The sequence below is a fragment of the Onychostruthus taczanowskii genome, unplaced genomic scaffold (assembly GCF_017590055.1).
Source record: "Onychostruthus taczanowskii isolate IOZ18803 unplaced genomic scaffold, ASM1759005v1 scaffold35, whole genome shotgun sequence".
In the NCBI taxonomy this organism is placed as follows: Eukaryota; Metazoa; Chordata; class Aves; order Passeriformes; family Passeridae; genus Onychostruthus; species Onychostruthus taczanowskii.
In genome coordinates this window covers 2,927,030-3,053,081 of record NW_024500905.1, presented here as the reverse complement: position 1 = coordinate 3,053,081, position 126,052 = coordinate 2,927,030, and the positions used below count along the sequence as shown (strand labels likewise).

General features: G+C 39.6%; 2 protein-coding genes across 6 annotated transcripts; both read left to right on the top strand.

Moving 5' to 3' along the window:
* The first annotated feature begins 4,961 nt into the window (after positions 1–4,961).
* LOC121339460 (RAB3A interacting protein) lies at positions 4,962–37,658 on the top strand. Of its 5 annotated transcripts, none has more exons than XM_041411239.1 (11): positions 4,962–5,031; positions 13,120–13,392; positions 13,580–13,841; positions 20,602–20,697; positions 23,154–23,231; positions 23,608–23,811; positions 28,475–28,603; positions 30,828–30,940; positions 34,328–34,427; positions 34,530–34,599; positions 37,295–37,658. In XM_041411239.1, the coding sequence occupies exons 2-11, from the start codon at positions 13,145–13,147 to the stop codon at positions 37,375–37,377; spliced, it is 1,383 nt and encodes a 460-aa protein (XP_041267173.1). In that variant the 5' UTR covers positions 4,962–5,031; positions 13,120–13,144; the 3' UTR covers positions 37,378–37,658. The 5 variants fall into 5 exon arrangements, with proteins under 5 accessions (XP_041267173.1, XP_041267172.1, XP_041267174.1 ...); XM_041411238.1 differs by lacking the exon at positions 4,962–5,031 and adding an exon at positions 5,113–5,677; XM_041411240.1 differs by lacking the exons at positions 4,962–5,031; positions 20,602–20,697 and adding an exon at positions 5,114–5,677.
* A 2,524-nt stretch (positions 37,659–40,182) lies between these two features.
* Positions 40,183–80,409, top strand: MYRFL (myelin regulatory factor like). Its single transcript, XM_041411217.1, has 25 exons — positions 40,183–40,228; positions 46,873–46,963; positions 49,930–49,997; positions 50,089–50,347; positions 51,153–51,244; positions 53,102–53,249; positions 56,405–56,600; positions 57,071–57,147; positions 57,815–57,925; positions 58,483–58,573; positions 62,011–62,211; positions 62,593–62,701; positions 63,157–63,266; positions 66,633–66,796; positions 67,395–67,458; positions 68,183–68,259; positions 69,036–69,107; positions 69,230–69,276; positions 69,392–69,556; positions 74,258–74,332; positions 76,577–76,664; positions 76,914–76,988; positions 77,878–77,986; positions 80,059–80,133; positions 80,227–80,409. Exons 1-25 carry the CDS (start codon positions 40,183–40,185, stop codon positions 80,311–80,313), a joined length of 2,697 nt encoding a protein of 898 aa, XP_041267151.1. The 3' UTR covers positions 80,314–80,409.
* Positions 80,410–126,052: the final 45,643 nt, after the last annotated feature.

Here is a 126,052-nt window from a genome sequence, read left to right as displayed (position 1 = left end):
TTGCTTCTAAAGATAAACGAAGCCACATGTCAGTCCTTACATAAGTTGGTAAGCCCATTTCAGTTGTTATGTTTCTTCTATTTAGTATTGCTGCATTTATAAGCACCTTCAAAAATGCAGAGGCATTATTATTTCATATTAAACAGCAGAATCTGCCTAGTTGGGCAGCTTGTTTGCAGAATCAGTCTTACAGTCAAAGTGGGCAATTGTAATCTATGTGCTTGAAGGGGAAATTTCTTTTTAATCCTTGTCACCTTAACAGTTAATGAAGAATTTATATTTTTATTAATTTGTACATTCCTTGGTTAGGCTGTGTTGTGTGTATTCCCTTAACAGTGTTGTTTTGTTTTTTTTTTTAAATCAGTAAAGAATGTGCCATTGTTTTAATATTGTGTCAGTGAGTTCTGCCAGTTGTGTATAGATATATGCTGTGTATAAAAGAATTTATTTGTCAAGTTTATATTTTTTAGTATTCAAGCCTTGACTTTCAATTAATGCATACAGGGCTTTAATGAATATTTCCTTTTTAGACATAATTTCAAGCTCTTGTTTCTGACATTAATTTAGTGCATGGACAATAGAGGTGATAACATTGGTAACAGAGGTGAAGACTATAAAGCTGTTTGAGATTTTGATGCTACATCATATTTGTTGCATGATTTGAGCACATAATTTCAAGAGAAACAGGAAAGAATCAATGTATGTGATACAGATAGAGTTTGCTAAGGCTTTTGAAATTCCCTCCTGACATCTCATAAGAAAGGGAGGGGCATGCTGTCCAGCATAAATTACCATAGAAACAATACAAGATGGGTATGAAAACCCCACTCAAACCATGTTTTTAGAAGGTCAATTTTTCAAGAGGAGCATCTCAGCTCAGAGGATCATTCTGGATCTGATAACATGCAGTATTTTAATTAATGACTTGGCTGATGGAATAGACAGTGCACTTATCAAATCTGCAAGATGTGAAGGGCCTTAAAATTTTTTTCTTCAGAACAAGATTAGAATTCAGTAAGAATCAATGGACATAGAAGAAAATTCACAAGTGAGGTTATACACAAGCTGGAGAAGGACTGGTTAAGCAGTGTTCTGCTGCCATAAGAGAAAAAGCAAAGGTCTTTGGTGGGATTTATAGGCAGATGTGTGATATCTTAAAGCCAGTGCTCATCAGACCAGCTGGAGTGCTGTGCCTGGAATTGAGCACTGTTATGATAAAGACCCACAGGAAGAAACCCAGAGAGAACAATAAAAATAATTGGAGGTCTAAAAAACATCACCTTTGAGGAAAGATTAAAATAATTGTTTATTCTTTGATAAAATTGAGGGTATAGGTGATGCTATCAAATGCCCTGAATTCTGCTTCCTGTATTCACTGAGATAAGCTTGTTACCTCTTCTACGCTGCAGCACAGGAGATGAGGTTAGACTTTGGAAGATATTTGTAACTCCAAGGTTAGTTCAGTACTGGAATGTACTGCTTAGGAAGGCTGTTCTCTCTTTCACCATTGGAAGTTTTGAGAAAGAGCAGTTAATATCAATCCTGCTTATTTTCTGTTATCCTGGGCCTTTTTATAGTGGGTAGATTTGAAAAAAAACACAGATCTCACCAGTTTTAACATTCTATTGGTTGGACACGGAGGACAGCATGGAGAGAAGTTTTAGAGCTCCAATCAGCTGGAAGCTTATTTATGCCAATGTACCAATTGGATTTCTTTTCAAAATGGTTAGCTAAACACTGAAGAATTATGTCTGAGTGGGGAACTACATTTCCCAGTACTTTGAGCATTGGTTGGGGGGAGGATTTCTAAAATAGATAAGACTTAAAATCTCTGTATCTTTTTTTTATATAGTGGATCATTCTTTGGGGTTTTTTTTCACTGTACTATGGGGTTTCAATACACGTGTGACTGCTATCAATAGACTTATCCTGTGGCTTTCTTGAGTTTATTGTTTTGTAACATCTTGACAAAAAGGGTGGTAATAAGTACAGTTCATTCAATATTAAAAAAATAATATAATAAACAAGTAAGAAATACCATAGGCAAGTAGAAAGTGATATTTCAAATTTTATTTGCTTTATTTATCCATAACATTGCTGGGACATCCTCCCCAACTAAACACTTAAATATCTTCTACAAAGAGAACAACCATCTCTTTCTTTAACTCCTCCCAAGCTGGCATTTGTGCTTCTGTGTGGAGATGAGAAACTAACTAAATTCAGATCAAAGAAAAATGATCAAAGAAAAACACTTGTTTTTTCTAAAGTCCTGCAGCAATCCTTGCCTTCAACAGAAAGCCCTGCCATGGTCTGGGACTACCTTCTTCAAAACAGAAGCCCTTTGTCCCTTCAGTTTTCTCCTCCCTGAAACAGGTTTCTTAGGTCGAGTGGACTGTAACTATTAGGAAAGGAAACAACCACGTTTGAAGATACAGTCTCTCAGACAGATGGCTCAAATGTGACAGAAGACTCTGACAGACAGAGCTGCAGCTCAGGGGGACTCTGTGCAGTGCAGGAACTGTTTGCAGTGTTTTTTGTCACACCTTCCATCAGTATGACTGGAGAGAAGCTACACAAGTCCAGACTCAGTTTTTAGTATATAAATTGCTCCAGCCAGGTCTGTGCCAAGATACCTATTCAGTGTTCTCTCTAGCTGGAGAATGGGAATTTCTGATCTGGGGCATTTGGCCACGCTACAGAGCTCAAAACAAACAGCCAAGCCGTACTGTCTTGCGTGAGTCTCTCTTGGATGATCCTTCCTTGGATGGGCCCCAGACCTACATTCCAGGTGTAGGTCTGTACACAGGTCACACATGTCTCCAGTACCGCCTCCTGCTCCTCCTGACAAGACTTCCTGAAGGGATCCTGGACTTGGCATCTCACCTTGGGTGATGGTCACTGGTGTATGGCAAAGCTTGTTGCTATTGCCACCTGGCTCTGCTCTGGGCTGTGCCCTTGTTGGTGACCTTGGCTCTCAGTTCATGATGCCTGGAGGAGTAGCTCCACCCTGACACTGATATGCAGCTCAGGAAGGAGCAAAGGGCTGGATAAAAATACTCTTTTCAAATATCTTTTTCTTTTGCCCCAGCCCCATGAAAAAGACTTCTCTTATTTATGACTCCAGATTTAATTCAATTTATTTATTCAAATTATTTTAGCTTTTAATTTTAACCACGTAAATTATGCTTTCTGTGGTTTGTTGCTGTCTGACTCTTTAAAGTATTATACACAGCAAAACACAGGAGTACTTTGACAAAATAAATCTGTTGGTGATTAATTTTAGCAGTCAAATGTCTTTGGAACTGTATTGCTTTTATTTCTTGAAATGCGAGATGTCTAATCTGGTTAAGACAAACTGTCATGCCAAGCACAGTCATTGTACAGGATTAAGAACTATAGGATTACAAATCCTAATTATAGACACTTGTTGGTTTACTATGTCTTAATAGGTTGTTTTCAACTTATGATTCCACTTGTCATTTCTTTTGCAATCATGTTTTTAATAAATTTCTGATGCATCTTCTAATTTGTCAAACCTGTAATCTGATAGCACTTCCTGGATTCTATCTCATGTCAATATTAGCAAATTAAATAATTTAAAGTTCAAGGTCCTTATACTGAACGTCTCTGCTCTTTTGGGGTTTTATAACAAACTTCAAGTTATACTGCTGTTTGAATATTCCACTTCTGGCACTTTGATTTCTTGGTTTTCAGATTGCTTCCAGAAAAGCTATAGATGATGACCTTCTGTAGCCATTTTTCTGCCTGAGCCCTATTGCAGTCAATGTAGATTTACATACTGGAAAATAATTTAGAAGATATTAGTATTTATAGGTACTGTATTTTTACTTTATGAGGAATGGCATAGAGACATTTGCCTTTGGATGTCATCTTTGTCATATTCTTTTGCTCTCAGTGAACTTTTTGCTTGGTGGATGCCATGGGGAATGCGCCACAGAGAACATTATTCGTCTGTGGCTGTGTCCTGCAGGACTGGCCAAACAGGATTCTTTCACATTCACATTTGAAAGCTGTCAAGATAATTAAAGTTTCAATTATTGACTGGAATGCGGCCTAGATTCCTTAACTGATGAATGGGACAAGGTCTTGTTTACCTTGGTTTTTTGCTCAAGTTCCTCACCATGCCGCACACGATTCAGTTCAGCTGCACTAACAGCAAGGAAAGGACATGGCCCGGCTAATACTGCTGTCATTTGAAGCATATTTTTTGGCACTGTAATCAGACCAGTGGTGACATGGAGTCTTATTTATAGCAGCTTTATAACATTTTGCCTATCACCTTTAAGACACAGGACACAGAACAGTACAGACCGGGACTTCAAGTGCGCTGAGTACCATGCTCGTGTCAGGGTGGCAGTGGGGACGGCTTGGGGCAAGCCCACATGAGACATAGTGGTAATCGCTCTTAATCAAACCACTGGAGCTGGAAAAACACCTCTCCTTAGCAAGTGAGGCCTTTTACATGTGGCCTCATTTCAGGAATTTTGTGTGTACAGTTCAGTCTTTAATTATGAAATTATAAATACATTAGGGAGGCTTGGAAACTGATTTGGAGCAGTGCATGCCCCATGAATGAAAATTGCAGGATAACCACCTGGCATATTTTTCATTTTGTAATTTTCAATTGTGCAATCCCGTGCCTCTGTTACTGCATACCACTAAACACAGAGTTATTAACTTCCTTGTGTTTTTCGGGGCAGCAGAACACTCAGAGCCGAGCAGGGCTGCGCTCGCCGGTCCCTGAGGAGGAGCAGTGCTCCAGGGTTTAGCTCTGAGCCCGGTGACGGGCGGAGGCCCCGCGGGCCCGGGCCCTTCCTTCCCCCGCCCGGCCCCGCTCCCCTCACGGAGCTCACCCCCGCCCCGCCGCTAGGGAGCGGCAGCAGGGCCGCGCACAACTGCCCCCCCACCCCGCTGCGGGCTCTGCGCCGCGCCGCGCATGCGCGGCCCGGCCCCGCAGGTCGGCTGAGGGGACGCGGCGGCGGCGGCCGCTCCTCTCTCGAGGCTCGGCAGGTACGTGCGGCGGGCGCTGCGCGGCCCCGACCCCGACCCCAACCCCGGCTCCAGCCCCGGCTCCGCCAGTGGGAGCGTGGGGTGGCTGCTCGGGCTGTGGCTCCCCGTTAGTGCTGCTGCACCTGCCCGCCGACGCGTCTCCGGGAGCCTGTGCCCAGGCGGGCGGAGCAGGCGCCGCCGGGGAGCGCTGCCCCTAGCCGGGGCGCCGTGACCGGGCGCGGGCTGGCTGTGGCGGCTGTGGGACTCTGCCCGGGCCGTGCCGCTGTGCCCGTCTGCGGCGGGAGGGCGTCCTCGGATCCGTCGGGCTTGCGTGGGCACAGAAGGGGCAGTCGGCGGCAGGGATGCGCTTGTCCCCGAGTTCAGCCGCGGTCGAAGGCAAAACTGGGCATAAGTAGTTTTCAGGGATCAGCCGGGAAGTGCCTGCCCCGGGGGTGGCAGCGGCGGCGGACAAAGAGCCATGGCATCCCCGGGGCCGGCGGGTCGGAGCAGCTGCCGTGCTCCCCACGTAGCGCCTGTGCGGGGCCCGAGGGGAAGGACGGCCCGGCGGCGGTGACCGAGAGCAGGAGAGGAGGGACGCGGGAAGGAGCTGAGCTAGTGCTGAACGCTTCGCCTCCGCTCACAGAGCTCTCGGCCGGCGGGGCGGCAGGTGCGGGTCAGGGGAGAGCGCCAAAGGGGCAGAGACAGAAGCGGGGGGAGGCCGGGCAGGGCCCCTTGTGGGGGTCGCAGATTTCGCCCCCCTTGAGGAGTGCAGAGCAGCGTGGGCAGGGACAGGAGTGGCGTTCTGCGCTGTGGGACAGTGGGGCTGCCCGCGCCCGTAGCTTTTGTCGTTGCTTTGTGGTCTGTCGAGCAATATTGAGGGCCATACTTAGTCGCCGATAAGTGGTCTTGTAAGCTGAAGTAGCCTATTTGACTTTGCCTTAATTTCTAATGTAGTTATATTGGACAGTAAAGCTCAGAAAGTAAATTTTGGTACAGGCTGATTTTAAGCGATGAGCTATACAGAAATTTGTGCTGCTAGAGTGCTGATGCTCCAGTAATTCCCCGAGGCTCGCAGGGCTTTGGAAGCGGGAGAACAGAATGACCGAAGCCTTAATGACACTCTCAAAGTTTGTCTTGCTGACAAAAAGCTACAGTGTTTTCATGAGTTTGAAAGTGTTGTCTGTTTTGTTTGCAGATGATATACTAAATTTTATGTTGCTTGCTTTGTTCACTGCATTCCTTTTTAAGCATGTTCTTAGGAAGTCTCAAAAACAGTTATCTAAATAGATTAAATAATTAATCTTGTGTAGACTTGGTGTAACTGAAATTATCAACTTCTCTTTCGAAGCAGATGTAAGGTTGTTCAGACTAGAAGTATGTATTGGCAGCTACCATCTGTTCAAATACTTGTATTCCTCACTGTAGGGCAAAACCTGAAATCTTGTTGCTTTCATATTTTTATTGTTGTTTCTATTATAGATCTGTTTAGTGAGTTTTTGGAAGGGTTAAAGTTTGGCCTTCTGTATTTGTCTCTTGGCAGTCATTCATCTGTTGTGCTTGGTTAATGTTACCTAGTGAGCAAAGAAGGATAAATAATTTACTGTTCTCATTATGCTTTTAATAAATAACAAATGGGAGTGCACCTCACAGCTGCGACTGGAATATCCATCTTGTTATGCTATATTTAAAAGGGGATTTTTTTTTTTTCCATAGGAGAAAGAACGGTCACAAGAAGCATTTTGATTATAGACTGCAGCTTTCTTCATAGCTGTTATTGATTTGGTTTAAAAATTCATGTAAAATACCAAATGAGATGGTCACTCACTGTTCCACTTAGGTTTATGGATTTTCTCAGAAAGGAGATGTGTACTTTGGATTTTTATTTTTAAGACCTTTTTTAATATGGCATGGAAAATATTGTCTTACTGTAACCTGTCAAGACTTGTATTAGAGACTTCATTAGCACTAATACACTAACCACTTTTTATAAATTAAGAAAATATTTCTTTAAATGCATTTGCAGGTACAATGTCGGGAAATTCATGGTAATTTTACTGAAGTTTAAGTTTACTTACTGAATATTTTCAGTGTTAACTGAAAACGAGAGGGTCTTTGGGTCCAAGTCTTGGCAAGAATGACACTACAGTCATTGTGATCGGGTTTAAACCTGAGATGGGCTTGTGAAACAGTTTCCAAGATAAGGCAGAACAGTACTCTGCTTTAAAAAGAACAGGAACTGCAAAGAGAATCATATTTTCATCTTAATTAACTTGGTTTGAGAGTCTTTTTTAACAGAACAGCATTCTTTGAATGTTTGTTTACAATGAAAGTTTGTGGTATTCCTTGCCTTTGCAAAGCACTGACTTTTCACTCTAGTAAGAGGTGTACTATCTAGCAGACTCTAAACCATGTTTATTTATAAGTTTCACAAGCACTTCATAAATATAGGTCATTGAATCTTGTGTGCTGCTTGTTTCTGTAAGAGAGACACTTGTTGTCTGTATGTATATTTTTCTAGTCGAAGATATACCTAAAAAATAGTTTTTGAAAGAGATTTTTTTATCATCAGTTCATCAAAACTTTATGAAGTTTTGTAACTTCATAAAATCCTGCTATCAAGTAGACTGTTTCTTTTGAAACAGTGCAAAATAGTGTTTTCAATGCATAAAGTGAGAGTAAAAATAGACCCACATCATAGTATTATATGACGACTCTAGAGGGAATGCAGTAGAAAAATATTCTCACATTAAACCAAGAGTGTTTGTGCTAGCTGTTAAATTCTGTAAACTTGCTGAACTTACACCTTACTTTCCATTTACTGTCATGCCTGATTTATCATTTGCTGGTAAATACATTGTGTGAGGTCAAAATAAAATAAAAGTAGAATATGTAAAGACTGGAGTAGTCCAGTGCTTTCTTTTCTCTCATATCTTACTGGCTCAAAAAAACCCAAACCAAAACCAAAAAACCCCCATGCTTTGTTTTGGGTTTCTGGAGAAGAAATTTCTATTACAATTGCAAGATTTTAGGACTGGGAAATATTTTTTTGCAAACCTTAAAGGAATTCCTATGCCAAATATTGACTTGTGTTCATGCAATCAACGGGCAGTGACAGTGGTATTTAAACTTGCTTGAAATCTCTGGCTAAGCTTAAATATCAAAACAGTCTAGGAAGAAAATCTACCACACTTTATGTGTAGATCTCTTCAGTATCTTATACTAGGTAGATGTAATTGAATTAGTTTTGAACTTGAAAATATTGCCCATATATCCCTTACAACAATTTAAATTTTAAACCACCTATTTGCATGTGATAGGTTTGAAGTAGCAGTACTTAACTAAACTGCTTCTTTAAAAGGTGTTCATTAATCCACTACTCTTAATTCCCTATTGAGTTCTTTAGAGTTTAAAACATATTACATTCCAGGCTCTGCAATGCCACATATTTCAAATTTTTTTCCCTAAACCGACTGAGAAGAATGCAGGCCCAGTGGTGGGCTAATGGCAGTCGTTTTGAGGCAAAATCCGCTTTCCAGACCCCTCCCAAATCAGCTGAAGCACGTGTTGGACTCCGTTGAAGTCTTTGAGACTCAGTTACATATTAAAGCCTGCTGCTTGGAGGTTAAACCACAGTGGCTAATGGGCACATTCTTTTGATAAATACTAACTAGAATTTGCTCTCGGTGAAAATGTTTAGAGGTGTTAACTTTCTTCCTTAAGGGATTTTTTTTTTCTTCCTACTCGGGCAGGTAGCCATTCTGTTATGATTGTATTCTTTTAAAGCTGAAAATGAGATTACTGATGTGTGAAATGTTTGGTGTTGGCATTGTTTTTAAATGGACTGTAGCAGTCAGGAGATTGTTCAGAGTTGTTATGTTATATACGGAGTGTCTGGTATTCAAAAGCAATCTGTGAAAGACAAACTCCAGAGTTTGTAGTAGGTGGTTTTCAACAATTTTTTTTCAGGAAACAAACCTTAATAAATTACTGCCTTTCAGGGAGCTTTTTAATATTTAGTTATTGAGTGCTTTGATTCAGACAAGTACTTAAACCTCTCTTAGAGTTATAACAGAAAAATTAGGTTAAGCATTTTGATTTGACTCCTGTTAAAAATGTTTGTGCTTCTCAATTTCTGTTAGAAGCTTTAGGAAGTGTTAAACTGGTTTCTTTGTAGTACATTTTAGATTACTATTAGACAAAATAACAGATTTGAGCATAGTTTCCTCATGAAGTTGTGGTTAGTCAGCAGTGCAGGTGTGGCAGTGAAGAGGTAATAAAAAGTGACATTTGTCGGCTCCCTCCAAATTTGCATTATTTCCAGATGAAGGCATAAGGAAATGAATTATTTTGTTGTTTCATCCTGATTTATTACAGTACTTGACATTTTTTTGTGTGACGCTAATTGCATAGTATCAACTAAGAAAAAAATAATCACGTTTAGTAGGCATTAATGTGATTCCAAGCCTTCACCTTATATTAATGTGGTGGAAGAAATACTAAAAAATTAATTATTTTATTTAACCTGTGTGCTGCTCTGAAATGTCAGAATATCAGCTTTTGTTCACAGTAGCAGAATTACTACTAAAGAGTGCTGTGTCAACAGTGTGTGGTTTTTTTGCACACAGTCAGCTTGGCTCCTAGTGAAGCTCTCAGCTTACCGTTTGCTTCATGTTCCTTCACAGCAAGGCTGTTCATCGCTGCCTTAGTCAATAATATGAATCCTTCCTGCCAGCCTTAAGGAAGCCTCTAATCTTTAATGACACTGGAATTTCATGTGAATTTTTAATCCTTCTCCTTTTGGTTACCACTGCTTTGAAGAGTTCTTTCCCAAGAGAGCTTATAATTTTGCAACCACCTGGCTTTTTGGACATATGTTTGGTTTCATTGATGTCTGATGTGTGTTTGTAATGGTGTTGGTGAGTCTTGAAACTGAGATACTTAATATGGGCTCCTTTCTCTTGTCTGGGTGGTGTAACCCAGCTTCTGCTGCTCACTGCCTAGTGAGAAGTAATCTTAGGAAAGAAAAAAGTTGTGACTGGAAAGTGTTTTACACAGATGGTTTGCTTATGAGTGCCCATTTGACAGGCAATGGGAAATATATAGCTGAGGGAGTTTATTTTCAGCTCTTCCAGGAATAACTTGCATAACTTTTTAAACTTTTTAACTTCCTGTATCAGAAAGAGCTTGGTTTTTGATAGCTGAGAAGTTATGCATGGATTTATTTCCTGTTTCGGCTGAGGTCAATATTTAACGTACAAGCTGAGTAATAGTCTTGTAAAAATCCTAATCTTTTTGGTTTGGGCTTTTTATTTATTTATTTTTTTTTTTGGTTAAAAATACTGCAGGATATAGGCAGGTTAGGTGGAAAAGCTGTATAAAAGAGTGGAGTGGGACCATGTAGGTAGGATAGATTCCTCCCATCTGTCCCCTGAACCATATTATTTTGCCAGGGTAAATTGATGTGATGGTCCGGAGGGACAGCTAGCAGTGCATTTGAATATTTGAAAGATAATAAGTAGGCTTTCAATTGTTTTTTCTCTGTGTGAGCCAGCATGGCCTCCTGAGCTTCAGAATGTAGAGGAATTTTTGTCTGTTATCACAGATACATGGAATGGAACATCTTTTAACCTGTTGCTTACTCTGTGTTCTTAAAATATTTGCTCCAAACAGACAGCCCTAATATTTGTACAGAAATAGTAAAATAAATGAAAAAAACAATAAATAAGCTTTTCTTGAGCCTTTCCTTTTATTCTTGTAAAAAGGCTAAGTAGTATTTTCTTAAAAACCAGGTTTTTCTAAAAAAACCTTGCATAGCAAAGTTCAGCCAGTGGTACTGGTGATAGGAAGTTCCATGATATCTCTCCTGAATATCAAGGCAGACTGTGAGTTTTGAGAGTGACTAGCAATGACTAGCATCTTTCAAACTTGAAATAGAAACCAGTCAACAGCAGGGAGTGTGTGGCAGAAGTGTGTTCCTGTTCAGGTGGGTCTCAGTTTCTGCTTCTGTTGTGTGGATTTGGGTGCACTTTCCTAGGTGCTGTAGAAAAGACAAGGCATCCAGGCAGCCCTTGTGCATCCATGTTCAGAACTGTGTCTCTTGTTAGTTGTGAAGACTGGAATCCAAAGAATTGGGAATTTTTAGTGGCGGGTTGGTGTTGTTGCCAGTATAGTGGTGCTGGGTATGGCTGGCTTGGTGGCCAATGAACAGGAGAGTGGTGGGAACAAAGAAAGGGAAACTGTTTGTGTAGATGTGACCCTGACTTTGAGATCAGTGCCATGGTTATTTTTCCACTGGTGCGATGAACTATAAAGATGACAGTGTTTTAGCTTATTAAATGTAAAACAATTATGTAATAATTGCATTGTAGAGCTGAAAATATTCTTGAAATTGAACTTTGAAGAAACATCCTGTAGCTGTGTCAGTTCCTTCATTTTAATTTGTCTACTTAACAGGCTTTATCTTCATGTAGAGCATGTAATTATAAGGCTTCTAATAGTTAAGAATTGTAGGGAAAACAAACAGCAATATTTGCCAAAGTTACTTAAACTCAAAAATAAGCTTTTCATTGCTGTTAGAAAAGCTTCAAAGCCCAAAGTGTTTTTCTGTGTAAATCATATTTGTGCAACTGCTCTTGATAGTTCAAAATGAAACAAATGTCTGCATGAAATTTTCTGCAGAAAAGGAACTCAAAACAAAAACATTCCTTTTTGTTCATTTAAGGTCCTTTTTGTCCCTTAAGTGTTTCTTAGAGAGGGGTCAGTTTTTTTATTTTCTTTTTTTTTTTAACCTTGCCTTTTTTCCTTTTTTTTTGAGCAGTTGTCATATTCTTGCTGTCTGAATGTGTACCTGCTGATGTGGCAAAGCTCCGTGTTTCACGCTGGCGTATGCACACCACAATCCTTGAGATGCAGAACAGTTTTGAGTAGTGTTCTATGTGTTTAAGGTGACCAGAAACTCTTAATTTTACTAAAACATTACTTCATATATAATTTTGGGATTCTTTTTGCGATGTCTTCCTGTGTGTTTTGTGAAGTAGCTAATGAAGTGGATGTACATGTAAGTTGATGGCATCCTCTCTTCATGGTTATGACCACCATCTTTCTATATCTTCTTCCTGCCTTGTCTTTTCAAGTGTAGGATCCAAGCAACTTTCTGTGTAAAATACAATGTATTATTTTGTTTAGATTTTTTTTTGTACATTAGGTAACTTTTGGAGTACTTTCTCTCTTCTGTATTTATGTAATGTGGAAAAGGTGGGGTTTTTTTTTGCAGTGAATAATCAGTGCTAAGTAATTCCTTCACAAATTTCTTCATACTCCTTCCAACATACAGTTTTGAATCATGCAAAGATTTTTGTCATCTCTGAGAAATTGCTGGAAAGTAGGACTTGTAAAAATCATGTGTTGTACATGTTTTCCACTGATTTTATGAAAAGCTTATGTAATTAAAAAAAAAGAGAAAGATTGTCAGTGAAATTGCCAATTCATAGTACTTTTTACCTATAATATATTTTTGGTATACTTGTTCACAACTGTCATGTTCACTTAATCATGTGATGTATTAAATACATACCATCATACTTCACGAAAAATCTTATTAGCAAAGTCTGTCATTTCAGTTAACTGTTAAAAGATCAGATGAGTAATTGAGCCAGAACCACTATGGACTGTAATTTATTTAAAGGTTCACTGATTTCTGTCCTAGATTAGTTGCTTCATTGAGATGAAAAGTGAAAGTTTCAGGTTTAGAAAATTTTCTGTTGCTTCACTGATACCCCTCTTTCATGGATGAAATATATTTGTTTTGATATGAAACAGCTCTAGATTATATTAAGAATAATGTTGTTATATGCTGTAGAGTATGTTCTTGATTTCATCATCCCATTTAGATGCAGAGTCTGCTGTTAGATCTTCTGGACTCAGCAGTACAATGGGTGGGAAAAAACATTTTTGGTGGTTGAAGTTTGTACTTTTGCTGGAGTAGTCCACAGTTTCTATTCTATCACAAAGTATTCTGAACGCATTTGAGTGGTTTTAAAATTCAAATAGCTGGCAGATATATTTAAGTATTTCCTGTTTACTTTCTGATAATGTGATTATTTCATTTAGGGATCCATATAATGAAGCTTTTATTATGGCCAGTGACCCCTTGGAAGGCTTTCATGAAGTGAACCTCGCTTCGCCTACTACACCAGATCTTCTTGGAGTAAATGAGCCAGGGACTCAGGAACAAACTACCTCACCCAGTGTCATCTACCGACCACATCCTTCTGTTGTGTCCACACCAATCCAACCCAATGCATTAAATGTTTCTGACCTTCCTACACAACCTGTTTATTCATCTCCCAGACAGCTGAATTGTGGAGAAGTATCAGGTGTCAGGTAAAGAAGTGTCTTTTTATTTAAATTGTTGATGTTTGTTGCAAGTAAACTATTTGCTTCATTAAAGATGCAATATTACAATATTAAATTGTGTCCATAATTATATATTCAACATCACTACTGCCATTTCTAAAATACTTATTCTTAATGTATTATATAAAAAAAAATTATGTTGCTTTCTTTACAGCATCAATGTTACCGACACAGTACTTGGTTCTACCTCTGGACCCCAGAGTGGGGCATTCAATCACAGTAATGCCAGGAAGGAGAGCAGTAACGTGGAGAGAGAGCTTTTGCAGGGTACTACAGTAGCAGATGTTGCTGAAGGAAATGAAGATATTTTTGGGTTGAGTACAGACAGTTTATCTCACTTACGGAGCCCATCTGTACTGGAAGTAAGAGAAAAGGGCTATGAGCGATTGAAAGAAGAACTTGCAAAAGCTCAGAGGGTAAGGTTCGTTGTCTTGTTTCCTCCCTCTTTTTCTCTCTTCAAAGTGTTTCTAATATTGCAGAATGATAGATAGGCCAGAAGTTGCATTTGAAGTCTGCTCATTTCGTATGGATTTATTATGATGTAATTATTTTATGTAAAATTTTCTAAGTGCAGTGCTGATGTCTTAGAATTATTCTTTGATAATGTTTTTTTTCTAGTGCTGCTGCTGCTACTTAACCATGGAAGCTTTTGCTGCAATATCTGGTTAAACACTGTTCTTGAAATGTAGGCTTTCCTTCATTCTGATATTTGAGAATAGGAGTAATTTTCTGTCATGCTGTTGTTATGAATAAGTATTTATAGACACTGATTATATACCTTTCGAGTCTTCTTTCCTCTAGAGTTTAAAAGTGTAGCATGTGTAATGGAATTTATAAATGCTTTAGAAACAGGAGTGCTTCATAGGGGAATGCTTGCATAGGAAAGAAGCAGTAAAAATGCCTCTGTTCTTTAGAGTACTGTTACACTACACTTCAAATTGAATATGGATACCTTTGAAGACACTGTGTCTCAATTCATTAATATTTGTAAAGCGCTTTGTCTTGTTTGGATGGATGATGCTATATAAATGCAAAGCCATTATTTGTCATTTTAACATTTCTCTGTGCTTAAGTTTTTGAGTAGATTTTGTGCTATTTCTATCTGTGCCCTTTCTTCTCCTCTAGGTGACTCCATTCTTGTTTATGTTTAAGCTCATCTTGTGTTTGAACTTGCTACCCTCTGTTTGTTACCTGATCTTGTTGGATGCAGTCATCATTACTGTCATAGCAAACCTTAACTATGGATTCAGACATTGCTTTTTCTGTTGTTGTATTGCTGAGTAGTGGCTTCCTTTGCTATTGTGTGTGTTTGCTTAGCTTTTGACCACTGAAAGAAAACATTAACCTGAACTAAACTTGAGGACCTTTCATGTGAATATATAATCCTAGCAGTTAAACTTGGAACCCTAGAAAATAAGAACAAATTAACATCCAAACTTCAGAAAAGCTTTTCTTTACAGTATATGAAATTACAGCTCATGTACTTGAAAACCACAACTTGGATCTGCTACTGATAGTTTGGAATGATCTAAAAATCTTATTCCAGTGTATACCACTTTGTCTCTTAAAGATGGAAATGTTTCCTATTTCACTCTAAAATTTGTTAAGGCTGTTCTTAAGGAATTGGAATGAAAGCTGCTAGGACATACTTAACTGCATGTTATATGTTTTCAAGCTCTCTGTGTGGTCTTAACAGAAGCAATTCAGCACTAACATGAGACTGTTGATGTCAGAGTTCTTGCTAATTCTCAACTCTTCATGTGATTCTTACCAGTGTTATACCGGAGAGGTAACTTGCTTTGCTTGTCTTTCTAAACTTGCACTGTTTCGGAATTGCTTAGTCCTGGCACGGGTCTGTACAGACTGTGCAACCATAAACCTATTCCTACCATTATACCCACTTTCTTCCTCTTCCTGCATAAGGACTACGTTTTCCTATCCCTAACTCATCTCTGCTATCTTTCCTCCAAACCTCATGGCTGTTCACATAGTGCTGTATCCTCTCTGTGATAGTCTTGTGTCATGCAATCTTTCAACTTCTGTTTCCAAGCACACTCACTTCTGTTGATGAGTGCTCAGTTCAAACCCTCTAGGGATGTAATGAATAGGTAGTGTCTTTGTAGAACTGGTTGTCTTTTGTGTAATGGCTTTAAATTCTCTGTAATTCTCTCTGCTGTTTACTAGTTAGAAAAATGAGAATTGCAATGTGCACTTGAAGCTTATTGAGCCTGGAAGCTTTACAGGCTACAGAGAGTGAACAAAGTAAATGCAAATTTGCTATTTTGCATTTTTCATTCATTCCAAATTTCCTGCTCAAATGGTGTGCTATTGTACTATACATTAAAGATTGTTTTGAATTTGTTGCAGTTGTGATCAGAAAGGGAACTAGAAAGAAAAATGAAACTTTAAAGTTTAGGGATCCACTGATTTTTTACACTTTGCTTGGAGTGCAGCTTTTTTCTTAAAGTGCTGTCAGGTTTTTTAATATTAGATAATGCATGTATGCCTTGCATTTGTTAGACATTTCAATATAGTTCCTGAATAAATTATTCAGTAACAGAATAAGTGTTATTTTTTTTCCTGCTTTGTGTGTGCCTTGGATTTCTAAAGACTATAGACTTGTTAAAATGAAAGGCATTGCTGACAAGATTGTTAACAAAGTCTTTCAAAAGTTTGTGTCTTGATGAGAGAGAAATACACTTTCTACTTCAATCTAGATCAGTTGCAGCATCAGATGATGTCATGAGATTAGGAGGAAGGCTGGGTCAGAGGTTAACATCAGTGCTAAATTCTGTACTAATGGGGCATTTACTATTTTATGTTTGCCTTAAAATGCTCCCTTAATTAAAATGACAGATTTTTTTTTTTAATCTCTGAGACCATTCAGATAATTTTTTCTTTATTTTTTCCACTGAAGTAGTAATTCCTGGCTATATTCTAAAGGTGGAGATGAGTAGTGTTTGCTTTAGATCATCTGAACCCTTCTTGTTTCACTAATCTTCCAAAGCAGCATCAGGGAAATTGAGAAGGTGTTAAAAGACTTAGTGATTGTAATGTCTGGGACCTTATGTCCTCGTGTCTCATGCATTTGTATTTTCTCTGCCATGTTTGCATGTCACTGTGGTTATTGACCGTCGGTCAACCACATGTAGATAGCCGCCCAGAAAATAGTGATGGTATTTTGATACATCACTATATACATTTGATACATGGTATTTCTTGATACACAGATTTAGTGGAGTCCTTATGAGGGAGTTGTGAGGGATGCTTTTCCTCAGAGTTAACCACCATACTGCATTTCCAAAACTGTGTTTTGGATAGCTTATCCGTAGTTTCTGAGCTTTAGCATTTCATAGTCATGTTTTTCTTGAATTTTTGTGTGATTTGACCCAAAACTATTTTCTTGTCAAAGAAACTGATCTTTTAGCCCTCTTTTATGATGAAAGAGCAGTCTGCCAGAGGTGATAGTAAAACGTGTTTGGTTTCCATGATTCCCATGGTCTTTTAGAGTAAGATCTGTATAATTAGTAACAAGTAAAACCATGTTTGACTTTCTGTAATAAAATGTGAATGAATTATATTTTCCTAGTAGAGTAAAATTGTTTTCCCACAATACAGTAATTCTTGTGAAAGAGGTGATAGTATAGAATGTACTGTCAATTTCAACATAGTTTGAGGGCCTGATTCTCAGATTTATAATTTTCTTTCAAAGGCTTCAATTTCTGTATACGTTTTTAGTCTCAGAAACAAACGTAGTGATACAAGCTCATGTCTTCAGATCTGCAGTAAAACATGATGTTTTAAAACTCTGCATGGATTAATAATAAACATTTTCACAATTAACTACCCAGGAATTCCAGTGGTACTATACAGTACTAGTCAGCATTTTAAAATTTCTGCTGTTTTCTTGTAAATTAACAATAAAAATGAGGGTGCATTAGAACTGTACTGAAATGTATGCTTTCAAGCTTTTCTAAAATCAATTTCCAGTAGAATTGTAAGGCCACAGGCTTGTGATGGTTAAAGATGTATTGGTTCTCTGAAGGTGTTCTAGCAGTTCCTGGCTGTCTTTGATGAAAGTTACCACACCTCTTATGCCATTGCAGTGCATTGTAGGCAGAGAAATATTTTCAGGCAAGTAGAAAGAATACTACATGAAAGCAAAATAGAAACATCTTCACCCACACCATAAAACAATTCAATAGTTTGTGAAATTATGCTATGTTTGAAAGGAGATTCTGGATCTTCTGTCGCATCAGATCACTCCCTTGTGAATCTGGTTGCAAAGGACTGATTTTTGTGTAGCTGTTTACACTTGTGTGCTGAGAGAAGACCAGTCAAATAGTGCCTTTAATATAAACACTTCTTGAACAACTTCAGAGTTCAGCAGTATCCCACAGTTCAGAATTTACATGATATCTGTAGAAAATATTCTTTCCTTGATATTATGCATCTAGTTCTGAGTTAGTTAAATTGCTGAGTTAGATGTAGGATGATTTTCTTCCTAGAATGTAAAGTGTGAATGGTTTTGAAGCAGTAATTTGCAATTCTTATCTCACGGTTCTTTTTAAATACCCACTGGGTAGTCTGAGAAGATCAAAGAGAAATAAACAACAATATGACCCTTTGATACAGACTTTTTTTTTACGGTTTTTTTTTCCATGCAAGGTAATTTTTTTCTTGCCTTCTGTAAGTGTGTTTGTAGTGTGCTTTATAATAGTTCCTCATCTTCATGTAGTTACTTTTTCAGAACAGTAATGTGTAAAGGACTGCAGCATCAATGGTTAGTCTAGCAGAGAGAGTTGTCTTTTCTGCTTCTTCATTTGGTATGGCTGGGAAGTCTCCAGAAATGCCTTTAAGTCACAGGCAGTAGTAATGTTTCTGATAACTACTAAGATTTTTGCTTTGGGCAGTCTTCATTTCTGCCCTGCCTAAAAAACCTGAACTTTAGTTTGCTTGACAAAAATGCCTTATGTTATGCTTCTCCTGAATCATGTCATGGAAGCTTGTGTAGAGTTGGATAAATCCAGCTAAGCAGTCATGCGTAGTAGACTGCCTGATGTTGTCTTTTTGTTAGGAAACTTTACTCATCTGCCTAAATTTTAATCTAATCTCTCCTAATCTTTCCAGTTTCAGGCAAAATGTAACTGTTTAAAGTAAGCAGTGTATCAGTAGTGGTAGGTGAACCTGGGTTGTTTTACTTGCATTGTTAGTTTGACAACTCTTAACCTGAATATTGATACAATCTGCTTTTAAGACATATGTGGCATTGTCCTTATAAATCAGGGAAGTAAGCCAAAGGAAATGTTGATGTTTCCTCTGCATATATAGAAAAAGTTTCAACTCTTTTTTGAGCTTTAAGCATTTTGCATCAGAATCTTCCTTTTCCTGATTAAGAACCATACTTTATATGGGAAATACTTTAATTAAATAGAGTCCCTTTTTTTAACCTCTTTCTTTTCCCTTTTTTTTTTTTTTTTTTTGGTTTTTTTGTTTGTTTTTTTGTATTAATTTCTCCTTCTCATGTCTCACCTGTAGCTGTTTTCCTGCAACTTTTTGGGGCTTTTTTTTGAGAAAGAGGTCACTGTGTGCAGAGTAGTAGCTAGCAAGTAAGTTTTGAATAGAATTTGAGAAATACAAAATTTGGAAGAATCCCCATCATTTAAGTGGTACCTCTCAAAATAGTTGTATATTGAAGCAAAAAAATCCAAATGACAAACAAACTAGGCTAAAATCAATCAAAATGTTCAAAGTAAAAGCCAAATAAAAGAGGGATAGAACAATGCCTTTGATACTAAATGATTCTGGAGGAGTCCCTAAACTCTTGTCCATTTTAGGACCTGAAGTCAAACAGGACCCTTCACCTTACATAAAAATCTATTGCCAATTTCACTGCCAAAATTGAGAGCAAGACCTAATACCAGCCTGCTACAAGGCAAAATGCAGTTTCCCACGTGGTTGTATGCAACATTACTTCAGTCATGAAGACTTTGGAGGAAATACTAACCACCTTCCAAAACACAAAAGAAGCTGCCATTTGGGCCTTTTTTTATGACTCTCTTGTGACTGGCCTCCCACAGTTTTCTGAAGGCAGCTATTTTTTACTGGCTTGTGGAGGTTTTCAGAACAAATCATTGCTAGATTGTATTTGAAATCTTTAACCTACTAGTGACAGTCTTTGGTCTTGCATTTCAGGAACAATGGCAGTGTAATGCCTTTCTTGGCAGGGAGAAGTGGAAAAAGAGGAGATGGATGGGGATGAGAAGGGAGCTAGGGCCAAAAAGAGTTTGAAAGGTCAGAATTGGCTACTTTTCTTTCTTTTACATTATCTCTACATCTTTCTCTTTCTGTAAGATTCCAGGGTTTAATGGATACAGAAGGGGAGAAGAACTTTATTTCAAATTTCTTGTCAGCCTTTTTCTACTTCTCTGCAAAGTACCCCACTTTATCATCAGTATGGATAAGATTTGGTATATGTCACCATTATAGTGCCAAATCTGTGTTAAAATCTTACTTTAAGAATGGGTATGGTCAGATATTCCCTCAAATATTAGTGGGGTGAACACTAACATTTTGAATTTCATTAAGTTGCTTTAATTTTATTTATAAATCTGCATAAATAAAGGGCAAGGATATAATTAAAGTACAATTCTAGAGACATTGTAAAGAGATATTTGGAAGACAGTATTTATAGTAAAATATGTTTTAAGATTTGTTGCAGGTTTTTCTGAGCCAGTGCTTTTTTATTTTTTTAATAATTTTTTTAAAGGATTACTTTAAACATATTTTAAGGATTGGGTAGATGAACTGGTGTTCTGTCTGCCCCAATAATTAATTTGATCTATATTTTATGTGAATACAGCCTTTTATGCTTCCAGGGGAAAAAAAAGGTTTTTTTGCTTCAGAGTATTTTGGAAGTGTTGGTGTTTAGCTTAGGTATACATTAGATTGCCCTGGTATAATTCTGTACAGCAGGAAGAAACAGCTATACATGCATAGCATTAATTTACTTGCTTTTAGTGTATGATGTATTTTGAAAGGCTCTGTTTAGCAAAGGTTTTATGCTCCTCTGATTATTTGCTTTAATTTTTTTGTTGTCCCCTCTCTTGTGGTATTAGCTTTAAAAGGCCAAATTACTACTCTAAGTCAGAATAAATAACTTTCAATTTTCCATAGGAGCTGAAGTTAAAAGATGAAGAATGTGAAAGGCTTTCTAAAGTGCGAGATCAACTTGGACAGGAATTGGAAGAACTTACAGCTAGTCTGTTTGAGGTTTGTTGGAGTCTTCGATGTGATATACTTAAGGGAAGCTGAGCCAGATGTTTTATGTAGAACCAGTGTATTGTATGCTGAATTTTTTTGCAATAAGCGCATAAAAGGATTTGTGTCCTGAAGACTTGGGTGTGTTGAATTAGAGGCTTAAGAGAAAGCAGCGGACTTTTAACTTAGATGCGAGACACCGTATTGAGCTTGTCAATCTGCCCAGACACAAAACGAAGAAAATAAGGGAAATAAATCAGCTTATTTTTTGGCATAACTATTTGGAGACAGCTTCTCTGTCTGACAACAAGGCTATCTAGATAAGAACTAAATTTGCGGTTGCCATGGTGACTAAACAAAAAAAATAACGTAGTTCCAGATGAATGGAGGTAGCATGTACATAACTTAACCATGCTTTCAGCTCCTGAATTTTGGCTCTGGCAGCAAGCTACACCCACAGGCTTCAAAAGAAGCATTAGTGCTGAGTGATGCACCAGGTGAAACCTGCTTACCAAGTGAGAAGCCTGAACTTTCAGTGGGACCTTAGCATTTGAGGAAAAGGCAGTAGTACCAGCAAAGATTGTGAGATGGTATTACACAGAAATAAAATGCTAAATCCAGAACTTGAAGTAGGATCAGTTCTCATTTTATCTTAGGAATATATATAGGAATGCTTTGGGCCTAAATTGTGTTATCTTCAACTGTCAGAATAAATTTCATAATCCATGGTTGATTTGTACATTTACTAAATGGTAAATATAGGCTTTCAGCATATGCATAAAGATACAACATTAGGTATGTTTTAGAAGCAGTGTTTAAGCCTATGATGCTGTATAAAAGTGCTATTAAACATTTGAAAATCTAATTACAAAGTACATCCTGGTAGAGCAAGGTTACTTAAAATATTAAGCAGTTCCTTTGTGTAAAAAAATAAATAGAAGTGTGGAAGGGTATTTTATAGTATAAATACTTGTGTGTGCTGCAGGGAGGAAAATGTCAGGCAGGTATTTTAACTGTGGAGGAATAAAAGGAAAATTATCAGTGAAATCTTTTATTTATGACATTTCATTGCTTAGAACAGTGTGTCAGTTTGTTAAAAATATGTTTGAAATACAGTTTATTAGTAATGATAGTTTGAGTTTGAGTTGTCCAGACTGTTACCTAAGTTTTCTTTTGTGATTTGATTTCACGTAGAAGCTCTAACAAGACACAGTGGTGAGGTTTATTGAATTTTTTGCACTGGGATGTGCAGCCCTTGAATTAATTTTTAATTTTGAATCCCACTAATTTCAGCAGCCGTATAAATGGATATTCTAGGGCTTATGTTGTTGCATCCCGGTGAAGGATTGAGACTTGTTTTGCACCATTGGGTGCATATATTACATTATTACTCTGTAATAGCACAGTAACATGCTTTGCTTTCAAAGATGCATCACTAAGCAGAACTGCATGGTCAATGTTAAATGTATTTGTACACATTGTATAAATGTGTATGTTCCCATTCTTGCATGTGTCTTGTTACTTATGAGAATTTTACAAACTCATACTATACAGCTGTGTTGTATGCTAGTGGGAGCCAGATCTTTTGGTATGACAATGTATGAACTTTTTTGTTTTATTTATATAGTGTCCAGATGTGCTAGGCGCTTTACAGATATGAAAAGGATCCTATCCCAAGTAATTTGGTTGTTGGCTCTGATATTTCGATTTTTGTTGCCTACTGTAAGTACCACGTGAGAACAGTAATTTGAGACTAGGCACAAATTGCTGGATGAGAGCCTAAACAAATACATTATACAGACAAAAGGTGTAGAGTTATGAGGTAAAAGGACATTGGAAAAACCCTCAGTCCTTTTATGCTTCCTTCTTTATTGGGTTAGCCTTGTTTCTTTACTTGGATTGTTTTATTAGTGCTTTTTCCATTCTACTTAAAAAATATTTATTAAATAATGAAGTGTTTTTATGCAGTTGTTTTATCTGTTTTATTGATGGCAAGAATTTAGATTTCATAGTTGTTTGACTGGTTCCTTCATGCCGAAATTTACAGTTGTCTGAAACTGGTTATTCTGGCTACAACAAGGGGAAGTTCTTTTGAATGTGCTACTGTGCCTATGTTGCTTTTGTTGCTACCGCTTGGGTCTTTCCCTTGGGGTCAAGGAACTTGTCAGCCACCGAAGCGTGACTGGAGCCTGGTGTTCATGACAGGTATTGTTCCTGCTGGAGTGGGGTAGGTGGAGTTGCTGAATTTCTGAATTTGGGCTCAGGGCCAAGGAGAACCTTAGTTGGCCAATGATGAATCAAAATCATAGATCTGTAGGGATCTTTTTTTTAACGTAGCTATTTCATTTCAGACTAGTGCACATCTTAATAGTCACAAGTAGTCTTCATGAAGCAAAAGTATGTTATTAGTTGTTGGATTTTTCATAAATTTGTGTGAAGCATTTACACTAGCTAAACATCTTTTATAGGAAGCACACAAAATGGTTAAAGAAGCAAATGTCAAACAAGCTGCAGCAGAAAAACAGTTAAAAGAAGCACAAGGAAAGGTGAGTTTTTTCCCAACTTGCTTGCTTTGTATTTTCACATGGTTTTAAATCTGAAGTGTGAATCATAAAGATATAGGTAGAGGATTACCTGTATACATTTTTAGAATATACACTCAGTTGTTTTGTATTGCTTGGCATATTCTTAGCAAATACCCATGGACACGGTGTTTCAGTGTCATGTCAGCCAGCGAGGTGCATAGGAAGCCAATGCTGCTACAATATGCAATTGCCTGGGCACCTGTGTGTTAGTACTGTTGGAAGATGAAGTTCTGATTTGCAGCAAGACAGCTGGAGATATTTTTAATAGATTTAACGTCCTTATAAACTAATATATTTTTTGTTTGTTAATGACTTTATCCCCCCCTGCCCTGTGAAGATTGATGTCCTCCAGGCTGAAGTAGCAGCATTGAAAACACTAGTACTGTCTACTTCACCAACATCTCCAACTAAGGAATTCCAGTCTGGTGGAAGAACTCCTTTTAAGAAAGGCCATGCAAGAAACAAGAGTACAAGCAGTGCTATGGGTGGCAGTCATCAGGACCTTACCATGATGCAGCCAATTGTAAAAGACTGTAAAGAGGTAAGGTACAAGGATTGTTCTCTTTTTGCTGATAAACTGGCTTTATGTTTTGTTTTACTCACAACAAAGAGAGTATATCTTAAATCTTCATTTAATGCTTACTAGCTTAGAGATATTTTTCATTAATGAAAGAACTTTCCTTACATACCAATAGGTGGTGGTTTTTCCAAGTCTTGTTTACCTTTAAATCATTAAGGGAAGATGAGATAAGATTTCAAATAATGAAATTGCATGTGATGATTAAAAAACCCTAAACAACAAACCAAACAGTATAACTAAATGATAGGTCCTGGTGGCCTTTTTATGAAGTCCATCACTGAAAGTTCATAAACTTTCATAAGCATTGTATCAACTGTCATAGACAAGAGGAAGAGTCATTTTATAGATTAGTAGTGGCTGAAGGAGGGCAGGGAAAAGATGAAATCAATAATTTATTAGAGAACAGGTGCTGAGTTACTGGAATCCTGAGGCCTATGTGGGTTTTTTTTTTTTTGGTATGGGTTGGGCTTTTTTTGTTTGGTTGATTTTTTTGGTTGGTTTGTTTACTTGTTTTTAAAATCTACTCATGTCACTGAAAATGGGGAAATAATGGGGCGAGGGGTTGGTACTTGAGTCCTTGGAATGGTAGAAGCAAACATTGACCAAAGTGTTGAGAAGGAGCTTATTTTACTTAGTGGTTAGTAAAACAGCAGATGAAATGCAAAAATCAGTAAATGAGAAATGAGGCATTTAGGAAAAAAAAATGTCAATAGCAAGTTTGCAGTTATGAACTTGGAAAGAGCTGCATTGTACTGGAAAAAACCATAGTGTTCTTGTTGATCATTGTCTGAAAACTCCATCTTGGTGTTCAATGATGGTCAAAGACCTACAGAGACTTAGGAGTTCTTAGGAAAGGAATAAATAACAAAAGAAGTAGTATTGTACTGCTCTATAAACATGTAGTGAGAGTGTTTCTGTACATGCAGCTATGATATATTCATCCCAGAAAGGACACTGAAAATAGCAGGAAGTGTAACACAGATGGTCAAACCTAATGGAAAGATTTCTGTGTAGAGATACTTGAGGCAGAAGAAAAATCTCTGCAATCTCAGGTGACATGAGGAAGAAGAATGATGAACAATTATTAATGAATTAATGAAAACTCTGGAAGCTAAAAGGAAAATAATTTATAGTCATTACATAATGAAACATTTTCACGAGGAAGCAAGATTAAAAATGCATTCAAAATAAAGTTGCAGAAAGTGACAAAAAAAAAGCCTCTCAAGATCTATAGAAGATAGATATGTCGTTTGGCTTAGAAAGCTTCTTTAGTTACAGGCTGCTAGAAATTTTGAGGCTGTGAAAGAATACGCATCACTATCCTTTCCCTCAGATGTCTCTTCAGCCAGCTCTGCTGCTGCTGGCTGTTGTCAGAGGGGTAATATGCTGACTGGATGTTCATACTTCATTTTACCAGTCATGATTAATTGCATTTGTACTGGACACTATTTTACTATAAACCTAGAAAATAAAGGCATCTTCCAGTTGATGTTTCATACTCAAAAAAAAAAAAAAAATCAGATTATTTACAACCTACTTCCCACTTTCAGTGGTATCCAGGATTTTTCCCTGCTAAAACTGAATACTTGTTGCCCTTCAGAGAAGGGGAGAATTTGAATGGAATCCAGTTACTTTGTAACATCACACCAAGGTCATGACTCAATGAAATTTTTAAGTGTTGGGCAAGAGTGAGAGACCAGAGAAATCTGTTATGCCTCAGTTTCTCATGGAGAGAATGTGGTGATTGTAGAGGACATGCTGCAGGAGAACCAGTCTGCCTGACACTTTCCTTTAGTTAATTCACCTTTTTGTTGGCTGCATAAGGAGACACTTAAGTCTGCCTAAGGCGGCTCAAACTGGTGATTTTTTCTTGCAGTGATGGCCCAAGGAATCACTAAGAAACACATGAGTTTTCCACCCACTGGGACTTGAGTATTTTTATTTCTCTTCTGAGCAGGAGTATTTAATGGAATGTAGAATGGGGTGAAAAAAGCAAGAATACCTTTGGCATGTGAGCTAGGACGTAGTTTTAAGCAGAGGATACATGCCTTCCAAGCTGTTCCTGTTATCTAATGCTTTGTCATTTTGTTTACTGGCTTTATTTGTAGCTGCTGTAAGGTAAATTTTTTTGCATTTCTCAGAGTCTCAGGGTCTGAAACACTTAATTCTGTCCCCTTCTTGCTAGTTCTTGAGTTGTTACTTTTTGGATCTTAGTCTTCTGATTTTGAGTGACTTGACTTCTAAAGGGGCTCAAAAGTACTCTTGCTCAGGGCTGTGTATTGGCCCTGAGCCAATAGATTTGGAGCCTTTTGCAGAGTCTACCACCTAGAGCTTTGTGTTTTGGGATGGAGCTGGGTGTAAATATGGTCAGCTCTCAGATTTCTTTGTGGAATACAGGCAGAGTCACGAGTGTTTGGCTGTCCACCCTAAATTGCATTGGAGCTAGAAAGCTGCCAACATCCCAGAGAAATATTTCCCAGTATGTGGTAGTAACCTCTAGGATAAATAGACATGTCTAATGAATTTTGATATTAAAAAGACTGAAATAGGCTGCCCAGATCTCAAGCAGACCAGTATCATTGCCTCACCAGAAATGTTGATAAATGCATCAGTGTTGTTCAAAGAGCTGAGATATTTTGCTGATGTCATATTTAGTGTAATGAAAACATAAAAAAATTAACTGAAATTGTTATTACATTTGACTGTATATTTAATTTCAGGTAATCAAAAATGGGATCTACTGAAAGCATATGTAAAGGCAGGGAGGAGATACACACGTATCATACATTGTAGATTGAAAATGAAGATCATCAAGCTATGGTCACTGAACAATTTTTCTCAGGGCATCTTCTTTATAAACTGTTGGTTTAGGTAAAATGGAGTAAATATAGAAAATAACCAAGTTAATAAGGAATGCATCTTAATTTCTAGAATTCTAGAGTACAAATAAAAAATTGATGTTTTTTAGCTGATATCTCTTGATTGTATTAATTTTAAAGCCAGACCTGAGATGGGTTTAAGTTATGGGAAATGTTCCTTTAGGAAGCAAGTTACACCTATTGAATTGCACTTCTACAATGAAGTTGGTAGCTTAGCAACCAGAACACTTATGGATTGGCTTAATTAAGATAGTTGTTCCTGAGCATAATGCAAGTGGCTCTAATGAAAAACAAAATTTCCAGTCTTAATTTTCGTAAGTTATTTTTCAAGGAAAAAAAAGAAAAAGAAAAAAGTTTAACCAAAACCCCCTCAAAATGATGAAAAGAACTCCCCAAGCATATATGTAAAATAATGGCAAAGTGCTGAGAACTCAGAAGGGTGATGCATGGGGAATGAAAAAGAGACTGAGGTTGGTTCAAAGCAGCATACTTTTAAATGAGATTAAAAATCAACTTTTAGTATACGCTATTTCCCCATTTCATTATCTTACCTGTTTTTTCTTTAATTGTAAAAAATTTTAAATCCGCATCCTGGCTTACCTTTCTCCTGCAGTGTACATCCTTAGTTTTAGGAGTATAGGCCTGCTGTTATTCAGCAGACTGAAGGTGTTGAAGCTGAATGTCAAAAACAGTCTGGGGATGGTGCTGCCTGTCCCTTTGGGACTGGAGTTAGTTTTATATGTTGGATTGGGAGCACGTGTCAGAAGCACTCACCCCCACTCTGCTTGGAGCCGATGAAAGGTCTTATCTCAAGTAACCCTAAAGCAGATGATGTGCTCTGAGAGCACCTCTGAGAGCACCTCAGTGTGCTCTAGCTGTTAGTGGGTAGCAAGCCTGTGGGACAGACTGCCCCATAATGCAGATAGATTTTTAATGATAACCTAGTACCCATCTCTGGACCGCCACACTGGGTAGGTGCTGTCCTGCTGCTAACTGATCTCAGCCTGGAGATGACAAAACAAGGTGTTTTCAAAGCAGGTACAATTATCTTTTCCTAACACAGAACATAGTTCTTCTGAGCATGATTTAGTAGGTAGTTTTAGCATTTCCTCTTTGCCTAGAGGAGCTTTTGGGGGAGCAGGCTCATAAATCATTCCCAGCGACCATAGTTGTCTTTCTGTTGTAGGGAGAGTTTTAGCATAAAGAGGAAAAGTGAAGAATAACAGTATACTTTTAACTGAGTTGTACATGGACTTTGTGTTTTCTTTTCTTAGGATATTCAATGTGTTAGTCTGTTTTCTTTTAGTGTTTGGATAGCAGCATACTGGAGTCAGATGCAGCATGACCATGTGAGATGTCTAGGATTGCAATTGTTTTCTTTGAATTTCTCTGCTTTTCTTAACTTACGTAAATGGAGGTGAACAAATACTTAGGAAATGGGGGAAAGGTCATTAGCTGGTAGTGGTAGTGTGTACTGGTAACCAGTAGATGTATTATCTCTGTGTATTGAAAATTGTATGTTTTGATTTGCTTGAATTTACAGGCTTAGAAAAGTGGATTTAAGAAGGTATTTGTAGTTGAACCATGATAGCAATCTTTCAATTTATACACATTACATTCTTTCAATTTTTACATTGCAATAGAAAGCATTTTAATGCTTATTATTTTCTTGTGGATATTTGCAAATGATGGACACTAGTGTGATAATTCCATTACTAAAATATGTGAATTTTTGTGTGTTCTAGGCTGACCTGTCTCTGTACAATGACTTCAGGTCTTGGAAGGATGAACCTACTCTGGACAGAACATGTCCTTTCTTGGACAAAATTTATCGGGAAGATATTTTTCCATGTTTAACTTTCTCCAAAAGTGAGGTAATGGAAATGATCTAAATGTGCTCACTGATATCTTCCCCTTAAATATGTTACATGGAGCCAAAAGGCTACTGTATTGTTTTCAATATGAAGTTTAACCATTTTTGTTTTATTAGTGTTTGACAATTTACAGTGAAGTTCTAAAGTTTGGTCTAGAGTATTGAAATGACCATTTTTTTCTTCACTGTTCTATTCCATTTATGCTCTTCCAGATATGGCCCTTTTATGTCTGCTTCTTCAAATGTTATTCCTGTCTGTTAGAATCTGATCTTTGTTGGAATGGATGGAAGTTTTCTTCCTGATACTTCAAACACAGTGTAAAAATAGAATTCTGTGTCTTGTTTATATAGGGGGCAGTAGAGACCAATATATTTAATTTTGTGAGCTGATTTTCTCTCTAATGAGTCAAAGCAGACTGCAAGTGTAGTCTGGGTCTTTACTTGAAGAAAGGTTTGAGTTACAAGAATTAGACTTTGGGATTTAAGATTCAACAAGGGCAGTTGGTAAATATGGTTTTAGAGGAATCAAATTAGGAGACTTTTTTCCTTGTTTTATTCCTGCACATTCTCCCATACAAAGGAAAGACTGGAGTTTCACCTATCCTGGGAATAACATGGAACTGATTGCAGATCCAACTGCTTTACTTAGTTTTTGTTCTTATGCACCATTTATAGGCTGTACTTGTAGTGTTGGTCAGTAGGGAAAAGGGAGCATATTCTTAGATCTTCATTAAAATCAGAACAAGAAATTTTAAAGTCCTATGTATTGGTATTCTTTCCCAATAAAATGAAACACTTCGCATAGAAACCAACAGTTTCTTCATAATGTTCATGTGTTGTTTTCAGGAGGTGATGTGTTCTTTTCCCATGCTTTTCATCTGCTGTTACTTGCTGGCCATAAGCACACGCAGTGTTTTAGTCATTTGTATACCAGTTTGTTATGGTTGGTGAGCATCACATGAACCTCTCCCACTAAAAAATTTACTTGGTTACTATGGGAATTAAATTGCTTCTGCGGTATATGTAAGTAGGCCATCCTGTTGTCTTTTGCAGCAACTTAATTTTGGAATTTGTTCTTCATTGGTAGTATAATTACTGTAGATTTGTATTGCCTTTTAAGGGAAGAAGGAGGCTTCTAGCACTTGTCAGTTGCACCATTTATGGTTTCCAAATGCTGTGTGTAGTGACCAACTTCTGTTTTACTTGACTATTGATGCTAGTGTGCAGTTAAACCAAACAATAAATTACACATGTATTGTGTTTTTGAATAATTGAAAGTGCAGTTATGTGAATCGTTGAAGTATTACATTAACTCTCAGTAGCTTCTTGTGTGTATGTGTAGTGTTCTGCTTTTGGCAGCGAGAGAATTTCATATGGACTACCTTAATAGTAACATTCTGGTTTTAAAATAATTAAAGTACAATAGTAAAAATATTGTTGTTACTTAGTAGGAAAGAACTTTGGCACAAAATGATTTCATTAGTAATGTAAGTTGCACCTTTTTTTAAATCAAGTAATGGTTATTACTTGAAACAGTGGTCTTGGACAAATGTTCAGTCCACTCAAGCAAAATGGTCACATTTCCAGTGTCTTATGATTGTTTATAAGGAGTGAACATATAAAACCTGAGCAAAGTTACACTTTAAGTAGGCTAGTGTTTGAAAGTTGCAACTGGCTTTTCTACATGTTGTTCAGTCTCATTTGTTTGAGCACCTTGCTAGAGCTATCTTTAGCTGAGAACAGTGACATAACATTTACTTGTTTTATTTAAGATAAAGATGTATGGAACATAATTTTGTATTTTTCACAGAACACAAAATCAGACCAATTTTTTTAAAAATAAAGTTTGTGCAATATTCAGTCTCTGACAAGAGCATAGCATATATAAATATGTGTGCTATTTGGGTATACGAGGAAAGGCTGAAAATACAGTTAGTGTTTTAAACATGCTTCACTACATTCCTGGCTGTAAAGGAAGTTAGATTGCCTCAGGGAAGGCAGGGTTATTTGTAGGGCAGAATTAAAACAGGAGCCTGGAAATGGGACCTCTTGCTCTTGATAAAAGTGAAATCTTATTTGTAGTATAATTTTTGTTTGGAGGGTTGATTTAACCCCCCGCCCCCCCTGCCGTGTTCTTAACTTTCCAGAAGAAGAAATATGCCACTGCTTTTATGCACTGGATGAAGCAGAGCTGTTTTTAACTGCTTTCTAAATTTCTCTTGCAGTTGGCTTCAGCTGTTCTGGAAGCTGTTGAAAACAACACTCTGAGCATTGAACCTGTTGGCTTGCAACCTGTTCGATTTGTGAAAGCTTCTGCAGTTGAATGTGGGGGACCAAAGTATGTTGAGCTGACACAGGGGGATACTCTTGACTCATTTGAGTTCTCTTGGCTTGAGAAAACCTCTATCAACTGATTACCTCAATCAAATTTGTATATCTTAAATTTAATTTCCTTAAAATCTAGGACTTCAAAATTGTTGTTACAAATTTTGTGGGAAAGTAAGCAACTAATAAATGAAACTTAAAAAAAACCCCTAATATAGAACAAACCTTATCATTTGGGGAGAACTTGACTTTTGCTTGTTTTGATGCATTGACCCTGAAAGTAACATTCACCACTTTGAAGAAGAGCATTCTGACACTTAAACCAAATGGTTTTGAACTGGGGGCTCTCAGCTAGAAAGCATCATGAAAGAAATAGGTATTGAAATAGTACAGGCTGGAGTTATGACATCTGGAGTACTTGTGGAATAAAAAATTCAGGACATACATAGGACACTGACAAAGGTAGCTGAAATATTTGAGAAATATAGAGAGAGTTAATCCTCTGAATTTGAGCAGGAGGAATGTAAGTGGGAATGAAGATGAATGAGAGTTGGAGCCTGAAGTGGGAATTATGCTTGAATGATAGGAAGATGGTTTTAAAAGTTCTGGAATCATCCTAGAGAATTGTGAAGCAAGACTTGTTGTCAGGTGCTGATACAAACATTAAAGTTGGGTAGGAGGGACTTGCCTGAGGCACTGAGGCTTTGATTATGTGGAGAAGGAAAGGGATTGTAGGATGCCTTAGTGGATATTGGAGTAAGAAAGCAAGGTCAGTCTGGATATTAATCTGAAGCCTTCCAAATCTTGAGAAAGACTTGAGCTTTCTGTTGGAAGTATTTTGGACAACTTGACAATTTACTTTCTAATATTTGATTTGACAGAGTTCAATTTGACAATAGAAAACTTTCACAAAAATGTTTTCATCTAACTCTAAGTTTTTTTTCTTTCTTACTGCTGTTGCTTTTTATTTGTTTTTTCCCTGAGTGGAAGAGAAACTACAGCTGATGCATCTGAAAATGCTTTATTTTCTCTTTAAAGAAGCTGTATAAAATGAAAATTTTTATGTTTTATGACTTAGTCTTTGATTCTTTCTAGCCTGCAAAGTTCAAGCATTCAAATTTTTTTCAGCTTCCTCCTGTCACTTGAACACGCTCTTTGAGCTGTAGCAGCCTCTCATCAGAAGGGCCCACACCAATAATGGAGCTACTCAAGGAGCAGGGAATTCCTGTCCAAGATCTGCCACTGTAATCTGTGTTCCCTGAAAGCAGTAGATAATCTGTTTCAGAAACCACTGAAACAATCATGTGTCATCAAAAAACAACTGACAAATGAATTTGAAGTCATTGTGGTTCAAGCAACTTTGCTACATCTTGATGTACTTAAATACTTAACTCAGGAGACTCAACTGCATCATTCAGAAATTTCTGGAGACTTTTAACTTGTTTTATCCAGTACAGGATAACTTTTAAATCAGAACGTAGAAAATCCTTAAATATTTGGCAAGATAGAGATTCGTGTTTTGAGATGACAATGCACAAGTTGTAATTTAGTTATTTTACCTATATACCAAAAGGTCAGGCAAATCTTTTCTCCCTTTTCCAACTCTTCTGTACTGACAAAGACTTCTGTGCTGCTGCTTGTAGATAAGTAATAGGTAAGGAATCTGCAGTATTTAAGTGTAATTTGGCAGCAGTTGTGCTTTGCCTTATATATTATTACTGGCACTGAATGGGAAACAGGTGTTGCAGTTTTCACTGAATCAGCGTAGCAGTTTCATGTTTTTATTTTTATACGATGCAAAATGTTTTTTAAATTGAAACTGTCTTCTTAAATGGGTAACTTAATATAGACAAACTGAAAATAAACAATAACAAAAGCTAGAGTAATTTTTTAAAAGAAGTCAATTTGTTGTACATTGGCATTTTGTTGTACGTTCATGTGGGGGTAAAAAGATGCATAAAATAGTGGGTAACAGCCCAAATAGCCTAGTGAGGGGTGGAGGACAGAAAGCTGTGATAGTAGTACAGAGAGGTTCTGAAGATACAGAAGTTACTGAATGGTAATTGTGGTGGTGTGTAGGGAGTGCTGCCTCAACAAAAGACAGCTGGGTTTCCCCAGAAGATTCACATAATTGTCCCCAAGGGGAGCAAAGCGCTGAGCTGTGTGCACTGTACAGCACGGAACTGAGTCACCAGCAGGAGCCCTCCGCTTTAACTGCTGTGATGGAAGACAACACAGAGAAGGCAATTATGTAACCAGAAGAAAAAAAGGGTTTTATTTTCCTAGCATTGAAAGTTTGTCTTCTGACAAAAGCTAGACTGAAATTGTGATCCAGCTTGCTTCAGCTGCTTTAGGATTTCTTGTATCAATGAACTGCTGTCAATCCTCATAAATTGCTATGGAAAATCGTGTACCCACTTCCATTTTCTCCTGTCTTACATGGTTCTGTGGACCAGCTGCAGGCAATTTAAAAGGGCCAATGAGCCGCTGTTCACAACCACAGAAGCTCAGTAATTTTTGTTTCACTTTTGAAAGGCAGCTTGTTCTTAGATTCCCTAATTTCATGAGGTAGAAATGGGAGAAAGAAGAGCCAGCAGCTTTTAAAATTAATGAAACAGTGGTTGCCATGACAACCCAATTCATCTGAGATGCTGTAATACAGACATTCCAAATTAATCAAATTCTTCTCATCTTTAAAAATTCATTGGTTTCCTAACTTGTTTTTTTTTTGGGAACAGTTTGTGGTGACTAATGACTTTTCCTGAATACTGCATATTTGCAATACACCAGAAGTAAATTTGATTATTTTACTCTCACTTTTTGTAATGGTAACAGAAAGAATTACTGCCAGACAGCCCATTTTCCTTTGTCTCAGAAGATTTTATACTCTGAATGTAAAATATTATTTCAATTTGGGCAAAAATGCAAAACTGGATTTAAAATGCCTCTCAGAGAATTGACTGCTCTTCTGTGAGGCTGATTTATTTTTAGGATGAAATACAATATCAAGCGTAACTTTAAAAAAATCTGTTCAAATTTTGGCATCAACTGATAATTTTAAAAATGTTTATTTGACATATTGAGAGTTAATTAAAGAAATCCCACTGTGCCAGAGTTGTCAAGCCAATTTAAATTAGTGAATATGGAAGTGCATTCCCAGAGCTGCAGAAAGTTTTAGAATTCAAAAAAAGCATCATATTGAAATGAAATTAGGCCTTGTGGAACTAAAATAATTGACAGCATAATGTAATAATTGCAGCTTGTAAAATGAAGTAGAGTAATGTAACTGCTTCATATGTGCCAATATGAAGCAGTTACATTAACACCATAAACACCATGTGCATGTTTAGACATTAATGTCAGATTGGTTTATTGAATCATGTGACCTTTATATTTGTAGGAAATGTGCTCTCAGTGGACAAAGTAAGTCATGCAAGCATAGAATCAAATTAGGAGATTCAAGCAGTTATTACTACATTTCTCCTTTCTGTCGTTACAGGGTAAGTAGATTTACTATTATTTAGTTTTGTGTAGTAATCTAACTATTTTTTCCATACCTCTATACAAAATTACATTAACCACCATTATTTTTATGAGTTTAGATCACTTCTGTGTGTAACTTCTTTACATATATTCGATACATCCAGCAAGGACTGTTGAAGCAGCAAGATGGTGAGTATAAAAAAATTGTATTTGACCTACATAAAGAGACATTTACATAATGCCTGTTCCTAACAGTTGCTCTCTGTGCAACAAAGTTGCTATCTGTGATCTCACATTACAGGTTATTAGTTAGACATTGTTGTAATTTTGAGAATATGTTGATATGTCTCTCTCCAATAAAGTTACTTTTTAAAACCATTAATTATAATGCATTGATTTTCAGTCCATTAAAAACCCCTTATACAGTAAGAAATGGTAAAACAAAATCTAACTAGGGGAGTTATTCACAGTTTTTCTACACAGTGGTCAAAAATAAAATTTCTGTCACAGAATGTGGAGGTATTTTGGATGCAGAAAACTTCAGTTAAGTTTGATCTGGGCCATTTTTTCTTTACCTTGGTGTTTTGGTATGTCTTCTGGTTATGTGCAGTGGTAGTTGAGACAGCTGTTCTTGTCAGACTTTTTTTTCAGGGGGAACTGGCAAGAAAGACAATTTTTTGGGTTACATTGCAAAATGTAAACAGGTAACCTTCTATATATACAGAAAACCTGTAATCATTCATCTGAGTGCAGCTGAGAAATGAGATCATTGCAGTGGCACGGCCAAATCTTGTTTAGGGCTCTGGTTATAAATGTAAGGCTTGATTACGCTCCACCCCAAAAGAGAAACGTGGTTTTTGCTTCAGGCTGTGCCTTGGGGGGTTCCCTACTTTTCTTACCCAGTACCTTTGGTTGTGTCAGAATATCATATCCAACAACTGCCTATTTAAACTGTTTCTGCACAGTAATTCAGACATTTGCTTAGCTGGTCTCTGTGGTTCTAATATGTCCATATAAAAGAAGATGTTTGTGAAAACATATTCACGGTACACGTAGTTACTTGATTCTGGGATTTAAAAGAATATTGCGTGCTCGAGGCATAGCTTTGTCTTCATTTTCAAGACCATTATACCTGTTTATCACTATAAAACAAAAATATTATTTGACTGTGTTTAAACTGCACACAGTTGATTTAATTGTATTTCCTGTCCGGGTCAAAGAATATTGCCAAACAGCTTTCAGTCCACATTTTTTGAAACAGGTCATATCACCCAGGCTTCCAGAAACACTGAGCACAGAGAGTGGAAAGAGTGTCATTAGCCCCATGTCAATAAGAAATTAAAATATTTGCTTTCACTGTGAAAATGTAAATTTTTTTTAAGTTCAGTTGCATTTTTGAAAGTAAAATAGAAAGTAAAGTAAACCAGTTAACATTGTAATATTTATGGATGTCTGTGCATTTCATTATTCCAGTTTTCAAGTCTCTGTGGATTTGCTTCATCAAGAATTTGGCTAGAATTAGCCCTGCTTTGCTACCTCACCTATAGTCATCTCTTCCTGATGTTTCCAAATTTCAAGAGCTCAGGATTTTAGCTACACCCAAATATTTCTAACCTGAAGTACTCCTGAGGTGATAGATACACTTAATTACAAAAAATAATGCTGTTAATTTTCAATGTTAAAGGGTCATGAAATTCACTAGAAATTTAGCTATTTCCTATACTTAATTATGTTTAATAAAACCTTCAGATGATGGAAATTTTTACTGATTTACTAGCATTGCTGAAGATCTTGAAAATATGTTATTTAAGTTTTAATATAGTTTGCAGTCAAAAGGCTTTTACTTTGACCAAAAGGACCTATGAAGTTTCAACTAAAAATTGTTTACTTTGCTATTGAGAGAAAAAAACTTAATGGTTTTTTTTTTTTACATCATATAATGAAATATTTTCAACATCAGATTGATTTATTCTTCGCGAGAAGTTTTTTTTAAAAAAAAGTTGGGTGTTTCAGTTCAGTCATCTTTACCACTAGAACATAGAATTTACATTTCTAGCTTTATGTAAGGATTTCAACAATACATTGAGAAGAATGTAGGCACTCATCCTAATTATCTGTATAATGTGCTACATGCATTTCCACTAATGCACCATTTAATTTTTAAGACAGAGGTCGCTTATACAAAAGTGTCTTTGAGCTATGGTAGGGAAGACCTCATGGTTGTTGTTCAGGTTAATGATATTTGTACACATTCTATATCAGGATCTTGACTGCATGGAAATTTTGTCTTGAATAATTATATGCTCCATAATTTTGATTTGTATTGCTGTAACATCTAGAAGCTTAAGCTATGCATTAGGCTTATCACATTCAGAAAGATACAGATGAAATAAGAAAAAAGGATCTTTCATACCCAATTTATTGTTGCTAGTAGATTACTGTAGGAAAAAAGGGAGCAAGAAGGATTATAAAAGGCAAAATTGCAGATTCTTTGGCAACACAATTCTTATCCAATGAGCTCTACCTTTTTTTTTGTGGTCATTTAGTTTCACAGAAAATGAGCAAAGGGGCGGGAAAGCTTAAATAAGAAACTACAATTAATTGAAGCTGTGAAAAATACTGATGTAGTTCTGTTATCCATTTTAAAGATATCTAAAATCTGAGGATTTTTTTAATAGGACTCTCATTTACAATGTTTAGAATATGTGCTTGAACAAATTTTGTCATGACCGAGTACAATTAACCCTTACACATACTAATGCTGGTTTTACCAGATGTTTGTTATGAAGTTCCCCATAGCTCATGTAGAGTAAGGCAGCCTGAATACATCACTTGAAATAAAATGTGAATTTGGTATATGTAATGATATTTCTGTCTTTTTTAGTGGATCAGATGTTCTGGGAAGTTATGCAGCTGAGACGAGAGATGTCACTAGCAAAACTTGGCTATTACAAGGAAGAGCTCTAAAACTTTTTACTCTTGCGCGTGCATGAACTTAATTGAATATACATAACTAAAATTGCTGAACCTCTTTTTGTCACTTGATATTTATTTTCACAAAGTGGGTCCAAGATCTTTCTCCATTTGCAGATGGCACTAAGAAGTACTGTGATTGTTTTAAACTGACCTATGCTGTATATGCGTACATATAATACTTAGTTGAACAAATGTGGTAAGCACTTGCAGGTGTATTAGTGATTGTAATTTACATTTAAAAACAAAACTTCTGATTAAAGTGTTAATCTGAAACAGTCTCTGTCTTCTGTTCTTTGTGATGCAGAATGTGAACCTCCCCAGTAGGACACTCCAAAATATAAAACTGATTTTATGAAGAGCAAATAAATGCCTGTTATTTTCTTCATTGTAGTGTTTAGGTACACTTATGTAGCTCTCTGTGCGTGTATGCCAGTACAGTTAACAGACAGCTGGGAGAACGTGGAATTGTTTGAAGTGCTGCTTTTCTATACTTGTAATTTTAAAAAATACTTACACAGGAAAAGAAACACATATAGTGAAGAGTCACAGCACAATAAACTTGAGTATCTTCTCTTTAAGGAAGGGTGCTTCTCAAATATGAAGAAACAATAAAATTATTTTGTTTGATTTTTGGTTAGAAATCTATTTTTATCCATATATGACTGCTGAAAAGTTTCTCTTTCCCTCTAATTTTCTTTCACTAGAATTTTTTCATTCCTTTAAATTAGTTTTTTCCCCCCAGTCTTCTGGGATTTCCAGTTTTTAATGTCTTATACATAAGTTCCCTCATAGTTGTTCTTGAAACTCAGAAATTTCCATTATGTGATTTCTTTATCATGCTGATCATAATTTCCATATAATGTTACAATATGTGTGTATGAAAAAAATGGTGTCAGAGAACCCCCAAAAAGGATCCTGGCCTCTTAAGAGATGCTTTTTCTGTTGGGAGTGTTTCTTTGGCACTTGAAGTTCAAGTGGTCATTTTTTTTCCTGGGCATTGTCTGAGCTGAAAGCAGACAGTTGATGTTACAAGGAACGTGGTTGTGGGTATGAACTAGACTTGCCTTTTTGGAAAAACATTGGATCTCAGTCCTGACAACTATTTATCAGTTGCGCACAAGATTAAAACTTTGACAGGTAAACTGACTAGAAGGTGAGCTTATACAGTTTTTTTTTTCTAACAAGAAGCATCTTAGTGGATCTCTTTGATGTTGAACAAAACCAACACTATTTGTCATTGTCTTGCTGCAGTGTTCTCCGTTTTCATAAGAGTCGATAGCATGGGCAGTGAAATTTAATACCATGCTTGTGTTGCTTGTGTATATGTGAAAACACTTGGCGAGTGTTGGCTCTGACCAGACATTTCCATGCTAAGGTAAAACAAACAACTGAACCTAGTTATTATTAGTATGGAGTATGTAGGTCCAACCTGGGCAATTTAGTACTGAGGAAATACTCCCTTCACTGGATACTACTTGCTGTTGTAGAAACCTGGAATAGTTCTACCAGCAATTGTTAAAGGATTGTTTATCCATTCAATAATGCTAAGGAAGTCTGGCTTTACTCGGTCTTGGAAAACAAGCTGTGTTTATTGATATTAGTCTTTTATGTTGGGCTCATAAATGCTTCCTAAATGCTTGTTAATCCTTAGTTTAGATAATGAGATAGAACTGTTTCCATGATTAGCTAACAGTAGGCAAATGTTAGCCAGTAGCTGGTGCTGTTCTGATTTAGTATCCTTTAAAACAAAACCCTGTCACTCATTTAAGCAGAGCAAAGGGTCCTTTCTATACATGGTAGTATCTGAAATTTATTATGCTGAGGTGATTTTTTTGTGCAAAGGTCTACCCCATGTAGTTCATCTCAGTAGTAATGACTGACTCAATTGCATCAGCATCTTGTAAATGCTGGCTTCTGTCTTCATGTCCCTAATCCAAAATTCTTTTCTGTATTTTTCATGTGAGGTGTTTATTGTGAGAAACCCATGTCACTGTGAGTGCCTGGGGCTTGTAAAAATTGGACAACAACTACTTGTCTAGTGAATATAATTATTTCCAAAAATGTCTTAATGTCAGACTTCATTGGAACTTTTGTTCATAACCAAATGCCTTTTTGTGATGTCTACTCAAACACTTGATATTTCTCTCCTGTTTGCTTAGTGGTGACAGAATGGGCAGTTTTCAGTGTTTAAAGATGAACTAAGAGAAAGTGTAGTAGAGTTTGCTGCTACCCTTAAAAGAGCTTTGTTCCATGTTCTGCTTTCCCATATGTTTTCCAATGTTACTTTAGACAAACAGGCTAATGTGTGATTTAGTTGTGTTAACAATAGTAACAACATAGAAGTTCTACTTCCCTATCGGTGATGGCTTTGCTCTTGCATTTTTGATTACTATTGCTTTCATTGGTAGTACTAATTACATGACCTGTGTGAAAGTACAAAGACAAGATAAGTAATTTTTATTGATGCATTTTTTGCGCATGTGTAATTAGTACTGGGACCAAAGGTCCTTAAAACGAGAACATTAGACTTATTGACTGGTTAGAACCCACATCTCTTGCCTCCAAAGCCTTGTTAGATTCTCCTTTATGTGTAGGTGAAGTCCTTTACATAAAGCCTAAGTATAATCCTGACACTAGTTACAGAGGAATAAAATCAGCTGGGACAAAGTCATTGAAATCTCTGACAAAATCATGATGTATTCCTTGGCGTGTTCATAATCATCTGGAGGAGACTGCATTTGTCCCAGTGGGAGCTCTTCAAGTAGTAGGAAAGCAAAACACTTCTGCTGGCTTTTCATGGATGTGGTGGGAGAAAATGAGGCCTTGCAGCAGTTCTTTGAAGGTAAGACTAGTTTCAGGAGAAGCCTTAACAATTTTTAGTGTCAGCAAAACCAGTAATTGTTTGGGAGTAACTGAGGAAGAAAGGAGGAAGAAAAAATGCTCTGAAGCTCAAAGCTGTGTTTACACTAAGTTATTGTGGAAATCAGTACCAGGATGATTACAAATAGTACAGATGTGCTGCAGTGCCTTTTTCTTTGTGCTCTGGCCAGAATACCAAAGGGAAGGCGCACCCAGCAAAGCCTGCAGTATGAGCAAGGTAATTGCCTTGAAGAAAAACTGGGAAGTGACTGAGGACTCATTGCAGTATAACACTTCTGAAAGCTTAGTGATTTTCATGTGGTTAGAGATCCTGAAATGGCCTGATTGTAACTGGTGAAACGTTAATTGTGTCAGTATCCTCAGGATCCTTCTGAGGAGTTAAACTTGGATGTTTTTGTCTTTTAGCTGGGGTCATCTGTCCTGCCTTTTTCTCCAAGACATTTTCTATTCAAGCTGGTCCAATTAGTTTCATAATTTTCTCTTACTACACAATTTACTTCCTAATAGATTCTATAATAAAATTGCATTTTTAGACTTTCTGGTAATGTGTTCAAAGGCTTTTTACTTTTGTATTCTTTTTCTATTTTTTTCTCTCCCTTCCTCCAGTTTGCACTTTGCTTTTTGTTTTTAATATGTAAGCTGTTCTGTTCTAAGCTGCTTTTGTTGTACTTGTTTTCAAAAGCAGGTATTCACTGATCTCAAAGTAACTTGGGAAACAACTAAGTTACCTACTTGGGAAAATCACTCTTGTGATTTGCTTTCTGTGTTACTCTTTTCCCTGCCCCTCTGTTGGCCTGGGTGAGATGTGGCAACTGTAAATTTTAAATTTTAATTTCAAGCTAAGACATTAAAAAATTGATCAAGGAAATACATTTAAGCCAAGAAATTTAAATTGGTGAGCTACAATATAGGGCTGCTAAAGCAAATGTATTGTTTATAGATGGTAGGAAATTCATACCATGTTGCTTTAAGTTCATTTTATGTCATGGAGTTGAAAGGCTAACAAATTTTTTGGCTTTGCTTTCAGCAACATAATGCTTGGTTTTATCAGGCTTTTTTTTTTTTTTTTAATTTTTTTTTTTTTTTTTTTTTTTTTTTTTCTCCCCACAGCTACATTGCACAGCTGATAAATATCAAAATAGTGTTGAATACAAATATTACAAAAAAGCACATTTTTTAGGAATCCTCTTGGAAAACATGACTTTCTAGGGGAGTATAGGTTAGATTCTGTTGACTTTGTGACAGTGATACTTTGATGGTAGAAGGTGTGGCAGGGATTTTAGCTGTGTGAACACTTTAATGAGGATTGCTATTTTTAATTATATAATTATTACTGCAACTCTTTTTAGAAGGTCTTTTTAGAAGGTCTTTTAGAAGGTAGTGTATGCCAGTGTGAGGATAAAGAAGCCCTGTTGATTCCTTTTAATCACAGGACAAATGAAACATCTTGGGATGTCATGTCCCTTCCATAATGTGTTGTTCAGCTGTGTTCCGTTAGAATGTGACAAAGGTCTGCTCAGGCCATACAGCATGCAGTGATGCTGTTTGATGGCTGAATTTCATTATCTGGACAGGGATATGTGTCAAGGCTGCAAGGGCCAATCATTCATTCAGCATGGAGTAGGCTCTCTTGCTTTTATAAACCATAGGTAAGTCTGCAAAGGGAACAAGCTGAAGTAAAAAGGTGGTTAGCCCTCTTTTCAAGCTGAGGTTGTATTTACTGAACACAGAGCCAGTTTTAAGTAGTGGCATCTCTGCAGCATAGCACTAGAGCTTGTGGGCTGGCTTTGTAACACTTCAATGAGGCAAAACCTCATGAAGCAAGAGTTGTAAATTGCTAGTGTTTATTTGGTGGTCTCTGTGATTAGTCATAGCAATGACATTGCTTAAAACATTGTTTTTCAAGGCTATGAAAAACTGGATCTTGTGATATCACGTGGAGAATGGTGCTACTGAGTGGTTCCTCAGTGGTTCAGTTTTGGCTTACAAATGCATCAGCTGGCAGTTAATGAATCTATAGATCTGCTTGGTAAAATTATTTGATATTCCTGAACAAAAAGAGTCCCCTCTGCCTTGTGCTTTAGCTCCTTACAGTCCATATTTGTTTTGACGCTCACTGGTAAGACGAAATGGTATCTGCAGTATTGAGAGGGGACAATCTGAAACAGGATTATTTTCTCAAGGAAACTGATATAATGTGTGTATTCCTGGCAATCAGTTCTTTGAATAGTTGACAGACCTTTTAGATTAGATATGACTCTGGGATTTGACCATGGCTTTTTCTCCTTCAAGTAAATGGCTTTTTCTAGTGTTGCCGGGAAGTTCCATTTTTTTTCTGTTTCATTTCACTTGCACATTAGAGATTTCATCTTTGATGCAGATTTTTTCCCTATTATTTGTGTTGAAATGAGTATTTATAATTAAAACATTCTGCATTTTAGAGTCTGTAAGTTCCTATTTGTCAAGGTAAGGTCAGAGCTCCCGATTAGCTCTTCCACCTGTGTGTGGCAGAACAATCTGTTCTTGCTGATGTTATCAATGAGAGAGATTAGGTAGAAGGTCATCCTAGTTGCACTGTTGAACTTGGTCTTTTCTGTTGTAAGGTACTTTGAGATGTCTGAAATGTGTTTTGTCTGTGATCTAAAGAAATCTCTTCCTTAGTGGAATCATCACCTCTCTGTATAATCATACTTCTGCATGGGTAACATGGAACATAGATTAGAGTTTGTGGGAAGTAATGAAGCCACTGAGGGGACGTGCCCTTAAAATACAAAACACTTAAACCTCAGAGGTGCCACACAGCATTTTAAGGATGAGAGTTTGAAACGGGAATAAAAGATGAAATGGAAAATACAAAATATTGATGATAAGATTGTTTCTGTAGAAAATGTTACTTTGCGGGGAAAAAGCCTATCTTAACACAGATTGGCTCCTTACAATTTGTAGTAACAGGTCTTCCTGAAGTTGAATAACCTAGGTTGAGATACCTTCTGGCTGGCTGCAGCTGGTTTGTACTTATAACCCTGTACTCTGCAGCTTGTGTCAATGACAGCAGATCTGTTCCTGCAGGTCTGTCCAAATTGGAATGAGCTGAACTTTTCTACACAATTCAAATGGCAACCAGTCTTGGAGTCCATTACCATGAAAGAAGGGCCTATAAGTATAAGCCCCATAAGTAATTCTTATCTTAGTGCAAGTCAGTGAGGTTCAGCTGGACCATTGAGCCTGTATAGTGGAGCTCATAAAGTGCTGAAGCCTCTTTTTGTAAAAAAACATACTTATTTTCATGGTAAATTGTCTTTAGGTGGAAATCAGTTATTACTTCTCAAGCAGAAACATTATCCCTCAAGTTGCAAGGCTTTGTAGTAAACGTGAATTTGTCTGTTCAGCAAGAAAGTATTACTGAACACTGACCATGTTCTCTGTGCTGTTTTTAAACCTTGAGCTGTATATAAGGAATGTTTCCTCTGTAAAGTAGCTGATGTTTTAACACTGATCTTACTACAGAAAACTGGACTTGGCTGGGAGCTTCCTGGCATCCTCTTCTAATATCAGCAAATTACTAGTTTAGTATTGATTTTTAGTCAATACTATTTCTCTGTCCCCCATCGTTCACTTGCCATTTAGATACCACTGAAAAAGAGGCAGCTGAATTAAATGCAGTTATACGTAAGGCTACATGAAAGTGTTCAGAGAATTGATCAAGGTAGGTTTTTTAGGGATTGAGACTTGGTCACAGGACCATAGAGTCAAGCTGAGGAGCCAGGTGATGACAGCCTCATGCCTAGAGGAAAGAAGGGGATGTCTGCCAAAGAGTAACTGCCAAATTAATAGACTGGAGTTCAGTTCTCCTTGGGGGCCTGTGGCTGGGTATTAGGGACAGGCTAGGTGAGAATGGACAGGAAACAGAAGACAGTGGTAGTACTGACAGATTTTAGACTTGGGGACAAACAGAAGTATCACGCTTAAGAAGAAATGAGAAAAATATATAATCATATGCAGCCTGTGACTGCAGTGTGTGTTCTGCAAACATTTGTGTGTGAACCCCTGTCATGGCTCTGGCTTGTCCTTTGATCTTCATCTGTTGGTTGGGTAGCTGGTAGTCCTCTGCACAGTGACACCAAAGTTGAATGTGTCACTCAGTGTAGACTCTTCCAGAGACGTCTGGGCACATTGCACCATAAACTGTGAACTGCAAGCAGAGCCAAGCTAATGATTGAGGCTGCTGACTCCACATATCCTCCAGCAGCTCTTAGCCAGGCACATGGTTCTGTGCTTCACAGAGGCCTTACCGCAGGGCTTGTCCTGCCACATACACACAGTTAGTTCTCTGCTCTCACAAGCATGTAACATCCAGGTGAGGGACTGTCTTGCTTGGTGCCCGTATCTGTTAAGTACTTATTGTGATCAAATATCTGTGAAATGGATGCCACCATTTCAAATAAATTTGCGTATGATCCAACAGATCATCCTCTGCTGAAACAGATGCTAGTACCAGCACGTGACGGCACTGACCTGGAAAGTACATTAACAGAGATCTGCAGGGCAGCAAAATGTGCCCACTCTTCCGTGCACCTGCGTCACAAACATTCATTAGCGGTGGCCTGTCTTCCTGGTGTACTTCCTTCCTCTCCCAGCACTGCTTATTCTTTCATTCTCCTTCTCACCATTTAGCTGTTCATGCAAAGTGGAGAGATTAAACAGAAATGATAGACATTTCTGGTTTTGTCACTTAGCAACAGAGCTAATCTCTGAACTCTGGGATGTCCACTTGAAAGGCCTTGTCCATGTTTGATTTAGAGCTGTATTTGATTCCAAAGAGCCTGTCTCTGATCTTGGTCAAAATAATGGATTCTTGGTTGTATGGTACAGGAAAACATTTTATATTTGACCTCTGGCCTCAAGTTATTAATGAAAGTATATAATTCTTCATGTGGGTTTGGTGGCTTGAACAGGAAGAACAGGTGGGGTAAAAGAAGAAGTAGAGAAGAGAATAATTTTCCTGTGGACTACATTAGTAAAAAGGAGAAAGGTTTCTAATTCAAGGTAGGGGGACCTTACCTTCAGACATGAAGAATGAAAGGATGAGAATCAAACAGGTTTCAGGAAGGCTGCTAAGGAAACCCAGGCTCTTTTGCACTCTCTAACTGGTTTTGCAAAGCGATCTGCTGCTGCTTTGAGAATTTGTGTGTTCCAGTTTTGCTGAGATAAGCTGGTGGGCTGCACCTATTGAATCTGTTCTCTGGTGTGCATGGGACAGTTTTGTTTACAATGTCAATAAATTGAGATGTGAGGATCTATCAGTAGAACACCTCCAAGTTGCTATTCCCCCGTGAACGGCAGTCAAAATTAAGCCTACAGCACCAACAAGTAAACAATACCTAGATTAATCTATGACCACAAAGCAATTTGGGAAATGTTTATTAGCAATGTGGATTTATGTATTGAGGGAATCCTGTGCAAGGTAGTGGACTTTTAGGTTCTGCTTGCATGAATGTCCTTTCTGAACACTGGATCAAGAAGGAACAGTATCAGACAAAGACATCAGAGAAGGAGCTGAAGATACATTAGGGTAAGTGTCCTGTGCAAGGTAGTAGAGTGAGAAGACAGCAAGTGCGCCAAAAGCAGTGACTACTCCTTGACTCAGAGGCGGAGATTAACCTTTTGTGTTCTCACCCACTGCTGCTGAGCTGGGGGGGACATGGCTGGCGTCAGACTCTGGGGCTGAGCCTCACATCTCCGGCTGTGTGGGCTGGTCCCTTTTATCGTGTGTGAAGTGGGACAGAAGCACTTGCAGCTCAAGCAGGAATGTCGAGGTCCTTATCTTGTTTGCATTCTGACTGGCCACACCTGTGTTTATGGAAGGCTTGCTGCAGAGGTGGGGAGCCTGCAGAGTAAGACTACTTGGCTGGGTTTTTCAATGAGTGCCCGTTGACTTTCTACAAAAGTTGTCATGAATTCCGGAAACTTCATAATCATAAAACCTGTTTATAACCTTCAGTTACTAAGCAACACAGGGCAAAGTACTGAACTTTTCTATTCGCCAATACATTTAACATGTTAGTGGGCTGTTTTTTTAGGCAGAATAAAAGGAAACCACCAAATATTTTTAAGGCTTTATTTGGACTTTATTTAAACTCAGATGGTGGATTTTTAAATGGAGTTTTAGATCAGAAATTCATTGCAGTACTTGCAAGTACTAATGCACCAAGTGGATCTGTGTAAGACAATATCTGATCTTCAACCCAAAAAACTGTTAAGACCTCAATGTAAAGGAGTTGGAAACTATCGTCAAAACCCTTTTTCTCAGTTGCAGACTGTGGTCCTTTATCTTCCTGCTGTAGTAATTCCCCAAAGCCTTAATGCATTCAGTGGTGTTTGCCCAGTGCTGCACTGTCATCTGCAGTGCCCCTGCACATTGTTAATTACTCTGCATTTCTCATCATCCTTTTTCCCAGAGTGACTAAACCAGAAGCATAACCCTTTTGTTACACATGAGACAGGGCAGATTTGGTTTTCCTTTGTGTAGGAAAATTGGCAGCATCACTTATTCTGAAACACTGACAATTCCCTGTGAATTTCTGTATTTTTTACTTTTAACCTTAGGGCAAGATGTACATGGAGCCTTGGAAAATCCCATGGTGGATACAAGCCTGTTGGAAGAATTCATTAGTAGTGACATAGAGTTTGGAACTTTGTAAGTATTATAGCAACATTTACTTCCTCTCCTTAGCTGCAGCTCTTGAATTGTTTTATTAGTAGATAAAAACAATTTATCTATGCCATGATAAAATCTGAGTTTCAAGAGGATTGTGGCTCTCTTGGCATTGTTTCTTGAAGCTGCATAGGAGGACTTAGACAAAATTAACTATAGCCAGTAATGGAAATATGGTAGTTTTCTTATTCAATGGAATGAGTGATAATAATGTCTGAGTTGATTCACAACTGTCGAGCTAATTGTGACATTAAATGCAGAGCTGTTACTTTAACGTTCCTGTAAGTGCTAATTTACTGTTTATGTACAGAAAAAGTGATAAAAATGAGACTACTGTATAATACATTGAGAGAATAACAGAAGTCCCCCAGTTTGAAGGAAGCAGAGCTACTGTTTTCACCCTAATACTTAGTTAGAACAGAAACTGTCCATCAGTGTCTTTTGAGACTAACTTTAAAACTATCAAAGGATACATAGTGCAAAGGCTTATGGTCAGGGGTGGAAAATTATGTGGTACAGACCTGTCAAAGACTTAAACACCAAATCTTTCATCTAGACAACTGTCAGATGATTGTTGTTCAAGGCAAAATATTATTAATAGCGTGATACTCACACTTGCCAAGAAGCAGAGCAAGAAGGGATGTTTTAAAAATAATTAAGCATGGAAGTTTTCATTCTAGATAGATCCAGCAGCACATGTTTATTTAAGGTGGGCCAAATAGGCTCCTAACTGCTCTAAGTCATGAATAATGAATTAATTCTCTTTGCCCACACTATTAAAGTAAAGAAGAATGAAGAGAAGGTTGTATGTAAATATCCATAGACTTTATTTTTAGAGTGACTAACCGTGTTGTAGGTTAATGAGATTATTGAACTCCTGTAGGACAACTTAAAAATATTATTTTGCTTTTATACATAAAGTATCACCAAAATGTAAACGTGTATATATATGCTATTATGTAGCTTAAGTAAGTTATATGTTATAGTGCTACAAAGTACTTACATGCAAGAAAACCAAAACTATTAAGTTTTGGAGGCTGAGCAGGATTTTACAGTAATATTAGAGTTCTGTTTTGTTATTTATGGCATTAAGAACATTTACTGAATCATTAGATCTGTACAGGTCAAATTATTAAGCATTTGTCTGTAGTGCAGAAAATTTGTGCGTAAACAGAATAGAATCTCATAAAGGAACATGTCAAAATACTTCAAAGGAAAAAAATATTAAAAGCCTCCAAATACACATGCAAAATGCAGAACTCCATAATATCATGTGCAATGAACAGGGTGCTATTACCACCAAGGTCTTGCGTGTACCTTGAAATTTCCATTAAAGATGATCTTGCATCAGAATGGTCATCAGCATTACATTTATTCTTCTCTTGCATTACATGTGAAGCACCATGTGATTTCCTCATCCTTTCCCACAGTAATACCTTCCACATTATCAGTGAAAGGAGAAAAAAGTTGCCATGTCCTTTGCTGAGTAGGCATGTTATTGATATGCTGTTTGTAATGTAGAATCATTTAAACTACAGATTATTTTCTTTTCCTTCAAAAAGCACAGTATCAGTTTCAGTGAAATTCTAACTTGGAGATATATCCCTACTACCTCTTTACTTCATAAATACTTTCTCCTAGAAAGTGTCTGTCTTTCTATTTTAGTGAAATAATTACATTAAAGCAGAAACCAAGTACCAAGGCAATATTTGAAGTGAGAATATGAACTGAATGTGCAGAAGGGAAGTTTTAGACTTTTATAGATGTATCTTTTAAAATTTTACAAAGTACAATTGGCATTCAGTATATATGAATCAAATATATGGATCAAATATCTCACAGGAAAAAAAATGAAAATGAAATATTTACTAAGTATTCAAAGTTGAAAACAACGTTTAGAGTGTTATAGTCATGGTATTTAAAAGCATCAGAGAATCTATTTTGAATTAAATTAAAGAATATTCTAATGTGGGATTTTAAAATTGATTTTTAAAGAGGAGCTGTGTGGTTGAAGCTAACCCAAAATGCAGGGTTGTGGATGTAACATGTTAGAAGACCAGTAGCAATACCATTAAGAAATACACAAGCACATGTCAAAAGTAAAAGGCAGTAACCAAAAATGAAACTGCTCTCTTTAATGCTATCCAAACTCAGAAATATAAAACCTGCCAGGGAAACAATAGAGTGAAAAATTTCCATTGATGCTTGAAAGTATTTGCTCTGTGTGTGTGAACATGCCTTTTATACATATGAGGATGTCTCTTTAAGGAATTTTATTTTATTCAGCTTCTGAGAGAACACTCAGCTTTGGTACAGGAGGTGTGTCTCATTAGATTTCTGTCATCCTTCCTCTGCTGCAGCATTTTTAGCCTAATATGCACCTTAAGACTTGTGTTTCAGATCAGGCTTCAGAGCAGTGTTTGAGCTGACAATTCATAGGAAAGGATTGAGAATCCATTTCTTGAACCTCCATCTATTCCTAATGTAACAGAGGAAGCCTCTGTAGCTCCTTTGAATGGCAGCAAAATGGCATAGGATTTTCTCTTCCTTAAGAGAGATGAAGATGCCACAGATCTTTAACCATTAGTTTAGAGAGAATGGGGCTTAAGTCCCTTGTGAGCACCATATGTCGAGAGTCACTGGTGTGCCTGGAGATAACTGAAGAACCACTCATGGGAAGGAGGATTGAAGTGAGCAGGTTGTGAAGGGGGATTTCGGTGAGAAAGGATGGGGATTGGGTCTTCTTCATGGCAGAGAGGCAGGGGGTGGTCTGATGAAGTGTAGGGGACATTGCTCCTGTGAGAAGGGGCAGCAAATACGGTGAGCAATGCTTCCTGAAGACCCTTGTCAGTGGCCTGGTGATCTCCCTCCAGTTGCTTTCAGCATTCGTTGTTGTTGTCCTCTGTGTCTTGTTCCAGAAGAAATTAAAATCTCTTTTTCATCCCCAGGCAAAGCCAGTTGCCAGACTCCCCACCAGACTCTGGCTCAGAACCGTGTTCCCCACCACAGCTACAAAGTAGGTGACATGAATTTGGCCTCTCCCAAGCCTGTAGGAGTATCTCCAGCTCCTCTTCCTTGTTCTTATGTTCTTTTTTTATTTCTCTCAGCCCCATGGTGTGGTGCTGTGTGGCCCGGTGGGCTGCAGCCTCCGCTCCCGTGCCCATCAGTTGGGGCACCGAGCAAGCTTCCCTGCAGGTTCATGGAGACTTACCCTGACCCCAGTGCCATGGGGTACCCTTGCACCACCTCCCAGGGCTGCTGCCTGAAGACAGAAAATGCTGTGACTCCATGGAATCATTCGACATCCTCCAGCTGTTTTGGTTTTAATTATTCATACTTCCAGCCTAATGCATCTCAGATGTCCGGGTAAATGATAAAGCTTTTATGCAAAGGGTGAGACATGCAAAGCCAGTAGAACTGGTTTAAGACTGGTTGTAAATCCCTGTGGGTGTAGGATTTTCCACAGGATGGCAGTGTTTAGACATTTTTGAGACACTTGTGGTTGAGCGTTCTTTAAAATACCTTAATCGAGGTTTAGATTGCAAGTAGTAGCGCATTTAAATTTTTAAAACAATAGAAGGCTAATGAGAAATCAACAGGTTTTTCATAACTGGATTATAAAAATATTGAGGTGTTTTGCAATACCTGTTTTAGAGATTTGTGCATGAGGATCTTGTAAGTGTTCTAGCAAATACCATAAGAGAAAAGGAATTGTCATATCTATGTAAGCAAGTGAAGCAGTAATTGTATACTATCTGCCATATTAACCCACCAATGTGTTCTGGATGCTCAATTATTTAAAATGTTCTGGTATTTTAACATTAACTGGTAAATAGTAAAATTATTCAAGATAAAAGCTGTGATTTTTAAGGCAAATGTCAGGTAACTAAACCCGTGCCAATTATGCACTGTAGAAATTTTTAAATGGAATCAACTTCTTTATTCATGTGAAATAAAAAAAAAAAAAGAAGTTTTGGAAGGAAAAAATCAGATAATTCAGTTTTAAAAACCCACCAACTCAGTGCTGAGTCTCCTCCCTCAGCAAATCAGAATTTGGATGGCAGTGCAGTTAAAATGAGACAAGAGACACCTGGGTGTTCTTTTGCTATGATTCTGTAATATCTATGTTTAAACTTATAAAGGAGTAATGCAACATGTATTTTTACAAAAGTATTTCTGCAGCATCAAGCAAAAAAAGGAAGCTGTCCCAATTACTAGGAGATGGGATTGATTCTCCAGTCCAGTCTCAGGATTCCAGACAAGGTGAGCGTGTGTGTGAGGAGGAAATTTAGTGTTTTATGCCACAGACAAGTAAATACTAGAGGAGCACAGCTCCTCCTGGCTCAGACAAGGTAATGGCATTAGTGGTCTGTACTCCACTACCCAGTTTACCTTTTTGAAAAAACAGGATTTATTTCTATTTGGCAAAGAGAAAAGAGCATTAGAGGTTCCTATTTCCTGAGGCTGTTCTGGATAGAATATTCTGCCCTTTTCCATATGTGAACCTCCACTACAGAAATGGTAATATATTTTGCTTACTTTGCTTGGCACTAACTTGACTGGGCAAAGAAACAATTTTGGGTCAGCTGAATATGGAATTAGTTGGGTGGATGAATAAAGGGATTACCACTTCCCATTATCTCCTCCACTCCATGTTTCATTTTCTACAAAGTGTATGCATAAGCAAGCTTGGTAAAAGCTGTATGTTCTTTCCCACCTTCCCCATATTGCTTTGGTTCATTGTTTTATCAAGATAAAAATACAAAACAACTCATACCAATTGATACAAAAAACCTTATTAGGCACGTACAGAAATGAATCAGCTTCTGTGAAGTGTGGGGCTCTCTCTGAATGAACAGTTTGTAATGGCTGGTTTACCTGAGGAATTTTACCCATGTCTGTTTGTGAAAAAGCTGAGTGGCTTGTTATTTCTTCAGAGGAAGTTATTTGTCAGGATTAAATCAATCTTTTATAACATGTTTAATGAATATCAACTGGATTTAGTAAGTTGCTTTTTCTTTGATATCTTTTGTTAATTCAGTGTTTCTTGGTTGTGACTAGTCCTCTAAGTCAACCACTGCTGAAAAGAGAAGACAAGCAGACACTTCTATATCTGAAATTGCTCTTGCTGTTTTTAATACTGAAAGATATAGCTTTGAAACAAGCTTTCTTTTAGGTGTCATTCTTAATAACATCTCACTGACACATGCATTGGAAAAAGAACAGACATGGGTGAAAATGGCACGGGGATAATTTAGAAGTGATGTGTGAATTTCTTTACTGTGGCGTTTTTCTATCTATCTATCTATCTATCTATCTATCTATCTATCTATCCATCCATCCATCCATCCATCCATCCATCCATCCATCCATCCTCTGCTGTATGTCAGATGTGGGCGCTTGCAAATGAAGCTTGGGCCTGAAGTGACTCTGAAGGCTGTTTTACTGTGCTGTCGCTGGCTGTGGATCTTAGTTATATGCTCAATGACAGATTTTCTCTTATCCTTACGGCACTCTATTTATCTGTCTCTCTTATCACATTCTCCTCTGTCTTCATAAAATGTATAATATCTCAGAGAATTGAGGTTGACCCTGTCTGTCAAAGAATTCTCTAATGTATAGGCAGAAAGCAGAAGGAGATTGACCAGATGTAGTGGTGAATGGGTTTGCTATTGGAAAACTGTGCCTCCTGTAGTATATTCTTCAATTCAAACTTCTGGTAGAGGGAATGGGAAACAAATGCAATTATTTTGCTTAATTGCTTCTTGCAATGTTGCAGATGTACAGTAGAATTCTTAGCTTTCCTTCTCTTCCCCCCCTCCCCCGAAGGAAACTATTCATCCTTTTGAGAGAGAATAAAAAATAGAAAGTACTACTTGTCATGTCAATCAAACATTTGTTTTGCAAATCAGGAAAGCTGAAAAATTTATTTTCTAGAGCAAGAGAATGTAACACAATCTTGTGGAATAACTGCAAAGGTTAATCACATTTAAATATATATGCAATACATTTATGATTTATATGTATGTGCATTTATGTAAATATATTTGTAAAAGTGTCTATGCAGGATTTTTTGCTAGTCCCAAAAGAAGTAACTGAATTGTCACTATCTCTCTACAGCAATTGTAAAGGACTGTGCTGCTGAAGTGCAAGAATATGACAGTGATGGACAGAATGCAGCTTTGGAAAAATGCTGTCATGCTCTTACATGGCAACCATATCAAACTTCTCAGTGGAACAGCTTATTTGACTCTAATTATGAAAAATTGTAAGCACTGATGTTTGCACTTGAAAAAACAATGGTTTCTTCTGTTTTGGTTTTTTTTTTTTTTTCTCTTTTTTATCTGTTGTAGTTTTGTAGGAATAAATGATACATTTGGCATCACGTGTTCTTATTGGAAATAAGAACAGAGAAGGAAGTATAACAGGCATGATGAAATATTAACTTGCAGGTGTATCAGATAAATTGAACTTGAAACACTGTTTGAAATTAATGCCAGGTTTTCTGATTTCCCTTCAGGGATTTAGGAGCAAAAGAAAAGTGAGTTAAGATACCTGGTAAATTTTGTTTATTTTGTCAAATGCATTGGGGCAAGTAATTATGAAGCATGCAACACTTTTTCCTCTAGTGGTCTGAAATATTAAAGGAAAACATTAGAAGTTACCAGTATTACTTCTGGGCTCATATAACTCAAGTCTTAATAATTATAGATATGTGGGTGACATGCAGCTGTTCAGTCAAAGATTTAGATTTTTGCTGTGTTAATCAAACTGTAAATACTTTTTTTTTTTTTTTTTTTTTTGGCACATGATCTGGAAAAGATCATTCCAAATTCACGCTATGTCCCTGATTTTAATTGAATCATTCTAATATTTAGCATATGAACCCTTTTAACAAATGAACCCTTTTCTACAGCATCTGGTTAGTTGTTCAGGATTGGTGCAAAAAGTTTGTCACTGTCTGCACGGGACTTGCATAGCACAGTAAATTTTAATGCTCCTCTCACCCAACCTGTCAAAATGTCTCATGGGATCTGGGTGTCTATCAGTGTCATTGCTGGACATTGATGTTCCCTGTTTGCACACAGGAGATAAGGGCATTGCACATCTTGCTGTGCCCCACACAATCCTTCTCCTCAGATATTGATTGACATGACAAGAGAGCAGACCTTTACACTCCTTGGGAGCTGGCTGGACCCAGAAACCTCTAGCTGAATTTGTGATAGGACTATTCACTCTAAAAGAAGGCTCCCAAATCCTGGCAGCAATTTCAGTCAATGACTACATGAGAGCTGTGTGCTGATGGTGGGAGATTGCTCTCCTGCCACTACCCACTTACTTGTTGCTTCCCATACACCTAAAATTAAGGTTCCAGACACATTACTTTGTGAACAAAGATTATGTGATGATTAGCAATAAAGTATCCCAATACACTCTGTGTTGCCATTACTGTGGGAGGAGACTGAGGTGTTATTTGCAGAGGAAGTCAGTATTACTTTTAAGTGAGGTCAGTGGCTGTGCTGTTGTTCCAAGATGCACTGTAAATACAGCACATTGCACAGATTTTCTGAGTAGGGATCCTGTATTCTGTTGGCCTCAAAACACTCACATGCTTCTCATTGCAATCCATTGCATGGATTGATCCCATGCCTTCAAATTGCTGCACCCATTTGAGGGGTATTTCTCAGGTTAATTGTTATTTTCAATTTTATTCATACAGTACTTGAACGTCTTAGTTGTTTCATTTTCACAGCAAAAATGCTGTTAGTTGAGGTAGATTCATTAGAAAAGGTTACTGTAGTATTTATTCTGCCCTTCATTGTGTCTGCTTGGCACATTCTTGGTCTTTGTCTGATATTGGTGGTGCTCTGTCCAAATTCTGAATCGCAAGAGGAATTTGAAGCATATTTCTAGTAGGGATGCTTGTGTAACAGGGATATCTATTGCAACCTAAAAGTTATTGCAAATTTTGCTGTACCGCTTGGTATGACTCACCATTCTTTGTGGACTAAGAACAAAATATATGTTTGCTCTTATTTACTATAAATTACATACTCAGAAAGTTATAATATGAAATTGCTCTTTGGGAGCCATTGTTCCAAACCCTGCTGCTTGGAGATGTGGACGTTTGTAACTTTGCTTCTCAAGCTGCTTGCCTGTGTGTAGGAAAATAGTCTGAAATTGCTTTAACAATACCAGCTAATGACCTTGCTGACACCTAAATATTAAAAACTACTCCTTTCCCTACTATGAAGTATACTAATTTCCTATATATATATATATATAAATATACTCATTGTAGGAAAAAACTGATTAAGTTTTACTTATTTAATAATGATGGTTTGAGGAGATGGTAGGATCTTCATTATAATTTTAAATATGAAGCAACACATGACTTAGTCATTTTGAAGTAGGTAGTTTTCTCTTTATTTCCTGTCCCAGGTTGTTTGAAAGGGGACTTCATAATTTATAAAACAATAATAAGGCCTGTATATTTCCTATGAAGTCTGTACATTTTGATTTTTTCAAATAATAATGGAAGAGTAATGGAAAGCCATCTTCAGTAATTGTGTTAATGAGAGGTTCTTAGTAGCATCGTACAAGATTACCATTATCAAACTTTCATTAACAAGAAAAGCCAATGTCTATATAAGAGAACCTTGCCATGTAGTTATTTCAGAATTATCCATCCTTAAATCAGAGGACTGGAAACATTGCTGGGATGGTGAGTTCACTGTCTCTAGCAGAAAGACCTTCTGATACCTTTCCTTGTTTCCTGTGAATCATAGACACACAATACTCTTTCTCTTTGGTGACAAATTGTCCTTTGAAGAAATAAAATAGAGTTACTTTAGAGTTTGCTCAGAGTGGGATGGAGAACTTAAAGTCAGGCTGGAGGGATGGTATTGATAGCTTTTCTTTTAGCTTAAGTAAAGCCTTCCTGGAATCCCACTGCTTCTGCAGAAGCACTTGCTGTGGGAGTTTGTGAACAAAGTGGGGAGTCTTGCTGGCTCATTAGCTCATTGTTGTCTGGAGCACTGGCTGCAGACTGTGGTTTGTAGCACTGTTGTAATGAACGATTGAATACACTAAAAGGTTGGTTTGTGCCCTTAGGTGCACAGAGTTCCTTTATATCAGATTTGTAAGCGAGGATTATGCAAGCCTCTCAACCTCTGGTTTCCAAACATTTTGTTTTCAGACTAGAATTAGAGGACATTTTATGTGTGTTTTCATTTTTACACCTTTGACAGTCAAAGAAGAAAGTACTGTAGAACTGGTGATTGTAATGATGTATTTTTAGTCCAGGTTTGTCACTGAAAATCAGGTGGATTTTTGCAACACATTTAAAAAAAAAAGGAGCTCAAGATATCATTTAAGTATGTCAGTACTTAAGGTTACCATTCCTTCTCCTTGTTTTTGTAGACCTGCTGTAGGATATCACATTGTCACAGATAAAGGATTTAATTTTTCAACAGCAGATGATGCCTTTGTGTGCCAAAAGAAGAATCATTTCCAAATCACAGTTCATATTAGAATCACTGGACATCCAAAATATGTCAAAACTCAGCAGGGGAGGAAACCAATAGAAAAGGTTTACTTGAAAGCTTATGGAATTAAGGCAAGTGTGTCTCCTCTTTGAGATTATTACTTTTAATTATCCATGTAATGAGGTAAATAATTGAACTATTTTCTTAGTAAATTTTTTGACCAAGAGCATATAACTACCTTACGTAGGTTCTGTTCTCACATTGAATATCTGCACTCATGCTTGAGCATGGAATGAGCTAATAACAGTCTGGATTCAGAAAGCATTCTTGCTTTTGTAAATTAATGCACTTACTGTCCTTTTTTATTTTTTTTTTTTCCCTTTTAAATGACATCTCCAGAAAGACTTGGGCCTTCAGATTAGATGCCAATTATCAATTGATCCAGCAGTCAGTTCCTCCATTGATTTCCATGTCATTCCATTAGAAATGAGTGCATTTTCACTGTTTTAGGCACAATTTACCTATTAATGTCTATTTCAATTTTTGTGTGTTTAAAAATTTTATATTCTTGTCATTTTTGAAAATTATTTTTATTTTATAGGTGGAAGCTCCAAATGAAACAATTGCTATTGAACAGTCTCAATCAGATCGAAGCAAAAAAACTTTTCATCCTGTAAAGTAAGATTTTTGAGAAAAATTATTCCATTTTGTTTCAATATGTATGATTGGTTTGAAATATAAAGTAGATGTTTATTGAAATCTTACAGTAGCTCTAAGCCAGTTTTCTGATTTTTATCCAGATTTCATTGTGGTTGCACACAGAGAATCACAGTACTAATACATATATATATATATATAAATAAAATATTATAGGAAAATATATAAAAATATTATATATAATATACAACGTATATAATATATATTACTATATATATGATAGATATATATATTAATATATATATATGTGTATGTGTGTGTATATATATATATATATACACACACACCTGGTCACACTTCATTAAGAGAAATTTTCAACAGGTTTACACATGTTAAGTATGGCTATCCAAAATATTTATATTCAGCTAAAACACTCTTTTACACTGCTTAGAGCTGTATGACAGATGCATTTCCAATCTTAAAAAATGTCAGAATGTTCCTGCCCTATATGAGCATGAGATACATTTACAGTGCTTTTTAAGGGGGAGTGCCGCTGCTAGAAACATGCATGCAGCATCTCTCTGGAGCTCTGCCATTCTTGAGCTTTTAACTCACTGGCAGAATCAATGTTTATTCTTCTGATCTCCAAATATTAACTTCCCTGATCTTGTTTTCTTTTCTGTTTTAGAGTTGATCTGCCAGGGGACCAGACAACTAAAGTAACACTGGGACGGCTGCATTTCAGTGAAACAACAGCAAATAATATGAGAAAAAAGGGGAAACCTAATCCTGACCAGAGGTATTGCCATAGCTAGTTGGCCTGTGTGTTAGAAGTAGAAAAGTGAAGGTCTGCTTTAGAATGGAGACAATGTTTGTGAAAAATTGCTGCTATCAAATCTGTGGTTTTTTCCAAATTCTGTAATACTTCATATGCTCTTGAAAGCCTCTTTCTCTGCAGTCACAGAAGGATATGAGAATAAAACACCCCAAACTTCATCCTCATGGTTAGAGATAGTTTCAAGAAATCATAGCCAGAATAATGGCTGACAAAATCAGGAAGGAAAAAATCCCAAATAATGACCATTTTCTTCAGAGGCAGGAAAGCCTTTCATCTTTCAAGCTTCATTACTTGAATTTCTAAAAATTATTGTATTCTTTGCTAGTTTGCAGTGATTGTGGAGCTTGTAAAAGCATATTTCTTAAGAGTGAAGGAAATACTATTTCTTTTATATTGTAAGAAATACACTTAAAAACATTGTCTTTTTAGTATCAATAATAACAGCTGTATTTAAAACTTCTTTTCTGTGAGAAAGAATTACTTCAATTATTGTCTTGATTAAATCAATTTTAAATTAGATACTTCATGCTGGTGGTTGGACTGTATGCTGTCTCTCAGGACCAGTTCTACTTACTATCTGCAAATGTCTCTGAAAAGATCATTGTGAGGGTAGGTATAAGTTTGTATTACTGTCATGTAAAAGTATTTACTGTTTTGATATTCACAGGAGATTGAGGGGCATGATTCTTGAGAATAAAAATTACCACTGAGTCAAAAAGATTGAGAAAAAAACCTACAGTTGCATGTTGCATAAGTATGTCATCTTTTAATTATCAGAAATTAAAAATGTTATAAGTAGAACTATAGAAGGATTTTAAAAGAAAGCTTTTTATTAATTCCAGTACAAAATATATTGATTTTTCCAGACTTTTTTTCATTTGCAGTGAAACAACTTACTTCACTTGCCAGGAATTTTGTAAAACCTTTCATTGGCTAGAGTCTTCAGTTTCCAAGGAGAATGAGAAGGAAAAAAAAGCAAGGAAAGAAGATCAAGCAGCTCTAGGAAGTTTAAGGCCTATAACTTTGCTTTTCCTGTGTGTTTCCAGAGTGTCCCACCTCTCATTTTGATAGCAGCAATACAGGTTTTATATCAACAAAATGAAGAATAATCTCTTTTTCTCTCAACTGTTACTTTTCAGTTGCCTGGTTCACAGAAGGCTTTTCTTTCAGTACTCAGCTTTAGCCCACTGTTAGACTCAGAAAAGAGAAAAAAACAATATCTGTAGTGTAACAAGAGCTAAGGAGAATTGGGGTTAGGAGAGAGGGAAAACACAGAGTGCCAGAAGGAGTGGGATTGCAAGGGGGCTGCCAAGGGAAGGTGGAGGATGCTGAAAGCTTTCAGTCCTGGCCCCTTTTTCTTGTGATCGGTAGGTGGTGGCTAATGTTTGAGCTGGGCATAGTCTGGAGTTATAGTTATTTCTAGGGTGAATATTAAGTTTAGGGCTTAGAAAGATGGGAAATATGTAAGGTGATGTGCTGGGGCTGCAAAAGATGGAGAGGGCCTCTGGAAGATTGCAGTGCACTGAACTTTTGATGTGGGTCAGTTGAAGAGCTGCTTCTTGTTTGCATGGACTCTTCCTAGCCCTTGGCTTATGGAGAGGAACAGGCTTAGCGTTTTGGCCTGGAGTCAAGCAAGACCAAAAGCTCTGATGTATTAAGTGGAGCTGAGAAGAGGCTTCTAAAGAAAAGTCAAGGGCTGTCAAAAGCTTTTAGTCCTGGCATTGTTTTGTGCAGGCTACTGCTTGCATTCTTTCTGGCAGCCCATATCTGCCTAGGCTTGTGACTATGGTGTGGTTTAGCATTTGGGTTTGGGGAGACCAAAAGGGCAAATCTCCAGCATGGGGGGTGTTGCTCAGGGGTTTCCAAAGGAAGTTGGGGGCTTTCAGATGGTTTCAGTCCTGGCTCATTTTTCATCTGAGCATCCTCTTGTACCATAAACCCTCTTTCTGTAGTTATAGTTCGGTTTTTGGGGGGCATCATGGCCTGGAGCTCCTTTCTGGGCAGAGCTGTGAAGAGACCTTGAAAACTGAGTGTGGAGTTCAGCAGTTTTCTGCATGGCTGAGAAGTTTTATCATCCTGGCTGCTGCTGTGGTTTTTTTTTTGCTTCAGCTGGATGCTGAAGCAGTGTGTTTGCATCATTCCTGCATATATAGTTATTTTCCTTTATTTGTCCATTAATTTCCACAATCCTGTTTTCATCTGAATTTCTTTTTCTGGATCTGACATTGTTACAGATATCACATCATTAATAATTTGGGAAAGCTGTTGAATTCTCACAATTGTCTCATTCTTGTTACTTTATGAGATGTATATTTTCATGTAAGATTTAGAAATTTACATTTCCAACTATTTTTAATATTAGATTATTTTGAAATTTCGATGAAGAGGGCTCCTTTAATTCATGTTAGACAGTTTTTTAACAGGAATTTATGGAATGATAATTTTCAAATCTGGCCACTATTTCAGACAGAGGAAAAAAAAGGTCAGATCAAGAAGCTCTGGTCTGAAATAGTGAAAATATCAACAGGAAAAAAAGAAATTGTCTACCTGTCTAACAGGGCTTCAGTGGCAGGGTAAAGGAAATCAGCCACTGGCTACCTTAAAGTGGCAAAGCCATACAAATGCACTGTGAGGAAAAGCAGCTCATCTTCTGGCCATTTAGACACTCCAACACAGCAAAGCTACCAGCTGAGTGGGGCTTGTCAGGCTTATCAGATCATGCTCTAATTGTGACAAACAGTGGTGAGTACACAGTGCCAGGCCTTGTAGCTGGCAGAGCCTTGTGAAAGCCTGGCTTCTTTTTGTCATGATTGTGTTTTGGCCTGAATACAAAGTTAAAAAAAAAACCCAAAACAACAAACAACCCAAAATGAACTATTGGAATAAAATGCCTTTTCTTGTTATACACATTCTGTTCTTTTATTGGTGTTCTTTAAAAGGCCCTGTTTCCTTCACATGAAATTTTCAAGATGAGTTAATTTAAAACATTACAGAGGATTTTATGAATCACATGTGTTTACATTGCTTTCTATTTTCTGATTTCCAGTCTCAGCTAAAATTTAATGGTAGATAAAGAATAGTTATGTGGTATAATGTCAAAGTTAAAATTTGGAAAGCTTTGGACATTGTCGACTTAGCTTAAGGGGCTAATAAAGTAGAATTCAAGGGAAAAAAGCACAAGGCCAGTGCAGTGTGAGCAGAAACCCTTAGAAATAACGCCACTCTGTTTTTTTCTGTTAGTGTGTTAAAAAGTTCTTGAACACAATTTCAATATTTAAGACCTGGCTTTTCATTTTCCCTGTATTTTTAATAGAATAAACTATTCTAATAGAATAAACTATTGGAGTTACCAATATTGCTGAATGGGGCAAGCCTTGGTTTCTCTGGGCCCTGCTGCTGAACCAAATGGCAGCAGCTGTGGTTTTTCACCCCAGAGACACCTTTGGCTGGCCGTGAGTCACAGCTGGGCACATTGGGGCAAGCCCAGGCGTGTCGGAGCTCCAGTGGAGCTGGGATGAGCTGCCTCTCTTAGAGGGTCGCTCCACAGGCTTCCCTGTGCTGGAGAAGCTTTAAGGCGATGGTGAAGGAAGGAGTGGGTTCTGATGGAGGGTTTCAATCCAGGGTTCTTATTCTGGCCCACAGGCCTCTGAATGTAGCAACAGCTCCAACAGAACTGTCGACTGCATGGTTGCTTGCCCTTTTACCCGGGGGAGAGGGGGAGGAAAGGAATACGGGGACCACCAACCAGGTATGGGAGAGGAGGTCTCCAGGGACAAAGGACACCTGGATGGGCCAATGCCCCCCAGGGGTGGAGGACATCTTTTGAATCTGCCCAATCACTCAACAGCCTTCTGGAAATCCAGGACTGACAAGCAGTACTCAGCAGGAGTCAGGGTGGGGAAAGGAGAGGTGAGTGACACACCTGGGGAAGGAATCTTCAGGGAGAAACCCGGGGTATCCGAGGCAAACCATGACATCGCACCGCAACAATGAACAATAGTGCATCTATGCTATACTGTATCTTCAAGCAAACGATTTCCTTCCAGGCATCTAACCCAGGGCAGTTTGAGAACGACAGCGATGTGCTGTGGCAGCGAGGGTGTGCTCCGGAGACCGTAGCCTACCACGGTCGCGTGGGCATTAACACCGACGTGCCGGACGAAGCGCTGGTGGTCTGCGGGAACGCCAAAGTGATGGGCAGGGTCATGCACCCCTCCGACAGCCGAGCAAAACAGAACATCCGCGAGGTGAGCCCCGTGCAGCCTCCAGGGCGGTGCTGTTCACGCTGCAGCGCGGGGGATCGTTGTTCCCACGCGAGAAGCAGCTCCTGTATCCTGGCTGTGCTGAAAGGCTGGCTTAAAGAGGGCAGATGTGCCGCTGTGCCCTGAGAACCACCGCCTACAGACTTTGGAGAAGGCTCTCTGCGGAAGCTGGGAGTTGTCAAACAGAAGGGGAGCTGGCAGTGCAAATACAAATAGCACTCTGGTAGTGGGGAACAGGAAAGTTGTCTGTGTTTTTGTATGTGATGATTGGCCAAATGACTGTGTCAGGCTAGTTGCTCTCTCAGTGGTGTCCTAGATGCCATGCTTAATGTTTCAATGTGTAAATCTTGGCATTTTTCCAACTAGGTCGACACAAATGAGCAGTTGAGAAGAATAACACAAATGAGGCTGGTGGAATATGACTACAAGCCTGAATTTGCATCTGTTATGGGAATAAAAGATACCCATGAAACAGGTATAAAGTCAGCTCTGTTCCCATTTTTCATTAACCTCTACTGATATTGTGCCATAGTGTCTTTTAATATCCTGCTATTTCATCCTCATTATTTAGGTTACTGCAATTTCACACTTTGCTGTGTATCTCTTGTATAAAAATGCCAAAATTAGGTATTGTTTGTACTTTTACAACTTCTGTTTCAATTCTTAAAGATGGGAAGTTTATTTTCCAGAAGTTTAATGAGAATGAAGTATGTGCTTACAGACTATTTTGTTCTTTCTGCAGAAAAATGAGAATTCTAAAGGTTTCTGGCATTTTTTTCTTGTGGAATGGAGAAAAATCCTTGAAATCCTGGATCTTCCTACCCCAGAGAAATTCTAGATAATCTTTTCTGCTTTGGCTGTAGTTTTTAGAATGGTCAATGGATATGCCAGTGTGTTTCTTGACATTAGTTTCTGTAACCTCCTGAACAGGAATAATAGCCCAGGAAGTGAAGAAGCTTTTACCTGAAGCTGTTAGAGAAGTTGGAGATGTTGCTTGTAATGATGGAGAAAAAATAGAAAACTTCCTCATGGTTGACAAGGTATGGTCTTGAGGGAGAAAGTAGGGATGTGCATTTAGACTGTTCTTTCATGTGGGGAGCTGTGAACATGTGCTGTGCCCCATAAAAATCTGTAGTCCCCAATGTGTTACAGAAAGGGTGTTTGGTGAATCATGGAGAAAAACTGAACCACCAGCTGCTAGTAATGGGCTGAATCTTTTAATGACAAGAAGTATCTATATTAAAAACTGGTTACAATTCTATATACACATACAGTTAAAAAGAAAAAGCCCTAACTTTTCTGAATAGAAGTGGATAGTGATTTCATAGCATTGATTCAACAAGTGGTACTCCAAAACATTATTTTGTGCTTAAGTGTTTCAGTTAATTAAGTGTTCCACAAGTGAATAAGCAATGATGGCATTCAGTTTGTTAAATAAAAACTTCCTTACTCTAATCCTGGTATAACCTTTACATACCAAATCCAAGTGCTAGCTCTATGTGTAGGGGCTTTTTTTGGCAATCTGAAATGCTTTTTATAGGTTCGAAATCATATGCTATGAAATGTCACACAAAATAATTACCATGCTCATAGGCTGGAAACACTGCTGAGGTATTGCCCTGTGCTCTCTTCTCCTCCTTTTCCTGTGGAAATACAGCTGCAAGGGACTGTCAGTCACAGAGTCCAGTCACACAAGGCTGCAGACAGCACTTGGCTCAAGGCAGCCCCTCTGCTGAGTGCTGGTTCACTGCATGCCAAAGACCACTTCCCAGCTTTTTCCCACTTGCAGCTGATAATGAGGAGAGAGGTTTTAGAGAAAGGTGACTTTATCTGTCTGGAAGATACCATGAACACAATCCTGCATTCATTATCATAATGCATTCTTTCATTATTCTATACAAGTTTACACCACCAAACTTGGAGAAAAATATTTCACTTGTCATCTTTTGATAGGCTATAAATAATTTAAATTAAATCTTCTGGGTTGTATTCCATGTAAAAGAAGTATGAATTAGATACCTTGAATAAAGCTGTGGAAAGAGCACTTCTAGAGATACTGTTGAAAAGGAGATTTTTAGAAAATTTGCTCTATTTGGTCAGGGTTCCACCCTGTAGCTGATTTCTAGATGCTAGCAGAAGAGCAGTGGTGGTAGTTGACTCCAAGTTAATTTTGCCCTTTAGGCCTTCCAGTTATATGGTATGACACCTGTACCATCATTTGCATTTTTGAATGCCTCCAAAATTTCTTTGAGGTACTCTGGTTTTTCATCTGGCAGAAGTTTAGGTTGGAGAATTGAGCTTTTGATTCATATCTCTTCCTTGCTGAAATATCACACAAAATACCATCTCAACCAGTGCCTCACAGCACTGCTGTTTGGGCCCATCATGTTCCCTTTCTTCTCTGTACCTTGGCTCTCTGGAGAGCACTTGACAGGGGATGTGACCTACAAATGGAGAATGCCTACTTTCTATTCATGCCCGTAGGGTATGATCCTACTGCATATGTGGTCCAAGCAGGACTGGATTGTTACAGCAATGGTTTATTTGCTGCTTAGCGTTTTCTTGACTACTTGTCTAGATTTGCATCTGGGGTTACTGCACAGGCACTTTGGTGTTTTAATACAGTCAGATAAATCTGTGCTTTCTTCTTTTTCTCCTAACACTTGTGGCAGAGCATGTGAATGTCAATTCCATGACCTTTGGGGTGACAGGATCAGGAGAGATCAGTGTCCAACAGTTTAAGACATATATTGAATTCAGAGATTTGGAACATGTCTTGTTCAGGTGGAACACCTGATTTAAATTTCTGGAGCTCCCAGCTCCAGAATAGGTTTGCAGCTTGAATAATAAATGGACAGTGTTTTTCTCTTCTTTCACTTTGGCAGGTGATGAGACCTTGAACTTTTATTATCTCATATTCCAGATAAGTAGGGTGCTGGCTGGTGTTGTGTCTCTTTGTCAGTTTGGGCCTGTTGAACTCTGTAAAACTAATTGATTACATTACATTTGAACCAGGGTCTGCTGCTTTCTAGAGAAATGTCTCAACTATATGCAATTTTGTCTTTTGAAACAGAATCTTTTTTTCTCATTCACACTGTGCTCAGTACTTTGTCACTAGAAGGGCAGTAAAACTCTGGTCAGTTTTTTTCCTCTCAAATAGAGTGTTCCTTCATTTTGTGAGAAGAGCAATTTTCTCAGCTAGTTGAAGCCACCTAGAAGCAATTCATGCTTGATTTGAAGACAATGGGAAGGGCAGCTGCAATGTATCATTGATACGAGGGCAAGTGTCTGTATTAGTGATTTCACAGTTCTAGGTACAAGAGATAATTTTGAAGTCACATTTTATTTAAATGGGCTCTTGGTATTCTGGCAGTAGGGAAGCTTGTGACTGGCAGCTGATAGTGTGCTCTGATTCTGATTGCATGAAATGCTGGCTGCTTTTGTGGAATGCAGTCACCTTTAAAAGAAAGGTGTGCATGGCTTTAACAATGTGAAAGGCAAAACTGCTTTTATCTTCTGCTTAACTTGACCAGACTGGAACACAACAACATTAATTGCAGTAATTGCTTCATCCAAAGGCAGCAGTCTGGTTGGACATTAGTATGAGAAAGCCATTCTTTCACACACAACAAAGTATTCTACTATGCTCCTGCAGTGGATCAATAACAATTTTTGACTCAGAAATGGATAAAATACTGCCTGGATGATTATACTGAGGGCATTTCCAGCAGAAGATTGATACAGAGATGATAAGCAGGGGTAGGAGAATAGGAGGCTTTTCCCGAGTAAAATATCCAGAAGGAGTAAATGGAGGGTGTCTAAACTGTTTTAGTTGCAGAGATGATCATGTTATTAGAACCTGCAAGATTCCTGTAAGAGACTTGAGAGGCTGAAGGGGAGAGCAAAATATTATATAATCACAGCTTGACGTCTGGTTTGGTTTTTAATCTGTGTCACGTATCTCTGTGTGATTAATAATATTTGTACAACATGGATAGAAACTCTGGTTTGTCTGAGCCTACCTAATACCTGTAGGGAGAGGGCTGGATGTACAATTTGCTAAGGGATTGTAAAATCTGTCTTCAGCTAAAGCACAGAAAAATCAAGTAGTAGATGCCTGCTGGAACAGTGTTAAGGTTTCAACATGGTATGAAGGTAAAATACGATTTAAGTTCTTGATGTAAAAAGCCCTTTAGTTCAAATTTTTCTGCAAGTTCTCATTTTCAGTTTACTGCAAATTAAATGTCTAGCAAAAGGGTTTTATGGTCATACATGCATCCCATCTACAGTGAGATAACTTGTGTTTTTCTAGGTGAATTCTGCACTCATTTCTGCTTGTTACACCTGATTGATGAATATACTATGTACCTACTATGGACCTGCTTTTGTCACTGTTTTCTTCTCAGGATCAGATCTTCATGGAGAATGTTGGTGCTGTAAAGCAGCTTTGTAAACTAACAAACAATCTTGAAGTCAGAATAGAAGAATTGGAACAGTGGAATAGGAAACTGGCCAGGCTGAAACGGATCAACAGTTTAAAGTCAACAGTCAGTGAAGAGAGCAAAGTCAGGTACCTCTGGCTGGGATGTTCTCTAATGGCTGTCACACAAGTTGTTAAGTTGATCTCTAAAGCGATAGAGGTGAAAACCGATTTTACTTGACGGTAGAGTTCAGCTATTTTCCAGTATTTAAGCTGTTCAAAAGACCCCAAATTTTTCAAATTTTTTTAGTCACTGATGAAATTAATGTATGAAACGGCTGTTAAATTATAGTAATTTTTGTAATTGCTTCTGCTGCATGAAGTAAAGGGTAGATTATGTCCAGTTACAGCTCTGGGACTTGGAAATTGTTTCTAAAGCAAATCTGAAGATTGTCTTCTGCAAGAAAGAATTTTCACTGGTGCTTCAGTGGAAGTGATGAATGTTTCCTCTATCTAATCCATTTCCCCAAGTTTTCTTCGAAATCAAATGTAGCATTTAAGAGCATTCACCTGAGTGAGTTAACTGGAAACCTTTACCCTTGAAAATGAATCTGCTGGCACTTCTGCCTTTCCCTCTGTAAATGTTAAAATTGAAAAAGCAAGTTGACATTAACACATTAAAAATGTCTTTTCTTCATTCATTACTTGCTGAAGCATTTGAATGTTAAAGAGATCTTGTCTCTTACAGCAGGTATAGTCGAGCTAATAGTCTCTTGCCATCAGTAAAATCAGTCCCACCAAAATCCAGGAAGGTGAGTGAAATGAAATCCTTGTCTGAGTCATTCACCGGGATTTGCTTTCACTTTCTCTTGCCTGTATCATGGAATAGGAAGTGGATACCCCTTTTCAAAGGGATCATATGAGTCAGGAAATACATCTATTGACCTTTTTCAAGACAGTCTTCCTAGGCTGCCAAGCCCTGTTCTTTAATATGAACCAATGCTCATTTGCCTACTTTGCTTGTGCCAGTGCCAAAGAGCAAGAGAAAATAATAGGTCAAATATGCTTTGTGCCATAATGACAGTCAAATGCTCCATCATCTAAGATTATCCTACTTGTTTGGAAAGTGCCTTTCTTCTGTGTTTGTACCAGTCCTGCTTTCACATGGTCTGAGCACAAAATGAAAGCTGCTGAGCTTTTAGTTCTGGACACTTACTGAGTTCTTTATTTGATTTTGAAATACTTCAAAAGTATTAAAAATGGCAGGAAGAAAGGACAAGGAGCTGTTATTTTTATCTATCCTTTCTTCTTCTACAATGTTTGTGCCCCCAAACTATCAACAATGCACAGTGCACTGAAAGTCTTAGGGACCTCTTAATTACTGAAGTTTTTCTCTGTAGGTGTTGACCCGTATATAGGGGTGATCAGGAAAGAAACAAAGGTGATGTAAAGTCATCCCAGTGTAGTATTTCTTAATCTACTAGTAGTTGCTTAGATATGTGCCATTTGAATTAACCAAATTTTTTTTTACCCTAGGTTTGCTTATCAAAGACCAAATCTGTGAAGATTTTCCGGGTGACTATAATAGCTTTGATTGCTATTATGGCACTATGGTAACAATTAATTAACAACAATTTGACTTGTTTCTCCATTCCCCTTTCTACTTATCTGAAAGAATATAGCACTTTTTCTTCTTCTTTTCCCTTCCTACTTAAGAACACAATGTATTAAGATTAACAATTAATATCCCTGGTAATATTGTAAAGTTGAAACCATTGTATAAAAGTAAGGTACTCATGGGATGGACACACACCTGATCTCTCTGCACATCACAATGAATGGTGCACCTTGAGTCTACCTCAGTGGCTTGTACTACAGGTGCAAACCTGTACTCTGCATGCTTTACCCAGTCATTCTGTGCCTAAGTACAATTTCTGATGTACAGAGTGATTCTGTTGTGTGAAATGAAGCTGAACTTGTTCCCACTGTGGTGTGCAATTATGTGACTGGAAGTTTAACTTGTGACATTGGACTTGTGGAAAGGAAAGTATGCCCTGGACTTCTGAGATTGCCATTTTCTGTCTCCAGTCCAAAACCCTGTGGGTTACAATCAATCTTTTTGTGACCTGAGTACTTTGAGCTGGTGGTGTGATTCTATTTATGTTGGAAAGTGGCCGTATTTTGTGTTGAATACAAGTACATGAACACAATACTGCATACAAGTATTTGATCTAAACCCCATTAAATTCAGCTGAAATTTTTCCCACTAAAGTGATCAGATAGTTAACACTTGCGTGACTGCATTTTGACACAATGTTGTCAAGGTATTATTGCTATTGTGTTGCATAAAAGATGGATGTAAATCTACAGAACAATTCTCTTTCTACAGTGCTTTGACAATATGGAGCCTATATTTACTTAGCCTTCATGACAGCCGTTTTGAAAAACATCCAGTTTACAGGCAAGTAGTTAAATCACCATTAGTGAATTCAAATTAGTGGAATCACTAATAGACTGTGGATCAATTTATTTTGGTCTTCAACTCTAATGTCCGTTTCTTAATGAATTGTTTTTCTTCATCAGCAGTACTCCAAGTTCTGTTTCAGTCTCTCCCTCTACTACCACAGCAGGTACTGTCTCTGCTGGTCTGCATACACATAATTGGCTATTATAAAATGCCAGTACACAGCATTTGTGGGAATTATATTTTGGTTTTTTTGTTGTTGTTGTTTGCTTTTTTTTTAGCATTGCCCAGTGAAAGCACAGTTTCTCAGACAACACAGCCCATCAGCAGGATCCCTGAAGTGAATTTCTGTGACATTTTACCTTGTGACAAGGTCTATTGTTGTCCAATTCATCAACCAAAAGTCAAATTTCTACGTTATGAAAAAAATAATGCAAAGGAAAAACGTAAGTTGAAAATGTAATTCTTTATAATTTGAGCAGAAGCTGTATGGAAAGTGTGGGGGAAGGGGCCAGAATCTTTAAAGGTTGTTAGCTTTCTACAAAAGAACTTAGTCCAGACGATTAAAAAAAATCTTGATATAACTAATCATCACTGCAGTGAATATGTTTTTGAAAAATCCAGTCTGGTTACCCTTAAGAATTTGGGACCCTAAGATGACTTGGCTGGTGTCACTGTTTTTCCTGGCCATTCTTGGTAAATTATTTGATGTGAACTGGAAAGTCAGTAATCCCTTTAATTGACCTTTGCCTACACTTGGATGTGAGTTGATTAGGGCTAGTAGAGAATTAATTAACAGATGCAAAAAACCCCAAAAAAACTGAATTGTGTAACAATGTGGTGGTACTACATCATTTCTATGGGCAGAGACAGAATGCCAACTGCCTGAAAACATAAAACTTACACTTAAAACTCTGATTGTTAAGGCAGGGGTTTTGAACAGTAGTATTTGAAAGCAGAGCTCTGTAAAATAAAATAGTTTTTGTTGTGAGCACCCCAAGTGTGGAGACGCGAGGCTTGACTCCATTTCAGAAGGCTGGTTTATTATGTTATGGTGTATATTATATTAAAACTATACTAAAAGAACAGAGAGAAAAAGATCATCAGAAGGCTTGAAGGAACAAGAATAGAATAGAATGCATAACAAAATCTTGTGACTGCTCACAGCCTCGACACAGGTGGCTGTGATTGGTCATCAATCCACATGGACCAATGGAAGATGCACCTGTTGCATTCCACAGCAGCAGATAGTTATTGTTTACATTTCTTTCCTGGGCCTCCCAGCTCCTCAGGAGGGAAAAGTCCTAGCAAAGGATTTTTCATAAAATACCATAGTTACAACTTTTACTGGAATTAATTATTTTAGTGATACTGTCTGCCAGATGTTGTATGTGTAGTGCCTGAGATGTGTTGTTTACAACTTTTGTCATATTTATAAGAAAGGGTTAATTCATAAAGGTATGCATAACTTGTAGGAATCTGTATTCCTCTCTCCCAGTCCTTAACATACCCAGTGTGTGGAAGCAAATGTCACTATGACTAAACCAGCGTTCATACTCTTCTTATCTTGGCCTTGGGAACAATCCTTGCAGCACAGTTGACAGAGTGAATGAAACTGGGGATGGATGCAGTTCAGCCTCTGAAGTACAAATGCCTGTCAGGGCAGGCATCACCAGTGGCTGTGGCACTCTCAGGGTGAGCTGTTTCGGTGGGGCTCACCCACTGGCTGTTCTTTCCTCTGCAGACAAGCTGTGTGTGATTACTCCTTGAGATTCTTGTGATCAGTGCTGCAGTAAGGCCGTGGCAGATGGAGCTCAATACAGCTTTCAAGAGGTCATACCTGTGTGATTTGTATTGCTCTGAAACCTGAAAGAGTGTTGATTAATTAAGAATATGTTAATCTCATTTATAAGTGAAGGAATTATAGATGGATGAAAATGAAATATGAAAACCTTCTATCCTCAGCTGGCTGCTTCTGATATTAGGTGGAAAGAGAAGATAAGAATAAACACAAAGCATTACCTTCTCAAGGTTTTATGCTCCAAATAGCATTAAGAGTGGATCCAAGAGTGAAAAATCAGCACAGTACACAAGCTACTGAAAGATTTCAGTTCTGCACAAGTTTAATGAACCTGAATATATCCCCCAGATGGAAGGTAACAATGTCAACATGAAATCCAAACAGAAGGAAAACCAACAAGCTGTTTAATGTAGCTGTAGCCAAGATAAATGAAAAGGAAAATGTTTTCAGAAAAAACTAAGCATTAAATATGGGGAATAATCATGATAAAAACTGGATGCTTTAGAATCAGCTGATCAGTCTGATTCATGGAAAGGCAGAGCTGTTTGAAATTGCAATTAAATTAAATACTAATTCAGGAATTATTACAGACCTTTTGCTGCTCCACGTGCAATACTTGAATTCTGTGGGTGCAGACTACTGCATGCATTGTAGGTGCTAATCCTTTGCATCCCGGAGCTGTTGATGAAAAGTCTGCTCGGAAAGTTCAAGTAGAAGCAAAAGCATTCATAAGCAAGAGAAAAATTATTAAACAAAAACTCAGCATATCTTTATGTCACCTAGATTAATGTGACCTTTATTCCTCATATTTTCTTTTAACTGATTTCTCTGGAGGATTTGGGCTTTTGAACTTCCATTGATTTCAGTGGAATTGAGGAATGTGAATACCCTCCAGCATTTGGGCTTTTCCTGCTCTCTGCTTCCATGCCATTAGTGTTCACTGCTCTCCCCTTAATGTTAAGTGCCACCAATAACCAGGAGCTGTCCTTACTTGTTGTTTCTCCCCAGTGTCTCTTCCCTCACAATAAAAGGTTGGTGAGAGCTCCTGCTGGATTTTGGTCAGCCTCAGGCATTGCCATTTATTGCCTTCAGAGGGCAGTTAACAGATTCATAGTAAAGTACCACCACAATGAGAAATCATCAGCTGATTTTCCCCATGCTGCCTACAGAATATTGCAACTCACTTGAATTAAAACCATAGAGTATTTGAGGGGAAAAAATATACTACATTTATTGGATGAGTTTTTCTTAATCATATCTGAAGATGATGGTTTTCCTCATTACATTCTTGTCATGCTGGTTATTTGTTATTGAATTGGAACTTCACACCCCATGTGGGGCTTTGAGAAAGCCATCAGTGTTACTATATGTGAAAGAGTGGAATTTTATTTACAATTTATTAAAGGTTGCTGTGCTGCTTTGTGGTAGTTCTTGGTCTTCTCAATTGGCACCTTGTATTAAAAAATTAGATTGCAATATCTGAAAGAACAATGAAATTATAATTCTATGATAAGTAAAAACCCAAGTGAAACTAAAGTTCTATGCTGGTTACTGACTCAGTGTAAATAGTGGAAGTCTTAATGAAGGAAATCTGTCTTTATCCTGGTTTTTGTACAAAATTCTGATACTGCTTAATGCTTTCTTCCACCTCCTGCAAAAGAATCGCAATTTTAAGTGTTTACTAACTCCAAGTTTTTAATAAATATTCCCATCAACACTTGCATGGGATGAACTATTTAATCTGCATAGAGCAATCTTTTACCTCCACTAGGGGATATAGGTTTTCTACAGAATAGCTCTCTGTTAATGAAAATGCAAAATTACGGTGTTTAATGCATTGCTAGCATATCTGGACTATTAAGAGAAGTCAGGAGAAAATGAATGTGTGACAATTAGTTTGTGAATTAAAGGGAGGAATGAGAGAATGAACAGGCTTTTATTAGATCTGCCCCAAGATGATTGTGTGTGTATAAGTGATTGCATGTGTTCAGTAGCCATTTTCCTAGGTGTGTGGAACTGTTTAATGACATGGGACAGCAGATGACTACCGAATGCAGCAGTTACCACCAAATCTGGCAGAACCTGTAGATCTGTATGATGAGTTAGTAAATAGGAAATGAATTCAAGGAATAGCTGGCAGCAGTATTAGAGTTTTATAAAAAACACAAGGCAGATTAAAATCCCAAAGATGATTTTGTATTACATCGCTTCTGGGCCTTTGGATTCCATTTGTTAATGCTGCTCCATGCTCTTGGTCACCTACTAGCATGAGAAAAGTCTGGATTTTCTTATTTCCCAATCCTGAAATGAAATCCAAATCTGGAATGAATAAGAAAACAATAAGGTCAATCCAGCTGTCTTGCTTCAGTCTCAGTAATAATGCATTTTGATCCCTGCATCCTATCATGAAACAGTCATTCTGAAATCAGAAAGTTTCCTTTGGAAAACCTAGTAATGGAGTATTTTGGTATTCTAGAAGCGATATTCAGTGAAACACATTAGTTTAGGCAAGATCAGCATTTCCCAGTGCCAGCTGCCTGCCTCTGAACAGATTCTTAGCTGGCAATCTGTGTAGAAGCACAGGAATAGCATTAGACCATTTCCCAAGGGCTTGAAGGGCCATTTGCCTTCCCTGGTTGTACTTTATGGTGATTATTCAAAATACCTTTAAAGTTCACTTTTCTAGGCAAGTGTTGAGAAAATTAATAGAATAACAATTAAAAAATGAAGTTGTCAGCTTATGTTACACAGCCTAGTTCCATGTGTGAAGGTACAGAGGTGACATCAGGGAACATGGTGATCATTTATTAGAGACTTGTGCTAGCTTTTTTTATTTGGTTATACACACTCTCTCTGAAGTACTGGCTCAGTCCTCAGTATCTTAACATCTCACATTCAAAAATCTGGGTTGTTCCTGCAGCCTGTATTTGCACACCAGATGCCTATAATTCCTAATGTGATTTTCTCACTAATAAGAAAGATGTGGCTTTATGTTCAGATTTGTGCTGAAGTGCCTGGCTGCATATTGACTTTCAGCTTGGCTTGCTGTTATAGAAATTGGTGGTGTTTTCTGTGTGTGATGAAGTCTTTTCTATTAGGCTATGTTTTGGAAATGTTTTTGATAGTCTGTAGATTTCAAAAACTTGTAATCTGCAAACTTATTTTGACTGTGTATATCTTCTTCTGAATGGAGGTGCTTTGTATTTTAAAGATCTCTCTCGTGGTTATGCATGTCTTTATTCAAGAGATAATTAACAAAATATCTTCTGGTTTTGTATTCATATTTTTGCTGTTACAATCGTGCAAGGCTAATTTGGGGGATGTTTGTACATTCATCCTTTTACAGGGAACAAAAGTGACATGTTACCCAAAGGAGATCCTGTCAAAAAACCTGGTGGAAGACCTGATCTTGGAAATGACTGTAAGTCCTATATTTAAATGAAAAAAAAAATTAAAATATTTACTTGTATAACTTTCAAGATCTACTTTTAGGCTTTGAATTCTGCTTCTGGACTTTAGAGAAGTTTCAGTTGTAATTCATCATTATAGAGAATTAGCACTTGTGAGTCTAGTTCCTGTGAACAACAGGAAACCTGTGATTCACTGTAATTTTCAGTTTATTCTTATATCTTTATTAGATTTTTATAGACATTCTGACTGCCCTTTCTAGAGAGTTCTTAGGCTTGGCTTCAGATACAATAAAATGACAAGTGGCCTTTTCCTTGACAGGGACTAAAATCTTCTGCTTAAGGATACAAGTGTGATATTCATGTGCAGGAAACTCATGATACAGTGTGAAGGAAGTGTTTGGGGTTTACCTCATCTCACCTAAGGGATTAAAATGTCAGCTGCTCAAAGGGGCCATCCCTACCTTCAGATCCTGACACTGCCTTCAGAGGAGATGAAATTAAGTTCCTTGACACAGGAAGCTTGGCTTGATTTCAGGTTTCCCTTTTAGTGACTGTGCACTGCTGTCAGAGTCAGCCTGGGCTGAAAATATTGATTCTTTTATGTAAAGATGAGTATCTGCTGACTACATATGTTATAACAGCATGCTCTGGCACACATTCACTATGAGCAGGATTATGCCTTGTGTCTTTTTGCTTTATGTGAATCTTCTCTTTTAAGGCTTAGGTTTTTTAAATTTATTATTATTATTATTTTTTTTTAAATAAATGTTTGATTAAAGAATAGGCAATGTTTGGATGATAAAACATCTAGACTTAGACATCTTGACCATGCATTTAAAGCAGGTGAGGAATAGAACAGGGTTCTGCTTGTTGCCTGGATGTGCCCCAGTGGGATGATCTGGGAAAAATCATTCCCCTTCTGATTTTTTTTGCATGGGTACACACACCTCAGATGGGATCCTCTCATGAGTAATGAGTTGCTGTGTGATAGGGAAATGTTCCCTGTGCTACTTCTCTGAGATGAGCATGCTCAATTTCCCTTTGACACTTGCAGATATTTGCGTGCTGAAAATTAAGCATATACTACCACACAGAGATTTCATAATCAGAGAACAGGTCACCCTATACTCAAATTTCTCTGCAAAGCAGTGAATGGTTGCTGTGGAACAGAGGAGCAGAAACACAAACCCAGTGTGCACAGCCTGATGTGAAGGGCATGGGCCTGCTGAGCCAAGTCCTCCTTTCTGCATCACTTTGTAACACCAGGTGAAGGGTCTGCAGAGGAAGCTGTACGAGGAGCAGCTGAGATCCCCTGGTTTGTTCAGCCTGGAGAAGAGGATGCTGAGGGGACACCTCCTGATGGCCCACAGCTTCCTCATCAGGAGAGGAGAAGGGGCAGGCACGGATCTCTTTGCTCTGGTGACCAGTGGCAGGACCTGAGGAACAGCAGGAAGCTGTGTCAGGGGAGGCTTAGGCTGGCTATTAGGAAAAGATTCTTCACCCTGAGGTTGGTCAAGCACTGAAACAAGCTCCCCAGAGAAGTGGTCATGACACCAAGGCTGCCAGAGTTCAGGAAGGATTTGGACAGCACTCTCAGACACACGGTGTCTGCCTAAGGGAAAATCAATGTTTTAATTTTGTAATATTCTACAGAGAGATGATGATTATAAACTCATTATAAACATGTATAAATCTCATAAGATTATGAGCATAAACTCATCATCTATCTGTAGAATATTACAAAACTCTTGCAAAACCAAAAGTTCTTGCAAGTCCAAGGCAACATTATATGAAGAAATAATAATTTTCATTTAAGTTGGGTAGTTTTTGTCCACAGAGAATGAGAAACAAGTTTTGTTGCATTCCATATTATTCCTCTCAACAAAGATGAGGTTTTTCAAGTTAGTTACTTGAATGAGTATGGCTTCTAGTACATTAAAATGAGTATTGGCATATTTGAGTTTTACTTGGGCTGCCATCAAAGTAGCCTTCAACATCTGTTGATGTTGAGGACCAAAAGAAAATGGTGCAATGTTAAGTTCCCAGGATATTTGTCCTTGCAAACTGAACAAGGCTCTTATCTCCAGTGGCAGAATGATAGTACTCAACCAGGGGCTTTTAACTGAGTGCTAATTTAGACCTGCAGCAAGTCCTGTGGTGGCAACCAAGGCAGTAGACTAACTGCAGTTTTATTATGCTCTTATCTAAGATTTCTATAATAATCAAGAAAAAACTATTGTTCTTAATATTTTTAGGGATTGATACAACAATCAGTTCCATACAGATTTTGGAAACTCAGCAAAGCATTGACAATCGCTATTGTAGTAAAAATCTGCAGTGCAGGTAGGTGAATTTTTATTAATTATTATTTTATTATTTAATAAAATAATAAAAATAATTGTTTTATTATGCTATAGTAGAACAAAACACTATTATTGTGACCTGGCTGCTTCTGGTCACAGTTGTTTTCTCTTGCATACAGTAGTCTTTGATACCTTTTTATGGTTTTTTCTGTTTAAATGCAATTTCCATGTTTTGGTGAAGATACTCTCTATGTCAAAATCCCATGTGTATTAATACAACCTTTTTCAGCTCTGGAAACTACAGCTATGTTATTCCTATTAACAAATACACGCCCATGGATGTAGAAATCTCACTGGAAATAAAGTAAGTACAATTAAAAGGAATGGATGCAAAAGACAACAGTGGTTCTTCATTTGATAGAAATTCTTGCCTGATGTCTGTTGTTACACAAATTTGTCCTATTCAGAGGAGTGGGAATACCATTCTCAGCTCAAGGAAGATTTCATCCAATGTTGCAGGTATTGAAATCCAGGAGTCTTAAGCTTCAATCCTAATAAGCATTTGAGCAGACACGTATGTGTGCATTAGCAGGATTGTGGTCTCTGGCCTAGGGATCTGATTTTTCTTTTGTTGCAGAGAAACATTTTTAGGAACATAACATGAGTAACTCCGGAGAGTGTCTGCTTTGGCCTGTTGTGCCAAGCCCTGTAAAAGGGAGATTCTTATGCAGAACTTCTGATGTGGCATAAAATTGTCACTTACAGCAGGGAAAAGCAGCGGACTTATTCCTTTCAGCAGGTATTTTCTCCTCAAAAGCCCACCTCCACCGTGTTCTCCCAGAGGGAAGAGTTATTTATTTTGGAGTTTTATTCTGAGAAAGGCCAGCAATAGCCAGAAAAGCAGCCAAACAATCTGCTTGACAACAGCTCATGACTTCTGTCTCTGCAACAAAGGATTCGTCCAGTCTTTTGATCTTCAAGGTTATCCCTGTAAACATCTGCATTTTTCAGATAAGATGAAGTATAACAGTACTCCTGAAGTGTCTGCTTGTTTTCTACAGCCACTGAAAATTTGTCTTTTAAATGTATGCCATTATAACCCAATAGTATAGCCCTCCCATGTAGGGATTAATACATCATATCCAGAGTTTCACTGAGTATGAGTGTATTTTGAATATTGGTTTGTGGTTTGGGGGCAACTGATTTTATTTTTAATAAAGCCATTTATCCTTCTTTTTCTCTGTTTCTTGAAGCACCACAGAACCATTAATTATATTTCTCTGCAAAGTCACATTTGGAAATTATTGCTCTCATTATTCTTCAAGCCAAAACACTAGGAAGAATTTTCAAGAAACCACACAGGTAAGATTTTTGTAGCAATACTCTGGGTTTTGAGAGTCTTTTTTATGAAACTAATGGTTGCAAAATTCTGATCTTTGTTGAAGTACTAGAAATCCAAATGCTGGTACTTTGAGTCTGTCAGTCATGGCTGGCTTTGGCATGACCATAATGAGATGCAGTCTTTTTGTTGGAGTCAGTTTTCTGCTGACTTTTATAAAAATCTATCCATAATAATTCTCTGAAAGGACAGTTTTGATTCTGCCGCAGTCTAAGCCACCACTACAACTTATTATAACTCCAGAGATATTTAAGAAATGGGAATAACTTATCTCTCAGAGCTTTAGGAGAGTCCTCCAAACTCTCATCTACTTTATTGTTTCCATTATTATCTTACGGGTAATTAATTCCAGTTTTAAAGTCTAGAATTTGTTGGCAACAATGGTAATGTTCTGCTTTAGTTCTGTGTGAACAGGAGTTTACCAATAAATCCCTCTAGGGAAAATTCTTCATTGTAAAAGCAAAATTGTTTATGTGTCATTCTCTGGATTGCCTCAACAAGGATAAAAGCTGGTAAAACAGGTTAGATTTTCCCAATAAAAAATATTTAGTGACCAGGTCTTGCAAATCTTGAAGCATCTCCAGCAAATTGACGAAGGCTTTAAACTTTCTTCATGCTGCCTGGACATAAAGGCCTCCTTCAGGGCCCCCATTTGTCAATGTTTGTTCAGAAATGTTTATTCTGGCTAAAACAGCAGGAAAAGCAGAAGCAATGATAATAGCATTTCTGAACACATTGTAGGAGAAACATCTCTGAATTTGGAAGTAATTTCCAATTTCTTCTGGAGAAGAGTCTTCAGAATTCTGATCTATGATCCCATACATAGCATGTTTTTGCTTGACTTGTGTTGTTTGTTTGGATATTGGTTTTTTTTGTGCTTAGTCAGATTACAGCACTTTAGATACCTCCAGCTGACTTTTTGCTCAACTTTTCAAATATCTCGCAAAAAGTTTCAGGCTTCTCTGTAACAGTGGCATAGTCATCCGAAAGCCCAAATTTTCCAAGTTTTGACCTGTCTGCTGTAATTTCAACAGAATTGAAATTAAGTCAGACATAGAGAGCTCCACAATGCAGAAGTGTCCTTGAAGCTTACTGACAAAACTGGTCAAAGAGATTTCCTGTGTCAACCTGAAATTCACATCAAAAGATGAAAGCTAACTAGCCTCCAGCAGCAGCAAGCTTTCAGATTTGATGTGACTCAGAATAGAAATGCTGCCTAGTTGAAGAGGTTTCTTTTAAGATGATTTTTCAAGGGATGGGAGGGCTTATTCCCTACCAAAAGGCAGAACAGCAATCATTTGGACTCACCAGTCCCATGTAGGTTTTGTCATGTGAACATATTGTCTCCAGCAGAGAGGATGTGTCAGAAAAGTGAAGTGAGGAGAGAAAGATAAAGGAGTTGAGACACTAGAAATATAAGTTACTGTGGGTCATTAGGTAATAGAGAGGACTGAATTTTGTTTTATTCATTGTAGCATAAATATTTCAGGTACAAAATACGTTGTTTCACTTTTGCACAGCAGAACACTGTAATAAAAAATAGCATGAAACCTTATAGGTATCTGGTTTTGAAATAGTGAGTGAAGACTCTACCTATATCTTTAGAATATATGGAAGAAATTTTACGTCTTCTGAGCACTGCTAAAGTTGCTGTCCCAAAATCAGCAGAACTGCCATTTGCTAGTTTTACAAATTAAAGCTCTTAGGCCACCTGGCATATCAGGAACAATCCCTATTTTTGGGGGAATTTGCTTAGAAAACGAGTGAGGGAATCCAGGTATTCAGAGCCAGCTGAGTGTCACTGGAAGTCAGATGCCTGCCAGTTCACCTCCACGTGGAGCTGATCAGAGCAAACCCACATTTGCAGGGTTTAAAGTCAGCACTTCATCTTTAAATACTTTGCCTGTAGTTATCAAGTCTCGGTATCATAATTACCTTGCACTGCATTTGTCAATGAAATACTTCCAGAATTTGTCCTTCTCTCCAGTTTCCCGTGGATTGAGGTTACCTAATCTGTCTCTCATTTGTTGCCTAGGGACGGCAGCACGTCTGGGCTCTCCCTGTAGCTAAGCTGTATGACAGCGCGTACTCTTTCCGCGTAGCTGTGCCGGTAAGCCTTTCCAAAGGGCAGCATAGCAAAAGACAAATGGCATTTGAACTGAGAGAAGTTCCTGTATGAACCTCCTTTATTTTTCTTTTGCAGGGTTTTGCTAGCTGCTCAACTGACCGTTTCTTTGCTGGAATATTTTTTACTGATTACTACTTCTACTTTTATCGGCAGTGTAATTAAAATGTTGCCAAATATTCTGTTCTTTGGGGAAAAGATGAGGAAACACTTAATAAGAAAAAGAGACTTGAAAATAATCCTGGATATTTTTTAAACCTCTTTCTGGGTTGTATGGGACTTTCTTGTTTTTTTTTCACTTTTAAATTAAAAAAAAAAAAAAGTAGAAAAATAAAGTGTTTGACAACAACCATAGCTCTGCATTTCCAGAAACTGTTTCTAAAAAGACATGAGGTAATGGAATGTACGATGCTGTTGTGGGTGGAGGGGGAGCTTCAAAGTTTATTAGAGAAGCCTTCCCATAGAGTCACAAGGTGCAGAATGACCTCTGGCTTTCTTAACTCCTCAGAGAGGAGTCTGGGTGTGGTTGGATCCAATCTTAGCCCCAGACTTGGTCAACGGTATAAGTCTAAGGAACTATACACATTGATTGAACCTTTGTACAACTTTGTCGTGCAGAATTAAGGATGGCAAGCCAGATGTATAAAAATCAATGATTTATTATGATAAATGATTAGACAAATATATCCAGAATTACTTACTGCATGGTATAGAAGCTAACACTGCTAGTATAGTATATAATAATGTACTGTATTAAAGCAATGATATTAAAGTTACCAAAAAAGAAATAATCATTGAGTAGAGATCAATGTTACTGACCCATATCAATGATTGTGGGCAAACATCTTTATCTCACCTTAAGAGGCGTCCCCACCCAAGGGAGGAATCTCCACACATGCTCCAAGAAGGAGTGTGCTAGAAATCCCTGCCATCTGGCACTTTTATAGTATATATATAAAGTGGTACTTTTTATAGTATAAAGTGGTTCACTGTCAGTCATATGTCTACATATGGTTATGGAGAAGTCAGCTGTGTCAGCTCAGCATCTTTAGATAAGGATACTTTACAATATCTGCCACACCTTCACCTCACTATCAGGATGTTCAACTTTGGAGTTGATGAGTCAGATTTGGTTTTGTGTAATTCAGCACCAAAAGCAGCATGACACCTCCTCTCAGTTCCCAGTGATGGCTTTGAAAAATTTGCATTGCTCAAGTCTTGACTGCATCCCAGACAGAGCATCCTGCTACAGATGTGTAAAATAAAATGATTGCATGGATCATAGTGAAGTTATATGATATTGTATGTACAGGAGACAAAAGCAAATGGGTAGGAACACTGCTGAGTTGGGATGCCCTTCAGTTTTCAGAAAATGGGAAAATTATTAAATGTTATTTATTTATTTATTTATTTATATTATTCCTTTGCAATAAGGAATAACCTGCTTCTGTCCTATAGGCATACACCTTCTTTTAGTATCTGCTGCCCTTTTTTAGATACAAATACATTTATTTTTTTGTTATCAGAACCAAAACCAACCAAAACTCTAAAAGAGAAATGTAGCACTCTGTTAATGTCTTCTAAAATAAGTCAGGGAACATCAGGTCAATTCAGTTGTCTAAGTGTTGCATTTCAGAAAGCAGCCCACCATTACCACCGCAGCAGCGTGATTTAACAACACTGTTGCTATTTCAACGAGTTATGTTTTAGCTACCTTTTTTTTCCCCCTCTGAAACAGGAATGAACTATTTACTCTTAAATTCAGGTCACTTTTTTTTTTTTTTGGTGTTTGTGATTTGTGTTAGTATGATAAAAGAATAGAAAAGAAGAATGTCTTGCCTTCATGGCTTTCTAAGTTGCATATGGATACACACCTGTGTGGGAAAATTCTTTCTGTTTATATTTAGGAAATACATTTTTAAGGAAGAGCTATTCAAATGAAATTTTACATTAGTTGCTCAGAAAGAAATCAGATATAATAATCAACTAAGGTGTAAATAGTGTTGTAGGGTATGTTTAGGTCAATCCTTTTTTTTTTGTGTAGAGAAGAGAAAGTAAATATAATAGATTGACTGTAGGCTTTTAAAGATTTATGATGTGAAAGCTATGTTTGAAAACTGTCCTCTGAATGAAATTATTTAGCAGTGAAAGGGAAACCTTAGGAAGAAAAATTAATGTCTAAAAAAGACCTTGCCACAGTCTTTGTAAACACCAGTGTGCTTTAATTATATATTTATTGCCTGACAATGTGATGGGAGAGTTTAATTTTTTTCTATGTCTTGATTTGGCATTTCTTTTGTCGCTGTTTTGGGATTTCCTTTAAGATCTCCTTCTCACTGACTTTTTTTTAGATTCATGTGCTTAGCTGGGGTCAATTGCAATGTCTGGCTTCTTTTCCTTGAATGACTCATTTGTTTGACCTTATATGTGTAAGGGGATTTTTGTGGTGTGGAGTTTTTTTTTCCTGGGAAGTATTTGTGGTGTAAACTACTGTTCTGTAATATTCCAGAGACTAACTGCTGTTGGAACTCTGGATACAAATAACCAGAAATTTGTGCCTTTAATTTTTTGTAGTCCATACTTGAGGATAGAGTCAACCAGTCACAGATGATAATGCATGTGCATTTTGAACAGAAATTCTACCTTTTCAGGCCCACCTGGTTTTCATCACACTATTCTGGATTGTAATTCCCTTCCCACTGGCACAGAGCCCTGCAGAGAATGTAAACTCTTAAGTGTTTCCTGTCTTTAAAAGGGTTTCTGTAATTAGAGTCTAGCGTGAGGTGCATGTGGGATAGCAACTATTTTCTTTTTTTAAAAGCTTCTGGTGGTTTACTTACACATCAGTTTGCCCATTTAAGAATTTTCAACTAGTTCTCTAGTCCTTTCAGCTGGTTCTCTAGTCCTGTCATATGTCTGTAGTAAGACACTGTTGAAGATTTCATTCAGGTTTAAGGTGACACGTGGCTGCGTGAAGGCTGTGTTCTAACGTGTCTGAGATAACAAATATCGATCTTGGCAAAAGCTAGAGAAGACCTAGCAGAAATTAAATACTTGGTGTTTAAAGAACTGTGGCTGGGCGCTGTTTAGCTGCTTACTGGGGTTAGGCTGTGACACAGCCCCACCAGAAACCCAGTGAGTGACTGACCTACATGGCCAGATTTTGATCCATTTTGGACTGGAAATACAGAAGCTCAAGGAATAATTCTCACTCTCCTAACTGCCAAGCCTTCACTTTACTGTGTTTGGGGAAGTGGAACTCATCTTGACAGCACTGGACTGGTGACATTCTTGGCCTCCTGCTGTCCTTCTCCCTTGTATGGTATTGAACCAGAACTACCAGAGAAAAGAATACCACTGGGAAAATATGGCCAGCAGCATTTTCCATCCTGTACACCCAAAGGAAGTATGGTTTGACCTTTCCAAATGAATAGGTTTTAACAAGTTTAAGCATGTCTGTTGGTTTTTTTGGTTTGTTTTTTTTTCCATTCCTGCGTCCTCAGTAACGAAGTTACAACATTTTTTAATAGTGGTCATTCTAAGTTGAAAGAATTTTTGTGAATACTGAATAGTGAATTATTAATGGTTTACGTAAATTCTACTTGGAACAGGAAATTCTCTTTCCCTTATCTATTTTTACCACAATGTGATTGTGAGAGACCTTCAGACATCCATCACTGGAATATGTCTGCCTAATTTAAGAGGGAGCTGAGGCAAGGCAAACTGCCAGGCTGTGTGAAAGTCACAGCTGTAAGCTGCAGAAGGCAAATGCAGGCCTAGAATGGGGTGATCTTGTGCCATCTGATCTGGGTTTCAAACCATGCTGTGCATACCAAGAACGTGATGTGGCAATTCATGTTTTCACTTGACTGTAACACAAATTACTTCGCTGTGCTTTCTCTGTGTTTGATCTAGCAGTGGCAGCAGCATTTGAAGTAAGAGCCAGAGATCACTTCAAAGCCCAGTGCATTGAGCCACGAGGCTTTAAAGGCAGAAAATCCTTCATGGAAACCAAGGACAAGGCAGAAGAGCAGAGTGAGCAGTTCTGAGGTGTGAGTCTGCAGCTGGAATGGCTGATGGCCTTTGGCACACCTGTGAGCAGCTGTGAGCAAAGAGGAATTGTGGTCTCTTACCTCAGCTCAGTTCAAGTGACTCTTTTGCTCAGAAGATGCCTGGTAGGTAGTGAGGAGGCTGCCTGGTGACATGATGTGGACCCACCCTGAGAAGTCACCAATCCCAAAACTGGGTTTGCAGTCCTGCCCAGCACAGGTTTGAAGGGAGACCTGGGGGTGAGCTTTTTATTAAGTCCTGATTATCTACATTTTTCTAGGATTTTAGCTTCCTTTATAAAAACAGAAAAATACTTTCATTAAGATTTGCTGTTGGGTTAAATTCTACTCACAGTACAAGTAGTTCCTCACTCAGGAGTCACTGACTTCTTGAACTACAAATCTGTTGCACAGAACCTGAGCCAATCCATTTGCAAGATGCAAACCTGATTTTTATCAGGTTTACTCTTTCTATTGATATGAATGTGTTTTAAACAAGCCAGTTCATTTTAGGTATAGAAACTACTTTCAAAATACACAGAAAATGAATAATTATTTTTCAGTTGCAGTGCTGTAAGACTTTTTTATGATATGTAGCTTTATATGAAGACATGGCTTTTATAGGTGACATTATACTAACCTCGGAAGCTTTGGCCAACTGATGGAAACTCATGATAAGGAATCATTTACTGATCTTGCCTTCATCTTAGAATAATTCTATTAATGTCCCAGATAAATGGTGCTGCAGAGAAACCACTTCAGATTTGTGTCCTGTATCACTGAGATACAGCAAACATCACAGCTGCTCTGCTGGCTTTTGTGGATTGCTCCTCCTCAAGATGTTTGCTTCCTCTCATGTTCTCTACATGTTGGACAAGGCAAAAGGCAGGACTGGCTTTGATTTGAGCTTTTCTCATACTGATGGGCTGCAACTGGATGCTCCCTCACACAGGGATTTCTTACTTGCCTTTGGAAATATTAAATTGTTCCTATCTGTTTCTTTCTGTGGGCACAAGTTTTTTATTTTTCAGCTTCCTGGCTTCACATTTTCTTGCATCTTAAAGAAACATAATTTGGCTGAGCCTCCATCAAATTTGATTGTAATTGGTCAGTACCTAAAAATTATTAGTAAGCAGAACAGTGAAGCTGATCATATCAGCTTGTGAATTTGGGTTGGTTTAGTTAAGTTAAAAGCTGGGTTAAAAGCCAGGATTTAGTTCATTCCAGACAAAAGAATCTTGAGTAATATCTCTCAGGTTTCTTAAGGAGATGCTTCTTTTTGAAACAGGATATCTGGGAAGTTTTATTTTGTAGCTCCAAAGCTTTGGATAACATCTGTGGTACAAGGAGGCTGGGATGCAGTCCTGCTCCTCCATAGATCTGGGACCACAGATGAAGCCTTCATGCCTCCATTGCTCACTAATAAAACTTTGCTAATTGTGTTTTTACTTCAAGAAGGGGAAGAGGATTTGGAAGTGGGTCAGTGTTGTAAGGGTAAATGAATCAGGCACACTGAGATGCTCAGATGTGTCAGGATTATGTATGTCTTGTGCTAATCAACCAGGTCCTGTTTTAGTAAAACCATGTGATCAACAATTTAGAAAAATCAGGCTCGGTGAGGTACTAGGTCTAGATTTAGCTTTTCAGCTTGAATGCTTTGATTCTGGCATGTTAACTCAATGTCTTTCTTAAGCTACAGAAATATTTCTCCAGAAAAAGCATGAATGTTTTTTTTTCTGTACAGTGGGGATCAAGTTAATTGAAAGAAACTTTCACACCCCCTCCCCTGCACTTATGCATGCATAGTATTTGTGAAATTCTTCTAATATGGACAGAATAATTTTAATTAACATCTGCAAAACATCACATAATACCTGGAGTGGCAGTTGCTGGCTATGAGTCATGCATTTAGCTGAAAGAACTGTGCTTTCTAAGGAAAAGCCAAGGCATAAGCATGTCCCAGTGCTAGATCATATATATTTGTTCAGAGACTTGCTTCCCCTCCTGCTTGTCTCTGGGCCATGCTGGCAGGTGCTCAGGAGCAGCTTGGCTGATGCACCCAGGGCACTGTGGATATTGCCTGGAACCTCAGTGAAATTCAAGGTGTGTCATGGCACTTCAGTTAGCCCCAGAGTGTCTTGTCCAGGTACAGTGCCAGTAAAAAAAGAAAAATCCCTGCACTCACAGCACTTTGGGCACTGATTTCCTCGTAAGCGTAGTTTCCTCTCCCCTCTTCAGCTTCACCAAATAGCATGTTTTCTGTCAAAACAGCACATGAATGAACATTTTCAGTGCAAACCCTAAATTCAAAATAACAGGTTTTGCACTGGCAATCCTGACCCATTTTAGCTCTGGTTGCTATGGTGCTCTGCGGACTGGGTGGCTGGCGAGCAGCGTGATGTGGGGATGGCACACAAGCCTTTTGTTGCTCCTTGGCCAGGGTCCAGCCAGATCTTTCCCCCCCTTCTCCCTCCACCCCGCAGCAGCTGGCAGCAGCCTGCATCTGCTGATCAGGAGCAGTGGTCAGGCTGCAGCTCTGATGCCTCTCTTGGTCTGTGTCCTGGAGGAAGCACCTTCTCCCAGCACCCAGAGCTGTTCTTCTGCAGACCAGAAGTCCCATCCTTTGGCTGCATGCCCCTCTATTGGATAAGCCTTCATCTTCCTGCTCCTGGGTTTTAAGCAGGCTCCCTGTCCTCATCCCTTACTCGTTGCTTTCCAGACATCCTGTGTCCTGCTTTACTCCCTCCAGAAAAGGAACTCATCACAATACTTGTAAAGGATGAGATCTAAAATAGGTCATCTTCTTAGTAACCGGTGGAAAGTGACTTCTGTGAACAGGATTTGAAACAAAACTCATTATTTTAAAGGCAGATTTAAAAATTTCTAGTTGATGTTACATGTATCTCAATTGCCTACATGCAGTAATATAAGCAGAGGATTTGCAAATATGAGCTTAATGTTAATTTAGCTGGTAGATAGTCCGCAGGGTAATCAGCGCTTTGCATTTGTCATTCAATCTTAAGGTTACACTTTGCCTTCCGCAACATAATCCAAACCACAGACCAGCTGGCTGTGTTGATTAAAATCCTTTTTCTGCTTTTTATTAATCTTCATGGTTCTGCCCTAGAATTATGAAGTGGTCATGGTCTATCACGAAGGAAATCTGCTGGGCCAGAATGCAATATTTACAAGTTGAGATTTCTGCCTAAAGCATATTGCTGATTCCTAAAATAAGTTGCGTCCTGACTGCTTTGTTATATCTGCAGAGCTTGACATGAATTCGGAACAAAGCTCTTTAGTAAATTACTTACAAATAATTTGTTATGCATTTGGATGACACATTTTCTCACAGAAAATCTAGATTAAGAGAATATCATTAGAGAGTGAAGGTGACAGAGGACTTTAGTTGTCAGTAGGCCTAATCCTGCATTTTGGAGGCACAGAGTCATGCAAGTTCTTCCTGTGGACTCTCATGACCTTTACCTTGATGGTAGAGGGAGAATGGTTGGGGTCAGGGTAGTTCTGCAAGGGGAAATATCAGAGGTTCCTCAGGATGCACAGCAAAGGGACACGAATAATTCTCAAACTGGAGGTGACGGAGCAGCAGGAAGGATACTCTGTGTCCCAAAATTAGCCCAAAAGCTGGTGGGACACAGTTTTGATCTTCCTTCCTCTGTAAAATTCCTTGCACAAAGGCTGTTTGTTCAGACTTGGTGAGATAGACCCAGACAAGTAATGTGCTCTGTGTGTTGTTGCTTTTTTGTAAATAACTGTTTGATCACGGCGAATTGAATTTTTAACAAATTTGATGTGATGATTAGGCAATCACTTTAGCATGTATTTTTTCAATTATCCCTTGTTAACAAAATGAGGCAGTAGCTAAGCATGATCTATATTTTCTGACTTCTCACTGTGTTAATTAGAGACTGTGACTATTCTTGCTGATGTGTTTGGATGTCTTAACCACTATAACCACCACTAGATGTAATGTCCTGTAGTTATGCCACCCATACATGGACCAAGACCCTACACTTAAGGGTGATACTCTGAAAATGTTGCACAGGGAGACAGGTCTGCTTTCAGGGCTCTGCTGCACTCTTCCCTTCCCTGCTCTGTTGCTGTTGGGGACTGTGTCAGTGCATACCTTTGGGGCAGAAAGAACACACTATGAGGATGCTCATAAACAATGCCTACTAATACCTCAGGGTTTGCTGCAGGGAGTTCAGTTTTGTGTTAGGCTTTACTCTTTTATTCTCGTAGTTGCATTTAACTGCAAACACCCATTTTTACTACTCAGAGTGAATTTCCTTTTGGATTTCATACCATTGCTATCTGCTTTGATCTTTAGCAAGGGGATGTGAGATGTGCAGGTTGAAGAGTCAAGGTCCCAAATTTTTCCAGAAGGTTTTCTTTCCTTCTGAGGAATGATATGCTTCAGCTCAGCATGTCTCTCACCAGGGCAGGGGTATCTATTCTACAGCAGGGTAGGACAGAGATGGGCCAGCAAGACATGAAATACCTGCACCATGAAACCCATGGTCTGTCATGATACCAAAGAGAATGAAGTTTCCTCTGAGCCAGAACTGCTGTGACTTGGGCAGCTGAGCACAAGCTCTATCTATGAATGGAGTTGTTCTCTAAATTACTGCAGGTGTTGTAAGATTTTGTTGGGCACCCTTTCTACAAACTCATGATTCTCAGTTTCTAGGCTGCCTGGGAGTCTGTTGCCACCTTGTGATTTTGCAATTTTAAACTTTAGGAAGCAATTTCTTTTTCTTCCTTTGGAGGATCTTGGCTGCAAAAAACTGACTTCCTGTCTTCCCAATTTACTTTGGTCAGTATTTTTAGGAATTGATAATAGTCTTCTGATTTCTTCAGGCAAAAGAAAACTTGCACTAGCGACTTGTTGAGGTAACCTCATTGCTGGTAGGGTGCTGGTGAGCATTGCTTGGCTGGCTGCTGAAGGCTCATGGGCACTACTTAAAAAAAAAATATGAAAGCTACTGTGTGGGACAGGTTAATTGCCTTGTTTTTACCCTCATGACTGCACAGCTCTTACTTGCGCTGGACTTTTGCCATCTCTTACTGCAGTGCACATGACAGCTGGGCTCCGGCTGCTGAAGTGACTGTAGTGCTATTCAGTTCCTTCTCTCCCCCTGTACCTCTGTGTTCCCATCTAGCTTCCCCTCTACAGTATCATGGCTGAAGCAGTGCCAGTTGTTTTATCACTTTCCTAGGTGATCTGCTTGCTTTGAGGATGTGACTATTGCCTTGTCTCTTGGTAACTATAATCCCAAAATTAAAATTCTTACCTTTATCTTCCAGAAATGTTCAGTGGGCTTGGGATCTCTCTGCTGGGTTTTGTGTTTCTCCTTCCTTCTGTGCCATCACTTTTGTCCCTATGCTTTCTCAGGTAAATCACTCTTTCAGGTCACTATTTCCTACAAATACTAACCTAAGTCATTGAATGCTCAGCCATGCCACCAAATATATACTTTGTGAACTTTCATACCACAGTTTTGTTTTTTCGACATCTGCTGTGCTTGTGAGGATCTTACTGACTTCAGCAGGTGCTCCAGGCAGCACTGATGGGCCTCTGGGAACATAGAGCAGACCTCCAGGTGCTTTATCTGCACCTGCTCCTGGACACAGAGCACAAGCTGGACACTTCACAAGCAGAAAATACAAGAAAAAAAAAAGAATAGAAGTGTTTAACAAAAGGAATGGTAAATCTGTGTTTCTGGTTCACTTTACTGTCCCTTAAGGATTTATTTTTGCATTAAGTTGTGTGGTTATATGTGTTTTTCAAGACAACAAGGAGTGACATGAAGGATCTCATTTAATCCATTTGTCTTGGCAAGGTATAGTTTCCTTGCTTCTGTTCGGACAGCTACCAAGAACCATATCCCCTGTGTTTACTTATTTAAACTGAATTAGGGATGATGGTTACACAAATCTAAACAAAAATGATCTGGGTATAGAAGAAGCAATAATGTTCTCTTTCTGGAATAAGATATATGTAGAATTTTTTTTTGTCAAAGTAGAAATAATTAAAAAAAATCAGAACCTGTCAAAGTCAAGCATATTAAAGCAGATGGCTGAAAGAAGACCCATATGCTGTACATAGTACACGATTTTCTTTCTCTTCCATGTCTGCCCTCTGAGAGATGAAAAACTACAAGGGCTGAAACAGAAAGCATCATTAAATGTTAATCTGCTGGGGCTTCCTTAGTGCTAGCGAGGTCAAGCTCTACTGCAGAGCGCGGTGACAGATGGAGCATCCTCTGTGAAAGCGCTGCGTGCTGCCAAAGGCCGCGGCGAGACGCGCGGTGCTGTGCCTGTGCCTGCACCCTGCCCGCCAGCAGGGACACGGGCCTGTCGTGGGGACACCGAGCCAGGGAGGATGGCCTTTAGATTCGGGCCAGCAATGAGCTTTCTGCCTCTGTGAGCATATTGTAACCTGCAGGCAGGGAAATGCGGTGTTTGAAAATGGTTTGTCCTGGCGTAGTGCTGAGCTCGGAGTCTCTAAATCCCTCTGAAGGGCAATGTCCCTGCTGAGCCTGGTCCCTGGGTTTTTCATCACCTTGTATTAGAAAGGCTCAAGTCTTGGAGACTTATCATGTCTGCAAAATGAAGTTGAAAGCTGAGTGACAGCCTTAAGGGCTTTTCACATAAGTGCATAAAGCTATGTGCAGCTTTGGCAGAAGAACAGGGTTTTGCTTGGTCTCTAGATACACCTGCTTGTGACCAGGCTCCCTGCATTGCTGCACTTTTGGCATCACCACTTTGAAACTCATTAGCTAATTTAGTCATGAAGCTGCTGACAGCAAAACAAACCAGCTGAGTTCCTCCCTAAAGCTTTGGCTCAGCAAAAATGGAAACAATAGCCAAATCAATGCCTGCCCCAGCTGCTTTTTGCCTTTGCAGTGGAGGAGCTGAGACTGCTCTCCAGGGCTGCTGGAGCAGACACCGTGCATTAGGACCCGTCTGCCCTCCTTCAGGAGGGAGATAACACGAGCACCAGTTCAATGTGACCTCCCCCAGTGGCACTGCACACAGTTGTCTGGAAGCCTCATCCTCTGGTACCCTCTGCTGCAGAGTAAACCTGTGCCATAAGGGTGAGTGCTCAGCTACCAGGTGCTTTCCAAGCAGAAGTGGGCCTCTCCTTAGGAGAGATCTTCTGACATCTGCTGCAGGGTAATGGTGGTCCTTATCACAGTTTCCATAAGTATGAGTTTCACTTTTGGGAGTCTGGGCAGGACAGCTCATGTCAGCCCGAGTATTGAATGGAATCACATATAATTTTCTGGGTGATCCGAGTCAAACATCAGTTCCCACATCACTAAGTGGTTCCTTGGAGGTTTTCTTCTCACTTGCATTGCCTGCATCTGAGCTCTGAGCCAGAGAGTGCATCAAGGTGACTTCTGTGGGGCACAAGGGCCCCTGGGAGCCACCTCAATCCTCCATGAGAAAAGCCATTCCCAATACTGACCATTAGCCTTGCCTCTGAGGAACAGCAGCTCTTCTCTGCTTTCCATTGCTGGTGCTTTTTCCTTTGTTAATTAGAATTTGTGTTGTGTTATTTTGGCCCATTCTTTGTTGCTTTTCTTAATGAGCTCCTCTAAGGAACCTTGTTTAAGCAAACAAAATTGGAAGTGTAAACTTTAGAAATATCTAACACACATGTATTTTTGGCAGGATTGAAGCACAGAAAAGAGGGAACAGATAAACTGACAGATGGAAAAGTGTACACCTGAAGGAATTTATCCATGAAGGGGCCTCTTTTAACATGTGAGGCTGCTTTGTACTCACTACCTTTGCTTTCATTTGGATTGTAATGTCAAAATAACTAAAACACCTGAAGCACAGACAGTCATACTTGAAGAAAATGACACATTTATGACAAATTAACCACTTCCCTACTTGAGGAGAAAGTACCTTAGGCACAAGCTAGATGGTGCTAGAGCATATGGCTAAGATGCTCTTCACCTAACGGCTGTGTGAAATTAAAATATGACAATCAAAACAGACTTTACTAAGGGAACCTCTGCAGTGTTAGAGGCTTTTTAACACCTGTTTTTTTCTGCTCTTTTTGTTCTGACTATATAAAAGTTGTTTCTGCATCCCTGAGCCTCTCAAAATGCCCTGTCAAATATATTAACTTATGGAAAACACTCTTTGATATTCTTATTTTGAACTGATTAATACAGACAACCCTGCTCTGTGATTTGAATTAAGGTCGGTTTTGTCTCTCTCTTTCACTTCTCTCTTTGCATTACATCAGGAGAGCAGTCAGACATTCTGCCAAAGGGCAGTGCTGCTTGGCATGGAGCTTGCAAAGAAAGATGTGCATCGTGGAGTAAAGGTTCAAAAGCATTTGTGGGACTGAAGGGCATAATTCCCACTGAAAACCAGTGGGAGTTGTACTTAGGAGTTTCCTATGCTGCAGAGCTTCCCCCAGCATGCTTATGTCTGTACTTCCCCTGCTCAAACTTAGGGGAAGAAACACCCATGGCTGTGATTTAAATGATTAAATGATTTTTAGAAGTTTTGACATGCTTAAAATATGAATTAGTTTGACCTGAGGAATGAAAGAATGTCATTTTTTCAGCTGTAACTACAGTCAAAAATTTGTGACCATAAATGTAGTCAGAGGATCTAATAATGCCGCAGAGGCCTGTGCTGCTGCTGTGCATTTTGATAGCACTTCAGGGTTATTTACCCCATGCAACAGAGCCCAGAGTGCCATTGATTGGAAACATGCATTTGCTTCAGAGCAGAAAGGAGAGGGAAAAAGTTGAACAATTTTATCTATTTGTTGCATGCAAGCTGAACAATTATATCTATTTGTTGTTGTTGTTATTATTATTATTTTACAGATTTTGAAGTGCAAGATCTTTGCACCTTTTAAAGCACGGTCTATGAAGAGTTTAAGGTGCATATAACTTCATCCATATAAGAAGCTGAACAGAAAAAAAAAAAGACCATTCACTTAGGTAAAAATCCCATGTGATTTAAGATTTCATACTTACTACCTTTGTTTGTAGTTGTACAACTTTATCAGCATTGGCAGACACAGCAATGTCCAGAGACTGAAATGTGATGTGATGTGATGTGAAGGACAGAGCACTGTACAGTGAGTCAGGAGGCGTTTCTCCAGGCTCTTCCCTTGACTTGCCATAAGATATTCTGCAGGACTTAGTCTCTGCTATTCTTCACTTACAAAATGTTATAAAAATGTTTTCCTAGCCACATAGAGTGCTGTGACATGTATGGGTCACTGAGTGTAGCAAAAGGAGTAAAACTGGAAAGGCTGAGTATGTTCAATGCATGCAAATACGCCCGGAGGTTAATAATTTAATTGGCAGAGTGCCCTATTTTTCTGGCTAATGGGCCTGTTTAGTGAGCTCCTGCAGTGCCTGACATACTGGCCCATTGCTGTTCAGACACAGTTGTACATCTGGTGAACTGAGCTGTGCTGCTTCATCTCTTGAACCCTTTTGGTGAGTGTGTCAGAGCTGAGGTGATGCCTAAGTTCTCAGCCAAAGAGCTGTGCTTTTGTCTGAGGCTTGAGGTGGTGCTGGAAGCGGTCCTGTTGCAGTGTTCAAGGTGATGGGTGGGCACAGCGGGGAGCTGCTGTGATGTGTGGAAGAAATGGCCCTTGCAGAGCACTGGTGCTGCTCTGTGAGGTGCACACATGGGAATATAGGTCAGTGAAACATCCAGGGGGGCTGCACAGCTGCAGAGGGCATATTTACACACGGAGGGTGCAGATGGCAGGCTTGAGCTAGACAAGCTGCTGCTGAGCAGCCTGGTGTGTCCCTGGGGAGGGAATGTCAACATCGCTGTCCAAGCCTGGTTCTCACAAATAGCTATGGTGCTTTGGTCCAGAGCAGCCCTCAGGCTGGCAGAGCTATTTTGTCTCTGCAGTGGGGTGTCATCTGTGACACAGGACTGTGGGGCACTAGAATTGCCCAGGTCCCATGGCTTCCCTGGCAGGACTATGTGCCTGGTTCTTGGAACTTCACTGAGCCACAGTGAATGTGAGCAAGGTGAGGCTTGGGGGTGAGAGCAGGTATTGTCTGTGTTTTCCAGCTGTCTCAACTGATCTGACACACATGGGCTTGGATCCACAAGCGCTATGTCATGCCTGAAGCAGTGGCAGCCAGTTTTGCTCTTATGCAAGCCAAAACAGCTTCACTTGCATCAGATGGTGAAGTATTTACAGGTTTGTACTATGAGGTGTCCCAGGTTTCACGGTCCTTTACTGCTTATATGTATGTGCAGCTTCTTGTAAAACTTCTTTACCCTTTGCTTCTTGTGTTTATTTGACTGCCATGATTACCCTGGTACCAACAGAAGCTGATGGATGATGGGATTGAGAGCAGCCCTGTGGAGAAGGGCTTACGGGGGGCTGGTAGATGAGAGGCAGGATATGTGCCAACAGTGTGTGCCTGAAGCCCCAAAAGCCAAATATATCCTGGGCTACATCCAAAGCAGCATGGCCAGGGAGGGGATTCTGTCCCTCTGCTCGGGTTAGACCCCACCTGGAACTCTGCATCCAGCTCTGGGGTCCTCAGCACAGAAAAGATATGGGCCTGTTAGAGGAAGTCCAGACTACAGCCACGAAAATGATCGGAGAGCTGGAGCAGCTCTGCTATGAGGAACAGCTGAGAGAGCTGGAGTTGTTCATCTGGGACAAAAGAAGCCTCCAAAGTCCAGGGAGACCTTACTGCAGCTCTGCAATACCTATAGAGGGCTTATAAGCAAGATGGGGACAAACTGTTTGGTAGGACTTGTGTTATGATTTTAACCTGAAGAGGATCTTTATGATGAGGGTGATGAAACTAGAAGAGAGTCCCTGTTGCCCAAGCTTGGAAGGCACATGCAGCTCAATAGGGAGTCCCTCTGTCTCTTAAGACTATTGAAAGTTTTTGGTTTGAATGTTAAGTGACACTAGCCAAGCAGATGTTTAGCTGACATACTTGCCTCACTCTGTTGTTCTGTCCTCTGCAAAAAACATGGAAAGCACAGTACCTTGAGTCTTTCTGAAGGAGAAATTGAGGTTGTGGGGAAAAGAGTTTGCTGATTGTGGAAGCCAGATGTTCTCACTTGTCATTCAATGTATCCATCTCAGAGTGAAGCTGCAAGGTTGTGTTCAGTGGCAGCCTTTCTGAGTTTTTTGCCTGTTCTGGTTTATGAAATAAGCTCAATGAAACCTATTCTATATGTTTATTTTAACAGAAAACCTATTTGTTTGTGATACCACAACTGAGCATGTTCATGGATATTTAATCCCACCCACGATAAAGCAAAGATTTGCTCTACAGGGATTTTTAAGTCTAATGTTAGTTCTGCTTTAGCCTGGATTATGCAAGTGCTGACAAAAATTAATTTGGTGGTTTATTCCTGCTGAACAACTCATGGTTTTCCTTTAGGGATTCTAAGATTGTTCTTACCTAGTAATTAATTAAATTTTAATCACGTTTTTGCCAAAAGCAGTATAGTTGGCTTGCAAGGGGGGAGATCCCTCTGTATCTCTGTCCCTCCTCCTCCCAGTCATGTTTGCCTTGTCAGTTTTTCAATCTCTAACTCTGCAAACTGATACCTGGATCTGCTGTGCTTGAACAATCCCTGTGCCACATCCTGCCAGGAGTCATTTTGTTTTGCTCCCCGGGCATCCAGAGGAGGTTTTCCTTCCCAGGAATGACACGCTTTCTCTGCCAGGAGCCACGGATGCACAGTGTGACTGGCACAGGGCCATCGTGGGCAGTACCTGCCTGCTGCCAAGCGGGGACATGCGGCTGACATCAAAGGGCAGGAGGCCCTGGGAGAGAGAGCTCCTGCTTTTCATCCTTCCCGAGGGATTTCCTGGCAGAGTTATCTTGGGTAAATGACTTCTGTCCTGTAATAGCCAGCCTGGAAAACTGTACGTGCATGACAGAGCAGGGAAACTTGCTAGATTTAGAAAAAGATGGTATGTAATGCAGTGTGCAGATGTATTTGTGTATATTGTCCTGTTGTGTAATTAATCCCATATGTATCCTACTCTGGATTCTGGTGCCATATTTGTCTTTCCAGGACTTGAGCCCTTTCTTTGTTCTCCCCAAATCCACAGAATCACAGAATTAACAAGGTTAGAAAAGACCTTTGGGATCATCAAGTCCAACCTATGACATAACCACCTTCTCAACCAGACCACGGCACTGAGTGCCACATCCAGTCTTTCCTTAAACACCTCCAGGCATGATGAATCCACCACCTCCCTGGACAGCACATTCCAATGCCCAGTCACCCTTTCTGTGAAGAATTTCTTCCTGATGTCCAATCTAAACTTCTCCTGGTGTGGCTTAAGACTGTGTCCTCTTGTCCTGTTGCTGGCTGCCTGGGAGAAGAGACCAGCTCCCAGCTGGACACAACCTCACGTCAGGTGGTTGTAGGGAGTGGTGAGATCTCCCCTGACCCGCCTATCCTTCAGACTAAACAACCCCAGATCCCTCAGAGGCTCCTCACAGGACATGTCTCCAGCCTTGGAGCCTCAAGGCTTGTTTCACCAGCCTTGTTGGTCTTTCTGTGGACATGCTCCAGCATCTCAACATGCTTTAAATGTCCTTTAGTGTTATCCTGAAAGAATTCTGCATTCTTCTTAAATGCCATATTACTATTATTATTTTGTTTCTAGAAATGCTCATAAAAGCCATGTGTTCTTTCAGGAAGGGGAATGGTTATCTTACTGGTTTTCAACATCATTGCCATCATCAAAACAATGCTCTGTGTTAGGATAATCTTTAAAAGCATGAGGTCAGTAAGTTCTACAAAACATTTTGTACAAAGAGTAAAGTTTGTAGATGAATTAACTATAATGAAAAAAGCAACACCAGAAAAAGTAACAAAATCTGGTCACCTCTCCTGTCTCTTGCTCAGGCTACTTCATATTTATGTCCTAATGACTAATCTTTAAAATTTAACATGGATTTGCTTTTAGCTAAGGACTAAGTATGACAATACAATCTATTGGAATGCAATTTTCTTTACCTTGTTTTCATTCTGGAGCTATATTCTGGACTCTGGGGCTTTCCAATTTAATGTACAAATCTTTTTTTTGTCCAGGCAAGAGTCAAACAGATATGTATATGTATCATAATGCACATTTTACTTTTGGGAGTACACATAAATGTTGCTAGATGTGAAATATTTAGAGCGGGTAGGGCTGAAAAATGGGGTTATATCACCCAGCTTTATCACAGCTTTGTCCTTTGCATGACTCAAGGACTTAGTCTGCTATGAAAATTACATGCATATTCTTGGACAAACCTTTGTTTTTCCTTTCTTTGTTTTCTTTTATTTACTTTCACAGACATAGTCTCCATGATGGTGATGAAAATTAAGCCTCTGTAGAGTTTTCCCAGGATGAATATTGGGATACTTTCCATTCTTCTCTTGTTTGTCTTAGAGGACTCGAGGAGGATTTGGTTTGGTTCTGGTTGCCATGTGCATTGCAGATGCCAGAAAGACATTCAGGAGACACAAACACTGTCTTGCAGGAGCTACCAGCAGTGACAACTTCATGGGATTTAGAGAAGGTATTCAGTAATTCCTCCTGTTCTTCTCATGTGAGTTTGTGAAAATGGACCAAAAAAATGTTGGTTTCCACTGCTCGAACCAGTGACCAATGCAAAGGAGTAAAGCTTTTTTTTTCTCTGTGAGTCACATTGTCTGCAGCACATGCCAGTGTTTAGAGTTGTGGCACCGCAGCCAGATCATTTCAGTACGGAGTGTGTTGCAAGAAGTTTCTGTCACCCATTCTGAAAGATCAAAAGACTTCAAGATGTGCATGTGCTTCACAGTCAGCAGTAATTGGTTTAACGTCAAGTCTTGGTATGAGACTGGGTTTCTATTTTGTCTATCTGAAGGAACACAGAAATTAAGATTTACCTAGCTTATAGTGTTAAGAATTGCATTCAAAGTAATTTACTGAATGACTAGTACCAGAATTAGTTTCCTTCAGGCGCTCTTGTTGGGCAAATGAAAAAGGAGGTGCTGCCTTCACTTCACCAGTGGTAGGATTCATACCCTCTAGTCTAGCTTGGATGAACTTCCTTATACTGTGTAGGGCATTCAACTTTGAGTGCCTTTAAAAATGGAAGTATTGTGACAATATAATGTGACACCCCTAGATGTGTCAGAGTTTCCTCTGGATTTTCACTCTGAGCAACCTGCTTTCCTCCTCTCCCACCCACAAACCATCAGAGCATTCTTCAGTCCTCCTCTTCTCACATTTCCCTGTCTTCCTCTGGCTCCCCAAAGCCATCTCCAGGTGCTGCCCTCCCAGTACCTTGCCAGTAGCAGAAGCCAAGGAGCTGCAGCTGGTTTGACTCAATGTTTTTGCTCCCATTTTGTGTCCTCCAGGTTGCACTCAGGCTCTGCTCCTAAGGCAGCACTGCACTGCCTTGCACTATGTTCAGCGGGAGAATTAGTGCCATTTAAGAGAGTATGGTCCTTTTTCTGGTGATTAAAGAGACAGAAGTTGAAGGGTGGCCAGTAAGATCCCCACTGGTCAGTGCCAATACCCCAGTGAGAACCCTGGCAATGCCATTACATCCCTAGTGGATTCCCTTCGAGTCAGCCATGAATGCATAAGGATAAAGTCAGGATTTGGTTCCCCATCAGTCCAGCTCTCGAAATCCAGCTGAAGGCTTTCTTGGTGGGGGGTGGGTGTTGGATTCAAGCACCAGCAGGTCTTGAAACCACAAAAGGCACTCAGTCTTGCAGGTACCTTCTGTGCATTTGTGAAAGTCAGGCTCCTGTGGTGGAATGTGGAAGCTATTTTGAGGGATAATGTAAGGAGTATGTGGGCTTGTGAAGAGACAATTGCCTGCTTATGCACGTGTACTGTTTTCACTGCCTCCAGCTTTCATCTGTGTTGTACTTAGGTGAGGATGAGAGGAAGGCAAAGTCAAGGCTCTTGACTCTTGGCTGAGGCAGTGGATTGCTCTAGTATTACTGATGTGATGGGGCAGTGGCAGCAGGAGGGGTGGGAGTTAACTGCTCCTGCCTGGTTTCCTGCCTCTTAGGATAAATCTACAGCTTAGTTTTTTCTGCAGCCTTTATCATGCTAACATTGATGTCAGTCTGTGCTGACTTGTTTTTTCACTGTGAACACAAACAGCACTTGATGTGCATATTGTCATTTTCACAGCCCATAAGATCTTCTCAGGCTCCTCAGGTGCTTGGGAGAAAGGAGTTATTCAGCAGCAGCTTTAATTCATGGCACCTTGGGGAGTCAGGGAGGGTCCTCAACGAGGGCAAGCAGCTAATCCCAAGCCTAGTACTAACCTCTGTCTAGGATGGTCTGGTTATTGGCAATGTGGAGCATGGGAATAATTTAAGAAATAAATTAACCTCCCTGAGAAAGGAACAGTTCCTGAAGTTACTGTCAAACTGCATGTCTACAAGGGAGCCCAGCTGGATCTTTGGGGCTGTAGAATTTTACCCCCACATGAAGGTGGAGCTGGTTGTCCAGAGGAAAGGCAATGAAGTGCAAAAGTTTCAAAGGCTTCAGCTATTGGTTTTTTTTTTTTTTTCTACCTGGGGTCAACTCCCTTAGAAGTGAGACTTCCTAGATAAATGAGCCTAGGAGACACGGGAATTTCTGCCAGTGCAGAGAGGCTGGGTAATCAGTCACATTAATTTGGGCTAAGCGGAGCATGAATGAGGCCTTTACTATTCATTCAATGTTAATCATATTGTTAGCTAGAATAACAAAACTGACTCTGTAGAAATCCAGTCTAATTTCCTTTTGTTGTAAAGTTAATCCAACCATGTTGTTATTGCATAGAAGTTCCGTCTTCCTGAAAGATCTTTGACATTGCCTTAACATCTCTTTCACAAGCTTAATTCTCCCAATTGAATATTGTTTTGGTATTTAGCAGAGAAAACCACTCCACATACTTTGTGAAAATAAACTTTTAATCATTTGTATACCCTTGAAAAGGGTGACTACCAAACATGCATCCAGGAAGAGTATAACTCTGAAATAATAAGGAATAGTCAGGTGAGAAATCATAATATAAACAGGGACATAGACATTTTCCAAAAAAATTTTCCAAAAGGTAAAATCACATGAGAAATATTGAGTAAATCTCCCTCCAGAGACAAGACAGACAGCTATGTGTTTATACTCATTTCAGGGGTGAGAGAAAATAAGGCTTGTAAAAGATGTCTTAATCAATGTTATTTAATCTGTGTTTTGACTTAATTAATAATTAGATCATATGTATTGCCCAAGCTTTGGCTAATGATGGTTCTTCCTTAATATGTTCTTAAAATACAAATGGAAGAAAAGGTTTAGGTCAGTTAATCGAAACAATCCCAACCTTGACTTTTGATGATAACATAATCAAATAATTTAAAAAATACAACTAAATCCTATTTTCAAGTCTGACTGTTGAGTATGTCTTGTGCGCTCTGCTTAAAATATTGTCTCCAGATATTTTTGCATACTTTATAAACAAAAGCACAAAAAATATGTATTCACAGGCACAAACTAAAATTCACTGGCAGCCAATGCATCTGACTTTCAGCCAACTGCAGTTGCATGGTGCTTGTTCTTAGTGATTTAGTGCTATTTCTTTTGTTTCAAATTCATAAAATGTTGAGTTCCATCACAGAAGCAATGAGGTCATATTCAACTGCTTGCTCAGATAAGTGTAGAGGATGCTACTGAGACATCCCAAGTGGCAGCATAACCACCTTCTCCAATACCCATCTTCACCAAGTCTACCTTGATGCACTTAAGCTGAGTTTAGAGTGCAGGGGGATGGCTGGCTCTGCCCTTTCCACCTGGCACTCTCCTCTGTGTGGGTGTCAGTAGCTGCACTGTGACACTGAGGGGTACATTGGGTGCAGGCTGAGAACACACTGAGACCTGGCACATCAAATGAGTGGGCTGAGGTTAATGCCTGGTCAGACCCATAAGCTGATCTGACACCCTGTGTGGCAGCAGCATCCCCAGCCCTGCCTGAGGGAGACTTTGGGAACAGAACATGGACATGACTGAGGTGCCAACTCCACACTGAAAGTCCACGTTTTCCTCTTAGGCAGAAAGGAGCACCAAGAAAGGACACCCCCAAATTCCACCACCTTTGGAAACCAGAGAGGATGTACCACATTTTAGCTCACAGCAGTCCTGAAGACTCATTAGCTGGAGGTTCTGGCTGTTATCAGTGCAAAGTGGTTGTCTCTGCCTGCAGGTACCGAGGTGGAGCCATAAATTGCCACTGGGGAAGCATTTTCCCTGGTATTTTTTCTCTCTTGGCTTTGTCTGTCATAAAATAATTAACACATGTCTGTGAGAGATTCTCAGTAATGGGTTGTTGTCACTGTTTTGTGGATGTAGGAGCTGCCTTCCAGGATAATCCCAGGCCCACACCTAGGTCAAAATCCTATGTTCCATACTGGGCAATGTTGCTGGGAAAAATGCCCATAAATGCTGTAATAACACGTTGCCCATATGTTCCCCTTGGCCTATGTGTGATGCCTCAGTACCAATAAACATTTTATCTTTTTCTCCAGCGGGCTGTGGAAAATGAGAACATTTTTGTAGGTTGCATTTGAGGGAAACTGTCCTGAGGACTGTCTAATGCTCCCGAGGTTTCTGAGTGCTACAAAAATATGACATATTTATAAGCATATTTCAGTTGTAATGCTAATCAACTGAGGCTGACATCCAGCATTCTGTTAGGGAAGACTTTCAATCCTACAGTGCTTTCTAAAGTTGTTTTCCTGCATGCATCTATTACTAGGCTTATTGTCTGCTACATGGTCCCCAGTACTCCCAGTACTGGGATTTTCATGTGTGGGCAGGGGGGTCTCTGCAATTTCTGACTGGGTGGGCAGGGGGTCTCTGCACCCTCATCTTCAGGTGCTCCTGGTGAGACTGCAGCTCCAGCCCTGTGAACGGGAGGGGTGTGAGGTGAACCTGGAGATCTCCAGCCCAGCAGCTCAGCCATGAGCCCCCCCAGCCACCTCTAATTGTCCATCAGGTGCTTTAGCAGGCAAAGGTAAGCACGAGGTCAGATGGTTTCCAGATCTTGACTGTTGGATTTATGTCTTAGGTGTGGCATTTTTTATCGTTAGCTGGTATGACATTTGCCTGCTTCTGTTCCAGAAGTATTTTAATTTGCTATTTCAAAGTCCCCTAAGCGACAGTTTTAGTTGCCGTATCCTTTTTCTGGCCATGACATCTTATTTCTCCTCTTCTCTTTGATTTCAGATTTTTTCTTTTTTAATGGAGATTTTTGGCTTTGCCCCTCAGTACACAGAGTATAATGACCCATTGGGAATTATTTTTCTGCAGCAGAGGCTGGGAGATCACCTCTAGAGTGATTGTGGCTGGGTGAAGGCCAGTAGACATGACCAGCATCTTTTGACACTATCCTGGAGCAGTTTGATGTGACAGAGGTGGCCTCCTTTGTCCCTCAGGATAAATCTGGCTTCTTCTAACTCATTCTCATTTTGCAAGAAGCTGGGGACAGAAACTACTGTCATCAAGAAATTTTGTTACCAAAATGTAGTTTGGGCTTTGGCTATTTTGTTTAATAGAGTTGTTAACAGATAGAATCAAATGTCCAAAGTTATTTTAGTTTTGACTGAATGGTATAATGTTAATTAATTGCCATTGACTTTTTGCAAACAATATTGGAGAACAGGAATTATGAAATATAAAATTAGTTGCAAAATTATCAGTCTTCAAAATGATTGGTTTTAATCATGCATCTTTTAATTATCTACAATTGTTGCTTTGTATTTAAACTTGTATTGTGATTGCTAAATTCTTGTTAAATAACAATGTGTTGTTTAAAACAGAAGAAGGGAAGACAGTCTGCTCTGATAATATCTTACTTCAAGCATAGATTTCTGCACCCCTGCCACTGCTAGCCCCATCTGACATGACTAATATTTTCTGTAGGGAAAAAGATGCTTCTCACTGAGATGTAATTAAGCAGTAAATTAGCATTTGTCACGTGAATGATGAAAACTCTGGAGCTCTTGGCTGGTGTGAGCAGTGACACGGCCCCAAGCTGAGGGTAGAGGATGTGCAGGGCTCCACCAGCCCTGCCTGGGGCAGATCCTTGGGCTGTGAGTGTGAGATGGGAGCCCTCCTGTGCCCACCCTGCCAGCGTGCCCTGCTCTGCTCCCAGGGCTGTGACCAGGTGTGCTCAGCACTGAGGAGCATGGCAAACCCATGGCTGATCTGATGTGGGTGCAAAAGCAGGGGAATTGGATGCTGTAGCCCACTGGTTCTTGGTACGTGTCCTTCAACAAGTCTTCTTGGGCAAGTTAACATCTAGGTTTTCATTGGCCAAGAAGAAAATGAAAGGAATATAGTGGCTGATACACTACAAACAGGAACAGAGAAATTAGTTGTACCATTAAGGAAGGTTTCAGGTGATACAGGGATGCCCAGCAAGCAGGAATTTGGAGAGGCAGAGCATGAAAGGCAGTGAATGAACCATCCTCTGCATAGGTTAGGAGCAAAGGTCACTGCCTCTTAGTTTTCCCCCACAGCTGTCACAAAGGGACAGGGTATCATGGATGTTATTCTGTGTGTTATTCAACCTCAGTTAAGGAAGTCTCTTGCAAAAGCTGGTATTGTAGAAGCACTCTGCTTCTCCCTATTTTGGTAGAGAGATCAGGGATGAGCAAAGAGATTTTTTTCATGCTCCGAAAGCCACAGCCTTTCCCATAAGATGTGGAAACATGAAGATGAGTCGGTTTGCAGGAGCTGATGCTGCACTTGTGTCTCTGTAAGGCGTCTCTGAATAAAGGAGCACAGCTTCCAGCACTGTCGTTTCAGCACTTTGCCTACTTCAAACACAATGACAGGTGTTGTTTTGAATTAGTGGCAAAGTAGTCATCATCAAAATTACACTTACAGTATGATGAGCTTTAGCATTTACCAAGAGCTGTGTATCTTTCGAATGTTTATCAGTATTTAATCTGCAAGATTGGACTGCCTCAGCAGAAAAGTTGACATTGAACTGCTTTCTGGATTCTCTCAAGCACCGTAAAACACAATTATCTCTACTCAAGCATTCTGCGGATAAACTAGAAAATGAATTACTCCCAAACACTATCCTTACAATCTTGTGAAAGCACTGAAATAGCTCCTCTAACCTAAAAATCCCAGTGACAACAATTTTTCTTATTCTACATAGTTACTTGAGGCCCACCCTACATGTTGTTTAGTTGAGCTTCATCTCAGTGGTATTCAGATTAAAACCAAAAAATTGATCAGAGTGTTTTTTTCTGTCAGTTTTGCCCTCGGCCAGCTGGGCAGGATTACTTTTCCCATGGGGCTGCTGAGGCTCTGTCACACAGAGCCAATGCTTTGAGGCTTGAAGTGAGTCCAGTCTCTCGGTGGTCACCCTGTCTCCACACCTCCAAGGGGAAGGGCTCCTCAGGAGCTGAGGCTGTCCTCTCTGTGAGCTCAGAGGGAAGGGTTTCCATTACACTGACTAGCTCTGATGCCTTGAATGGATTGTGGGAATAACTTGGCTCAAAGAAAGGAGGTAGGCAATAGGCAAAGCAAACTGGTTTTGCCACCTTTGTCTTCTAATCAAAAGAAAAAGGAAATAATTGATTTTGAAACTGGCACTGCTCAGCAGGCCAGCACTTCCACCTTCTCTAGGTGAGCCAAGGAGCTATTTGCTGAGAGTATAAATCACCTCAAAAGGGGGCAATAAGACAATAGATCTATAGTTGGCAAATGACATCAAGTATTTAACTTAGAAAAGAAAAAAAAAGAAAATATGCAAATACTCAATTTATTATTCATTGGCACCAGCTATTTCCCCTTAGAGCAGGCAGATTGGGAAGAGCAATTAACTAAGGTCTTTATTTTTGGTGTGTATTAGGGGGGCACAACCCTTTGAAGTTACAGCACGCAGTGGAGTAAAAAAGTATTTCTGTCCCTCCTGGATGATGAATGAGAGCAAGCCCTAACCCTGCCTCTTGCTGAGAGACAAAATTTGCTGTATCTTTGTGCCATGGGGTGGCCTGGCCCTCACCATGGGACAGGACTCAGCCTGGCATGGCACTGAGCAGCTGTGTCCCAGCTGAGGTGACAAGGTCTGGGATCAGTGTTTGCCCTGGCGAGCCAGCCAAGACCTTCACAAGCTGCTGACAGGAATGGTTTGAACAATGAATTTACCCCAGGGGATGCTGGATTAATTTGCAGATGGAATGGAGGGGAAAAACTAGATGTGACTGATGACAGAACACAGAAAACCCCCAGCTGATGTAGTTAGGGATTTAAAAAAAAAACAACTCAAGTGCCAGACTGTGTAAGGGACATAGTGGAAAAAAAATTACATGGGGTTATTATTTTTCCTTTCGAGGAATTTGCTGTCCACTTTACTAGGAACATGATATCTGTTCTGTGAGCCTGCTGTTTAGCAGAGCAGAGAGTGGTCTGGACCAGACAATAAAAATTAATGAGAGCAGGAAAAGATCTCCGGGAAATACAACAGAAAAAATAGATTTTTTTCAGCTAGAGTGGAGATGAATGCAGGGACATGTGGAAGGATGTGCATTAACAAACAGTACACAGAAAGCAAATTGGCCCAACTGACTTTCCTTCTAGTACTAGCATAAGAGGGGATTTTGTAAAATGAATTCATTAATGTAAAATGAAAGACTTAAAAGAAAGTGTTAGCAATCTCAGTGAAAGGAACAAGCCCAATGTATTTCAAAAACCCTGCATACCCTAAATCATCCAATTATACAGCCTTTGCAGTAATCGTACCACTATCACAGTATTGCCATTTTACAAAATATCACATTGAAATATGGCTCTTTTTGTTTTGTTTTGTTTTGTTTTTCGTGATGGCAGGTTTCAGTAAAGAGTAGAGTGGCTTTATAATTGGAATAGCTTTAATGTTCCCCATCTCCACTTCAAATATGTAATTGTGCATTTTTTTGATAGCTAGCTAGGGACTAACACTGCTGAATTTTTTTCCTGCCTTCTGAGAGAAAATAAATAAAACATGCCAGAGAGGTTTTGGGTTGAGGTGCTGGTGAAATCCAACACTCAGCCCTCGAGAAACAAAGGGGCTTTTGGTGAGGGGCCATGGGGTACATGAGTGATCTGCCAAGGCAGGGCAGGGTTACAGCCCTCTTGTGCCTGTGGCCAATAAGCCAATAAGCTCCCTCTTCTTGATATTCACTGGAGAAATCACTTGGACCTTTGCAGTGATGTGGAAGGGCTAAATCTTGTTTCAGATCTGAGGAGCACTTACTTTGGCATCATCGTAAGAATGGATCAAATCAGAGGTCCCTCACTCCTTGGTTTTAGTCTCAAGCATTTCACCGTGTCCCCCCTTGGTTATCTGGGGGTTTCCAGTGCCTTTCAGTGCCATCCAGCAAAGTCCATCTCCAATCTTTTTTTCCCTAGACGACTGATGATTATGTGGAAGTGCACACAGTGTGACACAGGTCCTCCCTCCTGCTAAATGGGGAGGTCTGCAGAGCTGAGCCTCCCCCTCTTTCCACCCAAACCTGTCCAGTGAGGTTTTTGCATAAACGTAAGCAAATCCATCCACTTGTTTTTCTGCTCAGTACTTTCAAAGGTATTTCTCTAGAATTGCTCCACTGGTCAACTAAAAAGTGTTTTTATTGTTTTCATAGTGTAATGAGATTTCCTTTTGGGATGTTTTTATATACCTTTCAAAATAGAACCAAACCAACTATAGTTTATTTCTTATGAGATTGAAACTGTACAGGCTGCAGAGATAATTTCCCCCCCTCCCCTTTCATTTTAAATTGGTTTCTGATCTTCCATTTTATATAAAACTGCTTATTTGGGACAGGAATTTTTGAAGTGCCACACATTTTACTATTTCCATTTTTGTTTTGTTGGGCTTTCCCCCTTGAAATGTGGGAGTAATTCCTAGTAATTAGTGCTACATTTTGTGCCAAAGCTAGTAAATTAGAGGCTTGATCTAAAGCATGAGGTCATCTCTATTTTTATTCATCTAGTAGTAAGTACAGATGCCAAAAGCACTCTTCTATTTTCTGCTCCATGCTCAGAGCAGGCAGAGAGGCACCCACAGAAGGCTATTCTACCTGCAAATCTGAAACCCTTAAGGAGATGATCTGCCATTTGGAGATGCTCTCTTTCCCCTTTGCCAGAGGAGGGAGCCTCCATGATTAGATTAGACTAATCTAGCCTACACCTTGGTAAAAGAAGTGCCATCCCAATTTATCAGCTTACTGACACACTTACAAAGGTCTTTAGACCACAAGGTTGTGCAATGTCCCACTGGCCAGTGTTCATTCAGAGTACTCAGAATAATCCTGGTTTGACACCTGGACTGGAATGCAAAATTTATTTAAGGGAAAAACCATCTCATAGCAATGTTAAACAAAAAGTGTTGGCTTACTTAAATAATACTAAGTACCATGATGTTTAAATTTAATTAAAATGTCTCATTTTCATAAGCAACTGTTTCATTTTTTTCCTGCCTTCATCCCTATTATATATGCCATTTATACAAAGAAAAAATTAAGGAGATTCAACAAATATTCTTCAATGGAAATTGAATTTAGCCAAGAATAGAAATTACAGATCCAATGGCTAAATCTCAGTTGTTTAAACTCCAGTCCCTCCTGTACAGTAAAGATATATAGCATCCATGGATGGGGCTCTAATATATAAAGAATGTTCTGAAAGTTTGAGAATTTTTTTTTCTCTTCTGCCTTGTCCTCTGGTACTTTCTGTAGGCTCCCCTTCACCTTCTCTTTTTTGGTGAAAGACCCTGAGATTAAGAAACTCTGGGGTTTCCTAGCATGAGAAAGCCATTTTCAGCCAGAGTTAATCTCAACCACAGTACCCTTGGGGGAATTGATAGGTGAGGTTAGCTTTATTAAAAAAAATAAAAGCATGTTAATTTTATTGCTACTTTTTCTATCTAAATATTCATAGGCCACAGCAAGATACCCCAGCAAAAGCCATTAGAAAGACACTAGAAAGTTTTAATCCTTCTTATCTTTTTTTCCTCTTCTTATTGCTGTTTAGCAGCTGCTTCAGGTCAGAGTCTCCAGGTGAAATGTCCCTTGGTTTTCTCCTCATTTGCAATCCTCACCATGTGAAATACACAGCCATGGCTGGCCCCAGTGGGTCACAGCTGAACCTCTTCTCTGAAGTAGCAATGCAAGGTTTACCTATTTTTTTTTTTTTGGTAAGAAGTGATTTATCCACAGGTTGACAACACATTGCAAATTCAAGAATGGGGTCATTGCAAAGAGGACTTCGGTTTTTCTCATTAATTTTGTACCTCCATTTCTTAGTTTTAGATGTGTTTGTCTGGAGTGCTTTAACTAAAGTATTAATCAAAACTACCTCATTCCTTATTTGGGCTCAAAAATCCCTGGATGAAGGACTGCCCTGTCGGTCAGGCAGCAGGGATGTGCTCTCTCAGCCCCTTTTTCTGTGATTTCTGATGCTGCACAGGGAAAATGCCTGTGTCCTGATCTGATTTAGATTATTATCAGGTCTAGGGGAATGACATTCAGATCAAACATTTTCAAAAGAATCCAATATGCCATGAATTCCAAACAAAGCTGAAGTTTGCCTGGGATGTAATGACACCCGCCTGTTGTGCTCTTCCACAGCAGGCTGTAATTATAGCTCTCCTCAAACTGTGCATACATCACTGAGGAGGCTGATATATAAATAAAAATGCTGCATTAATTTCAAGCTACATTAGGAATGCAGGAGTAAAAATAACCTGACAGAAGAAAGGGCAAAATTAGAATAAACTTGACTGTGAGGTTTCTAGGGAAATACAGAGCAAGGAGGAAAAAAAAAAAGTCAGAAAGCAAAAAAAGTTTGATATTGTTGCAGGATTACATACAGCATGTGGGCTCTGCATGGTGCCATGCTCTGCACCTCCTGCAGGTGCTACTCTTGCAGAATCACAGAATTATTTAGACTGGAAAAGACCTTTAAGATCATAATGTCCAACAATAAACCCAGCACTGCCGAGTTCACCACTAGACAAAGTCACCAAGTGCCACACATCTTTAAATACCTCCAGGAATGGGGAGTCAACCACTGTCCTGGGCAGCCTGTTCCAATGCTTGACAACCCTTTCAGTGGATTTTTGCTAATATCCCATCTAAACTTTCCCTGGTTGGATCATTACAGGCTGGGCAAAGGCAGGGCTGCAAAGGCATCATGAAACCCCTGGTTTTTCATCTTGTCTTCTTCAAGGTCATGAGGGAAATGTGATCACATGAAGCCCAGTGTGATTTTCTAAATTGCACTGCATGTGCAAGGTGAACGTTTCACAAAAATGGGTAGATGGAGCTGGCAGAGGATACCAGGGAGGTGATGGGTACTCTTGCTTTCACCCTGCTATTTTGGAGTTTGCAGTCCAAAACTGCAGTCTTTGTGTGCCTGAGGATTCAGCTATTCAAAATAGAGGATTATATTAGGACTGAAATTCCACATGAAGCTTGGATTTGACTTGATAAATCAAGGTCTCTTCCCATCCTCCCCCTCTCACAGCTGGTCAGTTTATCTCTTGCATCTAAACACAGGTATCCTCTTTGTGCTCCCAGGAGGTGCTGGTTTGGCTTTTAAAACAAGCTCTTTCAGGTTAAGGGACATTTTTTTATCATTTTTATTTTTCCATGTCTGCTGTGTACAATCAGGAAGGAGGTGACTGCATTTTTCAAACCAGCATATTACAAGTTAAGCTTTTAAAGCCATGATTAGGTACACAAATAAGAGTGATTCAGTTCCTGGGAGAGCTGAGTGATTTCAGCACGTATGCTGCTGAAATCCCAAGGGTGACCATTTTGGCTAGGAGACAATGTATGCTGCAGAGGTTTTTAAAACAAACTAAATCAGTTCTAATCTTACATGTTTAGAAATCAAGGCCCTTGCCAGAAGAAAGGAGCACCAGGATGAGTTAGCTGCCTGGTGTGCAGCCAGGTCCTTCTCAGAGCATGCTGACACCTGTCCCAGAGGTGGTCAGCAGTTGGCTTGCTGCTTTATTCTTCTTGAACTCATATACCTGATCTAACTTTTCTAGGAATAGAAAAGTTGGCTAGGAACCAAATGGGGACTCTCATCAGCATCACCCTCTTGGAAGTCTCCCTCCAGGTCTCTGTCAGGGGCTTTTCCTGGAGACAAAGCCCGGTGCTCTCTTGGGTTCCCTGCTGTCGGGATGACCCCAGAGTCCCTTTTACGCAGCCTGACAGCTCAAGAAAGAGTCGGGATTCTTCGGCTCTGGTTCACAAGGTTGTTTATTATCTATTATCTAAAATATTTTCCCTCAGACCCACAGAAGTCTGATCTGCAGGTCAGTCAAGGGCACACTGCACTCCCTTGAGGCGGTGCTATCTCTTTATACTAAGAACTACCTGTACCTTATTTACAGTTATTTTCCAATACCTATCACCTATGTTAGACAGTCTGTCTCCACTCTAAACCAATCTGAACGTGCCAGCATCACCCAGAACATGGAGGTTAGGAAGGAGAAAGAAGAAGGACAAGGAACACCCAAATTCCTCCATCTTGGGACTCCAAACTCTCATTCTAAAAATCCCAAAATTCCACTTTTCACCCTGTGACAACTACTATTATGCTACTTTTGTGACTTGTAATTCTTCATATAATGTTGGTAATTTGCTCCATGGTTAAGATCAAAATCCCAAGTGTCTTTGGCTTCCTGCCAGGGTCTCCGAGCCCCTGCCAGGATTTCGAGCCATCCAGGGCACCCAGAGGGGTGTCCTGGGTTCCGACAGTGCCCCTGGCCCTAGAGAGGAAGGGCACCCAGAGGGGTGTCCTGGGTTCTGACAGTGTCCCTGGCCCTAGAGAGGGAGCTGGTGCCCAGAGCCAGGAGGGGGGACAGGGTTGAGGTGGGGTCCCACACAGCACTGCTCTGAGTGGGGGTGCAGCACCAGCAGGGGAGTCAGGAAGGGCTGACCATGTCTGGGCAGTGACTGGCACAGATGAGCAGGAGACGGGACACCTGGCCTGGAATCCCCATCCTGCCTCATGTAGGGGAGCACTCTGTGGGGCAACAGTGCTCTGGCCACCCAGAGTCCCATGAAAGCGTGAGCTGTGCTTGTCCAGAGTTTGGGGGTTTTCCTGTGCTTTTTCTTAATGTGCAAGGCCTTCCTTGTAATCTGATCCCAAATCTGACTGGAATTCAAGGTTTTATTTTCTCTCTCACATACTTTGGTATTTGGGAAAGAGAAGTGAACCAAACAGAGGCAAATTTCTGTTTAGTTTTTAAAGGATCGTGGCTTTGGTCAGTTTTCTGTGTGACATAGTAATGCTTAATGAGTTACCAAGGGCAGGCAATGAGCAACCAAGTTTTTTTATACAAGGTGTTTCACAGAAGTCCATTAACCCCTGAGTGTTGATAGATCATACTTTCCAGTAGAGTTTAAGATTACATTGCTGCTACTTCTGCTATGACTAGTGTTGTAGGCTATATTCAATTATGGGTATTCTCTGGCAGGTTTTACTAGACTGTATACTCAAGTTAATCTCTGTAGCTTGATTGAATGGCACCAGTGAGAAACCTGACTCATGCAACACAAGCTAACCACTTGCTCCCCTATAAATAGTTGAGAATTGGCTTTTTCTTGAGTGCCTGCAGAAGCTAATCCAGATAAATTCTTCTGGCAGAGGTTGCTGAAGGACATGGAAATTTTTCCTCTGGAGTGACTGCATTTGACTGCAGAAACACTGAGGTAACAAGTTATCATTTGGGAAAATGTGTCAATTTTTCCCTCCTTTATTTTCTCATCATTGTCTGTTGCTTGCTCTTTGCCACATCAGTCTCTTTAAAGAGGGAGCTGTTCCAGCTGCATCAAAATAATTTTCTTTTAAGGGTGCATGTTTTTCTTTTGTTGATCAAAAGCAATTAGAGCAAGAAGAGCTGACAGTTTCACTGAACTGTCAATGAAAATACCGTAATGAACAGTTCATTCTGAAATAACCACTTCTCCCATTAAATTATCTGTAGCCCTGGAGGGAGAAGAACTGCATGAGGACAAGAAGTATGGTTTGTTGCAGCCATTTATGTGTCGATCTTTTGATATTTTTTAGGAACACAGTGATATCAGTATTTTGAAAGGAACATAAGGAACAGTGAAAGAGGCCACATTGTACCAGAATCTGACCTCATGCTGGTGACCACAAGAAGTTTCTTTCTCATGTCAGGAATATTTGGGTGTTTTGCCTCTGTCAGAGCTTTGCTAGAAAGACAGACCTCTGTGAACCTCTATTTAAAAATGGGAGAAGTATGCCAAGCCTAGCTTACTGATCTTAAATAATGTTATCAGTTGATTCCTTCATAATCCCAACTATGTGGGTGATTAATTAACCTTTTATTTTTAATGTGAACATGAATGGTTTGCAGCACAGTCCTCTCAGCCTGGGAGGGGTTTTGCAGGACACCACATGTCTTCATATGGACTGTTAGGTATGCATGTGTGCAGATCCTTACCTCATTTCATAGGCAATTGCATCCCAAGACCATCAGCAGGGTTAATGCAGCACATCTCTGCACCAGGCATGCCCCGCTGGCAGACCCCAATGGCTCTTGGTGGTCACAGTCTCATGTGAGCTTTTCTTGCCCTGCCCAGAACTGAACAGACCAAGGAGCTGCTCATGAGGAGATGTAGGCACAAAACCAGATGCTAGAAAGATGTTGCATCCCTGGTGGAGCATCAGAGGAGTTTGCTCACCTCATGCAATGTGCTCAACATGATTTAGGTATACCTTGCTTAACCTAACATCCATTAAAGAAAATGTACATGTTTGTAATAGACTGTACTAAGAATAGAACTTGTTTTGTGCTCTTAAATGCTCCTTCTCCCTGGACTTCCACAGGACCACCCATGCCCAGGCTTTTCCTGCTTTCTACTCTTCTTTTCATGACCTTCCACATTTTATACATCTATGGTTTTTTCCCCATTCCTAGAAAAGTTCATCTCTGGCCTTCTCAGCCCCATCCTCCTTCTCCTGTTATTCTTTCCCCAGTCAGCCACTCCCCAGGCTGAGACTGATCCTTGGGTTTATGAAAGCATGAAGGAGAAGAGTCTCCTCTGCTCTTTGCAGTCTGATTCCTTGCCGTGCTTGACCTATTTCCAGGCCAGGAGCCACCACAGCTGAGCAGCTTCTACCCCTCTCTGCAGCTCACAGACACAACCTGTACTGCCTTGTTTCACAGCCACAGCAAAAGGAGACAGACCAGCCACGCTGCTCTTGATCTGCTGATGTCTTGTTTACCTCCCTAACAAAGCAGGGAGAGCATCTTATGCCTGGCATTGCAAGTCCCCTCGAGAAAGGGAAATTTCTGAAAACACATCTGAAGCTAACCTGCCTCAGAAATGGTAGAGCTCATAGTTTTCTCTAAGTGTTCTCTCCTTAGCCTGGAATTTGAAGGACTTCTCCTCTTTGTTCCCAGGCCAGGGCCAGGGATGTGCTCACCATGACCTTCCTGCAGTGTATCAAATGTCGAAGGGCTTCTCCTTGGTACAGTCTACTGAAGCACCTGGTCTCTGTGGCACCCTCAGGATGGCACCATTTATTTGGGACTCATTTGCTTGCACAGGGTCACACAAGAGGTACCACACTGCTCAGTTTTGCACCCCTGGTGTGACCACCCACTCTCCCCACTCGGTGTCTCTGAAGCCAAGGTAGGTGTGCTGAAAAGCCCAGAGGAGCACGTGGTCTGCAGCAGGTACGTGCAGAGCTCAGACAACTGCCATGAGTGAAAATCTTGGCAGTCTGAAGCTTTTCCCTGGAAGGTCTCATTTCCAGGTCTGTTTGTTACTCATTAGACCAAATTTATGTCTTGTAGCACAAATATCAGAAATGGCCTGCACACAGGAATGACTGACTGGCATCCATCACGCAGGAAGTCAGGCCAAACAGTCAGTAATCCCATTATGACCCTCTTTCCCTCTTGCTGGCCTCTTGGCACTGCTTTTATAAATGTGTCATGGCTGCAGCTCAGTCACTGATGATCTAATTCAGTTAGGCATCTGCTTGAACTACAAGAAGTTCCAAAAAGATGGAACAAAAACTGCCTTCCTCAAGGCATTTGTGGTCTAGTGTGTGACAGCCAGTGCTAAAACACCTGGCTGTATTTCACCATGGGCTTCTTTAAGGGTATAATAACTAGCCAATGTAATTAGCAAGAGTTCAGAAATAATATTGAATGCAATTAAAAATGGATGATCAAATTTGGTGTCTTGACTCCCAAAGATCTGAAGAAGGGAATATTTTCTTTCCTACCAGAATAGCCAAATTCCCCAGATGTTACAGCAACCCCTTAGACCACTGCTTCATATTCCCACTCCAGTGTGTTCATCTGAGAATTCAGAATTTATTACATATTTTTCTGGTTATGCCTATTTTCTTTGAACTATTTCTTTTGCATACCCTTTGTGATGTGGATTTTATATTAATTCCTGTGGTAATAATAATCTGTGAAAAGCCTTCTCAGAAGGGCAAAATGGATCCCAAATTATTATCTCTGCTAAGTTATTGTTTCTTTTCCCAATTAATGTTTCCAAGTAAAACTTGTCAGCTTATGCCTTCTGACCCAGATGTAATTATAGCTTGGCTGTCTAATAAGAGATGGTTTAGTGCCAGAGCTGGGAAGCCTCCTGTGTAGAGACATAAGGAGACCATTACTTGCAGCTTCTCTTACAGGGTTTAGGTCCTATTTAAATAATGAGAAAACAGCTGTCTGTCTCCAGGAGAATGTTATGAATACTGAGGCCTGATGTGGTTTTGGGTGGGATAGGCTTAATTTTCCTTCAGTAGCTGGTAGAGGCTGTGTTTAGGTTATAATATGAGAATAACGTTGATAACACACTGATGCTTCTAGTGGTTGCCAAGCAGTGCTTATACTCACACAAGCACTTTTCAGCTTCTTATGCCCTGAGAAGGCTGGAGAGGCACAAGACAGTGGGAGGAGACACACAGGACAGCTGACCCAGACTGGCCAAAGGGATATTCCAGACCATGAGACATCATGCTTAATATGTAAACTGGAGGTAAAGTGGGCCAGGGGCTACTGTGTGGGGACTGGCTGGGCATCAGCCAGCCGGTGATGAGCAAATGTTTTATGTACTCTCATAATTTTATTATTATTGCAATTATTTTATTACTATTATTATTATTACTTCCTTTTCTCTCCTGTTAAACTCTCTTATCTCAAACAATGAGTTTTCTAACTTTTACTCTTCACTCCCCCATTCCACTGCAGAGGATTGAGTGAGGGCTGGGTGATGCTTGGTTGGCAGTTGACAAACCATGACACAGCCTTTGAGTGAAATGTTTGGTGCTGGTTTTATGCTTTCTTTTTGCAACAGCGTGCTGCTTCAGTACAGTCTGGTACAGCCTCTGATGTACCCAAGCTGGAGATGAGAAACAGCAAACACAACAATTTTCCTGGGCTCTTTGTTAGGATTACCTATGGAGTTTTCCCGTGCTCAGGGAGGTCCCAACTCTGTGAGATGCAGGAGTGACTTCTTGCTACTCCTCCTGAGGCTGGAGAAACTCTTGCTAGAAGCCAAGCACAAAGTTTCCAGGTGTCTGCTGATGCTGGAGCCACACCATGCCTTATTTCTTCGTGCTGAGCACCATCAGAAAGATGGTGCAGGGTAGAGTTGAAAATTATCACCTGATAATTGTGTGCAATTGGGTTGTGTGCAAACTTCCAACAAGTGACAGGGCTGTCACTCCATCTATTCCACATCCTATGGGATGGTCTCCTTGACTGTGCCAAAGCACAGTGGCACAAAGCCCATTGGTGTTATCCCTGTCTCTGGAAATGGCAGCAATCCTGAGTTTAGTGTGTATAGCACACCTGTGCCTTCCACTTCCCAGAAAGTGGTAGTAATACTAACACTTATTAGTAACATTTTTTAGTAGTCTCTGTGGTTAAAGCAAACAATGCTCAAAAATTTTAACTTTCCATGCAGCTTTTATACCACTTCAGGGGCTGGGCTCTTGGCAGAGGGGCAGAGGGCTCACTGCCCTCTCCATGTGCAGGTAAGGTATTGGCTTAAGTGCTGAGTTTGGCATGTTGGGCTCTGTGTGTAACCCTTCTGGAGTGATCAGCCTTACACACATAAGAAATAGCCTGGGGCTCATACCAGTATTGATGCAACCTGTCAAAGAGAAGTACCTCACAAAGCAATGCAGTTCTGGGCAAGTACACAGCAGCAGGCTGGACACCCTCACTCCATGGCTGTGGCATCTCCCACCCACCTTTCCCCAGGGATCCCTTCTTCTCCAGGACATATCCTGCCCACCCTGGCTATCTCCTTGCCTTGGCCCAGCTGCACATCAGCGTGTGTGTGCTTCTGACAGATGCAGCAGCACTGCTGCTGTTGAGCAAACCAGGAGCACCTCCTGCACGGCCTGTGTGTGCCAGGCACAAGGCACCTGGGGACAGCACAGCCACTGTGCTGACCCATGCTGGGCACAACAAGCTGCCACATCCCTGCTCTGGCTGCTCTGGCCTTGCAAGCAAGGCTGCAATGGATGGATGCTGGGCCATGATGGAAAGGATGCATCCAGGGGTGACCTCGTGCTGCAGCCACCTGGTCAAGTAGCTTTGCTAAGCTGGGGCTGGGAGCTGTGCTGCAAAGCTCACAGCAATGCACTGCCAGGCAGTGTTATACAAAATATCACAGCCTAAGACAGCTCAGCACAATCCAGTAATTAGCAGCTCATAAAGGATGTCGTAAACCCGTAAAACTGTTGGACTAATAATGCAGACATTTGTGGCCTAAAGGAACCAAGTGATAGTAAATGAGGAAAGGTATTATGCTCCAGTCTATTGTTACCCTAGTTTGTAAACTTGCAAGCATCAAGCCTGATATGGATGAAAATGGAATTGCCTGTATTTGAGAGGCTGGACTTTAATTTTCGGCAGAGGTACAAAACCCATAAATGCAGCAAAAGGAATTGGCAATTAAGAACATTTTTCTGAACATCTAGATTTACTCACAGCAGTAGAAAATTAAGTGCCCATCACTGTGATTTTGACACTCACTTTGGATCAGTGCCTCATTCTAAGGAGCAAGGATATTTTACAGCACCACAGTTCCATCTTCTACATCAGGTTAGTGAAATTCCTCCAAACTAGAAAAGGTGCCTTTGCAAAGGAGGATGTTGAGAGGAGGAGGATGAGAGCACAGCAGGAGCTCCTGCTTGCAAAGTTATAGAACGTGTGTGACTGAAGATCATGCCTATTCCATATGTAACATATGCAATCTTATTATGTGAATAATAGATAAAGAAAATATCAGTCCTCAAGTTATGGTTTTCTTGATAAATTAAGCTTGCTTAAACTGCCCATTTCCTGGGTAGTATCTGATGGAAAATATTCACATTCCAGAGATTCAGTTGCCACTAATATAATTGTTTTGTGTCACTGGAGCAGGTATATCTACCTTGACATCATGATTGTGTGGACACAGGAAAGCAGCTTAAGTGCTGAATTTATTGTGAATACATTTGCTGTCATTAGTTGTCATACATGTTAATGTGCTTTCTTTTTCTGTGGTGATGACAGCTACAAACCCCCAGATCTTGCCGTGAGCATGTGAGTGGTGCTGGGTGGGAGGTGCTCAGCACACAAGCCTAGCCTACTGTACATTAAAAAGGATCACCTCTGGATGACTCTTCTGAGTCTGCTCGTCAGCTGTCCCCCATGTTAGGTATCTTCTTGTGTTCCTCTTCCTGATGTCTGGAGAAACTTCTTACACACGGGATTGTGATGACCTGCTAAGAAAGGTGCTACTAACCCCTGCCATTCTTCTGCTGTTTCTCCTGGACTATCCCATCCACTCTTCATTCAGACTTAGCATTTCTGTCAAATGGGAATAAATTGCAATTATGGCATCTCTGCAAAGATGTCTGCAGATATGTAAGAACTGGACAAACCAACATCTGGCAGAAGTGATTTAGGGAGCACAGAATCCAGCCATCAGAGCCAAGGGTCAGCTACATGATCCTTGACATGTCTTTCCGCCCTAGCTCTATGGTCCATGTTTATATTACTGTATTCAGATTTCTTCCTTGATAACCAAAAAAAAAAGCCCTAAAATCCTGAGTTGAGATTAACCAAAACCTTCAAAGTAGAATGCAACCAATTAATTTTGTCAATAATGTAATTAATTCTAACAGACTGTCCTGGTATTTTTATGCCTAGGGTGATTTTCTAAATTCCTAAAATTTTAAGAATTTAATTCTTAAATTTTAAGTATAGATATGGCATATAGGGTTTCACAATAACAGTAAATAAATACAGACCAGCATTTGCATCTAGAGGCCCCTTTATGTGCTAATCATGTTAATTCCACACCTGCACCCTTAAGGGCATGAAGGCAGTTTCCATTTATTCCATTCTTTTCTTAATATTTAACAGCAACCAAAGCTAATGCAGGTAAATATTACAGTGGGATCTGAAGCCATAACTGAGGTGTTGTGTTATTCCCTTTGGTGAGGAATCCTTTGACAGACTGGTCTTAACAAACCTAGCAAGTCTTCCTGCAGTGGTGCTCTCCTCCCTGAAGAAATCAGGGTGGAAAGCTTAAGCTGGTGGTACTTCTGGCCTGAATGCAGCAGTTGGGTCCACACAACCAGCTTCACACTGCAGATGTGCTAGATGAGTAGATTCCATGCAAACCCAAGCACAGCTTGTCCACATTGATAACCCTGGCTGAAGTCACACTTTTGCTCACCAGTTCACTAAATAGCCTGTACATTGCAGAGGAAACTCAAGTAATCTGTCTTAATTTAGCACTATGAGTTCCTTTATTGTAAGTGAAGAGAAAGGGGCCCAAGGAAATGCAAGGAGAGGTGTTATGTCCTAGGGCCATTCAGTCTTCTTCCTCCTTGGGCCAACAATTACTGGCCTGTAATGCCAATTGCTTCCAAGATCTGTTCCCCAGTGGTATTTTAAGGCTTAACCTCTCATAGCAAAAGTTTTTTAATGCAGAAGGTCCAGGAAGTTTCCTGAAGTTACTCTGTGAATTCATCCAAGAACAGGACAAATCCTGGCAAAAGGCCAGCCCTCCCTTTGAGCCTCCTGGGCTGGGGCTGTTCTCAGGCAAGTGCTCAGGACAGGTTTTCTCCTCAAATGGTTCTTTTCCTGCATGTGGCTATTTTGGGCTGTGGTCAAAGCTAAATTGGCAAGTTATGCTCTGAGAAGCTTGGCTCCACTCTAATTACATGTTTAGTTACACTGTTATTAGAATATTGGAAATATGTTAAAAGCAGAGCAACAGCCTGTACTTTGTGTCCAGTTTGGTAGCTCCTACCTTGGACAATGTTTATCTCTGTGAGCACATGAAATATTTCTGAAGCCCAGAGGAAGCTTCTCCCAGAGAAATCCAGCAAGAAGTGAGGTCCTTGACCCTAAATTCTTGCTAAAGAAGTTCAGCAATGTGGCTGCCAGTGGGCATAAGAATTTGGGTCACTGCAACACAGGTGCCTGAGCAACCTGTTTATCGTGGCCTTTCCTGTGATCATGCCAGAAGGTTTGAAAATGGATAGAAAAATATCCCTGTGAACTGGAGGAGGATTAACGAGTTTCTCTGTGTACAAGAGTAAATCTGCCTGAGCTTTTGCACAGTTTTTATCCTGATGACTGCAGCTGGATGGAAATAGAAAAACAAAAGAAGATTCAGTCTTTTTGTCCCGCAAGTGGATATTTTTAGTAGACTCTATTCCAGCTACCATGATGCTATGGTTACTGGTTTTCTGTAAAATAGATGTGAACTCTCTGTTACAGGCTAATGGGAAACAGATGTTGTCCAGAAAAAAAATTCCAGGTGCACACAGCCTGCAACAATGGGCTTCGGGCTGCTGTGCCAGGGCTGCCACATCTGCATGGAGCAGAGCACCCCCAGTTGCAGGGCAGGAAAGAAAGGGGTTCTATGTTACCTTATCTTTTACTGATTTGGGAATTTTTGAGACCAGGCACTTGCACACCTTGATCAAAGATGTTTTACTTTCCATATGTGAGAGCATTTTCAGAGCAGACAGGAGGGTCACAGCTGGGAGCATCACACACTGGCTCAGATTCTGACCTTGTAATTGCAGGTCTCCAGGGCCCTCCATCCACCTCCAAGCTGAGTGGGGTTCAGCTGGGAAACCAAAAGGCTTTACTTGCATTAAATACAACTGTGACTTTGTGGGCAACAAACATCTTGGTTTAAAACAAAAAGTTAACAGATTTTATCACATTCTTTGGCTACAGGTCCCTACTGGATGGAAGCTACTGTGACCAGTAAGGAAAAGCAGGGTTTTTTCTCTCTAGCAAAACACCGTCTGACTCCTTGCAGTCCACCAGGTGTACCTGTCTCCTCGTGAGGACAGGGTAGAGGCTACAACAAACACTTAAAACATTTGTTTCCTGGTGAAGCCAGATCAGTATTTAACAGGGCAAGAATTTTTTATTAGCAGAATATGATATGTTTCTTTTCTATGCACCTACCCAATTGCTGATGGCAGACTAAAAATGCCTCAGTGTGTGTATTTAGGTGCATTGTCCCCAACTGAGACATCCTGCCCAGCGTGTGCTGCTGGTGTGTGCTCTGTACTGACAGCACGTGCTGTTTTGCAGCACCCTCTGACAGCTGGCACACAGGAACCCTGAAAAAGGTGGGAGGTTCTCTTTATGAGACTACCTCTGGTGCAGAATAAAACCATAGCAATGTATACCCATTTCTTTTCTTACCTTTGTAATAAGTAGAGGGACATCTGCACAGCAGAACCTTGCTTTATTTCTGTAACTCAATGGGGTCTCCATACATTGGCAGTGAAATTGATTAGCCACTGTAATCTGCCATCGTAATGGCATCACCAGGAGGTCCTTCTGTGCATGTGCAAGGTCCATTACCCAAACACCCACCTCCTTCTGCTATGGCGGTTCTACCTAATAATGACTTTTTAATGAGTTTTTTCAGAGCTAGGGGTGTTTCTTTTAAATCCAACATTTTAACGGCCTTTTTTATGGCATAATAAGACGTCTCCTCTGTTCGACTGTTTGTAGTATTACAGTGCCCAATTGTGAATCTCAGTAGCAGAGAATAAGTGCTTTACCTTACCTGGCTGCAGAGCTCAGAAACCCCTTGGAAGACAAAGGCAGGGAGTGCAAAGGAGAGCACAAAAAATAAGGCAACACCCTGCCCAGTGCAGAGGGCTTCACCTCTGTAGCAGACAGAGACCTGGCAGATGAGGGCAGGCAGGCAGCAAAGGTCTCTGTGCAGCAGCAAGGCCAGGGTGCCTGGACAGACATCTCCATTACACAGACGGATTTGGGCAGATGAACTGCCAGACTGTCCTAAGCTGCCACCAGCTGCCACTATCTTGTTTTATAACTTGCTTAATTTCCTTTTTTTCCCCTTCAGAATTGCTTTCCCTCCCTTTTAAAGTGAGGATTAGCAAGTTGTTCACTTTTTCATTTATGAATGTGACTTTAATCACAACCCTTTTTATATGAATGACAAATGCTTCTGCAGAGAGGGAGAACTGGTTTTAAATCCATGTTACGTACAACATTCTGCATAAAGTGAATCTTTGCCAGTTTTTCTTCAATTCATCTGTCCTACCCAAATCCCTCTGCTCAGAGGGAGGCCTCAGGTCCCATTTTTGGTACTGTTTTCAGACATTGCAGGCTATCGGTGCCTTGCTGTGCTAGCCAAGATTTGCAGGGGAACACTTTGAGAGGTTGAGCAGGCAGGCTGAAGCTCTGGCTGTTGGTGGGACAGACAAATGCTTAGAAACAGCATCTTCCCATGTGCCCCTGAGAGGGAAAAGGGGCTCTCTCAGCCCTATCCTGGCCATTTGGCCCGGGGCAGCCCTGTCTGTGCTGCTGGGTGCAGGGCACCTGCTGACAGCACTCCTGTTCACCTCCACCTCTCAGGCCCATCACCTGAGAGGTCCTTAGATGAACATGGAGCAAAGCCTTCAGTTCCAGCCCCTGGCTTTCCTTTATGTATCAGCAGCTTTGTGTTTCTGGGTTTAATTTTTATCTTTCCTAAGTCTGATTTGTTTCTTTAATAATCTCTTAATTTGCTTGTTTCTTTTCTTTGTGGCTGGCTCAGCACAGAAAACATTCAAGGTTTTGCTGTGAATTTGCTGGTCCATTTATTTTACCTGCTTCCTCTGCTCAGCAGCCCCCCTCAGCTGCTCTCTGCCCAGGTTAAACAGGAGCCTTGCCACCTCCAGCCCTGTGCAACAGCATCTGAAACCCTCTCTGAGCAGAGATTAACATTCATTTGCTTGATGTGATGGTTCACAGCTCTGACAGGCTCTTTGCACAGCCGCAGCACTCTGGCTTGGGGCACGTACGACACAACCTTTACACACAACCTTTAGGTCTCCGAGGTTTTCTCCCCTGAAAAGCCATGCAGAGCATGTGCAGCACAGCACCCACTCGTACATCCCTGCTCCCTGGAGCAGGCTGTGCAGGCTCAGCACTGGGTATTTGCAGCATAGGGTGGCTCTGTGGTGGTGCCTTTGCAGTGGCTGCTCCCTCCCACTGGGGTGGCTAATCTCTGTACGCAGGGATGGCTGTGCTTCTTTCTTTCTGGTCTTTATTTACTCTCATGACACAGTGCTCTGGTCATGCTCCCAAAAGGGACTGGAACTGTGTCTCTATACCAGCCTCCCCCAGGCACTGTGGGCACTGGGCTGTGGGAGGGACAGGGATGTCTGCTGGGGACGCTGGAAGGCTGAGCTGGAGAAGGCATCCAGACAGTGCCTTTTTTGGTCCATGGGCTGTGCCATTGGGCATGAACTCCCAATTTTTTTTATATATTTTTTTTTTTTTCCACTGGGGGAAAAAGCTTCATTGGGGTAAATGGTGGGAGCAGAGCTTTCTGGTAGCAGATAAGCTGCTGAGGAGTTCAGCTGAGAAGATCAGGGTTTGGGGTTAAGGTGTCACTTTCCCTTTCAGGCACCAGGATCTCCTTTAGTATCTGTCCCCAGCATGGGTTTGGCCCTCCACATTTGTGGCTTAAGTGCACAAACATGCTTTCCAAGGTGTTTCACTACTGGTCTTATTTTCTTTCCTATGGTCAAATTGAACCACTCTTTATAATCTAAATTCCCATTCTTGATAAATACACAAAGATAAGATATTTGCTTTGGCCATTGTGTCTGAAAGTTCTCACAGCTCAGCTCAGTAAAATGAGGATTGTTTGGGCTAGAATTGCCCAAAACGTGCTTTTCCAGCTCTATTGAAGAGAATACTTATAATAAAGCCTTTCTTTTGTCTTGACATCTGCGCAGTTCCCAGCTTTAATCAAAAGTGAGAACAGGAGTTCTCATGAAAGAAAAGTACAGAAAAAAAAAAAAGCAGATCTTCATTTTTAAACCAATCTTCAGATGGGTTTTGGCAATGAGGAGCCAGCTGGTCCCCCTGGAAGGGAGGACAGTTTTAGTGCAGTGAGGCCATCAAGTGATGGTGGCTTTTCAGGCTGAGTCAACTGTCTGTCATCTGGGGGTTGTCCTCACTGCAGGAGCAGGATCACAGGCTACACACAGCTGTTAATCCCTCTCTTTTCACATCCCTTTGATCCTGCTCCTTGTCTCTTTTCTCCTTCCAGCTGTGTATGAAGGGGTGTTTTCTGTGCCCGGACCCCCTGCCCAAAAGCTCTTTTCTCCCATTTGCCCCTCCAGTCACTGGCTGCCAGTGCCTTCACCCACTTGTTTCCTCCCCACACCCCACTGTCCCTCCTGGCTCCCCCTGCAGCCCCTGTGCTCCCTGGGGAACATGGCTGAGTATGTCATGGTTTTGAGGAGAATCACTTCAGGACAGGAATGTACGGGAATGGATCTGCACTGGAATCATCTGCAGCAATGACAGCACCTTTTGTTTCTCCCATGTGCACATTAACTTTATCAGCTGTTAGACCTTGAAATTGCATTCTACCCTTAAATATACTATTGGGAAATGAATTCAGCTGAGTAAACTGCAGCTCTCTGCTAATGTATGTAGGCTCGGGCCAGCTGGTGTTTAAATTTCTTTTTAAAGTACACATTCTTATGGGCCACAAAGCGTGTGTGTGCAGTTCAGAAAGAAAAAGAAAACAGGAAAAGGACTCTGCTGCAAGGAGATCATTTGCAAATATTGAGCAAGTGCATAGGAATTTCTCAGTGTAATTAGTAGGATGAAGTTGGTGTTTACCCAAGGAAGTTCGTTTGACAAACGTGTGTTTGAGAGATGCATCTGTAGGAATTGTATTGAATGACCTGGGTTATGTCTGTCTGTTGAAATGAATCCTCTGCTCCATCCATCCTGATGAACAACCCTGAGGTGCAGAACTCCTTACAGTACAAAGTAATTTATTTTTTAATATTAGCTTCCTGGGTGCATATATTCAAACCCTATAACCCTTGCCACAAGTGTGTAGTAAAATCCACGAAGACCATCTTCCAAGAATATAAATCTGAAAGACTTGGCGTAAATGTCACACATAAAAAGCACAAAAGAAATAAAGTGACACAGCTTAAACAGCAGAAAAAGAGGACTTTTTCCCAAAAGTGCAAGGCTTTCCTTCTCACACATCCTCCCATTTAAAACACTGATGTAAATCAGCATTAGAGAATTAGAAATATGGTTGCACATTGGCCTTCATGACCACACAGATAATAATTTATGGTCCCATGCTGAGCAGATCTTAGATCCACACCCTCCTGCTGTGCCTGCTACATGAAGGGAGGAACTTCAATTCTAAATAATTTGATTAGTAAAAATCAGGGCAAATTCTAAAAAAACTCATTAAAAGAGTTTAAACAGATTTTTATATTGGTAATATGTATGTAACTGAAGTCAGGTTTGTATCTAATTAAATATAAAAGGTGTGAATATTAGAAAAAAGTCATCTATTCATATGTTGTTGGTTTCTGGGCTGGGTCTGAGTAAAATGCTGTAAGCGTCAGTGACGTGTACAGCAGCAAGGAACATTACACATTAACGTTGATTAAATGCTCATAAAAGCTCATTAAATAGTGATAGAAACCACTGTGCTGAGTAGTACAAACAGAATATGTGTGTATGTTTATAAAATCTCTGGAATGCTTTCTTCAATACTGTTTCTGATCTCAAAAAAACCCACATAACTTAGAAAAGATTCAAGAAAGAATAACAGAATAAGAGATTTGGTGAGACATTTAAAAAAGGGTATACAAAACCAGAGAATGGTTATCTTGGGGAGAAAGACAATGCAGTGAGAACTGGATTGATTATGATGGGTATAGCACAGATCAATCAGTCCTTTTCACTGTATTTTTTTAATTAAGGAAGAGAATGATGCTTATGTGAAAGGATGGTGAAGTTGTAAGCAATAAAAAGACTCCCAGAGGAAACTGGTAGTGGACAGTGCTGGAAGAGGTCATCTGAGCAAGCATCAGGGCAGGATTTGAACAAAATGTGTATCACACAGAAAGAACAGGTGATGTGTTCTCGGACAGCACCATGGGGACATTCACTCTCCCAAAAATGGATGTAGAAATAAGCAAAGAGGAGAGAAAACCAATCCTGGAACAGCCTTTGAGGCCTGTCATGTCCATGGCATAATACATTGAAAAAAAGAAGTGTAAATACATTCCAGGATGGGAGGCCAGAGGAAATATTGTGGTCATAGAACCAGCTTTGCTAAAGTTAATTCCTCCTCTCCACATCCATACAGAATTTAGCTGTGTGATGCCTTTCATTTGAAACATTGGAGTCAATAGCTGTATCATATACACAACAGTTTAAGATTACTGAAAGTGCACGAGGTACACA

Bases quoted from the DNA above. Each gene is read 5' to 3' on its own strand.
- LOC121339460 (XM_041411239.1), top strand. From the start codon at position 13,145: ATGGCCAGTGACCCCTTGGAAGGCTTTCATGAAGTGAACCTCGCTTCG. The intron at 13,842-20,601 runs GTAAGGTTCGTT...AATTTTCCATAG, and splicing joins AACTTGCAAAAGCTCAGAGG to GAGCTGAAGTTAAAAGATGA. The intron at 23,232-23,607 runs GTGAGTTTTTTC...TGCCCTGTGAAG, and splicing joins TAAAAGAAGCACAAGGAAAG to ATTGATGTCCTCCAGGCTGA.
- MYRFL (XM_041411217.1), top strand. From the start codon at position 40,183: ATGGATGTGGTGGGAGAAAATGAGGCCTTGCAGCAGTTCTTTGAAG. The intron at 56,601-57,070 runs GCAAGTGTGTCT...TTTATTTTATAG, and splicing joins TGAAAGCTTATGGAATTAAG to GTGGAAGCTCCAAATGAAAC. The intron at 62,212-62,592 runs GTGAGCCCCGTG...TTTTCCAACTAG, and splicing joins CAAAACAGAACATCCGCGAG to GTCGACACAAATGAGCAGTT.